The sequence below is a fragment of the Lathyrus oleraceus genome, chromosome 6 (assembly GCF_024323335.1).
Source record: "Lathyrus oleraceus cultivar Zhongwan6 chromosome 6, CAAS_Psat_ZW6_1.0, whole genome shotgun sequence".
Taxonomy (NCBI): Eukaryota; Viridiplantae; Streptophyta; class Magnoliopsida; order Fabales; family Fabaceae; genus Lathyrus; species Lathyrus oleraceus.
Window position 1 is genome coordinate 59,321,834 of NC_066584.1, and position 144,179 is coordinate 59,466,012.

The 144,179-nt window shown below is 37.1% G+C and overlaps 6 protein-coding genes, 1 non-coding gene and 1 pseudogene across 12 annotated transcripts; 4 read left to right on the forward strand and 4 right to left on the reverse strand.

The window, feature by feature from the left end:
- Window positions 1-23,910: 23,910 nt before the first annotated feature.
- Window positions 23,911-31,790, forward strand: LOC127091797 (splicing factor U2AF-associated protein 2). 2 transcript variants are annotated; one of them, XM_051030504.1, is made up of 14 exons: window positions 23,911-24,282; window positions 24,361-24,444; window positions 24,597-24,734; window positions 24,830-25,068; window positions 26,542-26,772; window positions 26,911-27,003; window positions 27,081-27,119; window positions 27,585-27,674; window positions 27,755-27,857; window positions 28,001-28,081; window positions 28,891-28,967; window positions 29,221-29,301; window positions 30,734-30,825; window positions 31,332-31,790. In XM_051030504.1, the coding sequence occupies exons 1-14, from the start codon at window positions 24,231-24,233 to the stop codon at window positions 31,453-31,455; spliced, it is 1,524 nt and encodes a 507-aa protein (XP_050886461.1). In that variant the 5' UTR covers window positions 23,911-24,230; the 3' UTR covers window positions 31,456-31,790. The 2 variants fall into 2 exon arrangements, with proteins under 2 accessions (XP_050886461.1, XP_050886462.1); XM_051030505.1 differs by having other exon boundaries at window positions 24,049-24,282; window positions 24,361-24,437.
- Window positions 31,791-36,707: 4,917 nt separating this feature from the next.
- On the reverse strand, window positions 36,708-37,103 carry LOC127094008 (uncharacterized). Its single transcript, XM_051032888.1, has one exon. The coding sequence runs from the start codon at window positions 37,101-37,103 to the stop codon at window positions 36,708-36,710; it is 396 nt and encodes a 131-aa protein (XP_050888845.1).
- Window positions 37,104-37,521: 418 nt separating this feature from the next.
- On the reverse strand, window positions 37,522-71,897 carry LOC127094009 (uncharacterized). The gene is made up of 12 exons (XM_051032889.1): window positions 70,936-71,897; window positions 70,691-70,793; window positions 70,525-70,625; window positions 69,937-70,278; window positions 69,720-69,882; window positions 69,370-69,518; window positions 68,937-69,231; window positions 68,673-68,805; window positions 68,297-68,538; window positions 68,074-68,146; window positions 67,979-67,989; window positions 37,522-37,746 (listed from the first exon to the last, which is right to left on the reverse strand). The coding sequence occupies exons 1-12, from the start codon at window positions 71,895-71,897 to the stop codon at window positions 37,522-37,524; spliced, it is 2,799 nt and encodes a 932-aa protein (XP_050888846.1).
- Window positions 71,898-74,454: 2,557 nt separating this feature from the next.
- Window positions 74,455-79,681, forward strand: LOC127093795 (ras-related protein RABA5a). 4 transcript variants are annotated; one of them, XM_051032697.1, is made up of 5 exons: window positions 74,455-74,595; window positions 76,248-76,326; window positions 78,245-78,349; window positions 78,468-78,897; window positions 79,113-79,681. In XM_051032697.1, exons 4-5 carry the CDS (start codon window positions 78,558-78,560, stop codon window positions 79,442-79,444), a joined length of 672 nt encoding a protein of 223 aa, XP_050888654.1. In that variant the 5' UTR covers window positions 74,455-74,595; window positions 76,248-76,326; window positions 78,245-78,349; window positions 78,468-78,557; the 3' UTR covers window positions 79,445-79,681. The 4 variants fall into 4 exon arrangements, with proteins under 4 accessions (XP_050888654.1, XP_050888656.1, XP_050888655.1 ...); XM_051032698.1 differs by having other exon boundaries at window positions 74,584-74,738; XM_051032699.1 differs by lacking the exon at window positions 76,248-76,326 and having other exon boundaries at window positions 74,473-74,595.
- A 284-nt stretch (window positions 79,682-79,965) lies between these two features.
- LOC127093794 (type II inositol polyphosphate 5-phosphatase 15) lies at window positions 79,966-90,118 on the reverse strand. Of its 2 annotated transcripts, none has more exons than XM_051032695.1 (12): window positions 89,190-90,118; window positions 88,084-88,336; window positions 86,273-87,065; window positions 85,849-85,973; window positions 85,503-85,587; window positions 84,293-84,458; window positions 84,151-84,191; window positions 83,803-84,055; window positions 82,749-82,872; window positions 81,598-81,958; window positions 80,437-80,810; window positions 79,966-80,292 (listed from the first exon to the last, which is right to left on the reverse strand). In XM_051032695.1, the coding sequence occupies exons 1-11, from the start codon at window positions 89,917-89,919 to the stop codon at window positions 80,451-80,453; spliced, it is 3,291 nt and encodes a 1,096-aa protein (XP_050888652.1). In that variant the 5' UTR covers window positions 89,920-90,118; the 3' UTR covers window positions 79,966-80,292; window positions 80,437-80,450. The 2 variants fall into 2 exon arrangements, with proteins under 2 accessions (XP_050888652.1, XP_050888653.1); XM_051032696.1 differs by having other exon boundaries at window positions 89,072-89,214.
- On the forward strand, window positions 82,488-82,552 carry LOC127099500 (small nucleolar RNA snoR14). Its single transcript, XR_007793995.1, has one exon. It is a non-coding gene; the product is annotated as a small nucleolar RNA snoR14 (small nucleolar RNA).
- A 30,399-nt stretch (window positions 90,119-120,517) lies between the features above and the next one.
- Window positions 120,518-122,894, forward strand: LOC127094010 (protein FAR1-RELATED SEQUENCE 11-like; annotated as a pseudogene).
- A 14,955-nt stretch (window positions 122,895-137,849) lies between these two features.
- LOC127093796 (heavy metal-associated isoprenylated plant protein 30) lies at window positions 137,850-138,988 on the reverse strand. The gene is made up of 3 exons (XM_051032701.1): window positions 138,737-138,988; window positions 138,528-138,603; window positions 137,850-138,387 (listed from the first exon to the last, which is right to left on the reverse strand). The coding sequence occupies exons 1-3, from the start codon at window positions 138,875-138,877 to the stop codon at window positions 138,065-138,067; spliced, it is 540 nt and encodes a 179-aa protein (XP_050888658.1). The 5' UTR covers window positions 138,878-138,988; the 3' UTR covers window positions 137,850-138,064.
- Window positions 138,989-144,179: the final 5,191 nt, after the last annotated feature.

The window sequence follows — 144,179 nt, forward strand, 5'->3', positions numbered from 1 at the left end:
AGTGGATGGAGAAACTCCTAACAGTGTGAAGTGGGGTATGTTGAAGTTGACGAGTGGTATCCTTAAAGAGATCAGATAAGGTCAGAGATCTGATTTGAGTTTGATGGATCGTCTCACATTAATCAACCAAGGTAACATATGTGATTTATGAGTTGATGAAAATGGTGTGATGATGTTCAGAGATAGAATTTGTGTTTCTAATGTACCCGAATTTAATAGGAGTATTCTTGAGGAGGGTCACAGAAGTGGATTAGTATTTATCCTGATGCTAATATGTATCAAGATTTGAAGAAGATGTTTTGATGGCCAAGAATGAAGAAAGAGGATACCAAATTTGTGTATGCTTGTTTGACCTGTCAGAAGTCAAAAATTGAGCATCAGAAGTCGTTGGGTATGATGCAACCATTGAATATTCCATAGTGGAAATGGGATAGTATTTTTAGGGATTTCGTAACAGATTTACCGAAGACTTCAAAGGGATGCAATTCAATTTGGGTGATTGTGGATAAATTGACCAAATTGGCTCATTTTGTACCAATGAGGACAATTATCCTTTGCAGAAGCTGAATGAATTGTATATTGATGATATTGTGAAGTTGAATGGTAATCCTTTAAGTATTGTATCAAATAGAGATCCAAGATTTACATCGAGGTTATGGGAGAGTCTGCGGGCTACTTTGGGTACTAAGCTGAAGTTGAGTTCTTTTATCTTACATAGACGAACGGTCAAATAAAAAGGATTGTCCAATATTTGGAGGACCTATTGAGGGTTTATGTGTTATAACAAGGAGGTACTTGTGATAACTACTTGTCATTAATTGAGTTTACCTACAACAACAGTTTCTATTCAAGTATCAAAATGGACCATATGAGGCGATGTATGGTAGGAGATGTATAACTTATTTATGTTAGTATGAGTCAGGAGAACATTTTGTGCTCGGACCTGAGATTGTTCACTTGACGACTGAAAAGATCAAGATGATCCAAGAAAAGATGGAAGCATCGCAGAGTCGTCAGAAAAGTTACCATGACAAGAGGAGGAAATCGCTTGAGTTCCAGGAGGGAGATCACGTGTTTTTGAGGGTTACGCCGGTAGTTGGTGTTGGTCGAGTTTTAAAGTCTCGAAAGCTCAAACCACGTTTTGTTGGTCGGTACCAGATTTTACAGAGGATAAGAGGGGTGGCCTATAGGATTGTTTTGTTGTCGCTGCTTGTTAATCTTCATGATGTGTTTCACGTGTCTCAGTTGAGGAGATATATTTCATATCCATCTCATGTGATCCAAGTGGATGATGTATAGATGGGACATAATCCGACTGTTGATGTATCACCTATGCAGATAGAGGATCGGGAAGTGAAACTGATTCATGGTAAAGAGGTTGCCTTAATGAAGGTATTTTGGGGTGGACCAGCTGGTGGGAGCATGACTTGAGAACGTGAGAAGCACATGAAAGAGTCGTATCCGACTCCATTTTCCTCAAGTAATTTTCGAGGGCGAAAATTTCTTAAGTGGTGGAGAATTGTAACACCCCGAATTTAATTAATTAATTAATTTGAATTATTTAGATTTTTATATGATTAATTGGTGTTTTAAATTAATTGTGTATGATTGTGGGGGTAGGTATCCTTGAAATAGAAGTATGGAGGGAGTAAGAGTTTGGTATAGTTATTGATAATTAATTAGAATTTTAATTAATGATTGAAATAAATAGTGTTTTATTCGAACTAATTAAATAAATAAATAAAAATCACTAGAATATGAGCATCTTAATTAAATAATGAAATTTAGTTATTTTACTTATTTAATGGGGATAATGAGAATTTTTAATAATTAGCCTATAACTATTTTATTTAAAATTGGTTGGAATAAAATAGAAGAGTAAAAATAATATGGAGAAAAAGAAGAATATTATTAGTATTATTTTATTAAAATAAAATTAGAGTCAAGAGGGGTATGGTGGTAAATAATATAATAAGTGAGGGAAATGGTGGAAGTTCCTAATTGTGGGGGATTAGGTTAATGATAAAAAGGTTAATAAGAGAGTTTGGAGGGTTTTACGTAAAATAGAATTTTGTGGTGAGAAGAGGCAAGGGATAAGGCTAAAAGAAAACTCCATTGTTAGAGCTTGAAGTGTGCATCTTGTTGGAAAATCTAAGGTAAGGGTAAGAACTTGTTCCAATAGTAATGGGTATGGTAGAATGGTAGAATGGAGGAATCTTTAACCTCCTTAGGGTTACGTGTTTTGATTCATAATTTTGAATTTGGATGTTATGGTGATTATTATATGATGATGATACGATGAATTTTATGTGTCTTACATGTGTATAGTTTTCTGTTTTGATGATTAAACTTATATTCACCATTTTTGCAATTTCAAAGGTTTTATGCATAATCTTAAAGTTGTGATTAAAATATTTAATTGTGTTAAAACTGTAAATTAACTTTATATAATTATAGTATTACATAGGTTATAATTTTCTGAGTGTTTGACTTTTTACGGAATCGAAATCGGAGGTCCGAAAGGCATCCAACGATAAAAAACGCATAAAATTCTGCATTTTGTCTATCACAATCGCGAGCTTTTTTTTTATGTTTTTTGGTCGAAATCGTTTTGGTCATAACTTTTGATTCGTAAGTCCAAATCGAGTTTCGTTTGAAGCGTTAGATATCTGAAACAGAGGGCTATAAGTTTGTTTCAGGAATAAAATTATTTTGGAGATTATTTCATGGAATTTTTGGGGGTTTGAAGAAGATGAAAACTATGTTGAAAAATTTAGAAAACAACAACTTTTTAGTAACGCCTTTGTGCACGGTTTTGATCATAACTTTCAATTCGTGAATCATTTGGGGTTGGGGTTTAAAGCATTAGAAATGTGACTCTAAGAGATATAATGTGATGATGATAAGTGAATTGATTGAGTATTATTCTTATGCCTACCATGTTGGTGAAGTTTTTGGTTCTTATGTTCGGTCAATGAATTGTTGACACATCCCAACGATTTTGGTCATAACTTTCATTTCGTAAGTCCGATTTTGATGGCGTTTGAAGCGCTAGAAAGCTAACGTTCATACCTAAAACATGGTAGTGATTGCTGATATGTTTTAATAATATTCACATGCCTACTGTATTGATAAATATATTGGTTTATACGTTTGGTTGATGAATCGTTGCATTGTTGTAATATCATTGTGTGATAATTATGTTGTTATGTCGATGATGTTAAGATGTTGATGAGTTGTTGTTATTTGTTGATATTATTCATGTGGTAATATGAATTGGTTGTTGCATGATGAATGGTGTGATGCATAAATGATGAGATGTGTGTGGGGTTCCTTTAAGTGAACCTTATTGTGTTAATGCATGTTATTTGAGAGTCATGCATCTTGGTGTACGGGCTTCAGTCCAATTTTGGTGAGCCTAGATTCTATGGTGATGGGGTGCGAGTAGCTAATTCTTATTATGAGGGATTAGTGAAGCGTTACATATGTTGATGGTAACGATTTTTGGTGAGCCTCGATCCCATGGTGATGGATCGGGTGCGAGTAGCTAATTCCTATTATGGGGGATTAGTGAAGCGTTACCTATGGTGATGGTAGCGATTTCGGTGTGCTCCGGTTCCAATAGGGAATCGATCCTATGGTGGGGATCATTTAGTGAGATGAACCTGAGTGTTCATTTTGTTACCATGTGCATGTTGAGTCGGTGTTGAGTACATTGCATAAGTGTTGCATTTGTATTGGTTGTTATTGATGTGTTGTTGAATGAGATGTTGTTGCACATGATGTTAATGATAAATGAGATGTGGTTTTGTATGATGTTGATGTTAATTGAGAAGTTGTCGTATATGATGTTGATTATGATTTGGATGTAAAAATATGATATATTGTTGTGCATGATTGTGTAGATGTTATACTCTATTCTTCATTCTATATCATTATTATTGAAATGAATTCTCACCCCTTCTGTTTGAATGTTGCCTTTACATGGGCATCGTGCAGATACTCAAGAGTAGTATTGTTGAAGTAAGTGGAAGGTAGCCCTTGGATTACTTCTTCATTTTGTCGCTTTTACTAGTGGTACCTTGCTCTAATCATGTAACATCGGGTTGGGTTAAACGCTTAATTTATTCCTTATGTTTGATCATGTTGAAGTCATAGACTAATTTTGTTGTTGAGAATTCTTAAGATGTTGAGTTGATTGATTAGAACTCTCTTATTTTGTTATTGCAATTGAAGTTGAGATTAGATGTGATTACTTGCTTTATCTTCCATAATTGTGATGATAATTCCGATGCGATGATACTTTAAAATGGAAGTGAGCATGAAGTGACAAGTTATAAATGTCTTATTTTGTGAATATATAATACCGATCATATGAGAAGGATGTCGTGTAAACATCCCAGGTATGATTCAGATAAGTAGGATGTCGTGTAAACATCCTTATTACAAATGTGTGTATTGAAATTTACTATTGAAACCTGTGTTACGAAGCAGGTCATGTGTGTTATGAATGTGTGACACCCTACGTGGTTTTATTTTATATTTAATTTATGTGATAAATTATGTGTGGGGTTTATGGTTTTACACTAAACGAAGCATGCTGAGGGACATGAGTGACCTAGATGGAATTTGCACATCCTGCATAATAGGATGAATGTCTAAGGATACAATATTGAACTGGACAAGGATGACACGATCTATGTCTTGTGTTCAATATAGACATAAGGGCAAAAGGTTAATTATACACATAAGTATTATCACAAAAGGATTTGTCATATCACATGATTTTTTTGTGTCTTGGGTAGCAGTGATGTGTTGCTAGATACTGCTTACTGTTTATTATGTTAAATACGTGATTTAATATAATTGTCAATGCCGCGAAAACCTACAGGGTTACACATAAAAGGACGGATTGATGAGAGATAGAATAAATAAGGAACACCGTAAGGTACGGTGCACTTAAGTGAATTATAGAACATCGTAAGGTACGATGCACTTAAGTAGAATATGAAATATGGTAAGGTACCACGCGCTTAAGTGATTTTGGTATATCATAAGATATGAGTCACATACACTTAAGTGGGTTTTTTAGCTTACAGTCCACACAAGTGGTTCTATAAATATAACCCTTGTGCAGAAGCATTTGATTAGATGAAAATTTTATTTCTCTCTCTCACTCAGAGCCTTCATTCGTAGCAGCTAGCACTGAGACTGGAGGAATCTGTTTGAGTGGACTGAGTAGAGGCATTGTCACCATTCAACATTCGTGATCACTCATTCGATCTGCATCAAGGGTTTAAATTGCCACAAGAGATAACGATTATATCACTGATCATGCCCATTCGTAAGGATCACTAAAGGAGAAATTTTTAATTTCCGCTGCATTTTGGATCGCTATTCTACTTCAGTGGTATCAAAGCCACTTACTAAACCATGTATCTCATAGCTGTTTATTTTCTGTATTTTATGTATTAATACGATTGAAAGACAGAATGAATCAAGGAATAAACAAGTAATTAAATTTTGCATCATGTGTGTATGATTTGGATGATTGATGTTGACTATGCTTCGGAATCCGACGTTAGTATGGTGAAGCAGCGATACATCGATCGTCCATATATATATAATATAAGTAATCCTGATGCAAAATACGGTATATATGATATATTATTTCTGTTTCATTCATTCAAACACTTAATGGTTGTGTTCCTTTGAGCGATCAATGGTCATTTGCTTCTTGATCCGACATTAGTATGGTAAAGTAGTGACATGTTAATCAATCATACTGAATTAACAATCGAGGCGTGTTTGACGGTATGAAATTAGTGCATTAGGGTTCATGACAGTACAAGGGTTGTGTTGTCAAAGATTTATGCGATTAGGATTGTGATTGCGCAAGAGTTGTGCTTTAAAGTATCAATTGTTGATGCGAAAATCGATGTTGATTTCAAATGAATTGTTCCTTAAAATTTTGCGTCACGGTGTTGCCTGCTTGAACCCCGCAGCGGAACCCCCGACTAACTTTGCGTAGTGTGATCAGTCGCCGAAATTTAATTTGGTTTATTTAATTAACAGAATTTAAATTAATAATAATAATAATAATAATAATATCTTTATTATTATTGTCTTGTGGTGATCGGTTATGGCCTTAGTTTTCCTTTATTTTGTTTTGAGATTTTAAAATACGACCTGTGTGTCGTACCTCTCTTTTAATCTCTTGATGTAACTTCTTTTCTCATCTCACTCCCTCGTATGTAAAACTAGTTTCTTTTACGTAATGTAATGTTATGAAGAAAAATAAGAATACAATATCAAAGGAGGACAACCTTGAAGATCTTGCTTGGAGAAGCTTAGATCATTATTAGGTTAGTTTAGGTTCTCTCATTGGCTTGGGAGAACAATTGCGCTAGGGGTCATAACTGTTTCATTTTGTATGTATGTTGATACATGTGAATGTATGTTGATGCATGTGAGAGACGATTTATATGATAAATAACCCGGTGACATCAGAATAATTGCAAATTCTCTCAAATTAAATATTAAGTTTATGCTTTCCAAGTTTTAGCACTCATCAAGACTAGTATCGAATAATGTAAGTTTCGTCTACGCGAGATGCATGTTCTAAATTAGTAAGGTGCGATGGGATAATTATAATATCCAATTGCTAAAACAATGGGTCAAACTTAACTAAACAAATTATAATAAGATTACATATGTTTAGAACCAAGAGTCGGAAATGATCCATATGATGGATTGGAATAAGGAGTTATTCACCCAACTAAAATATTCGAGAGTTGTATTAGATACAATTGGAAGGAGTTCCTACCTAAATAACCTAGTTTTGTGTAATCCGCCTATGCAGACTTAAAACAAAGTGAAATGTGGATCTCGACCCACTAGAAAATCTTCCAACGAAATTTTCCGAATCAAATGGTGAGGGTCATTTATTTTGAGTAAAATAGTGGGAGCATATTTAATTAAAGGCCTAATTAAATATGTTATTTTAGTGATACTTATATTTTTATTATTTTTCATATATATTACCATGACAACAAACACCTCTAGCAATATTTTGCAATCAATCCTTGATAAAGAAAAATTATCTGGGACAAACTTTATGGATTGACACCGAAATCTGAGGATTATCCTCAAACATGATAGAAAGTTGTATGTCTTGGAGAAACCTGTTCTTGAAGAGGAACCTCCTAGTTCTGCACCTAAGGCAAAAAGAGGTTCTTATAAGAAGCATGTCGATGATGCCAATGAAATTGTTTGCCTCATGCTAGCTACCATGAACTTAGAGTTGCAAAAATAACACGAAAACATGGCAACATTCGATATGATCGAACACCTGAAGATGCTCTATCAAGAGCAGGCAAGGCATGAAAGGTTTGAAGTTTCAAAAGCCATTTTTCAAGGAAAGTTTGTGTCGCATCCGCGAAAAACAACCGGCGGGCAAAATAAACACTGCTCACAAACTGCACACACACACTGGAAGGAAACACAGATGGAAGAAGAGGGGAATGGGCTCGCTAGGATATCACATCTTATGCCTACGTATCTCATCTGGAATGAGAATCAGAGCTACCGTAGTTCGGCTAACGCACGCCAAACAAAACACAAACAGGAAACCGACTGCCAATCACTGGACTTACGTCAGACTCCACACAAACAGGCAAACATGGGAACCGAATGCCAATCGCTGGACTTACATCAGACTCCAAACCAACAAACACACACACAGGAAACCAACTGCAAATCGTTGGACTTACGTCAGACTCCAACAAGCAAACAAGACACAGGAAACCAACTGCCAATCGCTGGACTTACGTCAGACTCCAAGCAAACAAGAGGTTAATCGGACGCTGAGTCGTCAGAAGCAACAATAAAGTTGAACAAACAAGCTAACAGGGAGTCTGGAACTCGAGCCTGCTAGTTGTCAAGCAAACACACAAAAAGAAAAAGGGTGCCCGGAGAGATCTCGCACGATCTCCTGCCTACGTACCTCATCTGGTATGAGGATCAGGGCGACGTAGTTCCCCTTAACAGGGGAGAAATTTCTATCCTAACCAGAGACTGGGAAATGACAAACTAGAAGGGAGCCTGACTCGAGCCTAATAGTTATCATACAATCCACAATGGTCCTAGGTTGAGATTTCTATCTAACTTGCACAGGGAGCAAGCTATCCTAAACATCACAGTCACACATACAAGCACAATAAAGCAAGCACACACACTATATGCACACAATTTGGGCTCATACAAGGCTAGGCTGCAAAAGCAAACCAACTGGAATGAGGTGTGATTAGCTCTTAACCCTAACATTGAGAGTTAGGGTGAAGCAGATGAAATGGGAAGTGAGGGTAAGACCTCACAGCTCTTATCCCTGGCCTGGGAGAGCTTGACTCAAAATAAAAGGTGTGGGAGTTCAGAATGTAGGAACTCTTCTCCACAAGTGATTGACACAACATGATCTTGGGATATTATCCACAATGCATCAACACAAGGTGTGGGAGCAAAGTGAATGACACACTGAGTATCAGGAGATGGATTACACATCTCTTTTATCTGCCAATTGCCTCTTAAGAGGTCTTTACCTGCTTGGCACAAATTTAAACATTCACAAGCATTGCCTCTTAAGGAGGGCTTTAGACAGGTGCCTGCCCACATAACAGGACAAGTCTTCCAGACTACATGAAGTCAGAGAGTTATACCTAGGTGGTAAGCAAACCACAAGCCAAGCAAAAGCAAGTTCAAAAGAACTCAAAGCAACTTAGGTACCTGTGAAAAATCTAAACCAATCAGTTCACAGTTCAGACAATCAAACAGACAACAGTCATCAGGCAATAGTACACAGACAGACAAAGCATTAGGCCACAATGAGCAAGGCACAAGCCATTAGGCAACTTGTTCTCAAAGCTTACAAAACAACTCAATATTATCCAACATCAATCAAGTAATCAACTCAAATGAATGAGCTACTCCACTCATGGCAATGTGCATCTTAACCTAAAACCCACAATCCAAACAGTGAGTCCAAACCACTAGGTCAAAGCCTAGGGTCAAAAGTAGGTCAAACATTCAAAACAGGACTTGAAATTTAACATGAATCAACTTCAATCACATCTTGAAACATTCCAAAAGGTCTCATATCAATATCATTAACCAAAAGCATTTCATGATCAATTGAAGTTCAAGGCAATTTTAAAGCTCAAATGTGATCAACCAGAATGAAAAATCTCAATTAAATCAGAAATGATTCAAATAATTCCAACAAAATTCATGAGTAATCACAACATCTATAACATGCATCACACAAAAAATCAGGGCAATTGGATACCATTTGGCATGGCAAACACATCATTCAAGTTGAACATCACAAGGTGTGACACAAATTGTCACACCAACTTAGCACATTCATAAAACAGAATTGACATTTGATAAAAATACCAAATCAACACCAAAATGTCAGGCAATGTGTCTAGTTTCACATGCAAAATTTCACATTCATTGGATTAAAGACCAGCATTTCACAACATGATAACCAAGGCAAGGTCAAATATGGACATGTACTCAAACATTCTAGCACCAAAAAATATCCAGCCAAACACAATTTGCATTTTTCATAATAAAAAAAAAATAGGCAACATGAGGATCACAATGCAAAAAAATTGGAGGTCATTTGGATGATTTTTCAATTTAAAATGAATTTTGGAAGTTGAGAAATATTTTGAAAAAATGAAGTGAATGAGCATGAACATATGAAGGAATGGAGAAAACACAAGGCAATTTGGAAAATGTTTTCAGCCAGTATCGAACCCTGGCCAGTTTTGAACCTACATGCGCGCCAAACAAAAACGCCAGCGTTTTGATCATCAAACCCTAAAACGTGCGTGCTGCATGGATTTAAAAATCCGCAGGTAAACCTTATGAACTCGCAGCAAAATCCGTAGGAACACACATGCATTTCCTAACTAAATTCGCAGGAAATCTGGAAACGATATGAACATGATAAAGATCATGAAGATCTTCATCCAGAATTTTCCAGAAAAATTCAAAACGTCCAGAAATGAAAATCAAGCATATCAATCAACTCATTAGGTCATGTGCATCAAGAATCCATGAATATTTCATGCAAAAACAACATCACACGCATGGATCGAAGAAATTAAAAATCATCATCCAAACTTGAATCACATGGATCTTTGTGAATATGGCACCAAATCACTCCATTCAAAGCTCAGATTTATCACCATTCAAAGATCTTCACAACTAGCATAATGGATTGGAAAATTAAAGAGGTCGAAAAACCAACCTCTTGATGAGCAGAAATGAAATCACGTGCTTCCAAGGTTCTTGATGCTCCAATTCTTCTCCAATATGCTTCTTGAAGTAAATGATGATGAACTGGAAGCTTGAATGCACACGAATCTAGCTCAATCTTCAATTGCCATGGATGCTCCAAGCTATGAACATGAACAATACAACCACGATTTCTCTTGCTCACACGTCCAAAAGTGCTCAATTATGCTTCATGATGATGAATGGATCAATGAAAAGTGTTTAGGTTTGAAGAATTTTGAAAAAATGTGAGAGAAAAATTTGGAGAATTTGGTGATTCTAGATCTAGAATTGATGATTCTGAGCAAAACAGTTATGATTAAACATATATACTCCATGCTAATCATGTTTAAGAAGTGTTTAGGGAAAATGCAAATGTGATTAGTGAGCTTTGTGGTGTTTGTGCAAAAATGCATTTTCTACTCCATGCACCTCCATGCACGTGAAGAGTGCATGCTCTGGCCCAAAATGCCTTAAAAATGATTCCATGCACACATTGAAATTGGTTTGGTATGCACATGTTCAATCAAAATGAGTTTATGAAATTTTTCCCAAAAATCTTCATGAATGCACCAATGATCATGAAATGAGATTTCATGCCAAGTGATAGTATGCTTGAAAAATACATGTTACAAGGATCAAAGTGCAAAAAGAACCACCCAAATTGGAGTTTTGGTTTGAAAGTTATGCTCATTTGAAGTTTACACCACACTTTGCCATGATTGAACCATATCTCCTCAACCACACATGAGAAATCCATGATCTTGGACTTTTTGGAAATGGGAGAGAAAGATCTTCAACTTTCATGTTGGACAAAATTTCATTCGAAGCTTTCTTGATGATGTAATCTTGAGTTGAAGTTGGCCTAAAACCTTTCCATTTTTGGAAAGTTCAAATTATAGGTCACTTGCTATTTTTGGAAAGTCTTGATCTGGCTTCAAATCCTTCAATGTTGATGTTTGAAATGTCAAATGAGACTTGTTTGAACATGAATGAGGCATCTCTAACCACTTCTCACCTCCAAATCCATAGTTGACTTTGCAGTTGACTTGATCATGCACAGATGATTTTGAGCCTCAACCACTTGATGAAATGGCTCCAAAAATGAAACCCTAGCTTATACAAGCTCAATAAAATCATATGAAGATCTCCATCTCAATAAATACCTTATCTCCTTGCAAAACCCTGACTGTTAGGATGCAACTGATTAGGGTTGACCAGAGGTCAAAACCCTAATCCTAAGGAACATGATCAGGCACAATGAACCTCTTGGTGATGATAAAACCATGATGATGGTGATATACTCTGGAAAATAAGATAACACTCATCCTCCTTGAGGAACCAAGAAACCCTAATTGAAGCACAAATCTCAGATGATTAGTGATCAATTTATGAGACCCTCAGGCTTGAATCTTTTAACCTCTCTATCTTCTTAGAAAGACCTAGGAGGATGACTTGCTTATTTCACATGATATGCAAAGATGTAATGCCTAATGTCCTAAAACATGAAATGCAATGTGCTAAGCTAGTCCCAAGAGAGGAGGGCAAATTTTGAGGTGTTACAGTTTGCTGAGGGAGCCCTTGTAGGTCCCCATGTGCTCAAGATGATTGGGTATGTGGAGAACCTTGAGAGGTTGGGTTTTCCCCTTGGAAATGAACTTGTGACTGATTTGATCTTGTAATGTTAAGAATGATATGGACAAATCTCTTCCTGAACTGCTAGCCATGTTAAGAACTGCTGAGCAGAATCTGAAGTCAAAAGGGAAGTCCATTCTAATGATCGGAAATGGGAAGAGACAGAACAAAAGACCCATCAAGCAGGGTGGTAAAGGGAAAGTCAAGGAAGTTGCCAAACCCAAACCCACAACTCCTGCTTTGAAGCCTAGTGGAGGAATAGCAAAGAAAGGCACCTGCTTCCATTGCGGTAAGATCAGACACTGGAAGAGAAACTGCCTAAAGTACCTAGAAGATAAGAAGAATGAAGTAGAGACTTCAACTTCAGGTATTTTTGTTATTGAAATTAATTTATCTACTTCTACATCATGGGTATTAGATACTGGATGCGGTTCTCACATTTGTACCAATGTGCAGAGGCTAAAAAGGAGTAGAGATATGGCAAAAGGTGAAGTTGACATACGAGTTGGCAATGGAGCAAAGGTTGCTGCTTTAGCCGTAGGAACTTATGTATTGACTTTACCTAGTGGTTTAATAATTCAGTTAGAGAACTGTTATTATGTACCTATAATTAGCAGGAATATTATTTCCATTTCTTATTTGGACAAGTTTGGTTTTTCATTTATAATAAAGAACAACTGTTGCTCCATTTATTTGAATGATATATTCTATGCTACTGCGCAAATGAACAATGGACTATATGTCCTTGATCTTGAAATGCCTATTTATAACATTAATACTAAAAGGATGAAACCTAATGTGTTAAATCCAACTTACCTTTGGCGTTGTCGATTAGGTCACATAAATGAGAAACGCATTTCCAAACTCTATAAAGATGGACTCTTGAACTCTTTTGATTATGAATCATATGAGACATGCAGATCTTGTTTAATTGGAAAGATGACAAAATATCCATTCACAGGAAAAGGTGAAAGATCTAATGATCTTTTGGCCCTCATACATACTGATGTATGTGAACCATTGAACATACCAGCCATAGGAGGTTTTCAGTACTTCATCACATTTACTGATGATTACAGTAGATATGGTTATGTGTATTTAATGAAACACAAATCAGAGTCCTTTGAAAAGTTCAAGGAATTCAAGAATGAAGTACAAAACCAAATAGGTAAGAATATTAACACTCTTCGATCAGATCGAGGTGGTGAACGTTTAAGCCTAGAGTTTGATGACCATCTGAAAGAGTGTGGGATTCTATTCCAACTTACTCCTCCTGGAACACCCCAATGGAACGGTGTATCTGAGAGAAGAAATCGGACCTTGTTAGACATGATCTGATCCATGATGAGACACTCTGATCTTCCAAACTCCTTTTGGGAACATGCATTATTGACAACAACTTACACACTTAGCCGTGTTCCATCCAAAAAGGTTGAGAAGACACCATATGAGATATGGAGTGGTAATAAACCACTATATGTCTTACATGAAGATATGGGGTTGAAAAGTTTATGTGAAACGACAAATTTCAACTAAGCTTGAGCCCAAATCTGACAAATGCTTATTTATGGGGTATCCTAAAGAAACAAGAGGGTATTACTTCTACAATCCTTCTGAGGGAAAAGTGTTTGTCGCTCGAACTGGATTTTTCCTAAAAAAGGATTTTATTTCCAAAGGAATCAGTGGGAGGAAAGTAGAGCTTGAAGAAATTCAAGAATCACAAAGCATTAACACACTTATGGAGGAATTAGAGTAGGAAACACAAGTAGTTATGGAAGAGCAACTTGCTCAAGTAAAACAAGACCAATGTAGGTCAAGCAGGATACGTCACCTACTTGAGAGATATGGATATCTCATAACTGATCAAGGTGATGTATTACTCATGGATCAAGATGAGACTGTGACCTACCAAAAGGCCATAACTGGTCCCGAGTCTGAGAAGTGGCTAAAAGCCATGAAATCTGAAATGGATTCCATGTACACAAACCAGGTTTGGACCTTGGTAGAGCCTCCTATGGGAGTTAACCCTATAGGATGCAAGTGGGTCTTCAAAAAAAAAGACTGACATGGATGGTAAGGTACACACCTATAAGGCAAGACTAGTTGCAAAAGAATATAAACAAATTCATGGGGTTGACTATGATGAAACCTTTTCACCAGTTGCAATGCTTAAATCTGTTCGGATTTTACTTGATATGGCTGCATATCATGATTATGAAATATGGCAGATGGATTTCAAAACTGCTTTCCTTAATGGGAATCTTCTTGAGGATGTGTACATGACATAACCTGAAGGATTTGACATACCAGAAGAATCCCAAAACATATGTAAGTTACAAAGATCAATCTATGGATTGAATTAAGCTTCCAGAAGCTGGAATCTTCGTTTTGATGAAACAATAAAACAATTTGGATTCATCAAGAATGAAGATGAGCCTTATGTCTACAGTAAGGTTAGTGGGAGCATGATCGTCTTCCTGGTATTATATGTAGATGACATATTACTCATTGGAAACGATGTCCCTATCCTGCAACAAGTAAAGTCTTGGTTGGGGAAATGCTTTTCTATGAAGGACCTAGGTGAAGCAACCTATATATTAGGAATCAGGATCTATAGAGATAGATCATAAAAAATGCTTGGCCTAAGTCAGGGTACATACATAGACAAAGTGCTGAGACGCTTTAATATGCATGATTTCAAGAAAGGATTCATACCTATGCAACATGGCTCGTGTCTATCAAAAACACAATCCCCTTCAACTAAGGAAGAAAGGGATCGTATGAATAAGATTCCATATGCATCTTGTCATACCCCAAAATCCACCTTACCCGTCACAAGTTCATATAGGTCAACTAAACTTAAGCATTTGCAACTCCTGATAAGCATTCATCTCCTCCACATATCCATTGTATCATAACGCAATCTACTTGCATTTGAAAAACATAAAATCATGGGTTCAAGGACATTCACCAGGGAGCATAGTGGAAACCCTAATTCAGGGGGGGTTGCATCTGATTCGTTGGGTTCATTATAAATGATTAAGTTGTTTGCTTAAGATTCATGGTTCTGGTTCATTGGTTAGAATTCATTCAAGGTGTTACGATTTGTTGCTCGATTAAGAATCATTTAGTTGGTTAAGACCTTGGTTTGTTTTTGGTTCCTTGGATAATCGGTTCACTGTAGTCCCAGTTCATCTGAGCGTTACATTGTCATCATGGTTCGTTTTCGTTTTCCACCCAAAAATACACATTTTCGCCTAGGCTGACTTTTGGTCAAATGTTGACTTTTTGGTCAACCAATTGACCAAAGTCAACCATCTAACCAAAATCCATTTTTAACTATCTTCGTATTTTTTAACCCACTTCGTGTACATATCTAATTCAATCGAATCTCAATACACATTCATATCCAATTCCATCTCTATTTTGTTATTGGGCCAAACCCGTTTTAAGCTCATTTCAACAATTATCCTTTTTTTTAACCCATGACCCATATCCACATTATAAAACCAAATATCCATAAACCCTTTTTTTCATTAACCATTTAAGCCCAAAACCAAATCCATTCTTTAAAACCATGTTCATTAAGCCATTTAGTTCTATTCCAATTTCTATGTTATATGTTTTTAACCAATTAACCAAATCACAATTTTGGACCAAAATCATTTTTATTCATTCACCATTCTAACCTTGGTCATTAAATCATTAATCCCACATTTCATACACTATTGTATATAGATCCATAAATTACAACTCATGCTCATAAATTATTTCATATTAAAATTCAAATTCATGACATAAACCATATATCTCCAATTCCAATCATCATGTTCCATTCAAACTTCCAATCTACATCAATTCCAATTTACATCAATTACATACAACATAAACCAATTCAATCGCAACATTAAAGCATGAACCATTCGATTTCCAAAATTCCAAAATATTCCAAATCATTTTCCAATACATTCATATTTCAATCCATTACAACTAAGTTTCTAATACATTACCACAATTAACACTAACAACAATTAACTATTTTACTAACTACACCAAAAATCCTAAACAGAATTTCTAATGTCCAATTTCCAACTGGGTTTCTAACAGCTCCTCAACCAAATCTTCTCCATAACAGAAACAGAACCGACAACATGCTAGCAATGACATCACCACCACCCATGGAACCTGCTTCAAAGACCTCTCAACCGCCCAACCTGCAAGTGCATAACAGAAGGTTTAAACTAATTCAACAAGAGACAATACCTATAACCAATTTGAAATAGAAATTCATAAGAGAAATAGAATAGAAATGGAAAGAGGGTGATAACAGGATAGAATAACCAACAAAATAAAAATAGTCATTTCAATTAAACAAAAAAATTAAACCTCCCAGAGCAGCATTTCCAAGCAAACCTTCCAAGCTGAACCTCAAAACTGAACTAGAATACCATACATACTGAACCAAAACAGACCTCGACGAAACTCGCCACCAACCTCTAAATCTCCAAATAACCATAAAAGAGTTGCCTTTAACACGCAACTGAACCCTTTATAACATAAGGATAACGCACCCTGCAACCTCTTTCGAAAACCCTTTAACTGAATCGAAATCTCTGTAACAAATTGTATTTGTCTTCATCGGAAAACCGTAGAAAGAGAACCATTCAAAACCTGCATGACAAAAACCAACACATAGCCGAGTCAATTACATTTTTCTAACAAACTTCCCAACAGAAATTCACAACCGAATACAACCTTTCCAAACCGCCACAAAAAACTTTAACAGATTTTTCTCTTCCCCTAACAAATTTCTAACCCGCCAACTGCCGTAACCGCCAAACTATATAACACTTCTAACTGTCAACTAACTAGAAAAAAAATAGTTAACATTTTCATTGCCACTTCCAACTTCAATCTTCTTCTCCCTCCATTCTTCTGATTCTCTCAACCAAAACCGCTTCTAACAACCTAACTGCATTGGGATACTCCAACCTTATAACAAAATAACTCCCTCACATAATGGAGGAGACTCTCGAACCAACGACTTTAACCTACACTCAAAAGGAACCAGCTTCTTCAATCCCTCTTCTCCACCCTCATTTCAACTTCACTTTCCCACTTCTTCTTCAACCTCCACTCATAACATAACCTCCTAACAATTCTTCAAGCCACACCATATAACCTGCAAAAAATCTTCCAATATAACAGATGGAACAGAGGCCATTCAAAGAGGATGGCACCTCAACCAACCCTCTTCTACTCTCTTTCTCACCCCTCATCACCATACAATAACAACTTATAACCCTCAACCGAATTCAATAGAACAGAAAACCAACAGAAAAAATAACAAACTTCTCGCAACGGCAAAACCAGAACTTCACCCTTCATCAAGCATCTTCAATCGACCTTCTTCTTCACCCTCAAACCTCCATGATAGAAATGAATCTACACCGTAACGAAACCGCAACTGCAACCTTCCATTCATAACAGCCACCTCTCATTGCCCTCCAACCGGTCGGCTCAAAACCTCTCCAACCTCCTATAATCTCCCTTCCTCACCCTCACAACAACAGAATCCGAACAGCATATTGGAAGAAAACAGAAGACAGAAGAAGGAGATTGAGAAGAAGAAAATAAAGCTCATGGAAACGTACCGGAAGGGACCATTGTCATCCTCGACGTGACGGAATGAATACACTTCCTGGTTGCCTTCAGCGAGTCATCCTTGATATGTTTACCCTAACCGGTAACAGATTTCCTCCCCGTCAGATTTTTGTTATCCCTTTACCCAGTAACCGGTAATGGATAATAGATTTCTGCTCCTCCTGCGTTGAAGATCTTTTCTTTCCCAATTGAGCTTGAGTGCGCATTCCCTTTGTGGAATCCTTGTTTCCTTATTGGTTCAAGTATTTCAGCTTTGTTCTAATTTACTCATTTCCCCTGCAGGTGTTCCTTTTGTTCCCTGGCTAAGTCTTTCCATCGATTTATTTTTATGGAATCCCTCGAGTCCCCCAGTTGTTCTTAAGTCGTAACATGTCCTACGCATAACCCTTTTTCCCCAGAGTCTCTATTTCCCTAGGGAGTTTTCCTTACGGAATGCATTATACTCCTGTGGACTTTCAGTCTCTTCGGATTCTTTTCCTTTGTGGCAACATTTCCCCATAAAGATTATTTTAACATTTATTTCATATGCATCCTGAGGTCTTTTAAGGACCAAAATTTGTTTCTATATGTTGTTATTTAAGCCCGTTCTACTGAGTCGATACGAAGATTTTAACCTTCATCTCCTCAGTTAGAACGTCCTTAAATAAGGGCAGTTGTAAGACCCCAATTTTGACCCTAAGATCTCTCATGCTATATCATCATATGCATTGACATTGTTATCACATATTGACATCCTCCTTACCCCTCATTCATTGGGTTTGCATTGGGAGAGATCACCAAGCATATTTGATTGTATCATACTTTGTATTTTATCATCTTTACTAACCAAAATACCAAAAATATGTCTTTGTATAAACTAACTCTTTTGTAGGTAGGGCGTATGCTTACCTTTGATCTATCAAGCTCACATCTAGGGTTTAAGACCCTAAATGCAAGGAGTTCAATCAATAAATGGTTTACTATGGCTCTAAGCATCATATATGAATCCCCATGGTCTTCACATGTTATTTTGATCAAGAAATCATCAAGAGTTTGGAGTTGGTTTGCCATGGAAACCCTAATTCATCTGGGTATCTTATGTAACTTCTTTAATAAGATTCTTCACCAATTGATCAAATATTTCAAGGTATACTTTAAATTCCATCATCTTATGCATATATGATCCTCCATGAGTCCCCAAAGTCAAGAGAATGGCAAGCTAGCAAGTTGGTTCATGGTGGTTGACCAGAGGAATTCATCTAATCAAAACTGGGGTTCCCTAGACCCTATCTCCTACAATTTTTGTCATATGAAAATGATTCCAAGAGAAAAGTTACTCCAAGTGACATTCCAAGCAACTTTCATGTCGAGGTCTAGAGCTAGTTTTTCTTGGAAAGTCATTTTTTATGGTGAAAGATTATAGGTCATTTTGTCTAAACCCTAATTTTGAGGTCAACTTCCCAAGGCTATAACTTGCTCAATTTTTATGAGATGAAAGATTTACCAGCTGAACAATCAAATTCAAGATGTCTACTTCAACTTTTATGTATAGAGGAAGAGAAAATTCAACTTTTATGTGCATGTGATATGAGGATATGTTATAGGTCATTTTGGACCAATGCCATTGAAGAAGTGATTTTCCTCAATTTCAAAAATGAATAACTCCTTCATATTAAATCCAAATGAGGTCAAATTTGTAACCGTTTTGAAGGAATTTGAGAGAGATATAACTTTGATGAAGCAACCTTTTTCATTTGAATCTCACATGAAAAATTAGCTAAGGTGAAATAAGTGAACATATGGCTTGACACTTAGAATTTTTTTTGACATGTTTGATTTTCCCAAATTCCACCTCAAAATTCATCATTATACAAGCTTCAAATGAAAAAGTGTTTAACATGAAAGTTGTTCCTCTTGATCTAACCTTTCCAAAAAAATCCAATTTCATCCCATTTGGACAAGACATGAGTGACCTGCGCATGACTTGAACATTGGATCATCATTTGGCATAAGTGAGCTTGAAACTTTCATACACAATTGCATAACTTTCCAACATGACTTCAACAATGTTTGTACTCAATTATGGACCAGAAGGAGTGATTACATGGGCCTATCACACGCCCATACTCCCATGCAATGTACATTGCTATTTTTGGATCTTCATTTCAAGTGTGCAAATATCAATCGATATGGCTATAAATAGAACCCCTTGCCATCAGAATTAAGGACCCTGGGCGTCAACTTTGAATCCCAACCTCCAAAACCCTCTTATTCAAAGGATAACCTTGAGAATTTCCATTAGAAATTGAGTTTGAATCTCACTGTTTTGAGATTCGAATCTCCAAGAGTCCTGTGCCTTTTGTTCATCCAATCCCACTCCATCAAGTGTCCTAAGCAAGATCAATAGCAAGCAAGAGCAAGATCGATTGAATACAGACCTGCATTGAAGGTATTTTCCAGAAATTTTCATCTCTTCGATTCTCACTCAATTCTCCATATTTCTTCTTGATCTTTGGTTGTCCGAAATCCTATCAATGTAGGCAATAAGATTGAGTTGCTTTGAGGTCAAATCGAAGCAACTCAGATCATACACCTCAAAATTCAACTCCCTATATCTTTCAATATACTTGGAGTTAGAAGAAATTGAGGCCATATTCGAGCTCCTGAGCATTTTTACTTTAAACTCATGTCCTTCTTTTTAATTTTGGTGATGGTTGTGAGTGAACCAATCCGGTGAAGCTCACCGGAGAAGGAGACCGGAGCTTTGACTCCGATGGTGTGCTGGCATTCATCTGAGCCACATGATCCATTTCAAATGTTTTAATCTCGTGCCTTGATTTTGTATACCATCACTGCAACGCTTTGACTTGTGTCCACCATGGAACGCGCGCTAGCAGCCACTTGATCTGCCACCTCAATTAATGAGGAGATCAAGTGATCCACGCTTTTTCTATTTTCTGATTTTTCACTTTATTTGGTTTATTTTCATTAATTCATATTAATTTTAATATTGATCCAAAAAATATGAGAGTTTCACAATTTTTTTAAAAATAAATTCCTCTTTCATTTTCTGAATTAAAATTATTTTTTGGATCATTATTAATATTTTTTATGATTTAATTGTTTTTGTGAATATTTTTAATTATTTAAAAATAGTTTTAAGTTTCCAAAATTACTGAAATTTTTTCTCCAAGGTCCTTTGACCTTGTTTGACTTATGATAAATCTCATGACCATTTATTTGGTGTTTTGATGAGATTTTAGGATTTTGACCAACCATAATTTAATTTAATGTATTATTTAATTGTTTAAATGTAAAATAAATTGTATTGAGCTTTTGATATTGACTTGTTGAGTCTGACTTGTGTTGTTGGGCCTTGGTCAATGTTGATTTGACTTTGTTGAGTTAAAATAATTGGATTTAGGGGATTGATGAAATATGCATTTCATCTCCCAAAATGAATGAATGATCTTAACTTGATAAAAGTCCTCCTTTGACCAATTTGTGTTGATTCCATTTCCCCTCCCTCTTCATCTCAATCCCATTCTCTTCTCATTTATTTCATGGACCTATAATGTCTCTATATCCTAAGGCTAGTTGATTGCAAAATCAACATAAGTATGTATGAGATTAGGTCCACCCCTTTTGCATATTCTTTTCAAGTGTGGTATGTTTTATGAGTATGGTTCATAATACCATATCTCTAACATGAATTAACACTAAAATTTCTATTGGCCGACCGCAAATAGTTGTGACTTCTACATAAGTCCAATTACGATTGCTTAACATAACGCTAAATTGTTGATACACAAGGCATATCATTCTAGTAAGTACGATTGTAAGTCTCCCCTCTTTCATGGTATTGTGTGGAAACTTGGCATTTTTTCCTTCCTTTGAAATATGTCTTGGTTCAAGGATCCATGCTTGTGAATAGTGGGTTGAGTGTTCTCCAAAGAATGACTTAAACAAAACAAAAGCAAAAACAATACTAACTTCTAATCAACTAACAACTAACATTTAATTTCAAGTCATTTACTTTTATGCACTTTAATTTTAAGTCTTTATTCATTTGCCATTATTCATACCATTCAACTTGTTTACTTTAATCCCATTTTCACTTTGCTCATTTGAGCCTCATTTTGTGATTATATTGTGATTGTATATACTTGTTTGTTTTTGTGATCTTTTGACCTTAATGTACATAACAACAACAAAAACCCTAAAAGACATTTGTGTGGACTGTTGGATTTGATCCGAGACATTGGACTTAGAATTAGACAACACTCCCTATGCAAAAGGACTTGGCCAATGCCAACTTTCGTGAAACCAAGTGCTTGTGATTTGAAACTTCATCTAAAGCAAATATTGTGATCCCATCTGAGTTCATTTGCTACATGGTCTTATTGAAGCTGTTACTTTGAACCTGTGCTTAATGCCTATCTTTAAATTCATCTGATACATGGGAGATTATGAAGGAGATCATGAAGTTGCTAAGCTTGGATGTGACTATCTTTATTTGATGCCTTGCTCTTCATCTTGCTATTTGTGTATTGATATTGCTTGATTCTAAAGTCCAAGAGAAATTTGAGTTTCTATATGACATTCTTGTGTATTGGATTGCAGCCCATTAGTCAGATCTTTTCAACTCTTAACTTTTAAATTTTTGCTTAGGATTAGTCTCTTAATCTCTTCCCCACTTCTTTAATTTGAAATCTCTCCCCTCTTTCAAAATCTTCTTTGTTTGTGATTTCTAAACTTAGACCATATTGCAAATTAGAAACTTTGGCCTTATGCCATTGAATTTTTAAACTCTTTTCTTAATCAAATTTGTAAATGAACTTAACTATACTTGACTTAAAATTTCAAAAGACAAAAAGAACTAACACTCATTCAATTTTTTTTAGGTCTTTTATGCCTTTGTTAAACTTAAACTTTTGTTAAAAGCAATGCATCCACTTTGAAATTGTTACCACAAACTACGAGGTTTTGATCCCTCATTTTATGTTGGTACGTATGCAAAAGTCCGAAGGTCTTGTGAAACACAAAAATACAATTAATGAATTCGTTTCTCATCCCTCCATTCTATTTATTGCAAACATCATTTATACAAAAACACATATGCGCATAAGAAAGGGCTCCCTAGGAGTACCTAGGATACTTTGGATGCTAATACCTTCCTTCTGTGTAACCAACCCCCTTACCTGTAATCTTTGGCATTTTATTAGTTTTGATTTAAAAACTTCTTATTTTTTTAGGTTTTGTTCGTACTTTCCCCTTTTCCCTTGGAAACAATAAAAGCGCGGTGGCGACTCTGCTTTAATTGACGTCTAACTTATCCATAGTTTGATGGTGATGAATTTACCGCTACAACACCCAACATCGATATGCACCCAACACATCACCCTTTCATAGCCGCCTTAGCCAAAACACTCAGCGATCATTTAACACCAACTGTCCTTCCTCCTACTATAACCAAGAAGCCCAAACATCTAAAAACCAAAACCTTCAACAACCATATGTCTACCAAACACCACAATAATCATTTCAACCTTTTCTCGACGCATCATTCACTCCAATGTCTCCCTTCATTCGTCTTGGTCGCCCTCCAACAACTCAAACACAACCCAACTACTCTGACACGAGTCATGAATTCAGCTATGATGGTACCCCTTTGATGCATACACAAGACTACGCTGATTTGTCTGACTATCTCAAACAATCTCCTGCAGTTGATGGTGGTGTTCCTGGCCCCTCAGATACTTAAACACCTGGGGTGAATCATCAACGTGAGTTAGGGCCACGAGTTCGGGTAGCTAGGGGATGTGGGACCGGAGGCCGGTTAGGTGATCTCGGTCATCGACATTAGTCTTTTTTGTGTAAATGCATATTAATATTAATATGAATTGATCCGATTTCGACTTTATCTAAAATGTACAATGGTTTCAAATTTTTTTACGAAACACACAGGTGCCAAACCAATTGGCATCTCCTTTAAAACTTAACACACATGCGCCAATTGGATTGATAGCACTAGGTGCACTGACCAATCCAATTGTCGTCTCCTCTCTAAGTTTAAGAGCAGACGCCAATTCATTTGACACCTCCTCTTCAAAATAGGATATTTTAAAAAATAATCTGAAAAATAAATTATTTTGAGATTTTTTCTGAAAAATAGTATTATTTGGATAAAAGATCGTCGAAATCGTCCATCAACATCCATTTTAAACGGCATGTATTCTATTTATTAACCCAATAGCCCTAGACACCCGCCCTAGAGTTGAAAATATTTAATAGACCTATCGATTTCAGATCAAAATGAATTATTTGTCCAACCTTAAGAAGTGACTAATACACTTTATGTGACACCTATTTTAAAAATGAGGAGCAACATTCGCAATAAGAGAGTAAATGTTAAAAAAAGAGCTTTCTTAACACTCTTCTTACAATTATTAACATTAATATTTTAAGTTAACGTTTTAATTATTCTAATTGCTTTTCCCTTCTGTTTCCCAACCCAAATTTTCTGGTCTCTCTAGAAACTACGGACTACTGTATCGTAACCTTGTTGCCGTTGCAGAGAGCAAAAACCCAGAAATCGTGCCAAGCGAACGATGAATTCTCAAAATGGCTACGACACTCATCAACACCAACCGCAACCTACCGGTAAACGCTACTTCTCTCTTTATCCCTTTTCATTTGTAATCAATCCGCAGCAAAAAATTAACTGAGCTCATTTCGCAGATGAAAATGTCACAGAAGTTGGATGGTACGTTCTCGGAGAAAATCAACAACAACTCGGTCCTTACGTCTTCTCAGAGGTGCGCGGTGAGTTCAGTTCTCCCATGCTTACCACCAAAGCCTCGTGTTCTTTTCTGTATTTTGATTTTGGGAATTTCGAAACGGTACTTTTTGAACAAAATTGAAATTGATTTTAGGTTGAAATGAAAGTTTTATTGACTTGGTAATTTACATTGCAGAGCATTTCTTAAATGGATATTTGTCCGAAAACACACTTTTATGGTCTGAAGGAAAAACTGAGTGGCAACCTTTGTCTTCAATTTCTGAGGTGTGGGATGAAATTAATCGACTTCGACCTGATTCTTCTTTAACTGCGGGTATAACTTGTTTTGTTTTCTTATTAATTGTTTTGATTTTGTGTGTTTCATTATTGTTAATTGTGTATTTAGAGACTATGTGACCTGTTGTGTAGTGTCTGCTGATGCTGATGATGTTGACGAGTTTGAGAAATGGCAAAAGGAGATTAAGGAGGCAGAGGCACAAGTGGAAGGTTCAGAATTAGGGTCCTTTTCCGGTGATGTTGTTGTTGGTGATGTGGCAGAGGAAGATTCTGAGAGACCTTCTACACCGCCTGATGGTGAAGAGGAATTTACCGATGATGATGGGACTATATATAAGTGGGACAGGAATATTAGGGCTTGGGTTCCACAGGTTGGTGCATGATCTTTACATCATCATTATTATGTTCATCTATGCAATAAGTGATGTTCTTTGTTAGATTATGATTATAAGGAGATAGGATTAAAGGTTAACTAAAATTTGATGCCTAGGATTTGGAGTTTGGTTTAGTCAAGTCGCTAACGTTAAAGTTTTAACTGTTATTCTTGAAGATTATGGGCTTCATAGAGCTAGTCCTCTATTTTTCAAACTGCTTTTTGTACTTGTTTCCTTTTTTGAGCACACTGTTATGATATGTTGACAACGTTGATATCTTAAAGAGGTGTCTAGACAACACACCAACATTGGTTTTGAAATGATAGGGTCTTGTTAGTTTAGATATTGCAGATGTCAAATAGGTATTTGTTATAAGAATCAAACAGAGCTGCAATATTTCATGTTTGGCATCTTGTAGAATGGTTCTTCACACTCTGTATAGCACCTACTGTTCACCTGGCAGAATCAAAAGAAAAAAATCGAAGCTTCTGCCATGTTAATGCGATTCTATGTTATCTCGTGTTATTCATTTTCGTTGTTGCTGTTTTTGGTAATCTGTCTCTTGACAATTGGTTTTGCTGAAGAATATGTAAACAAGTGTACACTTCCTAAATAATTCTCAAAAAATCTAAACAAAACAGACACTGCTATAAGGTGTTATCGGAAGCCTGAAACAAGGAACTGTGTCCATATGAAAGGATATCTTGTTCTATCAAATTTATAACTAAAGCTTTGATGGATAAAATAAGAAGCACTTATTCAGAAAGTAGATCTATTGTTACTTAGTATATGTTTTTATATCGACCACAAGTATTAAATAATTATAGATGCAGTTGTCATACTTCCTGTGAATCTATTTAATGTTTGATTGCCATAGATTTTGTCTTCTGTTCATAATGCAAGAGGCGTTTAGATATGAAATTTCCACGGCTCCTGTGGGCTACTAGATCCCGAAAATGAGTCAGGGAATTCTTTTCATTCATAAGAAATTAATACTTCTTTTCACTCTAAATTTCCATTTAGTAATAGTACACACAACACCAAATATTTTCTTTTGAACCTCGTGGCCCGTTATGCTTAATTTGTCTGTGTTGGACTTTCCGCCTTAATTGCGGTCCGCCCCTAGTCGCCGTAATTGCGGCACTTTGGGTTGCCTCATTGCAGCCCTCAACACCTTCATTGTGTTGGCTTTGAAGGGGTGGATTTAGTCCCACATTGCTTAGAGATATGGTCTGTGTTGTGTTTATAAGTTGTGACACCCCTCACCTAACAAGCCGGTTTTGTAGGGATGAGTTAGGCTCAACCCAAATTTTGAGAGTATGCATGTGTAGCCATAGAGTCGTGACCTGCATTAATCTCGATTGCTTTTGGTTTTTATTGTTTTGGCCATTGAAATCCAGTTTGTTGATTCTTAAATTTAACTTTAGTTAATCTAATTTTTTTGGGGTGGGATTAATTGTTATGTGATAGGAGGAGTGTGCGCCTGGTAGTGCCTTGCCTTATGGGGTTGAAGAGATGACCTTCTTGAAAGAAGAGGAAGTTTTTCCGACAGTACCTGATTCTGACGCCTCTAAAGTTGTTGAAGAAAGTTCAGAATTGAATGTCTCTGCAACTTCCTTAAAGGAAGAAACCAAAGAAGAAAGTACCGATATGGTAGCTAATGGAAAGAGGAAGCTTTCAGATAAACCAGAAGAAAAGAAGGTGTCCATTATCTGTTCATCTTATTTAATATAAATGGCTTCACCCTGCTTAATTTTCTTATCTTTGTTGCTTTGACTTAAAAGTGTGTACCTCTTTTGGGAGACAAATGACATCTCTATTAACCTCTTTCTGTTTCAGGAAGCTAATAAACCACCTGACAGTTGGTTTGAATTAAAGATTAATACACATGTTTATGTCACTGGGTTGCCTGAGGATGTCACTATTGATGAAGTAAGCATTAACTTTTGTCTCGCTTTACCTGAAAGTACTTATCTTCCTTGCAAAAACTAACATGGCCAATATTGTAGGTTGTGGAAACATTTTCCAAGTATGGAATTATAAAAGAGGTACCTTTTTATTCCTATATTCCCTATTGATTTGTAAAATTAAGATCTATGGTACATATTTGTTTTCCATGTTTAGGATTACCTTAAAAGTATTTGTTATATTTAATCAAGGAAAAAACAGTCGGCACTGTAAAATATATTGCATTTTATCATGTTTATTTTTTCAAATGCTTTCATGTGATTTTTTTTATGATAAACCATATAGTTTTTTGGGAATTTGGAGACCCTCTTCCCTTTTCTGGGCACATGTGCTCACCAATACCCTGACCAAAAAATAATAACACAAGGCCAAGCAACTCTTTAGAATTAGTTCTCACCAAGTGTCTTGCAAAAGATAATTATTTCAAAAAGTTCACTACAAGGTGAAAATATGTGGATGCTCATGAAAATATCAGACTAGCTATTTTTGAAGTTTTGGTAGCTCATCCCAGCTTTATACGAATTACATGACTGTGTTTGAAACAGGACCCAGAAACCAAAAGACCTCGTGTTAAGCTTTATGTTGATAAAGGGACAGGAAGGAAAAAGGGTGACGCACTGGTTACATATCTTAAGGTAACTCTTTCTCTAGTTCTGCCGGTGACATATAGCTTTGAATTTGTCAGGGTTTCCAACTATATGTTTGTGTACATCAGGAACCATCGGTGGCTCTAGCTATCCAAATTTTGGATGGTGCGCCTTTTCGGCCCGGCGATAATACTCCAATGTCTGTCTCCCTGGCTAAATTTGAGCAGAAAGGTAGGCTTTACTCAAACTTTTTATGCTTCATAAGCAGTGCTTTTATAATTGCACTTGGCTATAGTAAACCCACATGTCAAGTTGATAGTTTAGTTATTGATCACTCCTGCTAGTGCTTGATGGAGCTTTCTTTAAATATGCAGGAGAGAAGTTTGTATCCAAGCAAGTAGACAATAAAAAGAAGAAGAGAACGAAAAAGTTGGAAGACAAAATGCTTGGATGGGGTACGTGTGGTTGCCAACTTTATTCAAGTTGATGTTTCAAAAAATTAATTGATTCCCAGTTCAATCTAAATTTTAGCCCGATTTCCCTTTTACATTTAACAGAGATTTACTTTCTAGTAAATATTTTTCCAATTAACTAGATGGTGTAAATGGATTATACTTTCACCCATGTCCATTGATCCTGGAGTTCAGTGAGTGCATTTTGGAGCTAATTAGTTAATGTCTCTTTGAAGTTTATATATTAGAGCCAGTTTGGATAAACTTTTCAATAAACACTGATAGGAAAAGAAAAATTGACATGTTCTTGTAATGACTACAAGTCTCCTAACTAACAAGTTCTCCCATACCTTTACATCAACTTTTGCATCTCAGCGTTTTAAGAAGCTACCTCATCTAACTTCTTCGCAAGTACCTATAAATTTATAAATATTTCTTAGGTTAGGAAACAAATATTTATCTCAATTAAGAAACTTCCATTAGCTAAAGCAAATTTATACTGGGCCTTGGTCTTTGAATAGTGGAGTTACTGCAAAGATATAGATTTGAGAATTGTTTTAAAAGATTTGTGCAAGAATGTATCTACACTTTCCAATTTCCTTCTGATTATTGTGAATCAAGAAAAGCATGTTGTGGTCACATGTTCAACATCTATTTGTTAAGTTTAGAGGTTTTAACTGATTTGGGGTTTCTGAATTCATTTTCAAAGTTCATTTTCTTATTTACCATGCATCCTATGTACTTATGTGATCTTCATTTTCTTGTTTACCATGCATCCTATGTACTAATGTGATCTTCACTGTATGACACAGGTGGTCGTGATGATGCAAAAATTTCTATTCCAACTACTGTTGTCCTTCGCTATATGTTCACTCCTGCTGAAATGAGGGTTGATGTTATTGAATTTTTGTTGTGTCCTTGATACAATTATCATACTAGTACATCGCTGCACATGTGATGTGACCATATTTACCCTCATGTTGGACATGATTATATTACATATAGATTATAGAAACAAACTTCTGTTAAATTTGTTTTGAAAGTTCTGACTGCTATTAATAATTATAGTAGGATTTTCTACTTCTCATATTATAGTCAACTTCTCATATCAGACACTTACTGATATTACCTAATCTGTTCAGGCTGATGAAAATTTACGCATAGAACTCGAAGAAGATGTTAAAGAGGAATGCACAAAGCTTGGACCTTTAGACGCAGTCAAGGTAATCAATCCTTTATGCCTTAAAAGATAATGTAATTGATACTCTTCATATTCCATCTTCTCTCTTTTGTAACAAATACTCTCACCAATTAATGCAAAATACATGTATATAGTTTTTAAATTCTTTAAATTGTTTGTTTTAGTGCGCATTTCCATATGGGCTGAAGACTTCTGGTTCCTTGTTAATATAAGTGATATAAAAGCTACCCTTTGATGGTTCTTATATATGTGTTCTTTGAATGGAAAATGTTAGTATGTTAGTAATATGTTGGGGTTGAACTTTGGACTTCATTATCACTCCATTCTTCAACTCCCCAACCCCAACCATCAAGCTATCATATAACCCCTATATGCATGTGTGTTCAAAAATAGATCATCTACATCTAAATCTTTCCTTGTGGGTTTGGGCCCTTAGTTTTCCTTGGTCTCTCCTTGGCAAACTATTGGACAATCATGTCTGGTCTACTCTCTTTATGGGTGATTTTACCGATTTTCTGTTTGCATGCCTAAATCATCTAACATGCAACTGACCCCACCTAGTTGGAAAAGGCTTGGTTATCCATCCATGTAGAGGGGTAATCCATCCATGTATGTAGCTGATCCCATCTAGTGGGAAAGTGCTTGGTTATTATTGTTGTTGAGCTAACCAACATTCACATCTTTTCAACATCAAATTTCCTTTCTTATCGGCTTTCTACCACCCAACGTTCAATTTTATACAACATCGCCGGTCTTATAATTGTACAGTAAATTTCCTTTAAGCTTAAGAGGTATTTTACTTTCCATATCATGCCCAAAGTATTCCTCCATTTTATATGACCTACTAGAGTGAGAGCAATCACATCATTATTCTGAAAAATAGTTTCTTCCACTTCTCCATTGGTATGAGTATGAGCTTTCATTTCTATCGGTGTTACCCACATTAACCTTCTGCCATGCTAGAGGAAACTAGAAGGTCTAGGTAAATATGATGCACATTCCTAAATAGTTTCACTACCATCATTGGGTCTACGTTTAGCATGGTTTCATTTCAGTTAAGCATGACAATGAGCTATTATGGCTCAAGTATAAGCTGGTTCTGTACAAAATGCAAGCCTTTGCTATTAAATATAACTAATCCTATTCAACCCTTCAAATTATGCACTCTCAGAGGATATTTTACTTTCTGAATTTTCTTCACGAGTTTATTTAGTTTTGTTGATGATTTGACTTAAAATGTTTTGGAAATTGTATTTTTCATCTGGATATGTTGCTTGGTTATTTGTACTTTCATATTTTTATACAGCATAACCTCCTGTAACCATACCCTATTATCAGGAATTTTGTTGTACCCCATACCTGTACCAATAACAGTGCAACTATTTTCTATACTATCCATGTAACCTATTGTATTTGACTTTTAATTTTTCCTCTGCTTTCCATGTTATCTGCAGGTATGCGAGAATCATCCTCAGGGTGTTGTTTTAGTTAAATTCAAGGATAGGAAGGGGGCTCAGGCATGCATAGAATTGATGAATGGAAGATGGTAATTAAATCCTTGAAAGTTTATCCGTTTTCTTCCTCTTCACTTTCAATGTGATTTTCATGCTTTAACAAGTTACCTTGCCTTACCATATAATCACCATACCTAGGCATGATGACTTCTGTTGATCATATGTAGATCTTGTTTTTGTTATTAATCAACCAATTAGGGTTACTATTTTAATAGAACCCTAACTTGTTTTCTTGACCAGCTCTGGATATGCAAGACCCTTGATCTTTTTCGAGGGTCCGACATTGATATCAATAAGGTGGAATATAGGGAAACATTTTTCGTTGTGGGTGAGCATAGGGATAGAGCCGTCTGAACTGTTTCCTGTTGTTAGTGTTAAAATGACTATTGGAATTTAAAATTCGCTGAATATGTAGAAGAATAGGTTCATTTTTTAAATGCTTTCATTTTTCATTTTCCCTTAATATTGAATTTGTATTTCTTTTTACCTTTCATGTGGATATTAACTTTTGTCGTACTTATCCTGATTTGCCTATCAGGTTTGGTGGCAGACAGGTACATGCCAGTGAAGATGATGGTTTAATAAACCATGCCACAGTCCGAGATCTCGATGAAGATGCCAAGCGATTGGAGCAATTTGGTGAGGAACTTGAAGGTGAATAAGTTGATGAGAATAGTATTGGACCAGATTCACAGTTCCTAGTTAGTCCAGGCCTTAAAATATTGCAAGAACAGCTCATGGATTACTATGTCAATGTCACCACATTTTGCTATTCTGCAATGATATATTAGTTCTCTTGTATCATTGGAAAAGAAAAAGGAAATTAGAGAAGGAAAGAACTTTACTAATTTGGCCATCACATCTTACTTAGAAATTTTGGGACCGTTGATTTGATCCTAGATTTTTCAATTTTCTTTTTGTACTAATTCACTGGATAAATGTTTAACTTACCCATTAAAAATATAGCTTGTTAAATAAAAAAAAAAGCTTTTACCAAGAGTGTTTAAGAGTTTTTAATTTATCAACCCACACTTATACCTAACATCTCTACATTTTGAAATTTATATGTATCGGAAATTTTTGAATTTTTTTTTTATTGCAACAAAGACACATCTATTATGAATTTAGAATTTTTGATATAAACATATTGGAAATTGTAAAAATTTTTGATAAAAACATATCGGAAAATTGTCGATAGAGATCTGAAATGTTTTATCAGAAGAAATTATGAAATTAAATTTGTTGGTCTTTTTAATTGAAATTTGTTAATTTTTTCATGTATAATTGATTATATAAAAAGAATTATCCGATATAATATATACATATGATAATAATTGTGTTACATGCAAGATTATAAAATAAATTAGAGTGATTCATATTCTTAGTGTCTAATGTGTCCTGCATTCATTTTTCTAGTGTCCTAATGTGTCTTACATATGCTGATTCCTATGCTTTTGCATCTTTAGTATAGTTCTCTCTCCAACGGTTAGTGACGAGAGACAATGGACTATCAAGTTTCAATTTTTTCTGAACCTAATGATTGTTGTTGAGAAAACCAACAACAATGATTCTATGTCTGCTCGTGTACATATGTGGAGTTAAGGTAAGAGGGAAAAAAGTAATGTTAAGTCTCTATGACCGGGAGACAAATACGGCACTGTATATACAAATAATAGGGTAATCCATATCAGGAATCGTCATCCATTTATCAATAACATGCACACCCAAATGTTTTACTCGCAACACATTTATAACTTCAGAGACCTTGTCATAAAATAAATTGGAAAACAATTGAAGGTGTTGATGAACTTGAGCATCTAACTGCGTCCGAGTCAAAGACCACGACTCTTCGCCCTATCCAAGTAAAGTTGCAATAGTCCGAAAACCACAATTTACATCGTCACCCACATCAACAATGTCATCAATGTATAAATGTAAGAAATTAGAAAACTGAGACAAGTAAAGATGCCTCGAAGATGCAGTGGACAATTGACTTTGACCCGACATACTTGACGATTGAGTTCTAGTTGATTTCGTGCATGATCTCTTTGTAGTCTGTCTTCCTTGTGACCTTTCACCATGCTCCCAATGTGAAAGATCATGATGCACATCACTTTCTTCACCCTTTTTACTCCTTTTACTCCTCCTCTTTGGCTTGTACTTCACCGGCAGTGAACACATAGAAGTTGTGGATGAATGTGTTAGTTTTCGAACTTTATTTTTCAACACCCTTTGGAAACACAATTTCCATGACATTAATCAACGCAAGTTCTCGGTCCGTCACCAAAACCTTCAGTAGCAAATTCTCGAAAGATAACAACTCTTTGAGCTTCTCTAGTGCCAATTTAAAGCTCTCATCCCTTTCATGTTTCAAATAGACAAAGTCTATCGAAAACGTCAATTTTATTGATGTAACATCAACATTCTCAAGCAATGGTACCCAACACATGTATGATCACGATGCACATAATAACAAATGTGATAAATCAAAGTATTTCGAAAAGATATCAAAAAACAATATCTGCTCATTACCTATTTGTCTTGTATGTACAATAAAAAATCTAACATCAAATGATGATTAGGATAAAGAACCAAGTTTTGAGGTTACAATGTCAAAAAAATGGTTCACCCAGATAAATGAATGTGGATTAGAAAGTGAAATAATAATCTGAAGAAAGTTATGAGCAAAGTAATGTTTAGAATTCCTCCATGCTCTAACCATGTAGGTTCTCCTAGCCCTAGCCTTTTCCTTCTCCAATATTTTGTTTTGTGTAGAATAATCCCAAAATCTCTCTAGTTACCTTTTTATTAGTAACCTAATTCTCCTTAAAATTATGCTTCCCACCATACCCTCATTTATCCTCTTATTTACGAATATACTATTTTTAATTCTAATTTTATTTTAATAATAATTATTATTCTCATTATTCTCTACTTTCAATTTTTCCAAAAAAAAATCCCCTTCTCTATTTTGTTTTAATTATTAAATCAAAATAATTACAATTCTAATTATTTTATTATTTAAGTCTTTTTAGTCCTTCAATCACCCTACTAACACTCTCATTATGTCCCACCAAGGCCCCACATACATATACGAATCACCATATATATTTAATTAAAATACATCAAATATTAATTAATTAATTAAAATACAAAATAATCTGGTTAAATAATTTAATCAAATTCCCGGGTGTTTCAACTCTCCCCCTCCTAGAGAATTTTCTCCCTCGAAAATTACCTAAAGAAAACAGAGTCGGATACGACTCTCTCATCTGACTCTCCAGCTCCCACGTCATGCTTCCACCAGTGGGTCCTCCCCATACTACTTTCACCAAGACAAACTCCTTACCACACAACAACTTCACTTCCCGATCCTCTACCCGTATGGGTGATGCCTCCACAGTCAGGTTATCTCTCACCTGTACATCATCCACTGGGATTTCATGAGATAGATCTGGAATGTATCTCCTCAATTGAGACACATAAAACACATCATGAAGATTAGCAAGCGGTGGTGGAAAGACAATCTAATAGGCCACCTATCTTATCCTCTGCAAGATATGATATGGATTAGCAAAATATGGCGTGAGCTTTCGAGACTTTAAAGCTCGTCCGACCTCAGTTACCAGCGTAACTTGCAAAAATACATGATTTCCCTCTTGTAACTCAAGTGATTTCCTCCTCTTATCATGGTAACTCTTCTGGATACTCTACGAAGCTTTCATCTTCTCTTTGATCATATTGATCTTCTCAATAGTTAGCTGGACGATCTCAAGTCCAAGCACAACACTCTCACTTGATTCATACCAACACAAAGGTGTCCTACACCTTCCACCATACAATGCCTCAAATTGTTCCATTCCAATACTGGAAGGAAAACTGTTGTTGTAGGGAACTCGATCAACAGTAAGTAAAGATTGGATAATCCTCTTTGTTTAACCATCTATTTGCGGATGGGAAGAAGAATTCAACTTCAACTTAGTACCCATCACTTCTTGCAAACTCTGCCAAAACCTCGACATAAATATCAGATCTCTATCCGACACATTGATCGATGGAATACCATGCAGGCTAACCACATTCTCAATATATAAATCAACTAACTTCTGCATAGGATAACTGGTCTTAATCATAATGAAATAAGCCGATTTAGTCAGTCTATCAACAATAACCCAAATGGAATCACATCCCTTCGTCTTCTTCAGAAAACTTGTCACAAAATCCATTGAAATCTTGTCCCACTTCCACTCAGGAATACTCAACGGCTGCATCAAACCTAATGACTTTTGATGTTAAATCTTCAACTTTTTACAAGTCAAACAAGCATAAGTAAACTCAGCTACTTTCTTCTTCATTCCTGGCCACCAAAAAAATTTCTTCAAGTCTTGATGCATCTTAGTGGCATTGGGATGAACACTCAACCCACATCCATGACCTTCCTCAAGAATACTCTTCTTAAGCTCTGACACATCAGGTACACAAACACTGTCTCTGAACCTCATCACACCATTCTCGTCGATTACGGAATCACCTACTTTTCCTTGATCGATTAACACTAACCATTCAACCAATCACAAGTCGATCTTCTGACCCTCCATGATATCTTCAAGAATACCACTGGTCAACTTCGGCATGCCTAATTTCACACTTTTATGAGTCTCTTCACACGCCAAACTCATGTCTCTGAATTTCTCGATCAATTCCAACTCTCGGACCATCTACATCGACATATGCAATGACTTTCCACTTAATGCATAAACTACAACATTAACTTTACCCGGATGGTAACTCAAGCCAAAGTCATAATCCTTCATAAATTTGATCCATCTTCTCTGTATCATATCCAACTTATTTTGATCGAACAAGTACTTCAAACTCTTGTGATAGCTTAACACTTCAAATCGGGAACCAAATAGAAAATGCCTCCAAATCATTAACATGAACACCACAACTGCCAACTCTAGATCACGTGTAGGATAATTCCTCTTATGAACCTTCAACTGTCTAGAAGCATAAGCCACAACCTGACAATTTTATATCAACATAGCGCCTAAACTCATCTTTAAAGCATTACAATACACAACAAATGACTCACTCGGACTCGAAAAAATCAAAACTGGAACAAACGTCAACTTCCTCTAGAGTTCTTGAAAAATCTATTCACAATGCACATCCCAAATATAGTATTGACCCTTTCGTGTCAGCCGAGTTAAAGGCAATGCTAATTTAAAAATCCTTCAATAAACCTTCTGTAGTAACAAGCTAAACCAATAAAACTTCTAATCTCTGTAACAGACTTCAAAGTCTCCCAGTGCAACACTGCATCTATCTTTGACGGATCAACAACAATACCCCACTAGAAATTACATGACCCAAAAAATCACCTCCTTCAACCAGAATTCACACTTAGACAACCTCACGTACAACTTCATATCAAGGTTTGTAATACAACTCTCAAATGCTCCACATGTTCTTTCTCAGACTTGGAATATATCAAGATGTCGTCAATGAACACCACCACAAACTGGTCTAAGTACGAATGGAATATTCTATTCATGTACTCCATGAAAACTCTAGGCGCATTAGGCACACCAAACGACATCACTAAATACACTTAATGACCATACCTCTTCTTGAATGCGGTCTTCGGAATATCTTCTGGTTTCACACGAATTTGATAATAACCCAAACGCAAATCAATCTTATTGAATACACACACGCCAACCAACAGATCCATCAAATTGTCAATCCTCGGAAGAGGATACTTATTCTTGATAGTAACTTTATTCAGATGTCGATAGTCAACACACAACTCCATGTTAGCATCTTTCTTATTGACTAAAAACATTTACGCTCCCCACCGTAAAACACTTGGTCGAACAAACTTCTTCTCAAGCAAATCTTCTAATTGCTTCTACAACTCACTCAACTCTAGAGTAGACACTCTATAAGAAGCCATCCACACCAGACTAGTACCAGGTGCTAAGTCTATAGAAAACTCCACCTTGCACTTTGACGGTGAATCACTGATATCATCAGGAAACATTTTCGGAAAATCACACCATACTGGTAATTCATCAATCACAACTCTCCTTTCAGCCTTCATAGAAGCTAGTATCATAAACACTTCAACGTCATCCTTCATGAGCTTGTCCACTTGCTTAGCTGACACAAATAACTCATCACTTGCATCAAACTCTAGAAATGACACCAACTTGTCAAAATAGTTAATATCAACATGGTTGAACTCCAACCAGTTCATTCCAAGGATAACATCAATCTGATTCAATGGTAGACAAACTAAGTCCATCCCAAAACTCTTACACTAAATATTCAGCGAACAATTGAAACACACCCATGGAGTCATCAACAAACCATTAACTGAGGTATTAATAATCATACTCCCCACCATAGCAAACAATTCAAACCCAATATCTCAACATATTTAAGCGAAATAAAAGAATGCGTAACACACGTGTCAATAATAGCAATAAGCATAATACTATTAATAAAACACATACCTTGAATCAATTTGTCTGAGCTAGTAGTCTCTGATTCAGTCAAAGAAAAAAATTTCCCTCCAGACTAAACTTTCTTTGGCTTCTGACAATTAGTACTAATGTGACCCTTTTCGCCGTAGTTATAACAATTCGGCCCAACACTCTTACAATCTGCAAGATGGTGATATGTCTTTCAAATTTGAAGCTCCTCAAAATGTTATTCTTGCATTAATTTTCACGGTGGCCTAACTCGTCACACTTGAAACTCTTGATAGAAGCATGAGTCTCTCCCCCATTTGGCCTTTTCTTATCTGAAGCCCTCTGCTTCCCTTTGTCAGCTTGAGCACTATACGGCTTCCCATGATACCAGTCCTTCAGTCTCTTCTCACTAAGACTCTTATAGTAAGAAGAACGGGCTCTATTGTCCTCATCATATATCCTACACTTATTCACCTGCATAGGAAATCGACGAATTTCCTAATAACTAATACCTTACTTGATCTCAGGATGTAGTCTGCTTTCAAACTTGGTGCCCTTTGACCCCTCAGCAGCCGCACCATTATAGCATGGACAAAATTACACCAGCTATTCGAACTTGGTAGCATACTTAACAACTATCATATTTCCCCGCTTTAGTTCGAGGAATTGTATCTCCTTCTTGCTGCGTGCATCATAAGGAAAGTACTTCTCTAGGAAATGAACTATAAACATAGACCAAGTAATCTCAGTATCAACAACCTCCAGTCTTTGGCGTGCATTATCCCACCAGTCTTCGACCTTCAGACAACATGTGAGTACCAAATTGCACCTTCTAAACTTCAGTTCAAGCCATTACTTGAGAAATCTTCTCAATTTCTTCGAGCCATGCTTGCACACCCTCCCGATCATATCACCCCTTCAAAGTCGGTGACTTGTTTCTCTGAAATTTATCCAGCCCACGGAACTCATCATCAGTAACTTGATGATTTTGCTGACCATGCAGTGCCTAAGCCACTAATTCCAAGGCAACAACAATTGCGTGATCGTTTCTTCCAGCAATTGCTCCGCACACCAACAAATAGATATTAGAAGAAACAATTGACAATGTATACATACATGTCACATACAACATAACAATTAGCATGTCAAAAACCTGGCCGGATGGATCAACAAGGCTCTGATACCATTATGTAACACCCTAAACCCTAAAACACAAAATAATGCAAATATAAAACAAGTACACACATATGGCATCACTCAAACATAACATAAACCTGCAGCGTAACACAAGTTATATAAAACATGCAATGATTTAAACACCTGACATCACTTTCTCACCTTTACATAGACTCTTTGCAACGGAAATAATTCAATTAAAGTAACTCAACAACCAAATAAGTCTCATAACATAAAAGATGGTTATGGCAAAGCGCCTTCAACATTAATAACTTCAAAATAAATAACAAATAATAAGACCAAAATGTTCGCCCGCCCAGTGTTATAGATCAGAGCAACGAAATCAAAATATCGCATCAAACAGGAAAAAGAAGAACAACCTCAACGCCACCTTCAGTTTCTAAGCAACTACTTATTTACCTTATCGTCTGTGTCATACCCCAATTTTGTCTGGGAATTTTAAACTTCCATGCATCCAACTTCATACAGTTTTGCTTAGAATGAAATTTCTGTTTTACATACAAATCAGTTGAATCGATTATCAAATATGCGTAAACTTAGTGGGTGAAAAATTTAAAGATCGGGCTTGTAGACGTCAATTTTATTGACCTATGGTTCATGTAGTTAACCCGGGGTGCTCGTTTAATTTTTTCAATTTCGTTTGCGGTTGCATTTTATTTCGTCTAAGCCTTTTCAACTGAGCATTTTTTATTGCAAAATTTGATCAAAATCTATTTGTTTTCCAGAATTATATTTCATGTAGATCACTTTAATAGATTCACTTTAATTTTTCACGCATTTTTGCGCCTTATTTTTATTCATTTTAACTTCTTTTATTTTTGTTGTGTCAAAATATCCAGAAAAGATAAATAGGAGCAAATAAATAATTGATTAATTTTTATTTGATCTATTTAAAAAGATTTGATTTTTATTCCTTTTATTTCATTTTAATTCATTTTAAATCATAGACATATCTAGAGGGAGTCTAGAGTAGTCAGTACGTGAAAACAGTTTTTTGAGAGAAAAAGGCAAGACTAGGGCTTGAAGGAGGAAGGAGATACTTGATCCAAATAGGAGTTTTTGAAAGAAATTTAAGGTAAGTGGGGATAAAGGGCTTTCACTATTGGTGTATTGCATGATAGGGTAGAGAAAAGAGCTTCTTGCTTTCATTAGGATTGTGTAATTTTGTTTTTGATATGTTATTGTTGTGTTCAAATATGAAATTGGTGATTGATTATGTTGATTATTTGATTGGTTGTGACTGGACTCATTTGTATATCACCATGTTTGTACATATGCAATTTTGTGTCTTTGATGAATATATGAAGCTTTGATCATGAGTGTGAATGTTGGTGAAATTGATGATTTAATTGAATGACAATTTTTCATGAACCATGATTGATATATGAATTATAAGATGTTTGATTATTGTAATAATATTGTGTATTATACAATTCATATTTTGGGTTAACTGAATTTGAAAAATATAAGTTGCAATGATGGATGAGGGTTAGTGAAGGAGAGGGATGAAGATCATGTGAAAAAACTGGACTTTTTGAAGAAAAAAAAGACAGTGTCAATCGGTTGACACTATATGTCAATCTATTGCACGCATTACATTTTTGAAAAAAATAACTATGAAAATCGATTGTGCAACCTCTAAATGTGAGTTTTGAGAAAGTCAGAATGTAAATGTTTTTTTATGTCAATCGATTGACTTAGGCCAAAATTTGAATTTTTTTGTTTTGAACTATGTTGCATTGCCCTGCGATTTTGGCCATAACTTTGGTTCCGTATGTCCAAATGAGGTGTTGTTTGAAGCGTCGAAGAGCTAACATGCAGAGCTACCTCATGGTAGTTCTTGGTGATGTAATTGATGTGTAGACATATATTCACTGTAGGAATGTATGTTATGAAATATATGAAAGTTTTCGTGAATCGTTGTGTTTACTTAATGAAGAATTAATGCTAAATGATTTAACATGATTGAATGCCACACACATTTGATGTGGTGCTGTTGTTTTGTGTTTTTTATTATTTATCGAGGTGTTAAGAAATTGGTGTGTATGGAGTATAATTCTATGAATAATCGTGGTGATTATATAGTGATAGTTTTTGTGTTTATTTTGGTGATAATGAATGTTGTTGAAAGTCACGCATCAAGGTGTATGGGCTTCAGTCCAATTTTGGTGTGCTCTGATCTGATGGTGTGGATTCAGAAGCGAGTAACTGGTTCCATATGGGAATTGATGAAGCTTTACTTATGGTGATAATAACGAACTGGCGTGCTTTGGTCCTAAGGTGAGGATTCAAGACTGAGATGGACTTGTGTTGTCCATAATTGTACCACATGAATAAGTGTCACGTTGTGTCGTTAGTCGTATTTCATATATATATATATATATATATATATATATATATATATATATATATATATATATATTGTTATAAATGGGTGTGCGATTTATAGTGATGTTGATTGTGTATTGAATGTGTGTTATGTTGTATGTTTCTCTACCTTCACATTCTCTACACTGTCCATATCGAAGGTTGTTTCTCACCCATTTGCTTCATGTTGTCCACCATGGCTATTTCACAAATAACTAGGAGTAAACTTTGTTGTTGTGTGTGGAAAGTGGTTTGTTAGAGCTACTATTTGTTTCCTTTATTATCATGTTATTATACATTAGTGGTACTCAGTGCTCTGATTGTGTAACATCGGGGACATGATATTGTTATGCTTTATGTTGATGTTAGTTTTTGTGTTTTGGAATTTACTACTTTATTTATGAAGTTGCTATGAAATGTTTTTACGTTGCGTAGTTTTAAATGATTTGATGTGTTTTTAAAGATCTGTCGTTGGTGACACATCAAATTGTTGTGTAAATAGTTTTAAATAAGTTTCAGGGTTTAGGGTGTTACAATTGCCTTCACTATTTTTAGCATTGATGGGTTCGAGTCTCACTAAAACTCTAGATTATGTTGCAACATTGAAACATTTGTAAGCGTAAAGATTCACTGATCAATTATATGAAATTAGAGCATTAACACTTACTTGTTGTAGACATAATTTGAGAAGAAGGGTTGTCGTTCTCGTCATCTTGGTTCAGAATCCTAAAAAGATGAGTGACCAGATATTCCTCTGTATCTCGCACTCCCGTTCACAACTCTCAATGGGGAAAGTTATGGAGGTGTCAGTTTTGTTTTTGATTTTTTTGTGATTACAGAGGGGACCTAGCTATATATTATATATAACCCTAGTCCATACCCATTATGGGCCAAAGGTTAAAGCTCACACTTTTACCCCCACCAATTAGTTTTCAAATACTCTACCTTTAAATAAAAAGATCACTTAACCAACAAATGGGCTTATTTATGCACCCCCATCAGAATCATGATTAACCCGTTTTTCACAAACTAAAATAATAATTGATTGTAGCCCATAAAATGTCAGATAAATCTAATACTCTACAACTTGGGCAAAAATAATTATGTGATTGTAATTAATTTATTTTAAAAAAACACACTTTGAAAACGACTTTCGGGTTAATAACTAATTTCTTAAAATTCGGCCGTATTTTAAGAAAATGCATGATTCCAGGTGCAATATCTGAATATGACTCCATCCAACAAAAGTCAAGCAATATCAATCATGGCAATTATTATATCTTTCATTGACATAAAATCTTCCATGGTTACAAACACTACGGACTTCGTCAACTAGTCATTAGTGTGGAGTGTGGAAAGAAAATAACATGCCAATGTGATCCAACAATCAAACTTATATTTTTCTTTATTAGTCCTTAACAATTTCTCCCAAATTCCTTAAAGCCAAATAAATTGTTTGGTTTTATAAACCATAACGCCTCAGCTCCATTTTGGCGTCGACCGCCGATATTGTGGTCATAACAACGTCGAGCTTAAAATCATATCTCAACTCTAATATGGCATCAACCACCGATATAATGGTCCCGAAGATGCCGAGCTCAAAATTATAATCATGCCTCGAAATCCAAACTTGTGTTAAGCATACGTGTAATACCCTTCTAAACCCCATATACAATTATCAGATAATTTAATTAAAATCACAACCACAAGGGTGTCACACACATCACAAACACATCATGCTCTATAACACGGGTTACATCAATTCACACTAAACCTGTCATCACATGCTTACTTCCATTTAAAGTATCATCGCAACAAAAATATCATCAACAATTATGGAAGATAAGGTAAGTAAAGACATTTGGTCTCAAACTTCAACTTTAATAACAAATAAGAGAGTTATAATCAATCCTCTCAACATGCTTAAGAATGCACCACAACATAATTAGTCTTACGACTTCAACATCAACATGTCATAAAATTAAAACAAGCGTTCCCAACTCGATGTTACACGATTAGAGCAAGACGGTACTAAACAAATCTCTAAAATAAGAAGCAACTCCATGAGCTGGCTTCCACTTGCTTCAGCAATGCTACTCCTGAGTATCTGCATGAAGCCCATGTAAAGGCAACATTCAAATAAAAGGGGTGAAAATTCATTTCAATAATAAACAATATAGAATGTAAAGTAGAGCACAACATCTACACAATCATGCACCATAACATATCACATTCTCACACCCAAATCATCATCAACATCATACACAACAACATCTCAATTATCATCAACATCATACGCAATAACATTATCATCACACAAAGTCATATTCCATGCATACATTTCATTAATTCTATATAACTCATGACACCAATAACGACTCATATGCATATGGTACCTTTCATGAACACTCAGGTTCATCTCGCCCCTGATACCCACCATAAGACTAGAGCACACCAAATAGTTACCACTACCATAGGTAACACTTTACTGATTCTCACCTGAAATCGACTACTCGCTCCTGATCCCCACCATAGGACCAGGGCACACTAAGGTTCGTCACCATCACCATAGGTAACACTTCACTAATTCCACACTAGAATTAGTTACTCATCATTTAGATATACACCAAATAGTTACCACCACCATAGGTAACACTTTATCGATTCCCACCTGAAACCGACTACTCGCTCCCGATCCCCACCATAGGACCAGGGCACACCAAGGTTCTTCACCACCATCATAGGTAACACTTCACTAATTCTGAGTGTTAGCTTTCCAACACTTCAAACACGTCATTTAGATATACGGATCAAAGGTTATGGCCAAAATCGTCAAACAATGCAAAACAAACATTCTGGAAGTTATGTGTCGATGCATGACTCGTATGAGTCGATGCATAACATGTACAAGTTGGCGCACATACCTCATTTTAAAGCCTGTAGAATTTTGTTTGATGTGCTAACTGCATGTGTCGACTCATGACCTTTACAAGTCGACGCATGACCTATACAGGTCAGCGCATGCATCGAACAGGTCGACACATGACCTTCATATGTTGATACATACTACTATTTTTATCTAAAAATCAGTTTTCCAAACACTACCTTATGTAAAACAACTTATTTTTAAAAAAATCTATCATATTAATCCCAATTTCTGTTGTTATCACACCCTAAACTCATCTATTGTTTCATAGATTCATAGATCAACAACACATTACAACAATAACATCATATTCATCATCTCTAAATCATCAATTTCAATCAAATTCAACATGATTCATTTGATTCAAGTATATCATAACAACAACATATCAATACACATGGTTAAAATTCACATCATTGCATATAAAAATAGTATTATCATCATCAATAAAAGAATAACAAACCCTAAGGAAGATTATGAGTCCCTACACTCTACCCTTCCATCATATCCCTTATTATTGAAACAATTTCTCATCCTTACTGTAACACCTCAAAATTTGCCCTCCTCTCTTGGGACTAGCTTAACATATTGCATATCATTTTTTAGGTCATTAGTCATTGCATCTTGGCATATCATGTGGCAACATTAATCAAGTCATCCTCCAAGTCTTGGTCAGAAGATAAGAGGTTGGGATTCAAGCTGAGGGTTTTCATTGGACTGCTCATTAACCATCTGAGGGTGGTGGTACAAATTAGGGTTTCATGGTTCTCAAGGAGATTGATCTTCATCTTGGTTGCAATGGTACATCATCATCATCATGGTCTTGATATCATCCAAGAGATTGATCAGATGCCTTGAGATTAGGGTTTTGACCACTGGTCAACCCTAATCATCTGCATTGGGCCAGTCAGGGTTTGTCAAGGAGATGGGGTCTACAATGGATATGGGGATCATTACATGATTATATTGAGCTTATGGGAGCTAGGGTTTCATCATTGAGCCATTTCATCAGGAGTTAGAGGCTCAATTTGATCAGTGCATAGCCAGATTCATCTATCAGTCAGAAAAGTCAACTGTGGTCAACTGTGCCTGAAATGGTGGATTTGGAGGTGGGAGAGAGTTAGAGACACTTCATTCATGTCTAAACAAGTTTCATTTGACATTTCAAACATCAAGAATGAAGAAAATAAAGTCAGATGGAAACTTTCCAAAAATGGCAAGTGACCTGTAATTGGAAACTGCCAAAAATGGAAAGTTTTTCACCTCAAAATTACATGTCCAAAAATGATTCAAATGAAATTTTGTCCAACATGAAAGTTGTAGATCTTGCTCTCACCTTTCCAAAAAGTCCAAGAACATGAATTTCTCATGTGTGGTTGGCAAGTTATGATCAAATCATTTTCAGAAAATGCCTAAATTCAAAGTGGCATAACTTTCACATGGAATGGCCAAATTGGGTGATCTTTCTTTGAGCAAACCACATTTCACATTTACTTTCATGATGCATCATCATATTTCATCAAAAATAATCATGGCAAAAAGTCATTTTTCAAGTGGATTATTTGAAAATTGGTGGGAAAATAGGTGATTTTGTGAAATACATGGATTTTGCATACAAGGCCAATTGCTACACATCACAAATGTCATTTAGAACTTGTTTGCATTGGTTTTGGACTGTTACATTGACTGGTTTTGCAAAAGGACATTTTGGACATTACACTTGGAAATGCATTTCACTAATTCATTTTGATTTTGCTAATTGTGATTAGTAAATGGATTAAGGCATGGTATAAAAGGATAATTATAACAGAAAATCATAATCACATTTTCATTCTCCAAGATCTAACAAACTTTCCCTCCAAAACCTCTCAATTCTCCAAACTTTTTCCACACATTTTTCATCATTTCTCATCAAATTATTCATCAATTTGGCTCGTTCTTGTTGGATCCACCTTCTACATGCATCATTGAGGAACTGTTTCATCAAATCAAGGCCAAAAGGTTGCTGAATCGTGACTGTTGAAAGCTTGATCTACCATGGCAAATTGAAGAATCTTTGAGCTGGAGCTGTTTTGAGCTGAGGCATTCATTCCATTCAACTTCCACAACGTTGATCTTCATCTGTTTCACCTTCTTGGACTTGGAAACGCGTGATTCAACATCTGCTTCATCCATAAGGTAAATTTTCGATCTCAACCATTGCTTGAATTAAGATGTGGCTTAGATAGATCTTTCAACATAGGATAGCATGCTACTCGTGGTTTTGAATTTGGTTTAGTATCGAGAGAGAAATCTTGATTGGAAGTTTGATGTGCAAACCTATTTTCGCTCGATCCGGTTAACATGAGTAGAATTAGGAGAAAATAATTTCATATTCATGATGTACGTGATTAGACGGTGATTTTGATGTATGGCATGTGTATTTTGGTTGAGATGTGTTCTTGATGATTTTTGGAAATTTTGTTGATGTTCTTGATGAAGAACACTCTCCAGGCCGTGTTCAATCCGTTTTTGCCTTGGCTTGTTTCAAATTGTTGTTTACCGCCATCGCCAGCCAATCATAGCGCGCCACTCCATTAAATGAAACGACCGTGTTTTGGATTTCGCTGTGAATATTACAAAACTGCCATTATTTCAATATTATTTCATTTTCTTTTTCATTTTTCATATCATTTTGATTCATGATCTTTAAAAATTCATAAGTGATTCATTTTTTGTCCAAATTTGATGAGACTTTTTGCATTATTCTCCTTGTGATGTGTAGTTTTTTATGATGATTTTTATTATTTTTGTGCACGTGTGGAAAAATAAATTGCCTAGGGTTTGCTTGAATGTATCATTTGTGTACCATGCTTGCCATTTCACTCATAAAATGATGACTTTTCTATAGAAATTCATGAAATTTTGCATGCCTATTCTTGACTCTTTTCTGGTGATTTTGATGTATGGTTTGCAATTTTTGGATCCCTGGTTGATGAGATATGATTTTTTGATTAGAGGTGTGACAATTTGTGTCACACCATGCTTGGTGAATTTCATGATTTTATTTGATGTGCTTAGGGACATTGGATTGAGTTAAACTTTTGCATGATTGAGCATATGGATGTTGAGATCACATGAGAATTTTTCTGGAATGATTGCTTCATTTCCTATTTGATTGGAATTTTCTCCCCTGTTTGGTCATTTGTTGATTTTTTGTGACACATGTTGGCATTTGATTTGTGAAATTCTGGTTATTGATTGGATGAATGTGAAATTTGACATGTGAATTCTAGACACATTATAGGTCATTTTGGCTTTGATCCTATTCATTTATCATATGTTGTCACTGTTTTATGATTGATGGAAGTTGATGATTGTTTTGATGACTTGTGTTGGCTTGCTTGAACTTGTCTGAACTTTATGAATTTAATTTCCATACTTCCTCTGGTCCAAATGACATGAAATTTGATATGCTACTCATTGAATGTGTTCTGTTTAAGCTTGAATTTTTGTGGGATTTATTGAGCTGTTTTGATATTGATTTGATTGTGATCATTCTGTTTGCTCTAATATGTTTCCAAAATGCATAGTTTGGCATGTTTTGTGTATGAAATGGATTTGGTGCATAGTTTTGGTGTGAGACCAATTGGATTCTCTTTTTGCTTGATAAATTTTGGTTTTGGTTAATTTTCACTTGCTGTTTTGAATTTTTCATCTCCTTTGGACCCTAGGCTTGTCCTAGTGGTCTTGTTTCTCACTTTTGAATTGTGTTACAGGTTGAGATGCAAATGCCTTAAAGGAGAATGATGCAAGTTAATTGAGTTTGATTTGGCTAATTATTGTGAACTAACTTGGTATTTTGTAGGATGCTTGGCTCACTTGAGTTGATTGTGCTTTGCACATTGCATTGGTTGATTGTATTGACTGTTGATTCTTAACTTGTCTGTTTTGACTGTGTGATTGGTATACTAACTGTACTTGATTGATTTCAGGTACCATAGTCGCTTTAGTTCTTTAAGAACTTGCTGTGCTGCTGCTTGGTTGTATAAACCAGTTGAGGTAGACTCTCTTGTCTCCATGTAGTCTGGAAGACCTGGCTTGTTATTTAGCCAGGCAACTGTCTGAAGTCCTCCTTAAGAGGCGATGTTTGTGATTGTTTAACTTTGTTCCCAAGCAGGTAAAGACCTCTATGAGGCAATTGGCGGATCAAAGAGATATGCAATCTATCTCCCGCTATTCTGTTGAGTCGTCCCTCTGCTCACACCACTGTGTTGATGCATTGGGACATTAACCCAAGATCTTGTACTATTGTACAGTTGAGTCAGAGTCTTGAGTGTAGAAGGGTTCCCGCTTTCTGGACCCATGCTCCTTTGTCTGAAGCTCTCCCTGGCCAGGGATAAGAGCCGTGAAGTCTCATCTTCACTCACCTTTCATCTGCTTCACCCTGACTCTCAATGTCAGGGTTAAGAGCTAACACCACCCTTGTACAGATGACTTGCCTTGGCAGTCTGATCCTTTGTTTGAGCCCACTTTTGACTGGATATAGTGTGTGCTATTTGAAATGTTTGCTTTGCTTTGTTTATGCTTGCATGCTTTGCTTTTTCCTGGTTAGGATTAGCTTGCTGTTGTGCAAGTAGGTAGTGAACCTTAACATAGGGCAATGATGCATGATAACACCTAGGCTCGAGTCCAGCTCCCTAGTAGTGTGTCTCCCTTTGTATCTGGTTAGAATTTCTCTCCCGTTCAGGGGAACTACGTCGCCCTGATCCTCATACCAGATGAGGTACGTAGGCAGGAGACCGTGCGAGGTCTCTCCGGGCACCTTCTTTTCGTTTTGTATGTGTTTGCTTGTTAGCCCTCTTGTGTGCCAGGATATGGATGTAAGCCCAGCGATTGGCTGTCCGTATCCTGAGTGTGTTTGTTTGGTTCGAAAGCCGATGTAAGTCCAGCGATTGGCGTTCGGGTTCCATGTTTGCCTGTGTTTGTGTGTGTCTTGTTTGGCGTGCGTGAGCCGAACTACGGCAGCTCTGATTCTCGTTCCAGACGAGATACGTAGGCATGGGACGCGATGTCCTAGCGAGCCCTCTCCTCCTTTCCCCCACCTGTGTTATCTTCGGTGTGTGTGTGTGTGATGTTTGTTTAGTAACCTTTTCTTTCTTTTAGAGCGTGGATCCCGTCGAGTACGACGGACGTGAGGGGTGCTAATACCTTCCCCTTGCGTAACCGACTCCCGATCCCTTTCTCTTTGGTCGCGAGACCATGCTTTTTCCTAGGTTTACTCTGAGCGTTTCCTTTCCCTCTTTTGGGATAAATAACGCATGGTGGAGGCTCTGTGTTGTGTTTTGTTTAGCCCGCCGGTTGTTTTTCGCGGATGCGACAGCTGGCGACTCTGCTGGGGAAACAAGATGTTGACCTGTGCTGGTCCATCTTCCCTAAGCGAGTCTCTCCTAGCGTTCTAGGATAGTTTAGGTTGTTTGTGCCGCTTTATTTATTGCATTTATTATTCTGTTGTGTATATATTTGCATAAATATTTGCATGCATCATACTATCATGTTGTCGTCCTCTGTGCAGGTGGTTCCTCTGTTTGGGGTGGGTGTTCTGAGTGGGGCTAAAACCCAGGCCCGAGTGTACACCTAGGATTAGTGTGGTCTCACGTTCCTCATTTGCTTTATCAGCATATTGTTGCAATGTGACATACCACAAGCCGGACGAGGTTCATTTGATAGTGCCCTTCCTCTGTGGAGTATCCACTTTGGTTGTGTCACTTCATCTGAACTATTGACTTCGGTGACCGATCATTTCCCGGATCTTTGGTTTAGACGATCTCAGGAGAGCTACAATGGCACACCCGAAAGGGCAAACCCATTGAGTATCTCTGCCCGATTGTCGAGACTATTATCCGCCTTAGGATGACCTGATTAGAATTTACCTGTGAGGGGAGGGTGATTCTTACAGATGCATGTTCAGATGGTGACTTTGATGGTGACTATTGGTTACGTTGATCAGAGTCATATTTATAAGTCGGATTTATGGTCATTTATTGCCGAGACGCCGGAGTGCTGTCCGTGTTATTTATCAGTGGGGATCCGTTTATTTCAGGATTCCCCGGGCCGATTCAGAGGATTGAGGTTATCTGCTCAGAGATTGTCTGGTGATGATGATGATATATCTTTCAGTTCCGTTTATTTCGGAACCCTTGAGTGGGATTTGTGGTTACATATTCCTTCAGATGGTTATGATCGGTTCAGAGATCAGGGTTGTGACTCAGAGCAACAGTTGATCAGATGACTTGGAGGATGGCAATGCATTGCATTCATTCATCAGCATCATTAACATTTGCATTTACCTGCATCTAACACATGTTTATCCATATGCAGGGACATTTTGATCGAGATCCTGGTTGAGAGACTTTCTGCTCAGATATGAGGCCCGGTTTGAAAGATGATGTTGCCTACAGTTTCTTCAACCCAGAGATCGACGAGTTGAGAGATATGATAGCATTGATTACACCCGACCATGTGGGGATGTTCAGAGAGGCATACGGTGGTATTCTGAAGATGGTTTTCAGACTCACTGACAGTGACAGAAGCGCCATTCATACTCTTCTCCAGTTCTATGACCCGGGTTTGAGATGTTTTATGTTCCCGGACTACTTGTTGGGGCCTCTGATGGAGGATTATGCTAGTATCTTGGGTATTCCGATCCGAGATCAGATTCCTTTCTGTGCTATTAGGGGAGAGCCTGATGTCCTTGGGATTTCTCGCGCTCTTTATTTGAGTCCGGAGATGACCAAGGAGGGTTTGAAGGAGAAAGGAAAATTACCTGGATTTCATTTGAGTTTCTTGGAGGCTAAGGCCAAGGAACATGCTGCTATGGGTAATTGGAAGACGGTCTGTGCTTTGATTGCTGTGAGCGTTTATGGGATCATTCTGTTTCCTAATCAGAAGAGCTTTGTCGACCATAATGCTATCAGATTGTTCATACAGAGGAACCCTATTCCTACTCTGATCGGAGACGTCTATTATTCGGTTCATAACAGGAATGAGAAGCGGCGTGGTGGTCTGATCCGATGTTGTGCTCAGATGCTATTCAGGTGGTTTATGGGGTATTTGCCTTCCCGAGGTGCTTTTGCTCATCTCGATCCTACGGTCAAGTGGTCGGTCAGATTGATGGGTTTGCGGGTTGCTGATATAGCATGGACTCATAATGGTTTGGCTGGACAGAATTTTATATATAGCTGCGGGGATTTTCCCAATGTGCCTCTTATAGGAGTTCAGGGCTGCATTAATTACAACCCAACGCTTCTTAGGAGACAGATGGGGTTCGCTATGGAAGTTCCTCCCCTTGAGTGTGAGACTCAGGAGTCCTTTTACTTCCCGGTTGAGGGTAATCAGGCCAAGCTGATGCAGGTGTCTGGGTCATGGCGTAACATTCAAAGAAAGGGCAAGGTTCCGTTTGGCAAGGTCAACAGCCGGTATTTTCCTCTATTCGATGATTGGCTTCGGAAGAGGATTGAGATCACACATCTACCATTTCCGGGAGGTGATCCTTGGTGTCCTATGATTGAGGGTCCGCGTTCTTCTGTCAGTATGGAAGAATTCCTCGAGATGAAGAGAGCCAGAGATCAGTTGCTGGCGGAGAAAGCTGAATTGGAGATGAGTGTTGCTCGGATTCAGACGGCCAACCAGGAGATCAGAGTGAGGATGGAAGATCAAGATAAGCGACATGCATTGGAGGCAAAGCGCTTTGAGATGGATACTGCCTACTATGGGAAGGTCAGTCAGGCTTTGGCATCTTCAACAAAGGAGCACGACATCACCAAAGAGAGATTGGCTAGGGCTTCAAAGGTCATTGAAGATGAGAAGAGGAGGCAAATCCTCGTGAGGGATCAGAGGGATGACAGAGTCAGAGTTCTCATTGCTGAGTGGGAGGCAAAGCTGAAGATCAAGGAAGCGGAGAATGTGAAGACCATCGCTGAGAGAGATCATTACATCGCCGAGAGGGATCATTACATGGCTGAGAGAGATTATTACTTCAGGCAGATGAAGATTCACCAGAAGGAGGTGGGGAGATTACAGCAGGAGAACACCGAGCTCAGGTTCGCCGCAGAGTTCGCGAAGATGGTTGATGAGATAGGGCCGTCTGGGGGACCCTCATCAGGATAGATCTTTATCATTTGTGTGGATTACCGTCAGGCTTGTTGACGGAATTCATTTTGCTTGTATTTCTTTCCCAATTCTGGAAGATTGTATTGGATTTATATCTGATTTGTATCAGTTGTGATGTATGACTATGGCACTTATTGTGCATTTTGCTATTTGATGATTGTTTTCATTCGGTGGTTGATCTCCAAGCTTTATTTGCTTTACTGTATGCACTCACACAGCACACACACATGGTTGGGGGTATTTTGCTAAATCATATATCTCTGATCTGTATGATGAAATCGAATGATGAATATCAGAATATTGCTGCCAGATTATGTCTCGATGAAGCCAGGATCGAGAGACAAAGTGTTCCTCATGTGGATAAACACTGCATTCATGCATGATCATAATAACTTGTATTTTATTTTGCAGGTATCCGTTCTAACGTGCTTGATTGTTTCAGGAATCATTGCTCGTGCTCGCAGAGTTGTACCTTTGCACTCAACACGTCCTCACAGATACTTCACGCGATGCAATACTCCCAGACTAATGGATCTCCCGAACACAGATATCCTCGAGTTGAAGGACAAGATGACCGAGCTGATCAACATCATGCAAGGTTTTGCAGTTGGTCAGAAAGCTCTAGCTGACAAAGTCGAGAAGCTCGAGCGGGCTTCAGCGGCAAATAGTGGTGTCAACCTGGATGATGTCTCCAACCAGGGGCTGGGTGGTTCCAGAGACGGTGGCAAGAGAACGACAGTGGGTATAGTGAATAATGCCGCTGGTTTTGGTGATGCGGGTGGTCAACCGGGTCAGAATATGAAGGACAGTCTGTTCCCGCCTTTCTTCGGGGTTGAGGACGACAGAGAGGAAGACCGAGAGGCTGATCAGTTCTCTATGCACAACGAATCGTTCGAACAGTATGGTGCCCAACCACAGAACAAGGAGATCCAACTGCTGGCAGAAAAGATCAGAGCTCTTGAAAGCTATGCCACTCCTGGGGTTGTCAACATGTCAAATATGGGGCTAGTCGAGAGGATTGTGATCCCGCAGAAATTCAAAGCGCCCACATTTGATAGATATAATGGGAGCTCCTGCCCCGAGACTCATCTGCAAGCATTTTTCCGTAAGATCTCTGCATACACTATGGACCAAAAGCTGTGGATGTACTTCTTCCAGGACAGTCTGTCCGGAGGCTCACTGGAGTGGTACACCAAGCTCAAGTCCTCAGATGTCAAGAACTGGCAGGATCTTGGGGACGCATTCTTTAAACAGTATCAGTTCAATGCTGATATGGCTCCGAGTCGTACCCAGCTGCAGGGTATGTCTCAGAAGAATAATGAGGGGTTTAAAGAATACGCTCAGAGATGGAGGGAATTGGCTGCCAGAGTGCAACCTCCACTTGTTGACAGAGAGATGTCTGATCTCTTCATGGGTACCCTGCAGGGGGCGTTCGCCGAGAGGATGGTTGGTTGTCCGGTGACGAACTTTTCAGATATTGTTGTAGCAGGGGAGAGAATAGAGAGCTGGCTGAAGCTCGGAAAGATTCAGGGGGGTAATGCTTCTTCGTCAGGGTCAAAGAAGCCCTTCAGTAATGGCCAGAGGAAGAAGGAGGGCGATACCAGTGCGGTTTATGCTCAGAGAGGACCCAGTAGGGATCGTTACTTTCAGCACACTGCTGCGGTAACCATTCCTGCTGATAATCAGCCTGCACAGCAGCAACAGCAACAACCTCAACAACAAAGACAACCGTTTCAGCAGAGGCCTCAGAGGGCTGGTTATCAGGTGCGGGGAAGAATGAATGATAGGCAGTTTGACAGGCCGCCTGTGACTTATTCTTTTCTGTTTAAAAAGTTGATGGATCTGGGGTTAGTACAGCTAAGGACTCTGGCACCTTTGAGACCTGATCAGAGGCCAGCCAATTATGATGAGAATGCAAAATGCGAATTTCACTCAGGTGCGCCCGGACACAATATAGAGAACTGCAAAGCTTTTAAGCACACAGTTCAAGACCTGGTGGATTCGAAGGCAATCAACTTCGCACCATCTCCCAATGTCAATGCTAATCCCATGCCCGCGCATGGTCAAAGGGGGGTGAATGCTATTTTTGAGGAGAGTAGGGTTGGGCTGTCTACTGTTGATCAGTTGAAGACTCCGTTGGCTGAGGTTAAACGGCAGTTGTTGCTGAATGGGGTTCACCCGGGCTGTGGTATTGATTGTGCTGAGTGCACTGTTGTTCAGAATGGGTGTGAATTATTGAGGAGGACTGTTCAGGGTCTGATGGACCACGGATGTATTCTGATTGAGAGGGCTGATATGGGAAAAGAAGAGGTCTCCACCATAACAATTTATTTTGATCCGGTGGATTTGTCAAATCTAGCTGAGGTGGCTCCAGTTACCATCACGGTACCTGGAACAATTCCATATGACAAAGATGATGTCGTGCCATGGCATTATGGTGGGGAGGTATATTGCAATGGGGAGAAAGTGGAAGAGCAGACTACGGATGAAACCACCGTTTCAAAGGTGGATAATGCCGGTCCCAGCGGTTTCACTCGCAGTGGCAGATTGTTTGCTCCTGATGCCTTGAGGGGAGGAGAAGGAGAGAAAGAGAAAAAAGAAAAGGCCGAGGCTTTAGCCAGGGCAAAGGGGAAAGCAGTAGTGAATAATGGTACTCCTGATGTGACACCGGCGCCTGTGGGGTCGGGAGAGAAACTTGATGATGATGCAGAAGAATTCTTAAGGATCATCAAGAAGTCTGAGTACAAGTTAGTGGACCATCTGCAGCAGACTCCCTCCAAAATCTCGATCCTATCTTTGCTGTTAAGCTCTGAGGGGCTTAGAGAGGCTCTATTGAAAATTTTGAAGAAGGCCTATGTTCCTCAAGAGATAACGATAAACCAGTTGGAGACGGTCGTGTCTAATGTGCATGCCAGCCATGGGTTGGGATTTACTGACATGGACCTGACTGTGGATGGGAGGAATCACAACCGGGCGTTACACATAGCAATGGAATGTAAAGGGGCCGTGCTTTCGCATGTGCTGGTTGATACCGGCTCCTCATTGAATGTGCTGCCAAAGAAGGCTCTGGCTAAGCTAAATTATGACGGATTGATCTTGACTCCCACTGATCTGATAGTGCGGGCATTTGATGGATCAAAGTGGGCCGTATTTGGAGAAGTTAAGCTTCCTGTGAAGATAGGCCTAGAGGTGTTCAAGTCGACTTTCTATGTCATGGATATCCAGCCGGCATACAGTTGCCTGTTGGGTAGGCCATGGATCCATGCTGCTGGGGCAGTGACTTCGACTTTACACCAAAAGCTGAAATATATCTGGGAAGGACAGGTTGTCACTGTGTGCGGAGAAGAGGACATCTTTGTCAGCCACTTGTCCTCATTCAAATACGTTGAGATGGACGGCGAAATCTGGGAGACACCGAGTCAAGCGTTCGAAACCGTTAAGGTGGAGAATGCTCTGTTTGCGAAGGAAGAAGAGAAACCGTCCATTGCTTCATACAAACAGGCCGCTGAGGTGGTGAAGAACGGAGAGGCTCCTGGTTGGGGTAGGATGATGGACATCTCCGCTAAGAAGGACCGCTTCGGAGTGGGGTATCAGCCTGGCAGAGGCTCATCAGGACAAGGAAGAGGACGCCGTACGTCGGTCACCTTCACTAGTGCCGGAATGCTGGATCCGGATCACATCTGCATGATGAGTAAGGAAGCTGATAGCGACTGTGAAATGGACCGGTGGATAAAGCCGTGCGCACCAGGGATGGGAATCCAGAACTGGAAGGCTGAAAAGATCATCCGGGTCAGTCTGCTGGAAGAGTAATATTTCTCCTATTTTTGATTTTATATGCATGAAAGCCATACGTGTTACCCGACACGTAATGGTCCATTGTAAGGGCCACCTCATGTTTAAAATTTGCAATTTTGCATCATCAATAAAAGGATGTTTTTCAATTAAAAGCGGTGTTCCCTGTTTTTCATTTATTTTTGCAGTTTAAAAATAAAAACAAAATAAAAATGGCAATGTTTTCATTTTTCTTTTCAATTTGTCTCGTTCCGGTTCTAAAGCAATGCATGAATCCACATTCATGCAGATGCGATTATTCTCCGGATCTCATTGATAACAATCCTGTTACACCCTCATATGACTTCGACAATCCGATCTATCATGCCGAAGAAGAAGACGAAGAAGATTGTGAACTGCCAGGGGAATTAGCCAGGTTGTTGAAACAAGAGGAGAAGGTGATTCAGCCGCATGAAGAGCAGATTGAGGTTGTGAATCTGGGTACCGACGAGGTCAAGAAAGAAGTGAAAATCGGGGCTGCTTTGGAGGAAAGTGTCAAGAGCAGAATGGTGGTGCTATTGAGAGAGTATGTCGACATCTTTGCCTGGTCTTATCAAGATATGCCAGGGTTGGATACCGATATCGTTGTGCACAAGCTACCGTTACGAGCAGATTGTCCTCCAGTGAAGCAGAAATTGCGCAGAACTCGACCTGATATGGCAATGAAAATTAAAGAGGAAGTACAGAAGCAGTGGGATGCTGGTTTCCTTGTTGTCACTAATTATCCGCCGTGGGTCGCGAACATCGTGCCAGTCCCGAAGAAAGATGGGAAGGTGAGAATGTGTGTGGACTACCGAGATCTTAATAGAGCTAGCCCGAAGGATGATTTTCCGCTACCTCACATTGATGTGTTGGTAGACAATACAACTCAATTCTCGGTGTTTTCCTTCATGGATGGCTTTTCTGGCTATAATCAAATTAAAATGTCGCCAGAGGATATGGAGAAAACAACGTTCATCACACCGTGGGGCACTTTTTGTTACAAGGTGATGCCATTCGGTCTCAAGAACGTCGGTGCTACTTATCAGAGGGCCATGGTGACTTTGTTTCATGATATGATTCATCATGAAATTGAATGCTATGTTGATGACATGATAGCAAAGTCTCAAACGGAAGAGGGGCATTTGGTAGATCTGGCCAAGTTGTTCGACCGGCTGAGACAGTTCAGACTGAGGTTGAATCCGAACAAGTGCACGTTCGGAGTGCGGTCCGGTAAATTGCTGGGGTTCATTGTAAGCGAGAAAGGAATCGAGGTTGATCCTGCAAAAGTAAAAGCAATAAGAGAAATGCCTGAACCGAAAACAGAGAAGGAGGTTCGTGGTCTCTTAGGTAGATTGAACTACATTTCACGGTTCATATCTCATCTAACAGCCACGTGTGAACCTATATTCAAGTTGTTGAAAAAAGATCAAATGGTCAGGTGGAATAATGATTGCCAAGCGGCATTCGAAAAAATAAAAGAATATTTGCAAGAGCCTCCGATTCTGATGCCTCCTGTGGAGGGAAGACCGTTAATTCTGTATCTGACAGTCCTCGAGGGGTCTATGGGGTGTGTATTGGGGCAACATGACGAGTCTGGTCGAAAAGAGCATGCCATATACTACCTTAGCAAAAAGTTTACCGACTGTGAAACAAGATATTCACTGCTCGAGAAAACTTGCTGTGCTTTGGTCTGGGCTGCTCGCCGACTGAGGCAGTACATGCTGGTCCATACCACTTTATTGATTTCCAAGATGGATCCAATCAAGTACATTTTTGAGAAGTCAGCATTGACCGAACGGGTTGCGAGGTGGCAAATGATTTTGACAGAATATGATATACAGTATACCTCTCAGAAGGCAATCAAGGGGAGTGTATTGTCTGATTACCTTGCTCAGCAACCCATTGATGATTATCAACCGATGAAGTTTGAATTCCCTGATGAGGACATCATGTTTCTCAAATCGAAAGATTGCGAGGAACCAATCCCGGAGGAGGGGCCTGACCCTGAATCCGAATGGATTCTGATGTTTGATGGGGCCGTTAACGTGAATGGTAGCGGTGTTGGTGCTGTTTTGGTTACGCCGAAAGGATCCCACATTCCTTTTGCTGTCCGGCTAACATTTGAGTGCACCAACAACGTAGCTGAATATGAAGCTTGTATCCTGGGGATTGAAGAGGCGATTGATTTGCGGATCAAGAACCTTGTTATATATGGAGATTCAGCTTTGGTTGTAAATCAGGTTAACGGAAAATGGTATACGCATCAGTCTCATTTAGTTCCATATCGGGATTACACGAGGAGATTGTTGACGTTTTTCACCAAGGTGAAGATGCATCATGTGCCCAGAGAGGAGAATCCTCTGGCAGATGCTCTGGCTACTCTGGCCGCCTTGATTAAGGTGCAGTGGTGGAATCAGTTCCCCAGCGTTGAGGTAGGTCGTCTGGATAGACCGGCTTATGTGTTTGCTGTTGACACAGCGCCTGATGATGAGAAGCCGTGGTATTACGATATCAAGCGCTATCTAGAGACTCAAGAGTATCCTGAGGGAGCATCGAAGAAGGACCGAAAGACTCTGCGGAGGTTGGCCATGGTGTTCTATTTGAATAAGGATGGGGTTCTGTACAAGAGGAATTTTGATTGGGTCTTGCTCAGGTGTGTTGATGACAGAGAAGCAAGCCAATTGATGAAAGAGGTTCACGAGGGGTCGTTCAGTACCCATGCCAGTGGGAATGCAATGGTAAAGAAGCTTCTGAGGGCAGGTTATTATTGGATGACAATGGAGGCCCAATGTTTTAATTTCGTGCGGAAGTGTCATAAATGCCAGATTTATGCTGACAAGGTGCACGTGCCTCCAAATCCGTTGAGCTTAATATCGTCTCCGTGGCCGTTTGCTATGTGGGACATCGATATGATTGGGAAGATTGAGCCTACGGCTTCGAATGGGCATCGGTTCATATTAGTGGCTATTGATTACTTCACCAAGTGGGTGGAAGCAGCCTCATATACGAACGTGACAAAGCAGGTCGTTGCCAGATTTCTGAAGAGAGACATCATTTGCAGGTATGGGGTTCCCGAGAGGATCATTACTGATCATGGTTCTAATCTGAACAATAAGATGATGGCAGAACTGTGCCGGGAATTCAAGATTGAACACCACAATTCTTCTCCCTATCGTCCGAAGATGAATGGGGCGGTTGAGGCAGCCAATAAGAATATAAAGAAGATTGTGCAGAAGATGGTTGTGACCTATAAAGACTGGCATGAGATGTTGCCGTTTGCATTGCATGGGTATCGAACGTCGGTGCGCACATCTACTGGGGCAACGCCTTTCTCATTGGTATATGGAATGGAAGTTGTGCTACCGGTTGAGGTTCAGATTCCCTCTTTGAGAGTCCTGATGGACGTGAAATTGCAAGAGGCTGAATGGGTAAGGACCCGGTATGAGGAGCTGAGCCTGATTGAAGAAAAGAGGCTGGCGGCTATCTGTCATGGGCAGTTGTACCAGCAAAGGATGAAGCGTGCTTTTGACAGAAAGGTACGACCTCGGGTATATCACGTAGGTGATATGGTGCTGAAAAGGATCCTTCCTCCTCAAAACGATCGAAGGGGCAAATGGACACCCAATTATGAAGGTCCATTCGTGGTCAAGAAGGTTTTCTCTGGTGGAGCCTTGTTGTTAACGACCATGGATGGCGAAGATTTTCCATCCCCTGTGAATGCGGACGCAGTTAAAAAATACTTCGTATAAAGAGACCCGTTGGACGAAAAGAATAAAATAGTCCAGGCAAAAATGGGCATTCCGGCGAACCAAAAAACAGAAAGAAATGGTTCGGGCAAAAATTAGGGATAAAATGAAAAAACTGTACACCCGGCAAGTCGAAAACCTGGAAAGGCGACTTGGGCAAGAAAGGGTATCCCGGTGGACTGAAAACCCGAAAGGGCGGTCCATGCAAAAGAGGGATTGAAACGAACAACTGCGTCTGGCATGATCGTTTGTGCTTTGGTTAAGGCATCATGGATAATACCCGGTAGGGATCAATCAGAATCGTCTTGTTCAGAAGGCAGAAAGCACGGAGAGTCTGAGGACATATGGGGTGTAACCGAGTTGGAACTCGATGAGATCACGAGTTTCACATTGCCATTAGGATAGATTTTTCCTTTTGTGCGCAATTACCTCTTTTCAGGAATTGCTTCCTTTGTATTGCTCAATATGAGCCACACTTTTCCAATCAATAAAATGCATATTCAGTCAAATAATTTTGTTTTTGTTTTTCATTACCGCTTTGATTGCAAAAACATCCGATTATTTTGATAACGAATCTTTGCATTTTAAGACATACAGGTCCCTTCCAATGCAGGCATATGAGATTGAAAACTTGAAATCTTATTTGGAAGGCTGAGTGACCCAAGTATTGAAATCTTGACACGCCTGGGGCACGGTTTTATCTAACGATCTCTTTTGCAGGTGCTGGTAGATATTTTTCACTTACTTGCAGGTTGTGATGTGGACGCTTTTGATGAACAATCCCCGTGGAGTCCGATCAGGGACGAGTGAATGGAGTATGGTGAAAAGACGATGAGGCGTACGACGATCCTTGGAATTAATCAAGAAGACTCTTCAAAGTCTGAAAATTGAAAAGTCTGTATAAGTCCCAGGAGTTCGCTTTCCGTCGAGCGCGAAGCGGTTTGGAATACAAGATGATGGAGCAGAAAAGTCCAGACGAGTCTGGGAGTTCTCAAAAGTGGAAAGCTGATAGTGGAGTTAGATGGTGAATGTCAGGGTTCGACGAGTCGGAGGGTGTTCAGTACCAGAATTGCCTCATCTCCCCAAGCAGAGTCGTGAGGACTAACTCCCCAGCAGATTCGAGGTCTCCCTAGCAGGGTCAGGATGGTTATCCCCAGCAGGTCTTGGATCAATATTCCCCAGTCGCCAGGCCTGAAGGTGACAATTTCCCCAGCGGAAGTATCTGTGTGTGGTGGTTTCCCAAGCAGAGTCGGGATTGATATCCCCAGCTAGTCAAGACTGGTGTATCCCCACAGAGTTCATTGGTGGTGCTACCCCAGTAATTCCTCGAGCGGATCGGGTGCGATGGAGGTTATCCCCAGCAAGGGTTGCCTTTTCCCAGCAGCAGCGCTATTCCCCATCAGGGTGGAGATCGGAGTATTGACGAGTTCCTCGGCAGAGTATCTCGAGCTCCCCAGAAGAGTCCCTTGAGGGGGATATCTTTTATACATTCATCATGAAAAAATAGCATAGCATGTTGCATAGAAAAATAAATCGCGTAGCATTTCCATAATTATGGAGCATTACGCTGAAAAAAATCAATCATGCATCATTATTGCAAGCATGAGCTAGTCTCAGACCGTGGTTACCGTTTGAGAAGTGGTTGCCTGAGGGTGAAGGTGTTGCTCTGAGGAGTTTGGCACCGTTTTTTTATCAACAGTACTTCCCCAGTAGTGCGATACTGGAGGAAACTTTTTCGTCGGGCAGAGATGGGAATGTTATGCGATCAGCGCGACTCAAGCCGTGGTTACCGTTTGAGATTTAGTTTCGCCGGATGGTGAAGGTGTTACTCTGAGGAGTTTAGCATCATGATGTCAGATCAGCAAGGTTCTTCAGTAGTGCGATACTGGAGGAAACTTTTCCGTCGGGCGGAGATGGAAATAAGATGGGAACGTTACGCGATCAGCGCGACTATCGGGGTTCAAATGGAGAAAAGGAAATGTTGAGGCATTTTCTGGAGATCGGGGTTCAAATGGAGAAAGGGAAATGTTGAGACATTTACTGGAGAGCGGGGTTCAAACGGAGATTGGAGTTGAAGATTAAATCCGGGATGAGGTCCTCAGGGTTATCTTCTGTTCATGTGTCACCTTAGACTTTGGCTGAGGCCAATAGAGGTCGTTATGGGTGTCTTCTGAAGAAGAGATGCACATATTACCTTCCTTTTATGAAGGTGTACCCTCTGATATGTCGCCCTCAGAGTGGTGTTTGGTGTTATTTCCGACATTGCCAGCGGAATTATCACAAGAAAGCGGAGAACGGGGTTCAATTGGAGAAAAGGAAATGTTGAGGCATTTTCTGGAGATTGGGGTTCAAATGGAGAAAAGGAAATGTTGAGGCATTTTCTGGAGATCGGGGTTCAAATGGAGAAAGGGAAATGTTGAGACATTTTCTGGAGAGCGGGGTTCAAACGGAGATTGGAGTTGAAGATTAAATCCGGGATGAGGTCCTCAGGGTTATCTTCTGTTCATGTGTCACCTTAGACTTTGGCTGAGGCCAATATAGGTCGTTATGGGTGTCTTCTGAAGAAGAGATGCACATGTTACCTTCCTTTTATGAAGGTGTACCCTCTGATATGTCGCCCTCAGAGTGGTGTTTGGTGTTATTTCCGACATTGCCAGCGGAATTATCACAAGAAAGCGGAGAACGGGGTTCAATTGGAGAAAAGGAAATGTTGAGGCATTTTCTGGAGAGCGGGGTTCAAATGGAGAAAAGGAGACACGAGGCATTTTCTGGAGAATGGGGTTCACAATGGCGATCGCGAGTTATCGTCAGGCGACTGAGGTTCAAAACGGAGAATGGGGTTCATTATTTTGGCAAGAAAGATGTCAGGGTTCAAATGCAGTGATCCGGGATCATTTGCGCGAAAGAAAATTTCGGGGTTCAAGAACATAAAAAAGAAGAGCAATCAGAAAATTTCGGGGTTCAAGAAAAAGCAAAAAAAATAATAATCCCCAGCGGATGTGGTGTTCAGGCCATGGTTATCCCTGCGTTACCATTTATTTTGGTATCCAGGTCGATGTGGCTGTTTCGGTGATCAGACCGACTTTCTCCGTACCAGACGGATTTTTCTTCAAGATTGTTTCTTTGCCGATTCTGACAGGCATTGATAATTATTTCCCATCAGAGTGCAAATTGTTCGTCTGTTCTTGGTATTCAATCACTCTTCATCCTGATCATCTGAAAGTCGAGGCTATTCATATCGACAGGTTCACAGTGGATTGAATAGGGGCAGCTGTAACACCTCAAAATTTGCCCTCCTCTCTTGGGACTAGATTAACATATTGCATATCATTTTTTAGGTCATTAGTCATTGCATCTTGGCATATCATGTGGCAACATCAATCAAGTCATCCTCCAAGTCTTGGTCAGAAGATAAGAGGTTGGGATTCAAGCTGAGGGTTTTCATTGGACTGCTCATTAACCATCTGAGGGTGGTGGTACAAATTAGGGTTTCATGGTTCTCAAGGAGATTGATCTTCATCTTGGTTGCAATGGTACATCATCATCATCATGGTCTTGATATCATCCAAGAGATTGATCAGATGCCTTGAGATTAGGGTTTTGACCACTAGTCAACCCTAATCATCTGCATTGGGCCAGTCAGGGTTTGTCAAGGAGATGGGGTCTACAATGGATATGGGGATCATTACATGATTATATTGAGCTTATGGAAGCTAGGGTTTCATCATTGAGCCATTTCATCAGGAGTTAGAGGCTCAATTTGATCAGTGCATAACCAGATTCATCTATGAGTCAGAAAAGTCAACTGTGGTCAATTGTGCCTGAAATGGTGGATTTGGAGGTGGGAGAGAGTTAGAGACACTTCATTCATGTCTAAACAAGTTTCATTTGACATTTCAAACATCAAGAATGAAGAAAATAAAGTCAGATGGAAACTTTCCAAAAATGGCAAGTGACCTGTAATTGGAAACTGCCAAAAATGGAAAGTTTTTCACCTCAAAATTACATGTCCAAAAATGATTCAAATGAAATTTTGTCCAACATGAAAGTTGTAGATCTTGCTCTCACCTTTCCAAAAAGTCCAAGAACATGAATTTCTCATGTGTGGTTGGCAAGTTATGATCAAATCATTTTCAGAAAATGCCTAAATTCAAAGTGGCATAACTTTCACATGGAATGGCCAAATTGGGTGATCTTTCTTTGAGCAAACCACATTTCACATTTACTTTCATGATGCATCATCATATTTCATCAAAAATAATCATGGCAAAAAGTCATTTTTCAAGTGGATTATTTGAAAATTGGTGGGAAAATAGGTGATTTTGTGAAATACATGGATTTTGCATACAAGGCCAATTGCTACACACCACAAATGTCATTTAGAACTTGTTTGCATTGGTTTTGGACTGTTACATTGACTGGTTTTGCAAAAGGACATTTTGGACATTACACTTGGAAATGCATTTCACTAATTCATTTTGATTTTGCTAATTGTGATTAGTAAATGGATTAAGGCATGGTATAAAAGGATAATTATAACAGAAAATCATAATCACATTTTCATTCTCCAAGATCTAACAAACTTTCCCTCCAAAACCTCTCAATTCTCCAAACTTTTTCCACACATTTTTCATCATTTCTCATCAAATTCTTCATCAATTTGGCTCGTTCTTGTTGGATCCACCTTCTACATGCATCATTGAGGAACTGTTTCATCAAATCAAGGCCAAAAGGTTGCTGAATCGTGACTGTTGAAAGCTTGATCTACCATGGCAAATTGAAGAATCTTTGAGCTGAGGCATTCATTCCATTCAACTTCCACAACGTTGATCTTCATCTGTTTCACCTTCTTGGACTTGGAAACGCGTGATTCAACATCTGCTTCATCCATAAGGTAAATTTTCGATCTCAACCATTGCTTGAATTAAGATGTGGCTTAGATAGATCTTTCAACGTAGGATAGCATGCTGCTCGTGGTTTTGAATTTGGTTGAGTATCGAGAGAGAAATCTTGATTGGAAGTTTGATGTGCAAACCTATTTTCACTCGATCCGGTTAACATGAGTAGAATTAGGAGAAACTAATTTCATATTCATGATGTACGTGATTAGACGGTGATTTTGATGTATGGCATGTGTATTTTGGTTGAGATGTGTTCTTGATGATTTCTGGAAATTTTGTTGATGTTCTTGATGAAGAACACTCTCCAGGCCGTGTTCAATCCGTTTTTGCCTTGGCTTGTTTCAAATTGTTGTTTACCGCCATCGCCAGCCAATCATAGCGCGCCACTCCATTAAATGAAACGACCGCGTTTTGGATTTCGCTGTGAATATTACAAAACTGCCATTATTTCAATATTATTTCATTATTTCATTTTCTTTTTCATTTTTCATATCATTTTGATTCATGATCTTTAAAAATTCATAAGTGATTCATTTTTTGTCCAAATTTGATGAGACTTTTTTCATTATTCTCCTTGTGATGTGTAGTTTTTTATGATGATTTTTATTATTTTTGTGCACGTGTGGAAAAATAAATTTCCTAGGGTTTGCTTGAATGTATCATTTGTGTACCATGTTTGCCATTTCACTCATAAAATGATGATGCTTCCATAGAAATTCATGAAATTTTGCATGCTTATTCTTGACTCTTTGCTGGTGATTTTGATGTATGGTTTGCAATTTTTGGATCCCTGGTTGATGAGATATGATTTTTTGATTAGAGGTGTGACAATTTGTGTCACACCATGCTTGGTGAATTTCATGATTTTATTTAATGTGCTTAGGGACATTGGATTGAGTTAAACTTTTGCATGATTGAGCATATGGATGTTGAGATCACATGAGAATTTTTCTGGAATTATTTCTTGCATTTCCTATTTGATTGGAATTTTCTCCCCTGTTTGGTCATTTGTTGATTTTTTGTGACACATGTTGGCATTTGATTTGTGAAATTCTGGTTATTGATTGGATGAATGTGAAATTTGACATGTGAATTCTAGACACATTATAGGTCATTTTGGCTTTGATCCTATTCATTTATCATATGTTGTCACTGTTTTATGATTGATGGAAGTTGATGATTGTTTTGATGACTTGTGTTGGCTTGCTTGAACTTGTCTGAACTTTATGAATTTAATTTCCATACTTCCTCTGGTCCAAATGACATGAAATTTGATATGCTACTCATTGAATGTGTTCTGTTTAAGCTTGAATTTTTGTGGGATTTATTGAGCTGTTTTGATATTGATTTGATTGTGATCATTCTGTTTGCTCTAATATGTTTCCAAAATGCATAGTTTGGCATGTTTTGTGTATGAAATGGATTTGGTGCATAGTTTTGGTGTGAGACCAATTGGATTCTCTTTTTGCTTGATAAATTTTGGTTTTGGTTAATTTTCACTTGCTGTTTTGAATTTTTCATCTCCTTTGGACCCTAGGCTTGTCCTAGTGGTCTTGTTTCTCACTTTTGAATTGTGTTACAGGTTGAGATGCAAATGCCTTAAAGGAGAATGATGCAAGTTAATTGAGTTTGATTTGGCTAATTATTGTGAACTAACTTGGTATTTTGTAGGATGCTTGGCTCACTTGAGTTGATTGTGCTTTGCACATTGCATTGGTTGATTGTATTGACTGTTGATTCTTAACTTGTCTGTTTTGACTGTGTGATTGGTATACTGACTGTACTTGATTGATTTCAGGTACCATAGTCGCTTTAGTTCTTTAAGAACTTGATGTGCTGCTGCTTGGTTGTATAAACCAGTTGAGGTAGACTCTCTTGTCTCCATGTAGTCTGGAAGACCTGGCTTGTTATTTAGCCAGGCAACTGTCTGAAGTCCTCCTTAAGAGGCGATGTTTGTGATTGTTTAACTTTGTTCCCAAGCAGGTAAAGACCTCTATGAGGCAATTGGCGGATCAAAGAGATATGCAATCTATCTCCCGCTATTCTGTTGAGTCGTCCCTCTGCTCACACCACTGTGTTGATGCATTGGGACATTAACCCAAGATCTTGTACTGTTGTACAGTTGAGTCAGAGTCTTGAGTGTAGAAGGGTTCCCGCTTTCTGGACCCACGCTCCTTTGTCTGAAGCTCTCCCTGGCCAGGGATAAGAGCTGTGAAGTCTCATCTTCACTCACCTTTCATCTGCTTCACCCTGACTCTCAATGTCAGGGTTAAGAGCTAACACCACCCTTGTACAGATGACTTGCCTTGGCAGTCTGATCCTTTGTTTGAGCCCACTTTTGACTGGATATAGTGTGTGCTATTTGAAATGTTTGCTTTGCTTTGTTTATGCTTGCATGCTTTGCTTTTTCCTGGTTAGGATTAGCTTGCTGTTGTGCAAGTAGGTAGTGAACCTTAACATAGGGCAATGATGCATGATAACACCTAGGCTCGAGTCCAGCTCCCTAGTAGTGTGTCTCCCTTTGTATCTGGTTAGAATTTCTCTCCCGTTCAGGGGAACTACGTCGCCCTGATCCTCATACCAGATGAGGTACGTAGGCAGGAGACCGTGCGAGGTCTCTCCGGGCACCTTCTTTTCTTTTTGTGTGTGTTTGCTTGTTAGCCCTCTTGTGTGCCAGGATATGGATGTAAGCCCAGCGATTGGCTGTCCGTATCCTGAGTGTGTTTGTTTGGTTCGAAAGCCGATGTAAATCCAGCGATTGGCGTTCGGGTTCCATGTTTGCCTGTGTTTGTGTGTGTCTTGTTTGGCGTGCGTGAGTCGAACTACGGCAGCTCTGATTCTCGTTCTAGACGAGATACGTAGGCATGGGACGCGATGTCCTAGCGAGCCCTCTCCTCCTTTCCCCCACCTGTGTTATCTTCGGTGTGTGTGTGTGTGATGTTTGTTTAGCAACCTTTTCTTTCTTTTAGAGCGTGGATCCCGTCGAGTACGACGGACGTGAGGGGTGCTAATACCTTCCCCTTGCGTAACCGACTCCCGATCCCTTTCTCTTTGGTCGCGAGACCATGCTTTTTCCTAGGTTTACTCTGAGCGTTTCCTTTCCCTCTTTTGGGATAAATAACGCACGGTGGCGGCTCTGTGTTGTGTTTTGTTTAACCCGCCGGTTGTTTTTCGCGGATGCGACACTTACCTGAATTCCTTAAAAAAATATTTAGTGAAACCTTCACTCTCTTCCTCTAAATCATCTTTAGCCTCTTGCCCTAGTCTTCCTCATCTTTTCTCCAAGTTTCTACGTAAGATGAATTTTGACTCTTTTTCCCAATTCTCTCTTTTTCCAGTAAACCAATTTCTCCCATTAGGCTTTTCCTATATTACCCTCAACTTAACCTTGTAATTACCACATTTTCCTCAAAATCTCTACACACTCCCTTTTTCTTATTATTTTATTATTCCAAAAATTTATTTATCCAAATAATCAAATAAACTCATATTTTCACTATTTAATATAATAAAATAGTTAAACATCATTTTCAATTACTAAAACAACTCCAAATTATTCTACTCACTTCTATCACCATTTATACCTCTAATTCAATGTTACATACCCCACAAACACCTGACAATAAAATAATCATTCAAATACATGATTCTAACAAATAAAATTATACTAAAATATCTAATTAGAAAAACGAGCTATTACAATAGGCACGATGGCTCCAATGACACTGAGTCTCAATTTTAACAATTGACATATAAATAAACAATGACAAATACTAATAACAACATTCATTACAATATCAGTTGCTCAAAATAGAAAGTACTTGACAATCCAACACTTAAAGTGTCCAAAATAAAATACAACATGATAAGAAAATGACATAAAATATAAACTTCCACTAACCAATTATATCAAAAGAACTCACAATGCCCATGTTTTCAACATGGTTTTTGAACACAATGGGCATAAGTCCGTTAGTTAGGGGATCAACTAGCATGAAATAAGTACCAACGTAACCAACAACAATGTCATTTTTCTTCACAAGATCTCTAATTGTCAAATACTTCAATTTCAAATGCTTAGAACCGCTATAAGTTTTATTATTCTTAGAGTAGAGCACAACTGCTTTGTTATCACAGTAAAGCTTTAATGGCTTAGTAATGGAATCTACAATATGAAGTCCAGTCTCTAAATTTCTCAATCAAATAACATGAGTGATAGCTGCATAACAAGCAATAAACTCTGCATGCATAGTAGAAGAGATGACAGAGTTTGTTTTTTACTCTTCCATAATATCGCACCTCTAACCAACATAAAAATGTAACCATAAGCAAATTTTCTATCATCAACACACCCAGCAAGATCAGAGTCAGTATACCCAACTATTTCCAAGTTGTTAACTCTCCTAAAAACAAGCATATACTCTTTAGTTCCCTGCAAATATCTCATCACTTTCTTAGTAGCAATCCAATGATCATTCCCAGGATTGGACTGGTATCATCCCAAGACGCTAACTATGAAAGTAATGTCAGACCTAGTTCATACTTGAGCATACATCAAGCTACCCATTGTAATATCAAAAGGATTTTCCATTTATTTTTGCCAGCTCGATAATTTTTAGGACATTGATCTTTACTGAATTTGTCGCCTTTAGTAACTAGAATATCCCATGGATTATAGTTATGCATATTGAACGTCTCTAGGACTCTATCAATATAAGCCCCCTGGGACAAGCCAAGTACACCACGTGATCTATCTATGTGTATTTTAATTTCCAACATAAAAGATGCTTCACCAAGATCTTTCATATCAAAGAACTTTGTTAGCATAAGTTTGGTCTCATGAAGTAGACCAAGACAACTATTGGTAAGCAAAATATCATCAACATATAACACAAGAGAGATGGATTTTCTCTCACTGACCTTAAGATAAATGGATTGATCGACTTTATTTTATTTAAAGCACAAGGAAGCCACAACCTCATCAAAATTTAAGTACCATTGTCTGGAAGCCTGTTTCAAACCATAGATAGATTTTCTCAACTTACTAACCAAATGCTCATTACCACTTGTCATAAAACCCTTAGACTGCTGCATGTACACCTCCTCATTAAGATCACCATTCAGAAAATCAGTATTAATGTCCATCTAATGCAATTTCAAGTCAAAATTTGCTTCAAAAGCCATAATTATTCTAAAAAAGTCTTTAGTGGAAACAAAATAAATTTTTTCATTAAAATCAATCCCCTCCTTTTGTGTGAATCCTTTAGCTGCAAGTCTTGCATTAAACCTATTAATTTTACCTTTTGAGTCCTTATTTGTTCTGAATATCCGCTTGTATCCAATTGCCTTACAATTTCCTGGTAACTTCACCAGTTCCCAGACATCATTATTGATCATGGATTTCATTTCATCATGCATTGCATCTGCCCACATGCTAGATTGAGAATAAGTAATAGCTTCCATATAATTTTTAGGATCAATGACAATACTAATATCATAAGCATCCTCACTAAGATAAACTACAAAACCATCAATGATAGCAGGTCATTTTTGTCTTACTGACCTTCTAACATGAATTTGCTCGACTGGCTCAGCAGGTTGTACAACCTCAGCCACAATAGAAGGATCAACTACATTCTTAACAAGTGGTCCAACCACATTTTTAACTGGATGTTCATCCACATTCTCATTTGGAGCAAAACCTCCATGAGGAGTGGATGATCTAACATTATCAATATTAGGAAGTGACGGAGTAACACCACCAGGTATAACAGAATCAACATTATCAGATGCAATGACAGGCTCAACAACCTCAAGCTTACGAAATTTTCTATGCATGGACTCCACAATTTTATTACCTATATTAGGAAAAAAGAACTTGTATCCTTTAGCTCGACCTGGATATCTAATGAAAAAACAATGACTGGTTTTAGGGTCAAGCTTTGTCTCAAAGAGAGTATATATTTTAACCTCAGTGGGGCAATCTTAGACACGTAGATGGTTAAAACTGAGTTTTCTACCTGTCCAAAGCTTAAAAGGTGTTTTGGAACTAATTTACTAGGAACTCTGTTCAGTATATAGAGGGATGTTTTCAAAGCGTCACCCCACAAAAGTTATGGTAAATTGCACCTACTCATATCTACCATAATACTCTCCACCACGGTCAGAATGCACCACCTTTATCACATTTCCTAGTTTCTTTTCAACCTCAGTTTTAAAGATTTTAAACTTTTCAAGTGCTTCTGATTTTTCCTTAATCAAGTAGAGATAGTCATATCGGGAATAATCATCAATGAAAGTGATAAAAAAATTATTACCATAAATAGTAGGAGAAAGGGGCCACTAATGTTTGTATGAATTATTTCCAAAAGGTCTGAACTTCTAGATGAACCCTTCTTATTGGTCTTATTAAATTTTTCTCTAATGCAATCCACATAACCATAAATCATTGAAATCTAAGGAAGGTAAAATATCATCTCTAATTAACCTTTCAACTCTTTCTTTTGAGATATGGCTTAAACGCCTGTGCTACAATAAAGAGGTTTTTTCTCTAATTTTAGACCTTTTAGCAATGGAGCTCTCAACATTCAAGGATGAGGAAATATTATCACAATCTAAAGATAGTTTATATAAACCATCCAACAATATACCGTTACCAACAATTTGAGAATTCAATATCAAATTTATTTTTCCATCATAAAAGGTAAATTGAAATCTAAACTTGTCCAAACAAAATACTAAAATCAAATTCCTACTAAAAGAAGGTACATAAAATGTATATTTCAAAGCAAGTTCAAAATCAGATCCTAAAATTAAGCTAATATCTCCCACTAGATCCACAATGACTTTAAGACCATTTCCTACCCTGAGCTTTCTTTCCCTCAGATTTGGTCTCCGCTGGTTTCTGAACCTCAGTAAAGACACATCAATATGGGTCGTAGAACAACTATAAAGCCACCAAGAATTAATGGGAACATCAACTAAGTTAGACTCAAAACAGACAAAAGCTAAATGATTACCTCCAAATTTGTTCTTGCTGTCTAACCAAGCTTTAAAAGCATGACAATCAATTTTCTTATGCCCATTTTCCTTACACCAAAAACACCAAAAGGATTTCTTAAAGGAAACATGCTTAGGACCTCCTATATTATGGTGTGGACCATTACCTGGTTTCCTAAATTCAAGATATCTATGAGAAGCACTATGAGTTTTTTTCTTATTTTTCCAAGAATTCTTACTAGAATGGGGTTTAGCATGAAAAGTCAGGAGGGCTAGATCACTTATTTCCTTCTTGAGGTTCTCTTCTTCAGCTACACACTTGGTAATAAGATCATTAGTGGTCCACTTCTCACCAAAGGTATTATAGGCAATTTTGATTTGAGTGAACTCAACAGGTAGGCAGTTTAAGGCATGAGACACAATGAAATTCTCATTAAGGTCAATGTTATGGAATATCAGTTTGGTTTGGACATGAACCATCTTAAGTATGAACTCCCTAAAACCCTCATTGTTATCATATTTCATGTTCGTGAGCTATTTCATCAAATATCCAAATTCGACATTATTAGATACCTGAAACCTCTCTCTAATAGCAGTAATATATTCTTTAACATCCTCTATCGTAGGAAATCTGCTAATCAAATGTTCATAAATGGTTATCTTAATAACATACAGTATAGGTCGGTTACTCCTTTCCAACTTAGCTAACTTTTCTTTCTCTTCAGGTGTACTTTAAGCATTGATCACAAGTTTGGTTTCACGCAATGCCATGTCAAGATCAATAATCCTAGTGAAAACTCTAAGTCTTTCTTTCATTTCTTAAAATTAGACCCATTCAGAATCTCAATAGAAGCAAAACAGTTGTTCATAGAGAAGGTCACTGTTGTAGACAAAACATAAATATATTAGAACAAATAATAAAGGCAAAGCATAACTTCAATGAACACAATCTATCATGAAGAGGCCAACATTATCACATAATCCCCTTTGGGTGGAATGCACAAAACCTAGGTTATAACCAATGTCAAAATCTCATATGAGTTACTCAATGAGCATACATTGGGCTCGAAAATCTATCTCCCTTGGTTAGATAAATTATCTAAATCAAAACACCTCCAACAACTTCATCTACGAATTTCAAAAATAAGCTACTCAGTGAGCATACATTGAGTTTAAAACTTTATCTCCTTTGGGTAAATAAATCTCTTAGAACCAAACATCTCCAATAGTTAATCCTTAATCAACCACAATCTCTACATACAATTGTCCACCTTTGGGAAGACAATCATAATAATAACTGAAAATCATTCCTCAAACTACAAAGACACTTTTATAAATTAAAACGAGTGATCTCACTTTGGTGGTATTCACACACAATTATTTATAGAAGTTCTTGCATAGTAATCAAATTTCTCTTGCAAAAAAAAAATCATGAACCAATCATGAATTTAAACAATATAACATTCCCAATAAATTTTGTCTTCAACAATGTCAATCTCAATATTTATATAAAAACAAAAAAAGAGGCAAGAAACATAATGTCTCAAAATAAAAGAAACATAATCTCAATCATGACACAATATTTAAAAAAAAAACTCAAAATATATATATAAAATAAGAGTATTTATAAAATAAAAATATCACAATTTAAAAGGATTGAAACACATTTTGGAGCATGATATCAATTCTAATTCAATTGGGTTTATATAGAAACCATTATATGTATTGTATCTTAAAAATATTGATTCAATTAGTTTTATACAAAAAGTCATAACGTGAAAACAAAGAACATGCACGGTTATTTAATTTCAATTGCATTAATTAGATTTCAGACAAGAAACAATTCTTTCGGTTTTAATCGATTTCATAGAAAAAAATTAGAATGTCAATCGATTACCAAAGAAATAGAATCGCAACTCATAATTATGTTAAATCATAATCATATTTTAACAATAAACAATTGAATTCTAACTCATATAATTAAGCTCTGATACCAAATATAAACGGAAAAATTCACTAATCAATTATATGAAATTAGAGCATCAACACTTATTTGTTGTAGACATGATTTGAGAATAAGAGTTGTCGTTCTTGTCACCTTGATTCGGAATCCTGAAAAGATGAGTGATCGGATCCTCCTCTTTATCTCATACTATCCTTTACAACTCTCAATGAGGCAAGTTGTGGATCCGTCAATTATGTTTCTGATTTTTGTGTAATTACATAAAGTAACCGTATAATAAATATATCCTTAATCTCTACTTATTATTGGTTAATTATTAAAGCCCACACTTTTGTCCACAATTCAAATACTCAATCTTTAATTAAAAATACCACTTAACTAATAAATAGACTTATCTATGCATCTCCAATTATGATTAACCCATTTTTTACAAACTAAAATAATAATTGATCGTAGCTTACAAAATATCCAATAAACATGAAGTCTTCTCGCATGCAAAATGAGTTGAAAGCCAAGTCATAGATTTGAAAAAAAAAATGGAAAGATCTAAAATATACATATTTAAAAGAGAAAATAGAATTAAAGAGATTGCAAAGAGCGAAAATAAATGAATTGCGGTGTAAATAAAGTTTTTGGTGGAGAGGAAGTGAAATTTGATTTGCAAGAGGAAATGATAGGGAGTTTGAGGAATGGAAAATGATTTTTTTCAGTATCATTTGATTTGATTTAGATCATGATATGGAAATAAATGTTAATTACTTTTAATTAATGATGAATAATGAATCAAGAACCCAAGTTTTATCAATTATTTGTTTGACTTTGTGGTGAAGAATGAATGCGGATTTTAAATTGTTTTGATGATAATATGAACATGATTTTTAATAAAATTAAAGTTTTGGATTGAAGATGATTAGATAGAAATAAATTCAGAGTATAATTTTGAGATTGGATTGAATTGAAACATCTACATTATTTTTTGAGAATAAATAAATAGTTTTCTTTTACTTTGTAATTTATTTTTAATTTTAGAATTTTTTATTTTTAATAAGCAATTTCTATAAAATAATAATATTCAACTTTTTTATAAATAATTTCTATAAAAACCATAAAAAGAAACCGCTTGATTTTTGTAAAAACCAGAAGTGAATAAATGAGTGGAAAAAGAAGTGGAAGAGAAAATGAAAACAGAAAAGAGGATACGAATTGCACGAAAATATTAATAACAACGCGGAGGCGCAAACGTTGAAATCACATAGAACGGTAGATCCCTTCTCTCTCTTCTCTCTCTCTCTCTCTCTCTCTCTCTCATTTTATTTCCTTCCCCAATTCTTCAACCCAATCCCTCTCCCCCTTTCTCCTTCTCCTTCTCCTTCAATCATATATCATCATTTCATATATCACAGGTATATATAACATCATTTTCCTATTTTTCGCTCTTCGCTTTTATCCTTATTCTTTTCTTCCTTATTATTATTGAAATTCGCATTTTCATTGATTAATGTATCTCGTCGAATTTCACTTTACATTGCGAACTTGTGTCAACTCGATTTTGCTTTTTATTATTTCCTCCCTTTTGCATTATTGTCGGTGTTATTATTATATTATTATTATTATTATTATTATTCTGACTAAATACATATCATAATAATGTAAAAATGTTGTTATTCTGCCAAAAAAAATCAATTTTTTTTGTTTCAGTGTTCTGGATGAGGAAGATAGTTGGTGTTGCTGATAATGAGATGAATGAATGCTTCTAGTCTAACTTGTGATATAAAACTATCAATCAAGTTCAAATGTAGTAGATTTTATTAAATAGTTAGTTTTAAAACATGCAATGTTGTATGGGAATGGATGTTTGTAATCAAATGTCAACAATAGAATATTATGATGAATGAGTAGTCACATCACACAAGAAATTGTAGGATTGGGATTTGAAGTATTAAGGACTAAGATGGGTTAGCATTCATTGTGGAAGACATGTTAGTGTCACGTCTTAGATTGCTTGAACATGTATGGAGAAAGCATCGGTTATGAGGGTAGACCAGATAGAGGATAGTTTGATAGTTTGTGGTACAAGGAGATAAAGAAGATCAAAAGTCAAACTGTTAAAAAAGGTTTGGATTTTATCGATATGATTCGCAATAGGATTACTACACTATGTCATCTCATCTACGTAGTTGACCTCACTTAACCAGAAAAAGACTTCTGATTGGTATAGTTGTATCGTACCTTTGTTTCGATTGATGTGTAATTCGAGGTAGAATGTAGGAGGTAAAGAAAAACATAAATCAAACCATTAAAAGAGATTACGATTTTAATGGACTATTTTTCTATATGATTCATAATAGGATTACTACAGTGTGTCATTTGATCTACTTAGCTGACACCACTTGTTGAGAAAAAGACTTGTGATTTATATAGTTGTATTGTGCCTTTGTTTTAATGGACGTGTAATTTTCCTGTTTTTTAATCTTTCATTCTCTGTTCCGATAATAGCTTCTTTTATCACTGCACTGCCGCCCAAAGTTTATTTGGCTATTTGTTGTAAAAGGTTGCTACATCCTTTTAGTTTGTGAAGCTAAATTTTATTTGAATTTTAGAGGTCTAAAAACCTCTGCCTTGTCAGATTTCAAGCCCAGAGGGATCTCATATCCAGGGATGCGCTAGATATAAAGTTATTCGGGTGCTTTCACAGAGAGTATCATAAACTTTTGTGCTATTTGGCTCATGACACTTTATTAGTGTTAGATACCTGGATTACTGAAACCATAGAAGTCATCTTCATTGAATATTGATATTGACTTGCCTTTAGTTATAGTAGTATATATGGGTTGGCTTATTTAATGCTTAAAGTCTTACCTTTTTTGATTTCTTGGTAAGAATGATCTAATAAATGTTTTACATATTAACAGGGTTTGATATTATATAAAGAGAAAGAGTAAGTTGGAGTTCAAGGGACTGAGGGGAAAACAAGGAGATAAGTTGTTTGAGGTATTTCCATATGACAACTTTACCTCTTGCAGAATTTCATATCTTGGTATATATGAAAGTAACTGTCTAAATGATTTAGCACCCTATAGAGATCCATCTTAAGATTTACAAAACTCGCAAGTCACAGTTGTTTTTGCCAACAAATGTTTTTCACGGGTCAAATTAGTTTCCCCTCTAAAGATACTGGCGGGTTGAATTGTGCTATAATGCTTAGACAATTACTGATCTTTTTCTGTTACTTCCCTCCCTCTGCATCAAGCTTGCTGCTTCATTGATCTAACCATAACTATGTTGTGCGAAGTGGGTTTTTGCAAGCTAAAGTACTATCAACCTTAATTTGAACAATCTGTACGCACATAAATCTCATCAAATTTAGCATCCATACTTTGATTTTTTGTTATGTTTAAGAGAAGACTTAGCTGTCTATGCTATTTTAAAAAAAAATCATGCTAGGAAGAAAACATCATTTAGAAAACCAACCTTACATGGTGTTTTAACGAAGGCTAAACAAAATTTATGAAATTATTTTTTCCGGGGAAGTTCAATAGCCTTAGTTGGAAGTCTTCTGGATCTTTTGATTAATCCTTTTTCATTCCTGAAAAAGTCATTGCTGTTGATAATCCTTTTCATATTTCTCTAGTTTTTCTTCCTATATATCAACCACCGGCTAGAAAGGCAGACAAGGAACCCATGGGTGCTAACTGCTAAGTCATCCACCTGTTATGTGTTTTGGTGTTATCTGTACGTATGCCAAGGAGAAAAATAATGACATGAAAAGTAACCATATGATATCCCTCTCCTCATATATCAGTGAAAAGTTGAAAAGTTTTATGCCTCTTCGTCATAGAATTAAAAAGGGTTATATATTTTCTGGTTTTATTCACCTACAATTATGAGTATACACATAATCTATTTTGGTGGAATCAGGTAGAATCCCCCTGTTAATTCTTGAATCGAATAATCTTACTATCTTTGAAACGTTTATAAAAATATGCTTATGATTGGATTTAAATTTATATAAGTATTTGAAGATCATATCATCCCACAAGTCATGCAGTTTAAATATCTTAGGTATGTAATACAAAGCGATGGATAAATAGACGAGGATGTAAATCATCGAATTCAAACGGGGTGGTTGAAATGGAGGAGGGCTTCAAAGATTTTATGTGGTAGAAAGGTACCGCTCAAGTTGAAGGGAAAGTTTTATCGGACTGCAGTAAGACCTGCAATGTTGTATGGGACAGAATGTTGGCCGCTTAAGAATCAACAGGAGAATAAAGTAAGTGTAGCAGAGATGAAGATGGTGTATTGAATGTGTGGTAAGACTAGACATGATAAGATTAGAAATGACAATATTAGAGAGAGTGTTGGGGTAGCATCTATAGTAGAAAAAATGGTGGAGAATAGACTTCGGTGGTTTGGACATGTAGAAGAAGACCTTTAGATTTTGTAGTAAGGAGAATAGATCAGATGGAGAGGGGTCAAATAGTTAGAGGTAGAGGAAGACCTAGGAAAACTATAAGAGAAGCTATTAAGAAAGATCTTGAGCTTAACAATTTAGATAAAAGCATGGTCCTAGATAGAACATTTTGGCGGAATTTAATCCATGTAGCCGATCCCACTTAGTGGGATAAGGCTCGGTTGCTGCTGTTGTATAAGTATTTGAAGTGTGATTTAAGGTTTTAATTTGTGAGCAATGCTTATGAATTTAAAAATTTACACAAGTATTTCAAGTGATTTAAGGTTTTCTTTGTCTTACTAATGCTATTTTACATGCATATATATGAATTTATATTCAAATATGAGTTTTAAAGTTTTGTATATTCTAAGGATTAATGTTACAGTTCCATGATTTACGATTTTACCTCCCCTTTCTGATTTTGCGTAAAATCTTGATTTTAACTACCTTGATTTTCAGGTATGCTAGAAATTTTTGGTTCGATTGGATTGAGTGAGGTCTGAATGCTGATGGTGGGTGGATGCAGTTCTGTACACTAGAAACAGTCAACCGTTGCTTCATAAGGTATTTATGATTTTTTTGGAAATACAGTTTGTCACTAATATATACCCGACCCGATCTATCTTCCGGATTTCTTTCTTAGTTGGTGTTCTTGTGTTTCTGATCCTTGTTCTCATCTCAGGGTGATATTCTAGTATTGGAGAGCCAGAATCCATGGTGACTATTTGTTGTTGATTTGTTTCTTCCCACCAGCAACCCTTGGGACTCACAGATGGCTTTTTATAATGAAGAAGAGAAGACCGAAGATTACCTTTTCAAAATTGTTTTAATTGGTGATTCAGCTGTTGGAAAATCAAATTTACTTGCAAGATTTGCCAGGGATGAATTTTATCCTAATTCAAAGTCAACTATAGGAGTAGAGTTTCAAACTCAGAAAATGGAAATTAACGGAAAGGAAGTTAAAGCGCAGATATGGGACACAGCTGGGCAAGAGAGGTTCAGAGCTGTTACTTCTGCATATTATAGGGGTGCAGTTGGAGCACTTCTGGTATATGACATTAGCAGGCGCCAAACGTTTGATAGTATTGGTCGATGGCTTAACGAACTTCACAGTAAGAGTTATAATTATGTTTGACTCCATCTTTGCCTTCTTGAATTTCTTTATAGTTCTTGCTATGTTTGTCAGGTTAATGTAAAACATCTCAATAGACTTCGGTATAATATAGGAAAACAGTTATGATACAGAAATTTAATGGCCTTTTAGTACTTAAATGTTCCTATATCAAGATGAAACAATGATTAAGTGTACTGGTGTGTTATTTAACAGCTCACTCTGATATGAACGTTGTCACAATACTTGTTGGGAACAAGTCAGATCTTAAGGATGCGAGGGAAGTACCTACTACCGAAGGCAAGGCCTTAGCGGAGGCACAGGGTTTGTTCTTCATGGAGACATCAGCACTTGATTCATCAAATGTAGTTTCTGCTTTTCAAACAGTTGTGAAAGAAATCTACAACATATTAAGCCGGAAGGTTATGATGTCGCAAGAGCTCAAGAAGCAGGATACTCCCTGGATTGAAAATGGAAAGACTGTTGTTCTACAAGAAGGGGATCGAGAAGCAGAAGGGGAGTCAAAAAAGGGTTGTTGTTCGTCTTAGGTTTGATAATTTAGTGGCTCCAACAGTCTGTTCTTATTATATTTATCCAACCAAACCTGAAAATGCCACTTGGATATTCAGGATTGATCTTTAAATGTTAGTTGAAAAGGATTTGGAGTAGAAATTGTCAATAGATTGCAAGCACAATTAAAAGTAATCACAACAGCTTGCTAGAAAGTTATTATGTAGAGAAATGGAAATTTGCTCAAATTGACTGAAAAGTCTATTTTTCTTACATGTTCAATGATTATTAGAATAACTCAAGTTATAGGCTCATGTTTATCTCTACAATTACATTTGTAGAAAATTAAATTTTTAAAAAGTTACGTTGTCAACAAGTTTGTTTCACAAATGACTATCAGAATAACTTTCGTTATAGCTTATTTTTACAGTTCAGATTTGAACATAATGCTGTAATAATGATGAATTGGACACTATAAATTCAGATTTTTTTTGCAATACCCATTTTTTTAAATTATGTATATTGTATTTGATGAAGTTCACATACAATAGGAAGTAGATTTAGGAAATGAACTTCCATTATACAAAATTCCAAGCAAATAATGAGATGGTAAAAAGTCCCAAAATATTTGTTGGAAGCAACACCATCGTACAAAGACAAACTTAACAATAGTAGTTTCAGCTGGCCCAATCATGACACCATTTTCCCTTTCAATTGTAGCTTAAACTATTTAGTATGGTAGACAGACATTTACAGATTAAATTGAGCTTGTTTTAAAAGAATGGATCTTGTAAAAGCTTTCTCGATACTTTTTGCCTTGCATTTGCTTTCTCTGTACATTTCAATCAGATCGATGATGAAAGCTGAACCACAGCCACAAGCTCCCCTAATAAAAAAATTTACCAATATAATCAAGCTGCTTATCATTCAAAGCATAAACAGGAACTCATCCGTTACAAGATCGTCTATCAATTTATCTTTTCCTCCACTAAAATAATAAAATAAAACAGTTTCATGCACCTGGACTCACCTCAAAATTCTCCTTTAAGGGCTATGCAATTTATGTAGCTGGTCAACCACATCAAAGGAACTGCTCAACCGTTGGATATCAGATCGGTGAAGTACACTTCCTTGGACATGCCTGGAGTCATTTGGTTGAGGGTCCGCGAGTTGGTTTTTCTTGAATGAATAACAGTGGTGAACACGGACTCTGTGATTTCTTGTCTGGATAGTGTAATTCCCATGCACCTTAACAATTAAAATTGCTTCCTTATCTCTTGAATCTTCACACCAAGAGTTTTGTACAATACCATCGACAAACTCTTCCTGAGTCTGAAATTCCTCGTGATGCACTGATACCTCAACAATCTGATCTGGTCTTATAATACCTGTTGCAGGACTTACCTGAATCATAAAATGGGCTGGTAATTATCATATGGTTCATTGCAAAGGCGGAGTCTTCTCTAAAGCAAAACAAGTTTAGTATATACACTCAAAATTCGGCTCACAAGGATATAAATTGCAGATTGCAGCATATGATGCAGACATAACACCCCGGCTACTGTGGCCACAACTGTATTTGTGAGTACTGATCAAGTTGGACGGCATACCCCTAAAACTGACCACAGCAGTGAGCTGACCAAAACTACAATTTGAATCTTCTATATTTTCACTTTTTTTTTTTGAATAATTCTAACTTTCATATTTCACATTTTATTTTTATTTTTTATTATTTTTTTTAATAATTTTAACTTTCACATTGACTCCATGAAATGGATTTTCTAAAAATCCACACATGACAGCAAAAACATCAGACAAATTTCTGTCTTCTCAATACATTCTATTCCAACTTCATCCCAGATATTTGTTCCCAATCTTATTTTATATATGTGCACTCCATCCACCTTAGTATTCTTATCTCCACCACTTTAATGTGAAGATCTCATCTTAACCTATTCTCAACTGATTTGTAGTATATATACCATAATAACGTATAACTTTTGAGATCGTTACTCGCTAAATGTATATATGTGTGTGCGCGTGAAACATATTTTGGCATGGCAGCTACCTACTTTTCAGTCACTATATAAAAAATACACCAATAGAAAGAAAATACTTGAAACAAAAATCCTTCCTGTAACCATAAATAATTCAGTATTTATAAAATAATATTTTAAATAGTGAATATTACCTCAAGCCACCTAGGCAAGCCAAAGGAACCTCTCAACTGATGGTTTGTTGCCTTCCGATCCTCCATAATAGTAGACTGCCCTTCACAAATTATTTCAAACAAAGCATTCTCTTCTTTACATTTATTAGTGATGCGCAAAATTAATGTGTCCTGGTTTTGAAGAATTATGTTGTTTGTACTTATGATAGTTTCAGGAATCTTGTACAATTCTTTCAGAAGACATTTTATTTTCTCATTTGACTCTAGAATCTCTCCGAACTCCTGTCTCCGTATTGGTTCATCTACTCGAGCAATATCTGTAGAAATTATGCAGCGCACAGGCTTGTGGTCACTATCTGTGACGTCCATGCATGCTTCATACCTATTGAAGGTAAGATGATATTAATCAAAACAAAAGTTGCAAGAAAAAGATGGTGCTTCCCCTCATGCTTTTCTGATATACTTTAGTTGATAATGCTACACATGCAGTAAGGGTTAAAATATATTTTACCCCCATATAAGACACTCATTTTCAATTGGATCACTAAGTGTAAAAAGTTTTTAAATTTAGTCCTTATTTGTAATGTACAATCATTTTCAATGTTGACTTGAAGATCTGTTTCCGCTTTGACAGTGTTACATTCACATGGAACTTTTGTGATGTCTAGGAGCAAAGTTGAAAATATTGACGCATATAAGGACTAAATTTAATTTAATTTTGAATAGGGACCAGTTTGAAAAATGTCACCTACAGGGACCATAAATATACTTTACTCACAAGAAAAGTGCGATAAAGCTCAACCAAAATTTGTCATGATGACGCCAACTTGTTCTAGCAAAATGTTGGCTATCTAGTAGTTTCCTGTTTTAGAAATCTGTAATACAACTGTGACTCGTTTCACATGTCCCATAATAAAGTTGTCTGTCCATACTCTGATATTATTGTGATATATTCATGAATCCCAACAGGTTCTGATCGCTAACTCAATCCCCTCTTTTATGCACGTGTGTAAAATAAAATAAAGTTGCCTCATCAATAGAGGGGTCAGAGCAGCACATCGAGTCAAGCAGAACAGTCCAAGTGTAATGAGACTTAATATGTACAAAGTCCTTACGGTAGGATATTTTGACCGTATACCCAATGCAATAAAAATATAAACTAGAGCACTCACTGCAATACTGAGGAGACAACAGGGTACTCCAAACTGCATTCAGCAACCAAAGAAGAGCGACTATCACGATACAAAATTCTGTCACACCAGGCAGGGATGCGTTTCTTTTCACCAGAATCATACCCTTCAAAATAACATTTAATACAAATCCAATGTCATGCCCGTATTAGAAACTTTAAAGCAGTGCTGATGACAGAGTATTCAAATATAAACAGCAGTTATTTTGGCTTAAAATGGTCTCATTACCTTTCAATTTATTTACTATAAGTATTGGAAGCTTGCACACACCAAAAGAATACAACAACAACTACAACCAAACCTTATCTCACTAAGTGGGATCATCTACATGGATCAACTTGCGCCATAATGTTCTATCCAAGATCATGCTTCTATCCAAATCGTTAATCTCAAGATCTTTCTTAATAACTTCTCTTATGGTCTTTCTAAGCCTTCCTCTCCCTCTAATTGTTTGACTTCTCTCCATCTGATCTACTCTCCTTACCACAAAATCTCCAGGTCTTCTCTCTACCTGCCCAAACCATCTAAGTCTATTTTCCATCATCTTCTCTACTATAGGTACTATCCCAACACTCTAATATTTTCATTTCTAATCCTATTATGTCTATCTTACCACACTAAGAGAGTGAAAAAAATTAAATCCTACGATTTAGAGTCTTGGCTACTCTTTCTTCCCCTTCCCCGTCTTAACCCTCAGCATTTCACAAATGCCATGCATGAAGAGAAAAGTGAAAATCATTGTTATGAGGAGTGACTGGGATTTGTCCGTTCATAAAATTTTGATATTTTCATTCTTTTTTGTTGTATCATATATGATGCATCATGTGCATGTTATTGTGGACTACAGATAAAAAGTCTTGGTAATTGGAGCTGCTTGTTTAGCAGAAATTCTCCATTTGCCATAAATAGAGAACAAATGCAACAACTCAAACCACATTTTATACTAGACTCTCATTTCTTTTGACTTTTTTTTATTGTTTTCTTCCAAGTTCTGTTTTTAGAGATAATTTGTGTGTGTGTGTGATGGGGTGCCAACCTGCCAAACCAGCTTGGTGCCGTTCAAACTTGTATGTGGGAGGAAATGTTATTATTGCTTCACGCATTCCTTGGAATGCATTCCCAGCTTCCATTTCTGCTCGAAGCTGATCCCTTTCTCTAAGCCAATCAAAGCATCTTTGAGACACAAAGTCTCTTGCTTCATCATAGGAAATATCATCAAGACGATAATTTAAATCACCAAGTAATACAATCATGTCTGCCTCAGATAACTCGGGCACCCCTTCTGCAGACTGAAAATACCAATCTCAATAATTAGTACTTTGTTCAACTGTTTGAGTGCATAATGCATTATTTAAAAAGAGTAAAGTGGGTAGCATGTACATACATTTGTACCACGAAACATTTGAACAGAAGATGAGTTTCCAGCTGAAACATAAAGGACCAATGGCAAGCCAGATCTATAAACATGTCAAGATAAATACATGGATAAGGCAAGTGAGAAACAGTAATAGGCAAAGGCAATGTACCGTGTGTTGCATTTAAGAGGTTTGTTGGCCGGCTGAAAGACATTGTTCGGTATACATGATCAAAATCTGCATTGCGCCGACCAACTGCATCTAAATGTGCAGCAAAATGGCAATTCACAAAGCACATAATCCGATCATACACTCTTATCCTCAAACCAACAGCGCCCTGGTGAGACAAGAAGTTCCCAAATCAATGGTTAGAATAACAAAAACTAACAGAAAGATGATACCTTAAAAAGAAGATATTATTTTCTGAAAAGCAAACTAGTTTGCACACTACACAGACAGAAGTTGCTAATAGCAAAGTCATGTCAAGTTTGTCCCGTTAAGTCAGCTCAGTTGGTAGCTGTGCAGGAACACCCGTATGACACTCATACAACACTGTTTCAAAAAAAAAATTATTTTCTTTGCTTCAACACACCTTATACATTTTTTGACAAACCTCACACATGTAATCATTTTTCTGAAATCACAGAAAAAGTTGCCAACTGCCTCTGTTTCTCTTCCCATACTTTTTGGTTATTATATTCAGGTCTTCATAGTTCTATTTTTTTATTTGGATGAAATGGATTCCATGGTTCAATGTGGCACTACTGACATGCCACGTGCCTCGGTATTTTCTGTACATGCTGCCACTGCCTTTGAAAATGAAATACTATAGATCATTGCTGAACAGTGATTTCCAATATTTGGAGCAAGCAAAATAATACTGAGTACACTGAAGCATATCAAGTCATAACATAACTGAGATATCTCATGACTGAAGCAGTAATACTTCAAATATCTGTGAGAAGACTAATAGATCCTATTCGTGACTCAAAGTTTTATGTTGCATGAAATTCAAGCCTAGGCTTTCAACGGATATCATACTGATTTCCTCTAAGTACACACAGTTAGAGAAAACCCATAAAGTTTTGATTAGTATCTGATATTTTACTTGCAGACCTATGACTCAGCCTGCTTTTCCACAGTTGGAATTGCAGCGCACCATAAAATCTAGCAGAGTCTTGACAATGAACTGACATTTAAGCATACATAGACTGTTCTAAAGAACCAAAGCTAACAGTCACGATATTAATGACCTACCTTAGAATTCTCATAATCCTACAAGAAAAAGAGTCAGATCTTATATCCTAATATATCCTTTATTAACGGAAACCAAGAAGCCAAACTAGCATGAAAAGCAATGCAACAGAGCGAACATGCCTACCTTATTTCCAATAGCACGTCCAAAGCCACATGGAACTGCTGCTGCATCAACATCCCCAACGTGAAATCTAATGTTCGTTTTAACCCTGAAGAATACAAAACCAACTACTATCGATGAACAAACAAGAAAGAATTTAGAAAACAATTGATATAAGTTCAAACTAAATGAGCAAAGTAATTGATATTTCATTTCAAAATACAATTGAGAAAAGAGTCCAACTTTAATGGTGCATCCATATATTTCAAACCAAAATCGAATTTATAACAAGAAGGAAGGCAGAAAAGAAATAATCTGATATATTAATGGCTTCGCCAGCTAGCGTGTATTCGTCCTCATAGGTACTCACCACACAGCAATTACCAAGCCTGCAAGTTGCCTGGATCCAATACGTTCAAATGTTGAGCCTTCATCCAATGTTTTGTCTATCATATCCAGCCACCACTGCCCAGCAGAACTACCCTCCAGTCCCACCTATATGCTTATGAGAGATAGGGGTTAGGAGAGGGTTATGAAAAAGAAAGGTTAGGCAAAGCTATCAGTTATATTGTCGGTGCATGTGTGTAAAGTACATAACAGGTGAGGACATGATCTCATGAGAGAAATTAATCCGACCATCCATGAATTGTTGCATGGTCAAAGATTAATAATGCTTTCACTTCTCATGCTCAAACAACTATTGCTTTGCTTCAATATAATGAAGTTGTTGTCTAAAGATAATATAGATGTTATGTACTAATTTTCAAGTATTTTTACATATGGCAATAACTTACAGTTTCTTTAGCTGCAGACATGGCAAGAAATCCAGCGCCCATCTCAACCTCTTGCAACCCAACAACAACAAGACCAACATCTGAGGCCACAGAACCTAGCCATGAAGTAAGGGAATCTTGAGATGCTTTTCCTTGTCCCACATTCCAAGTGCCACTCAATATTTTTATGTTTTCTATTTTAGTATATAAAAATTCTTTGCCACCCAATTCTGAATGCAAAATGCTATCAAGAGGTCCTGGAGAGGTGATGTTCCATCCTCGTATGCCACCGTGGTTAGCCAATGAAAATACATAGCCAACTCCAACTGTCATTTTTACAATTGGACAGCTATGAGCCACCCAACCCCCGACCAGATTACCCTTGAGGTCCAATACATGGACAATACCAGATGCATAACCTACCCAAATTTGCATGCCATAAGTACAAAAACATTGAACAGCAAATGAGTGGTAAAGGAAATCCTGTATGCGGTTGCCATTTCCATCCCACTGCACCAACAAACCGCTTGAATACCCTGTCCAAATCATTCCATCAATTGTTACTACAAGTGCTTCAGTTCCCCGATTATCATCCCCAAAGCCTCCCTTTGTTGCAACTCGACGAACAACATCTGCTGCCCCCATTATAGCATTACGTGAGCGCTGAAAGAACCCAATGGAAGTTTGTGTTTTGTCTTTCTTAAAACTTGAAACAAGCTCGACTGAAAAGTCTTGTATTGAGGACAATTCTGATCGATTCTCCACCTGGCCGTCTGAATTGAAAACTTTCAGCAACTCTCTTGTACGGGCATCCCTATACATTAATAAGCACTAGCTTGTATTAAATTGACAGGTTGAAAACTACACTCATATGGCGAGCAATATCTAAGCACCAAGTAATGTAAAGCAGGGAGAGACTAAGGGAGCAATATCTAAGTAAGAATCAAATAAGAATGAAGTCTGAGTCTATTAGTGATTTCTTTTATTCATCTCACGTATGGAGGGTACCACCAAGCGAGCTTACATCAGAATAAAAAAGGATACAGGATTCAGGATGTAGAACCACATAAAAAAGTAATGTACTTGCGAATATCTAACCTAGTCATTCTTACATGTGCTTATTTGAGAAGGGTTTATATCATGAAACAAATGTACAGTTATTAGGAGGAAAGAAGCAAGCTAGGAAATAACTATACACATTGATACCAAATCTAAATATTAAATACTAACACTACCTAATAATTTTTTTTATAGATTGCAGATTTAATCAATCCAATCATTGAATCATAAGATATCATCTTTTTGTTCACATGAATCAAATTTTAGATAATCTAGAGTTACTTTATAAAAACTTTCAATTCTATAGTTGGATTGATAAAATCTCCCATTTAAAGAAAGCTACTAGAGGACATAAGTATGTCAAGATTTATATTTGGTGTAGATAGTCATATGTGTGTCTATGTCACTGGCTGATCTACGAGACTTCAATCAGCAAGCCATAAAAACATAACCTAAGGAAAATTTTATTTCAGATACTAGATTAAGGAACAACCATAAGCAGTAAGGTGGATGCCGAAGAATTACATCTCTAGCACAGGCTTCACACAAAAGACTCTTGGGCTTGAAGTTTAAGTTTATTATGAAAGATAGTGCCATCAAGGATCAAATTACAAACCATTTTGATTTATCTTAGAGGTTATTCTTTAGGATAAAACTATGATGTTATACTGTATTAACTAATATTACCACCTACTAAATACAGCAAAACAGTTTTACCCATAAAATTAGGATAGAGCAGTTTAGAGAGGTCATGCAAGGAGATTAAACCTCACCATAAAGCATATGAAAAATAACCTGCACTCCACACCTTTGCCTTTGAATTATCTGATACTAAGTACTTCACATCTGAAGTTAGCATATTATTGTAGCCATTTGTAGATAGCTGGTTCCTCAAGTCAACATAGGATCTCTCAATGAATAGAACAGCCGTGTGCCTTTCCTCCTCTGTCAGGTGAATAGATTTTTCAACAGCCTCCCAAGGCCATATTTTTATAACCCCTCCTTCAGAACTAGACCACAGATCCCCTATATCAAGTCAAGAAAGAACAATGTATCACATTCACAACAAGCATGTAAAATCAGTTCAGATAAGCTTCTCAAGAAACATTAATTAAAAATAACCAAAATAAATTTGCAATAACAATTAATTTTTCAATTAACAGTTTCCCCTATGAGTTGAAATTATCTTTTTCATCTCAATTTTGCCAAAGAATCTCTTGCCTAACTCCTCCATAAACATCTATAAGCTTATAAATAACCATAAAATTATTTTAATGAAGACAAAAACTAAAAAAAATTGCCTTTCTAAAAATTGAAAAGAAACAAATCCAAATTGGACCTAAATCAACAATTACATACACATCGTAACACACTGCCAACTTATTAGAAATTCTTTTAATACTTCTATTAGTAACCTATTCCTAGACATAAATCACAAACAATTACAGATTACTCTACAACAACAACAACAACAACAACCAAGCCATATCCCACTAAGTGGGGTCGGCTACATGGATCAACTTCCACCATAACGTTCTATCCAGGGCTATGCTTTTATCCAAATTGTTAATCTCTCTAAGAATAAAATATAAGCAAAAGTGATAGGCAAAAAATTGATGTATTTGGTTAAAAATTAAGGCTAGATACATCAACTTTTCAGTATCATTTTGCTTATATTTCATCCCAGGGGAGTACAATATTCAAAAACTAATACTAGCTTGCTTACTAAATACTACTCAAAACACATAAACAAAATCTTACTGAGAGAGCTGGTATATTTGGTAAAAACGAATATAATTTTCCAATCCAAACACGCATCTGCATAATAAGAAAGCAAAGAGAAAGTAATAATAAGAGAGAATGAAGAATGAAAGATAACCATAAGAGGTGATTGTAAGAGAAAGAACAGGTCCACGATGAGCCTGCCAAGATAAGCTTTCCTTGAAACGATTACTCCATTTGTTATCATCATCCAAACTCTGATAATCCATATGCCAACACCGAATCTTCCCGTCTTTATGACCACTCCACATCAACCTATTCCCTTCATCCGCCACCAAACAAAGCGCAGGCGAAGTCCAAACCGATTCACGGAAGGGCGCACTTTCTTCATCTCCGTTTCTCACCCCGCCTTCTCCTCCGACGCCGTACCAGGACGAGTACAGATCTTTAAAGTTCCAGAACCGAACTCCATTCTCGGAAGCCGCCCAAAGCTGAGACTCCGTCGCCACAATGTTCCTCAAGAAACGTCCAATCTGAGTCTCGCGTAACGGATGCGGCCTCAATTCGAGAGACGGAGGTCGCGAGGGATGCACCGCGGCGCGAATTGGAGGTTTGAAGATACCTGCGCCGCCTCCTTTGGCGATAAATTCAGGTAAAGAAGTTTGACCGGGAATTGAGTTGCGGCGGAGGTCGTGGTGGTCGGCGATTGTGAGTTTACGGTCGAGGAATTGAAGCATGCAATCGAGGCGTCTGTTTGTGGAATGAATTGAATTGGAAGATGAGACATCGTCGTCGGAAGAAGAGGAGCAACGGGAGTATAAGGGAGGAGTGTAAGAGAGTGGAGAAGATGAAGAAGCGTCGTTTTGGTGGAGTGATGATGGATCCATTGCGGAGGATCGAAAGACGCGGAGATAATCTAGGGAGATTGGATTTCAGAAGTGCGATTGACTTATCATTGGATCAGAGAGAATTATTGGGGAAGTGGGAATTTCAACAACTAAAATTGAGCGTTTTGGACTTTGGACAAACTGTAATGCGGCTGAAAAAACATGCCTGAACGAACCACGCTGGCATTCTTTGTTTTATTCATCTGTGTAAGATATGATCATTTAATTAATTAACTAAGCATCTTGCTAAGTTATGACTTAAAGATATTACAATTAAAAAATTTATATAAAATAAAACGATATTTTTAATTTTAAAAAATCAAATGCACATCTTTCAAAAAAATATTTTTATAAATAAATTATTAACTTGTATTTTTGAGGCACATATTAGTATCAATTAATTAATTAATTAATTAATGTCTTAAATGTGTACGTTCATAATTTTTTTTTTAAATAAATATTTTTAGTTAGAATATCAAAATAATCAAAATTTTAAAAAATATACCAAAATAATTATATTTTTTTAACTTATGTCATTCAATTAAGTTAGAGAGGAGGCGCCATAAGAGCTGACGCATGCATTCAATTGCATTGCACTTAGGCGTCATGTTTCTTGACGCATGTATGTGCGGTTTAGTGTGTGCGTCCATGCATTTCATGGTTCATCTATAAATAACATGCGCATCTTCCATATTTTTGCAGACTACTTCTTACCCTTCAACCCAATTTTCTTTCATTCTACTCCAATCTCCTTCAATTTTTTGTTCTTTAACCATGTCTGAATACGTTCACAAGAGAAATGTCTATTTAATTTTTTTAACAGTGCAGCCTCCGATAAAGACTCGACTTTGGAATATAGAATTGTTTGAACAGACGTTGAGCCGTTGGTTAGATGAAGAAATTGCAGATGGTGAAAGGATTAGAAGAATTCAATAGCTTGAGTCCACATTCGACCAAAATGGAGATGTGCGTGTATGAGTGGATATTAAGACTGACAGAGACGTTCACGGGATGATGTATAATATATTCAAAATTATTTTGATAGTTGTAATCGCTTAGTTATAGTAATGATATTTTATTTGTTGTAGTCTGTTGTGTTGCTTGTGTGTTGGATGTGTTGTATTTATTTGTGATGATATTTTCTCACAAAATTATCATATGAAATAAATATTGTTTTTTATATAAAGCAAAAGAGGTACATGTAATACTATCTTGGTGTGCTTATTCCAACACTAGGACAATTAGTACGATTGTGACCGGGCCGACGACATTAACTACATAATCGAACCATTTTGTTCGTCGTATCCATTTCGGTTCAAACACAAGTGTTGTTTGGGTGGCCCTTTTTCTTTTTTCGCATAACTTCATTGTGCCAGAGAATGTCCCCTTGATATTTAGGCAAATAATCCTCTTTTGTAACAACTGAAAAGCTAAATTTATAAAAACTGGATAGGCTTATGACTTTGTAAACGTCGGATAGTAAGTAAATGGATCCCTTTGAACCTTTGAACATGCCGCAATAATATGGGAGCAGGGCATACAAAAGGCTTGGAACTTTCCGCGGGCGAACCAACCTCTATCTAGTTTCATTCTGTATTGTCTCATCGGCATGCCTTCATTGTGATTCATGGACTCATCAACACTGTACCAACCTTTAGTACGGTCAAATACCGTGACCACGTGTATGTTAGATTTGAGAGCTTTGTGTCTAATGAATTTCATTGAAACATCACTAAACAACTGCCCAGATTGTAACACTGAACTCCATTTGGAACGTCTAGTCTCAAACAGTTCCCCTAGCCTGAAATGTGTTGCTTTCACTAAAGAGGTTATAGGTAGGTTTCGGATGCCTTTGAACACAGAGTTCATTGATTCCACAATATTTGTTGTCATGTGGCCTCAACACTGACCGTTAACGTATGCCATAGTCCACTTCTCCAATGAAATATTGTCGATCTATCGTACTACATATGCATTAGACTATCTGATGTCTTCACGATAGTGTTTGAAAGAAGGTTTTGTTAATGCATAACCTATGTTGACAACCTTCTTCTGCAATATTTTGTCTTTGATCTCTCGCATAAAATTTTGAGCGATATGTCTAATGCAGTAGACATGTGTCAACGGAGGGTCCTGCCAGCCATTATCAATGTTTTTGTAGGCACTCACAATTGAAGGGTGTCAGTCAGAGATCAAACATAAGTTAGGTTGAGCAGCAATGTGCAATCAGAGATTTTTTAGGAAAAAACTTCATCCCTCAGCAGTCTCCCCTTAAACTAGGGCAAATGCGATTGGAAAAATGTTGTTGTTGTCATCTTGTGCCACTGCCATCAGTAACATTCCTTTATATTTCTCGTATAACCATGTACCATCAATTTGTATAATAGGTTTACAAAAAGCAAAATCTTTGATGCATGGTTGATACGCCCAGAAGAGACAGTGGAATATTCCATTTCATCCCATATTAACTGAGAGCTAAGTTTGTGATGGTCTTGCATTGGGTTTGTGGACATGCATGTGTGAATTGGACCCATGGATCCAATCTCCCAAGAATCACTCATCTTCCGGTAAGAAGCTGACAACCAGAAAAGGCAGCGCTCATTTCAACAATAAATCTTGTACCTCATTGCATTAGTTCGATCAACTATGTAATCAGTTGATAGTTCCATGTGATACTTTTTAATAACTTTTACACAATCTTCTTTTATGTGAAATGTGTCGCCTTCTTTCATTGATCCTTGAATTTGCACATAAGGATTGTAAAATATATCTGATGAAGGTTCATCGACACCCAAATTCAAGCTTGTTGAGGTGGACAATATACATGATTAACTGGTAATGACTCCTCTTCTTCTTCATTGTTCACCATTGAATCAACTAATAACTCAACTTCTTCTTCTTCCTCATCAACAATATTGACTTCCGCTTGTTCATCGTCATTAGTTTCACAAAACACTTGTGACTGATCAATGAACTGAGACACTTGTTGTTGTTGTGATAATATATATACTCTATATCGTTGTACCCAGATTATTCATGACTAACAAACATATGATGAACATCGTCATCATCTCGAATCTTCAACTGATAAAACTTTATTTGGTTGTCTACAAACCACACCAGATTTTTATAGATGATTTGGTCCACCTGACTACACTACAATTTATTTTCTATTCTTTATTTCAAATGTGAAATATTTGATCGTCGATTTATTGTAAACCGAGTTACTTCTGTGTTGTGAAAACAAAAACCGAATAATTGATGCTCAAATATTTCACCTTCGGTATGTGCACTAATCATGTGATGTTGTGAGGAAGACATTTTTTGAAATGTAAGTTTAGTGTTTGTACTGATCTATATGGGCACTGATGGTGAGTGCATTGATCTGTTATTCGCATGCAGTTAAATAGGGGAGACGATGTATATATTGATCACGCAATTAATCTGCAAAGACAAGATAATGCAATGCAAAGAATCCATGCAAAGACAAGACAATGCAAGCATGCGCCTGCAAAGAATCTATGCCCTAATAATCCAACACTAGAAGCATGCGCCTGTAAAGAAAATGGTTCTTCCCTAATAATCCAAGGCAGACGCCCTTTTCAATGACATAAAGCAAAGTATGCTCCCTAGCCTTAGACACATCTTCCTTGCATGCATAAAAAGGCATGCATGCGTCACTAGCCTTGGCGCATATGACCATGCATATCTTGAAAAAAACATGCGCCCTAGGCTTAGGCGCCTACACCTATCCTCACATGCATGCGCCATATCCCATGTTTCACATGCTACATAGTTATTCACAGGATGCAACACTATATCATCTATAAGTAGGATATCAACTCACAACACTCAACATCTGCAACACTAACAATCAACCTCTGCAATACTCAACCTTTACAACACTCAACCTCTGTAACACTCAACCTCTGCAGCATTATGTCTCTATTGACTATGGGTGATGAACATTGAGGAACAATTGACAATATCGCGACATTTATCTGTTATTACTTCTTCTTACTTATTTCATACTTATTTTTTACTTATGTTTTTATTGTTTATTACTTTTTCTTACTTTATTTCTTACTTATGTTTTATTAGAACCCAAAACGATTTCGATGTCGTGTACATGAATATGTACCCCATGATCCGTTGATAGAACCATATATCCGAGGTTGCAGTTTTAGTAATCTCCTTAACATAGTCTGATATTCGATTGAATACAAATTTATTCTTGCTTTATTGGAGAGATGGAGATCCGAGACCCACACATTTCACCTTCCTTTTGGTGAGTGTACTGTCACACTTGAGGACGTCTACATGTTGTTGGGTCTATGTATCGATGGTAAGGCCGTAAATGGTAGAGTTAAGTAGGATAACTCTATTTGAAATTAATTGTTGGGTGCCCCTTTGTGTAACGACCAAACTACGGGAGAGGCTTCTAGTCAAGCTAGGGGTCAAGGTATTAACTTAAAATATCTCAAACAATATTATGTGAGTATAACATTGACCGAAGAATCTACCGAGTATGAAAAAATAATTAAAACTCAGTGTTATATTATGATTCTGTTCGATAAATTTTTATTTCTCGAAAGTACTGGTAATACGGTAAATATTATGTATTTACCGTTGTTACGAAACATAAATAAGGTAAACACATATAGTTGGGGTTCAGCTTTTCTGACCCATCTATATAGTGCATTGTGTAAAAATGCCAAAAAAAAATACATGTACATTTTATTCATGCGCATATTTGCTATAAGCATGAGGTTGGTCAAGAATGTTATCACTCGTCCAGGTAAACGAGAAGCCATTCATATCCCCCTTTGCAACAAAATAAGTTTTAAACTATATCATCTAATTTATTAGACTTTATATTACAACTAACTTTAAATAATATTTTTCAAATGTTTTTGATCTAGGTGGTCAGTTAAAGGGATGAACTACAACAAATGTCTGAAATACATTGTGGTAGTTGTCGCATTACGCGAAAAACCGGCGGGAAAACGAAACAACAGAGCCGCCACTGTGCGTTATTTATCCCAAAAGAGGGAAAGGAAACGCTCGAAGTAAACCTGGAAAAGACATGGTCTCGCGACCAAAGAGAGATGGGATCGGGAGTCGGTTATGCGAAGGGAAGGTATTAGCACCCCTACGCATCCGTCGTACTCGACGGGATCCACGCACAAAAGGAAGGATAAAGGTTGCTAGAAAACTGCTCACAAACATCAAACACTGGCTGAAAGGAGACACAGGAAAGACAAAAGAAACTAACTCGGCAGGATATCGCATCCTGGGCCTACGTAGTCTGTCAGGCACAGACATCAGAGTCGACGTAGTTCGGGACAGGGGAAATGTGCTCGCTAGGATGTCGCATCTTATGCATACGTATCTTCTCGGACTAAAGAAGAATCAGAGCACTCGTAGCTCGGCTAACGCACGCCAAACAAAACCCACACAGGAAACCAACTGCCAATCGCTGGACTTACGTCAGACTCCACACAAAACAGGCAAACATGGAAACCGAATGCCAATCGCTGGACTTACATCAGACTCCGAACCAACAAACACACACAGGAAACCAACTGCCAATCGCTGGACTTATGTCAGACTCCAACAAAGAAACTGGAAACCGAATGCCAATCGCTGGACTTACATCGGACTCCGAACTAACAAACACACACAGGAAATTGCCAATCGCTGGATTTATGTCAGACTCCAACAAAGAAACTGGAAACCGAATGCCAATCGCTGGACTTACATCGGACTCCAACCAGAAAAGGAGAAAGAACTCACACAAACAAAACAAAAGGGTGCCCGGAGAGATCTGCTCATCTCCTGCCTACGTACCTCATCTGGTATGAGGATCAGGGCGACATAGTTCCCCTACGCAGGGAAAGAACTTCTAACCTAACTAGAGACTGGGAAATGACAAACTAGAAGGGAGACTAACTCGAGCCTAATAGTTATCATGTAAATTCACCATGGTCCTAGGTTGAAGTTTCTATCTAACTTGCACCGGGAGCAAGTTATCCTAAACAGCACAAGCAAAGTCACACAGAAGCACAAAGCAGGCACACACACTATATACAAACAGAGGGGCTCAAACAAGGCTAGGCTTTAGTCAAGGGGTCATGTCAACCTCGACAAACAAGCCACTGTAACAGGGTGATGTTAGCTCTTAACCCTAACACTGAGAGTTAGGGTGAAGCAGATGAAATGGGAAGTGAAGATAAGACTTCACAGCTCTTATCCCTGGCCTGGGAGAGCTTCATACAAATGAAAGTGTGGGAGTTCAGAAAGTTGGAACTCTTCTCCACATATGACTGACTCAACAAAGATCTTGGGTTAGTATCCACAATGCATCAACACAAGGTGTGTGAGCAAAGGGATGACACACTGAATAGCAGGAGATGGATTGCACATCTCTTTTATCTGCCAATTGCCTCATAGAGGTCTTTTCCTGCTTGGCACAAAGATAAACAAACACAAGCATTGCCTCTTAAGGAGGGCTTCAGACAGGTGCCTGCCCAAGTAACAGGACAAGTCTTCCAGACTACATGAAGTCAGAAAGTTATACCTCAAATGGTTAAGCAACCAAGCAACAGCAAAAGCAAGTTCACAATGAACTTAAGCAACTAATGTACCTGAAAACAATCCAACTTAATCAGTACACAACTCTAAAAGTCAAACAGACAGTTAATAGTCCACAGTCAACAGACATAGTCAAACAAGCAGTGCTACAATGTGCAAGGCACAAGCTCAACTCAAATGAGCTAAAAGCCACCTACAAAACAAGTCAAGATTAGTCAACATCAACCAAATAATCCAACTCAAGCAAATGAATCAATCCCCTCATGGCCATATGCTTCTTATCCTGAAAACAAAGCTCAAACATAAGCACAAACCACTAGGACAAGGCCTAGGGTCAAAGATGGAGAAATAATCCAAAATAGAACATGAAAATACACACGAAGTAACCTTAATCAATTGAGAACATCATCCAAAAGGTCTCATGTCAATAGCATCAACCAAATTCATTTCACAAATCAATCATGGCAAGGCATGCAAGTTGAAAGCACATTGAGGCAACATAATGAACAAATGCACATCAATTCAAAAGTGATTCAATAAATCTCAAGAAAAATCATGGCTAAACAGAACACATAACATGATCAACACACCAAAAATCAAGGCATTTGGACAAGTTTAAGCATGGTAATCAAATTCAATAAGGCAAGGTAAGCACAAACAAGCTCAAATGAGACACCAAATGATACATCAACTTAGCACAAGCCTAAAACAGAATTGGCAAATGATAAAGACCTCAACCCAAAGCCACAACAAACTTCAACATGTCTAGAAACAATGTGGAAAATTTCACATCCATAGGATAAACAACCATCATTTCACAAATCATTGAAGTTCAAGACCATTCAAAAACTCATAAATGACAATCCAGAAAGAAAAATCTCAAACAAATCAGAAATGAATCCAAAAATCCCAAGAAAATTCATGATCAATCACAACATCCATAAGAAGCATCATGCAAAAAATCACATCAATTGGAATTTATTTGGCATGGCAAAGAAATCAATCAAATTGGACAAGCAAAGGTGTGACACACATTGTCACACCTACATTAACATGAGCATACCTCAGCAACCACAAATGATAAAAATGCAAACTCAACACCAAAATGTCTAGCAAGATGTGTAGCTTAAGCATGTCAAATTTCATAATCATTGGATTAAAACTCATCATTTCACAAAGCATATGGCAAGCAAGGTACAAACAAACATACATGCACACAAACCCTAGGCCAAATGAATTTCCATCTGAGCACAATTTCTGGAAAAATGCTCAACAAATACTAGACACAACAAGGAGAAAGATGCAAAAATCCACACATGATTTGGATGATTATTCATTGAGTTATGATTTTTAGAAGTGGAGAGAAGAATAAAAAAACATGTATGAAGCTTAGCATGAATATGTGAAGAAAATGATAAAATGCAAAATGCCATTTGGATTTATGCATCAGCTGGGAATCGAAGTGAGTATATATTTGAAATAGGCGCGCTTCATGCGAAACTCAGCGTTTCACTTAAGCGTATGTGGCAGTGGGAACCAATGGTAACCAATCAACACGCCAAGCCAGCGCCACATGGACCAATGCATGATCACAAACAACTAAATGCATGCAGAAACGCGCTGGGATAGATCAAATAGAATTCTGGAAATAAAACCCTAACAGCTTCATCAACATTCATCGTGTTCATACCAGCCAAGAACACGTGTGCACAGAAATTCAAAATAATCACATCATTAGGTTCATCTTTCATCACACATCAAGGATCAATGCCTAATTTAACCTAATTCCTCATATTATGAATGAATCGAAACCATGAAGTTTCACATATCAATCTTAAATCTAACATATCTAACTCATTTCTTCATGAAAATTAATGAAACAAAGCTCAGATTTCTCAGTGATGCATGATCTACAATAAGCACATAACCATTTCATGAATTGATGGAATCGAATTCTAACCTTCAAGAAGATGCAGAAGTGAAATCAATGGATTTAGGTCTTGAAAAGCAGAAACAGATCTTCCTAAGCTCTTGGATGAATGAATGGAGGAAGGTTTGTGACTTAATCTTGCACGATCTTGCTTGAATTACCAACTGCCATGGATGGATGCAAGCTTCAACAACTTCAAATCTGCATGAAATCCTTCGAATCCTGCTTCAACAATGCTCACTTATACTCATAGGTGATGAATCAATTGAGAAAAAGACAATGTGTTTGCAAAATTTTGATGAAAAGTTTGAGAGAACAAAGTGAAGAAAGTTTCAGATCTGGAAATTGTGATGTGTTAATCCAATTTTCCGTTATGCTTTGCCTTTTATATGAGCTCTTAATCACATCCTTAATCATGCTTAACCATGTGATAAGTGGATTAGTGAAAATGAAGTGTTTTTGCCAATTTGCAAATTCACCCTTATGTATGGAAAAGCAATGTAACAGTGCACGAGTTCTGTTTGAATTCACTTGAAAATGTCATTTTGAAGCTAATGCAAGTGTTGCCATGTGAAAACAATGAGCCAAATTCAAATTATAACTTTCCCTCCAAAATTCAAATGAAAAACCAAATATTTTTGTGATGGGAATGCATGGCATATGATGCATATTTTGGATAGTGCATGTCAAGAGAGAAATGTTGCAAAAAGAACCACTCCATTTGGACATTTGGTGTGAAAGTTATGCCTTCTTGAAGTTCAAATTCATTTGGCCATGATTGATCCATATCTTTTCAACCATACATGAGAAATTCATGTTCTTGGACTTTTTGGAAATGGGAGAAAAAGATCTTCAACTTTCATGTTGGACAAAATTTCATTTGAAGCCTTCTTGATGATATAATCTTGAGGAGAAAACCTTTCCATTTTTGGCAATTTCAAATTACAGGTCACTTACTATTTTTGGAAAGTTTTAATCTGACCTCAAATCCTTCAATTTTTGATGTTTGAAATGTCAAATGAGACTTGTATGGACATGAATGACGCCTCTCTAACCATCTCCCACCTTCAAATCCATGATTGAACTGACAATTGACTTTGGTTGACTTTCTAGGGTTTCAGATGAATTGCATCTTGACTGATGAGCTTTGAACATCCAACCTTTGGCCAAACCACTTCAAAATGATCCCTAGGTCACATGAACTCATTGAACCAACCCTAGGGCTTTGATTCCATAGAAAATGCACTTGCTTGCTTGCACAACTGGATCTCCTGACCAATCTTGACTGATGTCACGATGGACTATGCAATGGAATGTTTATGCAATGTTAATGTGATGTTAGTGACCTAAAATGAAAATGTATGTACAAATGGGAGGTGCAAATTTGAGGTGCTACAGTAGTCTATCGCAATCTATTGGACCACATTGGACCAAACGATGTAATACTCCTACACAACTCTACTTTTGATTTAAAATTAATTATCAAATTACATATCATCTAATCATGTCATATTCTTGTACAATTTATCTGGAGGCCATATATGGGTCTTGATCATTAGGTTAACCATGATGATAATGCATTTTGGACATCAAAAACACCAATTATTCGGTTCACTACTGTGGAGATGCATCAGAGTGACCAGGTAAAACTGCAGCTCGACATGCAACAACAAATTCCAGAACCTCCGATGTGTTTAGGAGATTGGCATCAACAAAGAGTCAATGCCCAATGGGATTATTTCGATTGGACAGACTTCGCAAAATAAATGTGTCATCATTAGAGGAATCGACGATAACACATCTTAAATGAACCAGTCATACAAGGTGCTAGACCAACTCAACAGTATATAGTATAGTTTAGATCGGTTACAATGCCATAATTTGTGTCTGAGCCAAGGTATTTGATTGATCCACACCAACTAGCTTCATCATCATACGCCCAACAACAAATCCTCGTCCAAGCACAATGTCAACCCACCCAAACCCATCGACCAACCTCACACCATCACCATACCATATACACCCAACAACCAAACACCCAACCTCACAACTCATTCATGTCACACACTCAACCTCAAAACCAAGAATCAAACCTTACCCACCAACAACGATACACAACCACCACAACAGTCTATAGCCCTGATGATTCATACAATTCATGTCATCGTAGTCCCCCACCAATGACCATCCAAACATCCCATCATCACAACACTCAATCATTGTTTGACTATAGTACACCCCAAGAACCATTGATTCGTTTCTAAACCGATTAAATGTCCCAATTTGGGAAATCATACCGTCCACAATTCACCCAACCATAACGACCCAACTACGACAACATGGACACCAAACTCAATTGCGGAAGCACCGTTGGCGACGACCCCCTCAACTATTGGGGACAAATGTTGACACATCTATCAAATATCGTTGGACCTTCCACCGAACCTTTACACCAGCCACCATTGGATCATGTCAGCACTCAAAGACCCCAAACACCTCAGGAAAATCGTGGGAGACCTCGAAGACAGTCTAACGCACCTGGATGTGGAACAGGGAGGCGTTTCAATCGGGCGGGTCATTGAATTTATTGTAAATTCCATGTAATTTTTCATTATAATAAAAATATAATTTTTATTTTCAGTTTTTTTAATTAATTATAAATTTAACATCAAAAATTAAAAAAAAAATTAAAGGTGCATGCGCCACATGCATTGGCGCATACACTATATAGTGTATGCATGCACCAATGCATGTGGCACCACACATGCATGCGTCAAGAAGCATGACACCTAAGTGCAATGCAATTGGGAGCATGCAACAAATCCAATGACGCCTCCTCTCTAGCTTAATTGGATACGCCAGTTCAACTGGCGCATCAGTTAAAAAATATGGTTATTTTGATATATTTTTTGAAATTTTGATTATTTTGGTATTTTAATTGAAAATGTTGGTTATTTTAAAAAAAAAATCCGTTGATGAAGTACTTTGGAGATTAACTTTTTTTTGACTTAATTTGTATTATAAACAGATATTTTTTTGGAAAGATATTTTCTACCATTTATTTGATGGTATAAAAAAGAGTTTCCACCGTTTATGAATAGTAATTTGGTGTTTCATCAGTCTTATAAAAAGTGATTTATTTGAGTAATGCATAATTTTTAAGAAAATAATTAAATGTATTAGTTTTGATGATAAAACTAAGGGCAATGTTGTCGCATTACGCGAAAAACCGGCGGGAAAACAAGAACAACAGAGCCGCCACCGTGCGTTATTTATCCCAAAAGAGGGAAAGGAAACGCTCAGATTAAACCTGGAAAAAGCATGGTCTCGCGACCAAAGAGAATGGGATCGGGAGTCGGTTATGCGAAGGGAAGGTATTAGCACCCCTACGCATCCGTCGTACTCGACGGGATCCACGCACAAAAGGAAGGAAAATGGTTGCTAAAACACTGCTCACACACACACACTGGCTGAAAGAGACACAAGAAAACAAACAAAACTGACTCGGCAGGATATCGCGTCCTGGGCCTACTTAGTCTATCAAGCATAGACATCAGAGTCAAAGTAGTTCGGACTGGGGAAACGACACATGCTCGCTAGGATGTCGCATCCTATGCATACGTATCTCCTTTGGACGAAGGAGAATCAGAGCATTCGTAGCTCGGCTAACACGCACGCAAGCAAACACAGGCGAAGGCAAACGTGGAGCCTGAATGCCAATCACTGGACTTACATCAGCATCCGAACCGAAACACACACAAAAAGGCAAACGTGGAGCCTGAATGCCAATTACTGGACTTACATCAGCATCCGAACCAACAAACACACACTAGAACCCGAATGCCACTCGATGGACTTACATCAGCTTCCAAGCACACAACAAGACACAGGATGTGGAATGCCAATCGCTGGGCTTACATCCGTCTCCTACACACGCAAGACAAAACAAAGACACAGGCGCCCGGAGAGATCTGCTCATCTTCTGCCTACGTACCTCATCTGGTATGAGGATCAGGGCGACGTAGTTCCCCTACGAAGGGATACAGGACTAGCCTAACCAGATAACAGAGGGAGACACAACTAGGGAGACTACGACTCGAGCCTAGATGTTATCATGCAAAATCATCCCTAAGTCAAGGTTTCTAGCTAACTTGCACAGGAAGCAAGCCTATCCTAAAGCACAAGCAAACAGCAAATCAAGCATTCACAAGTAGCACACACTATATGCACACCAAAGGGGCTCAATCAAAGGGTAAGACTGCAAGAGCAAGTCATCTGTACAGGGGTAGTGTTAGCTCTTAACCTTGCCATTGAAGGGCTAAGGTGAAGTTGATGAAAGGAGAGTGAAGATAAGACTTCACAGCTCTTATCCCTGGTCAGGGAGAGCTTCAGACAAAGGAGTGTGGGTTCAGAAAGGAGGAACCCTTCTACACTCGAGACTCTGACACAACTGTACATTGTACAAGATCTTGGGTTTGTGTCCCAATGCATCAACACAGTGGTGTGAGCAGAGGGACGACTCAACAGAATAGCGGGGGATAGATTGCATATCCCTTGGGTTCCGCCAATTGCCTCATTGAGGTCTTTACCTGCTTGGGGACAAAAGTAAACAATCACAAACATTGCCTCTTAAGGAGGACTTCAGACAGGTGCCTGGCCAAGTAACAGGCCAGGTCTTCCAGACTACATGGAGACAAGAATGTTATACCTCAGTGCAAATTGCTTATCAAGCAAAGCAAAGCAATATTAGCAACTTAATGTACCTGAAATCAATCAAATATCATCAGTATACCAATCACAGAATTAAACAGCAACATAAGAATCAACAAACAGTGTACAAGCAAAACAATGCAATATGTGCATAGCACAAAGCTCAAGTGAACCAAGCACCCTACAACACAAACAAGTTAGTTTACAATAGTCAAGTGAAACAATTCAACTTGCATTAATTCCTTTTAAGCCCTTTACTTCTTATCCTGCAAAGTCAAAGTCAAACGCAAACATGAGTAACAAGACCACTAGGACAAGCCTAGGGTCAAAAGGATGGAAAAATGTTAAAACAGCAAGTGAAACATGATCAAAATCAAGGTAATTCAATTAAAAAGAGAACCTAATTGGCCTCACATCAAAACTATGCACTAATTTCATTTTATGCACAATCTAAGTCAAAGTAGTCAAGTATGAACCACATATGAGTCAACAGCATGATCACAACCAAACAAATATCAAAACATCTCAATAAATTCCACAAAAATTCTACTCTAAACAGGACATATTCAATGAGCTACCTATCAATTTTCATGCAATTTGGACTAGTGGAGCTATGGGAATTAAATCCAACATATCATGGCATGCAAAAATCAACCTAAACTAGGTCACAAACCAAGTGTCAATTTCAATCAATTGTAAAACAGTAAGATCAAATGGGAAATGAATGGGACCAAAGCAAAAATGAAGTTTAACATGTTAGGAAGCACTCCACCAAATTTCACATTCATATAGTAAGGGATGAGTATTTAACAAGTCATGTAAGTTTGTCACTCAAGAAACAATCCAAAAATGCTAAACAGCAATCAAAAATCCAAATCAATTAGAAAATGGATCAATTAAATCCACAAAAAATCAGGGTGAAACCTAACATATAAAAGTCATCTCATGCAAAAAATCAGAGCCATAGGCAAAGCATAAGCATGGAAAAATAAATCATGAACTCAGCATAGCATAGTGTGACACATATTGTCACACTCAAAAAGAATTAATCATATCTATCAAACCAGAGATCCAAAAATCACGAATCATACATCAAAATCTCCAGGAGTGAGTCAAGAATCATCATGTGAAATTTCATTCAATTTGGAGCTAGCATGATTATTTGGTGATTAAAATGGTAAAACATATGAAAATAGCACACATGACAAGAATCAATATACCATTCCAAAATTCTACCAGGCACAACATGAACTATTATGCCTAAAAAATTCTAGAGAAAAATTGGAATCTAACAAAAAAAGTCCCAACTAATTTGGACTAAAATTGAATTTTATATGATTTTTTGAAGATTTGTTAATTATTGAAATATTTATTCAAGGTTTTAATGGATTAAATAACTAGCAGTGGCAAATTCGTAATATTGAAGTCCCAGGCCAAAAACGACGCCGCTTCATTTATTCGGTGGCTGCATCTGATTGGACGGCCAGGGCGGGAAACAGAAATTTGAAATGAAGCCGAGCCAGCATGGATCAAACGCGGAAATTTCCAGAAAATGTGATGTTCTTCGCGCGTTCATCTTCTTCATCAACTCCAGCTTCGGTCATGAGCTTTTTTGCACCAAATGACACGAACCGCATACCAATCTCTCCGTCTCTCAGCGTAGGTTACAATTATGGCAACGAAAATGTCTAAAGATTAACGTACATAAAGATCCGATCGAAAGAAGTTTTGACATGCAATCTTTGATTCAAGATATCTCGATGATTAGTGGACGAAATCAAACGATTCAAAGTTTAACGTGACCTAAGTGCCAAGATCTACAAAATCCATATAGCAATTGCATCAATTAGAAGGTTCGAAAATCTCACCTTCTTGAAGTACAGTGTGGAATCTTGGCGTGTTTGGATCCAATTCTTGAAAACAGACGAAGGATGACGATTATGAAGGTGATCGGTGAAGAACTCTTAGCTCAAAGATGCACGAATCAATGAAATCCACCAGCTGCCATTGATGTTCAAGGTTTTGCAACAGTTGGACTTTGCACGTGTTTGGCTTCAATCTCCACAAACAGAACTTGCAAATTACCTGCAAGAGATGAATCAACCGAAAACTAGCAAAAACAATGGTGAATTCTTGGAGAATTGATGAAAAAGTGTATGTGAAAAATTTGAGAAAAGTGAGAGAATTTGAGAGTTTTTTGTGATGAATCTGAAAAAGTGATTATGGATCCTGAGTTTCTGTTAGAATTAAGCTTTTATATGTGCTCTTAATCCCAGCTTTAATCATGATTAGCAAAAAATGGTAATTAGCAAAATGTAGCTTGTAGTGCATTTTGGCCTTTTTGCCCTTGGATGACTAGAACCAATGTAACAGTGATTTTTCAATTTGAACAAGTCACAAATCTCATTTGGAAGCTATTGGAATTGGTCCCATGCCAAAATTCTATGTACTTTGCAAGTTGGACCATTTTGCCCTTGGTTTTTAATTAGTGCACTTGAAAATTGACCTTTTTATGTGAAGGCTTTTGGCAAAATGTGATGATGGATTATGAAAGTACATATCAAATATGGTTTGCTCAAAGAAAAACCATCCAATTTGGCCATTCCATGTGAAAGTTATGCCACTTTGAATTTGGACATTTTTGGAAAATGACTGGACCATATCTTGCCAACCACACATGGGAATTTCAAGTTCTTAGACTTTTTAGAATGGTGAGATCAAGATCTTCAACTTTCATGTTGGACAAAATTCCATTTGAAGCTTGTATGATGAAGTAATTTTGAGGAGAAAAACTTTCCATTTTGGGCAGTTGAAATTACAGGTCACCTGCCATTTTAGGAAACTTCTTGTCTGACCCCCAAATCTTCAACCTTGGTCTTTGGTATGTCAAATGAGACTTATATGGACATGAATGAGGCCTTTCAAACCATCTCCCACCTTCCAATCCATAAAATCAGGCACAGTTGACCACAGTTGACTATAGTTGACTTTCTAGGATTTCTGAAGAGATTCAGCTTGACTATTGAGCTTTGATCATCCAAACTCTGGCCAAACCACTTCAAAATGATCCTTAGACCATATGAACTTGATAAATCAACCATAGGGCTTTGTTCCAATGAAAATAGCACATGCTTGCTTGTTTGACTGATTCTCCTGACCAGTTTGACCTAATTTGTCAGTTGAGCTTGCACTTGGGCAAATGGACAATGCAATGTTATGCAGTGGCCTATGTTATGCTATGACCTAATATGAAAATGAATGTACATAAGGTAGGGTGCAAATTTGAGGTGCTACAGCTGCCCCTATTCAATCAACTGGGAACCCGAACGGATGAGAGCAACGGCTGTCAGACTTTCAGGGTAAACAGGGATTGAATACCAAGAACCGTAGAAATTTGCACACTGCTGGGAATCTTCTCTTGTTGTTTTTCTTCTTTCAAAAGCACAACCACATCCAGACATCGACACACGATGAATGGGAACAGAAATCTCAACTAGATGCCAGCGGACAACTAGGAAAAACTCAACGTTTACCAAGACCAACGGAGAGGTAAATCAACTCTACTAGGGATAACCAGGAAAGGACACAACCATACGTCAGCGGACGTAATGGGAAAAACTCGACGTTTACCGAAACCAACGGAGAGGTGAATCAGCTGGGACGACCAGGAAAAACTCGACGTTTACCAAGACCAACGGAGAGGTAGCCAGACATCATCGGATGAATGGGAAGACTCGACCAGACGTCATCGGACGAAAGGGAGACGCTCGACGTTTATCGACACCAACGGAGAAGGAGAAAACTCAACCAGACGCCAACGGACGAAAGGGAGACTCAACGTTTATCGACACCAACGGAGAAGGAGAAAACTCAACCAGACGCCAACGGACGAAAGGGAGACTCAACGTTTATCGACACCAACAGAGAAGGAGAAAATTCGACCAGACGCCAACGGACGAAAGGGAGACTCAACGTTTATCGACACCAACGGAGAAGGAGAAAATTCGACCAGACGCCAACGGACGCAAGGGAGACCACAACCGGACACCAAATAGGACGTCTACTGGGGATTCTGGCTGGGAAATCAACCAGACATTAATGAATGACTGGGAATAGGGTATACAATCAGACGTCATCGGACGAATGAGAAAAACTCGACGTTTATCGAAACCAATGGAGAGGTAAATCAGCATGGGGAAAGGTACAACTAGACATCATAGGACGACTAGGAAAAACTCGACGTTTATCGACACCAACGGAGAGGAGGAAACTCTGAGGGGAATCATCTGGTACTACCAAATGATCTACGGGGAACAAGCAACTAGACATCATCGGACGACTAGGAAAAACTCGACGTTTATCGACACCAACGGAGAGGAGGTTCAATTGGGGACGACCCTGTGGGGAAAGATATCAACTATACGCCAACGGACGCATAGGAAAAACTCGACGTTTATCGACACCAACGGAGAGGAGGATTCTTCTGGGGACGACCCTGTGGGGAAAGACATCACCTATACGCCAACGGACGCATAGGAAAAACTCGACGTTTATCGACACCAACGGAGAGGAGTATTCTTCTGGGGATGACCCTGTGGGGAAAGACATCACCTATACGCCAACGGACGCATAGGAAAAACTCGACGTTTATCGACACCAACGGAGAGGAGTACCCTTCTGGGGAGAGAGAACACAACCAAATCATCAATGGATGATCGGGAAAAACTCGACGTTTATCGACACCAACGGAGAGGAGGAAACTCACTGGGGATCAAGGTCACGACAGAGAGTAGACAGGAAGGAACACCAATGGATACCGGGTTGTAGGTAGAAAACAGGTGACCGACCAAAGCGTGAACTGGTTTGTGTTCCAAAACACTCAACATCCTGAAGAGGGCTAGAAAAGCAGTCTTGTTAAAGGATGGACATTCGATTCCACAAGGAATACGAATCTTACTCGACTGGGGAGGACGACTTCGACCCAAGAGCGCATGAGACATATTATCTATAGCCGTCAAAACGTAGACAATACACTCGCATGGAAGGTTATCCATAACCGGGTTGTAGGTTATTAGATGGATAAACGACCGACATCATCCTGAAGAGAGCGAAAGCAAACTTGTTAAAGGATGGACATTCGATTCCACAAGGAATACGAATCTTACTCAGCTGGAGAACACAATCAAAAGACTGACCAACGAGTGCATGAGATATATCATCTATAGCCGTCAAAACGTAGATAATATACTCACACGGAAGATTATCCATAACCGGGTTACAGGTTGTTAAATGGATAAGCGACCGACATCATCCTGAAGAGAGCGAAAGCAAACTTGTTAAAGGATGGACATTCGATTCCACAAGGAATACAAATCTTACTCTGCTGGAGAAAACAATCAAAAGACTGACCAACGAGTGCATGAGATATATTATCTATAGCCGTCAAAACGTAGATAATATACTCGCAAGGAAGATTATCCATAACCGGATTGCAGGTTGTTAAATGGATAAATCCGAAAAGAAAGGCATCAGGGTACCAGCCTAGGTATGCAAAAGATGACCAATCAAAAAAGGATAAAGTTGCTAACTCGGAGCAAATACCCAAAGGGAAGGGGAAGACCCACCGGGGACAATACTGCTTGATCAAGGCCAGGATCCAGGGGGGAAAAGAATATCAATACCGCAAACGGGATACTGATAACTGCAAAGAGGGGATTACATCTACCGGTCAGTGGGAAGAAAACCACGGAAACAGTAACCGTCATCGACTAGGATAAGCACAAAGGGTTAACTCCACCAAGGGGAGAACGTGGGATTTTACAACTACCAGCTAGCAGGTAGAAAACCACAAAGATAGGACCTACAACTACCGGTTTGCAGGTAGAAGCCAACAAACAGAATGAACCACAAAGGCTACCTCTGCTAGGGGATGAAAGTGGGATTTTACAACTACCGGCTTGTAGGTAGAAAACCACGACGATAGGACTTACAGCTACCGGTTTGTAGGTAGAAGTCAACAAACAGGCAACGGGGAGCCAATTTAGGATCAATCCCAAAAGGCAGACTGAAACAAGACTCATCCTAATGAGGAAAGAACTCAATAGGGAAACCCGTCCCGTGAGGGAGGGAACGGAAACAACCGTCATCCACGAGGATCTAACTCAGTGGGGGAACACAGAAGGAACTGGTAGACACTTCCTGCTTAAGGGGTAGACTCTACATGGAGAGATCAGACACACCCACATCTGCTAGGGGAATTGTACTGCTGGGGATACCCGCTCGACTAAGGAGTCGCTTGCTGAGAAAACACCAACCTCTTACCCATGCTGGGGAACCCAACTCTGAAGCCGATCCAATGGCGCGATGCTAAACTCTTTCCAACAACCCAATCTCGGCTGGTCACCACTGTCTAGGGCTAATGGACATGTTTGCAATGTTGATGCATGAGTTTTTTTTTGTTTTACACAATGCCCCATGATCATGGAAATGCTATGCACTAATGATGCAATATGCTATGTTTATCTACATGATGAATGCATACACACGTCTCCTCCAGAGACAACACCGGAGAACTCCAGGAACTGTGCTGAAGATCTCCTTGCCACGTCAATTTCCACCCTGCTGGGGAAAGACAATCCTCGCTGGGGATGAACTCCATCGAACCCGAACTGCTTGGCGATTACCCTGTTAGGGGAGGCAACCAATGCCTATCTCTACTGGGGATGATCCTCCGAACCCGACCTGCTTGGGGGACCTCGCTGAGGGAAGACCATCATCACAAACTCTGCTGGGAAGGCAGTAACCTTCAGACTTGCTGAGGAGCGACTGATCTCAAATCTGTTAGGGAGATAACCCTCTCACACCCATTGGGGAGACGCATCCTATCGGGCACGGAACACCTGTCGAGTTGTCGAACAGCGGCATCCATCGTCCGCCCACAATGTCAGCTTCCCACTTTTGAGAACTCCCAGACCCACCTGGACTTTCTGATCCATCCCACGAAGATCAAATTCCTGGGATTCATACAAACTTTCCAGTCCTCAGACTTCGAAGAGTCTTCTTGATTAACCCTCCAGGATCGTCGTCGTAATCCTTCACCGTCCTTTCACTGTTCGTCTATCCCTTGCCCCTGGTTGGACTCTGTGGGGATCTCTCTTTTTTTCTCATGGGGCTTCATATCACCACCTGTCAGCGAATGAAGATATCTATCAGCACCTGCACAAGAGATTGTTAGATAAAAGCGTGCCCCAGGCGTGCCAACACTTCAACATCTTGGTCGCTCAAACCTCCGAATAAGATTTCCAGATTTTAATCTCATAAGCACGCATCGGAAGGGACCTCTATGTTTCAAAATGCAAATATTCTTATCAAAACGAACGGATGTTTTCGTAATCAAAGCGGTAATGAAAACAAAAACAAAACTGAAACAAAAAGGATGGCTCAGAACTGAGCAATACACAGGAGGCAAACCCTGGAAAGAGGTGATTGCGCACAAAAGGAAAAATCTATCCTAATGGCAATGTGAAACCGTGATCTCATCGGGTTCCAACTCGGTTACACCTCACGTGTCCTCAAGACTTTCCGCACTTTCGGCCTTCTGAACAAGACGCTTCCAATCGACCTCTGTCGGAGACTAGCTGTGATGTCTTAACCAAAGCACAAACGATCATGCTAGACGCAATTGTTCGTTTCAATCCCTCTTTTTCCTGGACCGCCCTTTCGGGTTTCAGTCCACCGGGATACCCTTTTTTGCCCAAGTCGCCCTTGTGGGGTTTTCGACTTGCCGGGTGTACAGCTTTTTATTATCCCTAACTTTTGCCCGAACCTTTTCTCTTTTTTTTCTTGGTTCGCCGGGATGCCCCTTTTTTGCCTGGACTCTTTTATTCTTTTTGTCCAGCGGGTCAATTTTTCACGAAGTATCTTTTAACTGCGTCCGCATTCACAGGGAATGGAAAATCTTCATCATTCGTGGTCATCGATCACAAGGCTCTGTCAGAGGAGACCTTTTCGACCCCGAATGGACATTCATAACTGCTTATCCATTTGCCCCACGATCGTCTTGAGGAGGAAGGATCCTTTTCAACACCACATCTCTTCCATGCCACCCACGAGGTCCCACTTCTCGGTCAACAACACGCTTCATTTACTGGGTACAACTGCCCCACGGCAAATAACTACCTGCCTCTTCTTCTTGGTCAGGCTCAACGTATTATACCGAGTCCTCATCACCTCAACCTTTTCTAATTAGGACCTCAAATGGTAGCACTGGTTCCTTCTCGTACACCTCCGAGAAAGGCTTTGCCCCAGTAGACGTACGCACCACGGATCGATACCCAGGATATAAGCTTCATACTCAGCCACCATCGTTGGTGCATTCAAATGTTATCGGGGAAACACTAGCTCACTCACTTTAAACTCTCCCCATCAGACATCAGAATCCGTTCGGATTCAGGGTCAGGCCCCTCCTCCGGGATCGGTCACTCTCAATCTTTCGATTTGAGCACCTCGAGATGTCCTCATCAGGGACCTTAGACCTCCTGGGTTGATAATCATCAATGGATTGTTGGGCGAGATAACCATACACTACCCTCTTCTTGATTGCTTTCTGGGAGGTATACCGAATATCGTATTCAGTCGACACCATTTGCCCTCTCGCAACCCGTCCGTTCAACGCTATATCCTCAAGCACATACTTGATCAGATCCATTTTGGACATCCACAAGGTGGTATGAACCAGCACACTGTCTCAGTCGGCGAGCAGCCTATGCCAAAGTACATCAAGTTTTCTCGAACAGTGAGTGTATTGTTTCACAGTCGATAAACTTTTTGCTTAGGTAAATTGCATGCTCTTTTCGACAAGACTAGTCATGCTGACCCAATACGCCTCATAGACCCCTTAAAGGCTGTCAAGTACCAGATTAACAGTTGTTTCTTCCAAGGAAGGTATCAGAATCAGAGGTTCATGCTACTTATTTTCCTTTCCATGCCCCTTGGCAGTCATCATTCCACCTGACCATTTGATTTCTTTCCCTTTTTTGTTTGTTTTTGGTTCAGGCGTTTCTTGCACTGTTTTTTTTTTTTGCAGGAAAAACCTCGATTCCTCTTATCCGCTCACAATAAGCCTCGACATCTTACCGGACAGCACTCCATAAGTGCACTGATTCGAACTCAACGGTATGAGTTATCTCAAACCGGTCAAACAACTTGATCAAGTCCAACGGGTGCCCCTCTCTGCTTGGGACTTTGCCATCATGTCATCAACATGGCATTTGCTTTCACGATGAGTCATATCATGAAACAAAGTCACCGTAGCCCTTTGATCCGTGGCACCGACCTTCTTCTTCACTAGAGGATAGTCTCCTCTCGATGGTAGCTCGTGCCCCACAACATGGGTATTCCACCCTGGTGTATCTTGACGCAACCAGGTGAAGATATCAACCTGCTCTTTCAACAGGGCTACCATTCTGTTCTTGACTTGCCTCTGAAGCGGCCTCAACTTTCATTTCCCTTCTGGCCTCGGCGGTACTTGGGATTACCATCTTGACTCGCTCCTCGTGTGGTTGAATCGCTTTCTCCTCTTGTTCCAACAACCTGGCTATTTCCCGTAGATCACAATCTTCTTCGCCTTCTTCCTCGGCATGATAGCTTGGATTGTCGAAGTCATATAGAGGTGTAACCAAATTGTTATCGATGAGATCAGGAGGGTGGTCACTTTTGTGGTTGGAACGAGACAAGTTCAAAAGAAAAACGAAAAACATTGCCATCTTTATTTTTTTAAAACTGCAAAAAATGAAAAACAGGGAACACCACTTTTTAATCACAAAAACATCCATTTATTACTGATGCAAAATGTTGCAAAAATGAAACACATGAGGTGGCCCTTACAATGGACCAGTACGTTTCGGGCAAAACGTATGGCTTTCATGCAAACAAAATAAAACCCAGAAATACTACACTTCCGGATGAGTGACAGTGACGCTTTTGGAGGCTTTCCAGTTGCCTGGTACGCACGACTTTATCCACAGCTCTAGCTCGCGGTCGCGGTCGATCTCTTCACTCACTGAACAAGCATGATCAGAATTCAGCATTCCTGCACTGACGAAGATGTACGGTGGACGACGTCCTCTGTTTGGTCTAGACGACTCTTGATCTGGATAACCGATCCCAAACATGTCTGCCTTCACCACTATGTCAATGATCCTTCCCCAACCTCGGGCCTCTTTGTTCTTCACCACCTCTAGAGCTTGCTTATAAGAAGAAATGGACAGCGTCTTCTCTTTCCCAATAACAACAGCATTCTCTACCTTGATGGTTTCAATTGCTTGACTGGGTGTTTCAAATTTTTCACTGTCCATTTCCCCTTCCTTCATCCCCTGGGTCGTATCTTTCATTCCTTCACACCCCTCTGTGGCGATGGCAGCACAACAATCATCAACAACAGGGAAAGCTCCATCCTGTACCAGCGAATTTGGGCCCACGGCCATTGGAACCTTTAACTGATCTTCCTCAGTCACCCCCATTCCTCTCTTGACCTTTTCACCATCTTCATCTTTACAGGACCCTTCCTGGGTACAGGGTTGACATCCCCATCCATGATCTGTGCCAAGCTGATGGTCTTGGAGTCTACCATGTCCTGGACGACATGCTTGAAAGCCCTACAACCCTCAACACTGTGTCCGGGAGCCTCAGAGTGGAACTCGCACCTGGCATTCTCATCATAGTGTGCAGGCCTCTTCTGTTGTGCTATGGGAATCAAAATCCTTGGCCGGACTAACCCTAAATCCCTCAATCTCCTGAACAGAAGGGTGTGGGTCACAGGTGGTTCCTCAAACTGACGCTCCTCTTTTTTCTTCTTCACCTGGCTCATAGCTCTCGGTGCCTTCTGTTGAGGTGGTGGTTGTTGCGGTGGTACAAGTGGATTGCCAACAGGGGCGGTTACAGCAGCAGCATAAGGGTGATAACGGTCCTTACCGCGTTCCTTCTTTACTGGCACACCACTTGAGTCAACCTCTTTCTTGAATGGACCACTGTCAGAGAGTTTCTTGGCTACAGTGCCGGAGGGATTTGTCACTTCGGATGATGAAGCTTTTCCTTGCACTTTCTCCACCATCAGCCACTTCTCAATCTTTTCCAATCTCTCAGCCATGGCTTTCTGCCCCAAGGCAAGCCCTTGCACAACACCGAACAAATCCCTCACCATCTCTTTCAGTTCAAGGATGTCGGCGTTGGGAGGATCCATCAGTTTGGACTTGTTGCCTCTAGCAGGATATCTGAGCAGACGATCTACGCGTACCGGTTGACACCTACAAAACATCAAAAGGGTTAGTATGACTCACACATGCAATGTCTATCCGTACCAGGAATATTCCGTCCTTTGATTCTAGCATCACTGAGACAGATAATTTTTCATCAACAACACTCTGACATCTGGATGTCTCTCAACCAGAATCTCAATCAACAATGGACCCTGAGCACGGATCGACATGGGTTGAATGCAAATGAATGCAAAATGGGATGATGCAAATGCATGAATGCAGGTCACTGTGCCACCAAGTCATCTGAAGACCCATTCTCTGAACCAGTCACAGTCTGAGCATCCTCAAATTCAGCCCAGGGCTCCGAAATAAACGGAACCCTCCGATCAAAACCAGGATCAAACCTCCGGCGTCTCAAAATAAAGATCCATAAATCCGACTTATAAATAGGACTCTGATCAACCAGTAGTCACCAACAAAGTCACCATCAGAACATGCATCTGTAAGAATCAACCCTCCCCTCACAGGTAAATTCTAATCAGGTTATCCTAAGGCGGACAATGATCTCGACAATCGGGCAAAGATACTCAACGGGTTTGCCCTTTCGGGTGTGCCGTTGTAGCTCTCTTAAGATCGTCTCAATCAAAGATCCGGGAAAGAACGGTCACCGAAGTCAACAGTTCAGATGAAGTGACACAACCAAAGTGGATACTCCACAAAGGAAGGGCACTATCAAATGAACCTCGTCCGGCTTGTGGTATGTCACGTTGCAACAATATGCTGATAAAGCAAATGAGGAACGTAAGACCACACTAATCCTAGGTGTATACTCGGGCCTGGGTTTTAGCCCCACTCAGAACACCCACCCCAAACAGAGGAACCACCTGCACAGGAGACAGCTCAATGACAGTATGATGCATGCAAACAGATATGCACATATATACAACATAATAATCATGAATGCAATAAATAACAGCAAATAGCAACCAAAACCCTAACCTAGAGAGCGCTAGGAGAGACTCGCTTAGGGAAGATGGACCAGCACAGGTCAACTTCTCTTAATCCCCAGCAGAGTCGCCAGCTGTCGCATTACGCGAAAAACCGGCGGGAAAACAAGAACAACAGAGCCGCCACCGTGCGTTATTTATCCCAAAAGAGGGAAAGGAAACGCTCAGAGTAAACCTGGAAAAAGCATGGTCTCGCGACCAAAGAGAATGGGATCGGGAGTCGGTTATGCGAAGGGAAGGTATTAGCACCCCTACGCATCCGTCGTACTCGACGGGATCCACGCACAAAAGGAAGGAAAATGGTTGCTAAAACACTGCTCACACACACACTGGCTGAAAGAGACACAAGAAAACAAACAAAACTGACTCGGCAGGATATCGCGTCCTGGGCCTACTTAGTCTATCAAGCATAGACATCAGAGTCAAAGTAGTTCGGACTGGGGAAACGACACATGCTCGCTAGGATGTCGCATCCTATGCATACGTATCTCCTTTGGACGAAGGAGAATCAGAGCATTCGTAGCTCGGCTAACACGCACGCAAGCAAACACAGGCGAAGGCAAACGTGGAGCCTGAATGCCAATCACTGGACTTACATCAGCATCCGAACCGAAACACACACAAAAAGGCAAACGTGGAGCCTGAATGCCAATTACTGGACTTACATCAGCATCCGAACCAACAAACACACACTAGAACCCGAATGCCACTCGATGGACTTACATCAGCTTCCAAGCACACAACAAGACACAGGATGTGGAATGCCAATCGCTGGGCTTACATCCGTCTCCTACACACGCAAGACAAAACAAAGACACAGGCGCCCGGAGAGATCTGCTCATCTTCTGCCTACGTACCTCATCTGGTATGAGGATCAGGGCGACGTAGTTCCCCTACGAAGGGATACAGGACTAGCCTAACCAGATAACAGAGGGAGACACAACTAGGGAGACTACGACTCGAGCCTAGATGTTATCATGCAAAATCATCCCTAAGTCAAGGTTTCTAGCTAACTTGCACAGGAAGCAAGCCTATCCTAAAGCACAAGCAAACAGCAAATCAAGCATTCACAAGTAGCACACACTATATGCACACCAAAGGGGCTCAATCAAAGGGTAAGACTGCAAGAGCAAGTCATCTGTACAGGGGTAGTGTTAGCTCTTAACCTTGCCATTGAAGGGCTAAGGTGAAGTTGATGAAAGGAGAGTGAAGATAAGACTTCACAGCTCTTATCCCTGGTCAGGGAGAGCTTCAGACAAAGGAGTGTGGGTTCAGAAAGGAGGAACCCTTCTACACTCGAGACTCTGACACAACTGTACATTGTACAAGATCTTGGGTTTGTGTCCCAATGCATCAACACAGTGGTGTGAGCAGAAGGACGACTCAACAGAATAGTGGGGGATAGATTGCATATCCCTTGGGTTCCGCCAATTGCCTCATTGAGGTCTTTACCTGCTTGGGGACAAAAGTAAACAATCACAAACATTGCCTCTTAAGGAGGACTTCAGACAGGTGCCTGGCCAAGTAACAGGCCAGGTCTTCCAGACTACATGGAGACAAGAATGTTATACCTCAGTGCAAATTGCTTATCAAGCAAAGCAAAGCAATATTAGCAACTTAATGTACCTGAAATCAATCAAATATCATCAGTATACCAATCACAGAATTAAACAGCAACATAAGAATCAACAAACAGTGTACAAGCAAAACAATGCAATATGTGCATAGCACAAAGCTCAAGTGAACCAAGCACCCTACAACACAAACAAGTTAGTTTACAATAGTCAAGTGAAACAATTCAACTTGCATTAATTCCTTTTAAGCCCTTTACTTCTTATCCTGCAAAGTCAAAGTCAAACTCAAACATGAGTAACAAGACCACTAGGACAAGCCTAGGGTCAAAAGGATGGAAAAATGTTAAAACAGCAAGTGAAACATGATCAAAATCAAGGTAATTCAATTAAAAAGAGAACCTAATTGGCCTCACATCAAAACTATGCACTAATTTCATTTTATGCACAATCTAAGTCAAAGTAGTCAAGTATGAACCACATATGAGTCAACAGCATGATCACAACCAAACAAATATCAAAACATCTCAATAAATTCCACAAAAATTCTACTCTAAACAGGACATATTCAATGAGCTACCTATCAATTTTCATGCAATTTGGACTAGTGGAGCTATGGGAATTAAATCCAACATATCATGGCATGCAAAAATCAACCTAAACTAGGTCACAAACCAAGTGTCAATTTCAATCAATTGTAAAACAGTAAGATCAAATGGGAAATGAATGGGACCAAAGCAAAAATGAAGTTTAACATGTTAGGAAGCACTCCACCAAATTTCACATTCATATAGTAAGGGATGAGTATTTAACAAGTCATGTAAGTTTGTCACTCAAGAAACAATCCAAAAATGCTAAACAGCAATCAAAAATCCAAATCAATTAGAAAATGGATCAATTAAATCCACAAAAAATCAGGGTGAAACCTAACATATAAAAGTCATCTCATGCAAAAAATCAGAGCCATAGGCAAAGCATAAGCATGGAAAAATAAATCATGAACTCAGCATAGCATAGTGTGACACATATTGTCACACTCAAAAAGAATTAATCATATCTATCAAACCAGAGATCCAAAAATCACGAATCATACATCAAAATCTCCAGGAGTGAGTCAAGAATCATCATGTGAAATTTCATTCAATTTGGAGCTAGCATGATTATTTGGTGATTAAAATGGTAAAACATATGAAAATAGCACACATGACAAGAATCAATATACCATTCCAAAATTCTACCAGGCACAACATGAACTATTATGCCTAAAAAATTCTAGAGAAAAATTGGAATCTAACAAAAAAAGTCCCAACTAATTTGGACTAAAATTGAATTTTATATGATTTTTTGAAGATTTGTTAATTATTGAAATATTTATTCAAGGTTTTAATGGATTAAATAACTAGCAGTGGCAAATTCGTAATATTGAAGTCCCAGGCCAAAAACGGCGCCGCTTCATTTATTCGGTGGCTGCATCTGATTGGACGGCCAGGGCGGGAAACAGAAATTTGAAATGAAGCCGAGCCAGCATGGATCAAACGCGGAAATTTCCAGAAAATGTGATGTTCTTCGCGCGTTCATCTTCTTCATCAACTCCAGCTTCGGTCATGAGCTTTTTTGCACCAAATGACACGAACCGCATACCAATCTCTCCGTCTCTCAGCGTAGGTTACAATTATGGCAACGAAAATGTCTAAAGATTAACGTACATAAAGATCCGATCGAAAGAAGTTTTGACATGCAATCTTTGATTCAAGATATCTCGATGATTAGTGGACGAAATCAAACGATTCAAAGTTTAACGTGACCTAAGTGCCAAGATCTACAAAATCCATATAGCAATTGCATCAATTAGAAGGCTCGAAAATCTCACCTTCTTGAAGTACAGTGTGGAATCTTGGCGTGTTTGGATCCAATTCTTGAAAACAGACGAAGGATGACGATTATGAAGGTGATCGGTGAAGAACTCTTAGCTCAAAGATGCACGAATCAATGAAATCCACCAGCTGCCATTGATGTTCAAGGTTTTGCAACAGTTGGACTTTGCACGTGTTTGGCTTCAATCTCCACAAACAGAACTTGCAAATTACCTGCAAGAGATGAATCAACCGAAAACTAGCAAAAACAATGGTGAATTCTTGGAGAATTGATGAAAAAGTGTATGTGAAAAATTTGAGAAAAGTGAGAGAATTTGAGAGTTTTTTGTGATGAATCTGAAAAAGTGATTATGGATCCTGAGTTTCTGTTAGAATTAAGCTTTTATATGTGCTCTTAATCCCAGCTTTAATCATGATTAGCAAAAAATGGTAATTAGCAAAATGTAGCTTGTAGTGCATTTTGGCCTTTTTGCCCTTGGATGACTAGAACCAATGTAACAGTGATTTTTCAATTTGAACAAGTCACAAATCTCATTTGGAAGCTATTGGAATTGGTCCCATGCCAAAATTCTATGTACTTTGCAAGTTGGACCATTTTGCCCTTGGTTTTTAATTAGTGCACTTGAAAATTGACCTTTTTATGTGAAGGCTTTTGGCAAAATGTGATGATGGATTATGAAAGTACATATCAAATATGGTTTGCTCAAAGAAAAACCATCCAATTTGGCCATTCCATGTGAAAGTTATGCCACTTTGAATTTGGACATTTTTGGAAAATGACTGGACCATATCTTGCCAACCACACATGGGAATTTCAAGTTCTTAGACTTTTTAGAATGGTGAGATCAAGATCTTCAACTTTCATGTTGGACAAAATTCCATTTGAAGCTTGTATGATGAAGTAATTTTGAGGAGAAAAACTTTCCATTTTGGGCAGTTGAAATTACAGGTCACCTGCCATTTTAGGAAACTTCTTGTCTGACCCCCAAATCTTCAACCTTGGTCTTTGGTATGTCAAATGAGACTTATATGGACATGAATGAGGCCTTTCAAACCATCTCCCACCTTCCAATCCATAAAATCAGGCACAGTTGACCACAGTTGACTACAGTTGACTTTCTAGGATTTCTGAAGAGATTCAGCTTGACTATTGAGCTTTGATCATCCAAACTCTGGCCAAACCACTTCAAAATGATCCTTAGACCATATGAACTTGATAAATCAACCATAGGGCTTTGTTCCAATGAAAATAGCACATGCTTGCTTGTTTGACTGATTCTCCTGACCAGTTTGACCTAATTTGTCAGTTGAGCTTGCACTTGGGCAAATGGACAATGCAATGTTATGCAGTGGCCTATGTTATGCTATGACCTAATATGAAAATGAATGTACACAAGGTAGGGTGCAAATTTGAGGTGCTACAAATGTTACCTTGTATCTTTGGGGCAAGTTAAGGAAGAATAAATGTTTCAATGTTCCACCTACTTTATTTTAGAATATGTAATAATTAAATACAATAATTATTACAGATACTAAAAAAAGTATGACAAAACTACCCTCACATTTGATATCTCATCTAGACTTTTTATCTTCTCAAATATTTCACGCTTCCAGCATTATTTTTCTTTTCACATAAAAAATTGAAATCTTCTCAAGTATGGCAATTTCAGAACTGAATTCTTCTCAAGTATGGCAATTTAAGAACCTTCCTTACTCAGGTATGTCATATATATTTTTATCTTTTTTTATGAAATTTTATGATTCCAATTTTTTTTAAATAACTTTCCATAGTCAGATGAATAACCTTTTTTGTTCTTTTTATTTTTGGAAGATAAATACAAAATGGAAAGTGTGAACAACAATAGAATAAATTTGAATTTAAGTTTGAATATTGAATATTTAGTAGAAGAAGTTTCTTCAAAAAATGATTCTTATGAAATTATTGTTGGTCGTAATATTATAGACGAAGTTGAAGAAATTGGAATTTCTGAGAGAAAATATTGTGATTTTTAGTCAAAATATTGAGATAAATAATTTTTTACAAGAAAGTGGTGAGGGCGACACTGTTAAGGAGTCAAACATTATTCCTTTTGTTGGTCAAAATTTTCTTAGTGAGGAAGAAACATTTGTTTTTTATAAGAGATATGCATATCAACACGAGTTCTCAGTTCGAAAAGGTAGATTCATCAAACAAAATGGAATTGTGAATAGGCGTGATTTCTTTTGCCATCATGAAGGTAGAACTTTCTTGAAAAGCATAGAACCATCAAAAGAACAAAGAAATAGAGAATCAACTAGGTGTGAATGTAAAACTCATTTGCAAATTTCTTTGCAATAAACTCATGATATGTTTCCAAGTGAGTGGCGAGTTACAACCTTTGATGTTGAACATAATCATACTTTGCTAACTCAATTAGAAGTGCGGTTCTTACCGGCTAACCGAATTATCTCAGATGATTATTCTGAACGAATCTTCTTGTTAAAGGAATGTGGGCTTTTAGTTAGACAATTAATGCATGACATAGAGCTAGAAAAAAATGTGGAGCATGGTTATCTTCCATTTATTGAAAAGGATCGTAATCTATTTTGAAAGTCAAGAAAAAAGTTGAAAGAACGGATGTTATTGATCTTCTTAAGTATTGTGAGGATGCAAAAAAGAGTTGCCCTAAATTTCAGTATGCATATACACTTGATGAAGAAAGAAGGTTAGGGCATATATTTTAATCTCATGCTTATTGTTTTGATTGGTACCAAGAATATGACGATGTTGTTGTGTTTGATACTACATACAAGGTAAATTCTTATGAAATGTCATTTGGAATTTTTGTGGGTATGAATAGTCATGGAAAGACTATACTTTTTGGATGTGCACTATTACGAAATGAAAAAAACTTTTTCATTTTGTTGTTTGATGAAAGTAACTTCTAAGCTTAATTTCATAATTTTTCTTATATCATTTGTTACTGTATCATTTTTTTAATTACATAATTTTTTTTGTAGACTTTTATATCTTTGATGAAGAAGCCACCAAAGACTATATTAACAGATCAAGATCCATGGATGAAAGAAGCAATTTCAGAAGAGTTGCCATCAAATAAATACGTTAAAGGGTTGTATGAAATTAAAAGTTATTGGACACTCACTTATCTTTGTGACTATTTATTTGGTGGAATGACAACCACAGGTAGATCAGAGAGTATTAATGCATTTATGTTTTGATTTTACATAACAAGTATGTTATGATTTCTAAAATATCATCATTGTTATAATCTTATACAATTATGTTTTGATTAATTTAAATTAATTTCAGGTTGATTTAGCAATAAATGATTTTAAGCAAAAAGAAGAGCATGATATAATGTTAGAGAAATGCAAAAAAATTAACATGAAGCTGATACCACCTTGCAAGAGCGAGCTCATAGTTTTCTCACAGGTTTTGCTTTTCAAAAGTTTCAAGAGGAGTTTGAAAGGTCCGTCCAATATCCAATTCATCATGAAAATGGTAATTTGTTTGTGTTGCGGTATTATAAAGATGCTAATAATAGAAAACACGTGATCTTTTGGGATGGTAAAATAGCTACATGTAGCTGTAAGCACTTTGAGTTTTGGGGATATTATGTCGACACGTTCTCAGTATTTTTCTTCATAAAGATTGTCATGAAATTCCTTCTAATTACTTACCATCATGATGGGGACTTCAAATATCATATGAGGATGAGGAAGTAAACCCTCAACCAATCAATGTTGTGTTTGAGGACCAAATAGTATGTTACAATAATGAAGCTCGTGCGAATGATATTGTTCAATGTCCTCCGATTTTCAAAACAAAAGGTCGTCCTAAACGAAGACGTCTTAAAGGTGGAAAAGAGCTTTCACATACCATGAATACTTGTGGATTATGCAAAGACGTAGGACATAATATTGCAACATGTCCTCTAAAAGAAAATATTCAATTTTCTGCCCACACTAAAAACAAGAAGCAGAAAATTTATCAAGATGCAAATTTAAATCCAGTTCTTCTACCAAAAATTTAGGTACATATTTTTTATTTTTATAATTTTTTATTTTTTATTTTTTTTTATATTTTAAATTTGTTAACTAAAAGTATATATTTTTTGTTTTTATTTTTATAACAGGAAGAAATTGATGATATATATACGAAGACCATCAAGTCTCATTATTCAAATCTTATTATTTTTTATTTGGGTAATTTCTAAAAAAAATTGTATTTGAATGATATATTTAAAAATGTAATTTATTTTGCTACATTATTGTACTTTTAAAGTATTTTAATTTTATATTAAAAAACTTTCAGTATAACTGTTGTAGCAATATATTGTTGTAATTTAAAACAAATCAATTTTAAGTTAATTCAAAAATAGAAAAAAAATAAAATAAAAGTGTGTCTTCATTAATCTTTAATGATTCTGAATATTCTCATTAAGTTTAAATTGAAAATATAAAAGATTGAATATGTATGAAAGGGTAATTTTATCCTAGTCATTTTTAATAAATATAAATTTTAATATTTTAATTACTATAATTAATTATCACATGTTTCAAAATAAAGTAGATGAAATTAACTATCATTAATTACACCTTAACATGTGCTCTTGGGGCAGAAGATAGCAAGACCCTAAAACTAATACTCCCTCTTATTCTTTTTAAGTGTCGTTTCTTTTTACTTTTTACACATACCAAGAAAACTAATCATTATTGTTATTTTTTCAACAACAATTCTTCTTTTATCTATAATATTCTTAATTATTTATTACATTCATTTTTTTCTCTCTCTGTAATAATTATCTATGGATAATTTTGACAAAAGTGCAACTAATACTACCTTGAAATTTACAAGTGACAATTAAAAAGAAACATTTTTTTAAAGAAAATGACACTTAAAAAGGAATGGAGGGAGTATCATTTACTAGAATATCCATATAAATTGTAATTAGAATATCTCAATTAATTGTAGTTAAAAGAATGATTGAATAAAGTGAAAGTTAATAAATAGGGGTATGATGGTGGAAATATAGTAATAAATGATGCATTGATATTGTAAAAGGACAATTATTTTGAGACTGAGAAAAAATGCAAATGAGACACTTTTTATGAGACGAAGGGAGTACATGTTTGGTTTCTTGATCGAGTCAAGTCAATCCTGACTCAATGAAGCTCACCTCAATTAAGGATCTATCTAGAAGGACATAGTCGGGTTGAAATAGCTAATGAGTTATATTGGCTATGTCAATTCAACTCTAGTGTAAGTCAATATCTAATTAAGATATGATTGAGGCACATTTATGTTTGATTAAGTGATATCATAATCCAGGATTTATAACAATCAAGTTTGATTTCTAATCACCATTAAGAGGTCATATCAATTGAGAGCAATCACATTAAGTTGTCTATTATGAAATTTTGTGTAAGGCGTTCAGAACTATTATATAACGAGAATAACATAAATATATAGATAAATCATAAGAGAATTCGACTATGGTTTTACTAGTGAAGACTAGTCTTCACTAGTAGAGCTATCGTTGGTGTACTTTTACGGGTATATTTGGCGCCGATTGTGGGGTATGATAAAACTAAGATGGCCCCACACACACCACTTCCAACGATAATCCAATCTTATCTCATGATGACAAGGGTCGCCACCAATAACAACAACAACAACCGAGTTACCATTGTTGAGATGTTTGTCATTATGGATGAGTTACATCGCCATAATGAAGTCTACAGGAGAGCGTTCATGATTTGTAACAGCAGCAACATGTCGAGTCGGATGTGGTCGAGGAGGGGAGCCTACAGATCCTCAACCATTCGCGCTAAAGATTTGGGAGGCTCAGGTTCTTGGAAATTTCAAACCATCATCCTTAGTGTCATTCGATGGCAAGAACGATCCCCAGGAGCACGTAAATACCATCAACATTAAGATGTTTATAATTTTAGTAGATGACTCCCTGAAGAACAAGCTAATGGTTGGAACATTCAAAGTGGTAACCCTCATATGGTACATGAGACTTCTGCGGTTCTTAGTGTGGAGCTACCAAGATCTAACGAGAAAGATGGTTCACCACTTTTCGGCTAGCAAGCACATAAAGGTTTTCTACTATAAGCTTATTCAATGTTTGATAAGGCCATTCCAAGTTATTTTTGAGTGAATATTTAGCCAAATTTAATAAGGATATCATCAAGGTCGCCAACCCAAATCAAGAGATGTTCTTTGGATCTTTCTAGAATGACCTCAAGGTTGGGCACTTCAACGAATCCTTGGTAAAAAATCGGAACTTTGATGGAGGAGATTGTGGTGAAAGCTGAATATTATATCAAAAGGAAAGAAAGCAATAATGAGAAAAGAACCTGATATACAAGAGAGAGGGATGGTGGAAATCCTAAAGTGGAGAGCCAATGGTGGAATCAAAATTCAATACCAAATCAAGAAAAAGTTGCATTCAAGCCCTCTAGAAAACCCTTCGAGCATTTCACCATGTTGAATACCAAGAGAGAATGAATCCTCCAAGAAGTGTACCACAATAAGGTCATTCTCTAACCTCTTGTCCCCATAGGAGAAATAACGAGCAATGAGCTTTAGGGATAGTGAAAATATCATAGGATATGTGGAAACCACATATATGATTACCTCCACCTGAAGCGATGAATTAAGAAGTTAATCTAAAAGGGCCTCCTATAGAGATACATTCAGGGAAACTCCCAAAATTCGGGAAAAAATGTTGCATACAAGGAAAGATCACAAAGGACATCCTCGCATAGAAGAAGTCAAAGTCAGGAAGAAAGGCATGAGCCCGACCATGCGGCCCACTCTTTAAATATGATTGTGTGAGGCTTCATAGGAGGCAGAGTGACTAGCTCGTCAAGAAAGATAAATGCACATTAGGTAATGTACATCGTGGGTATCCCTCCACTAGTATAATTAGTTCCTCCAAAAACCACATTCATGACCAATCAGAATAGCTACTATTACAAAGTCACGCCCTTCAGTTTGAAGAACACGATAAATTATGGCCCATCAATTACAACTTTATTTTCAAGGGTATCATATCCTAGTAAAAACTAAAATTCTCATCCGCCGGCTGCTAAAGAAGCACGACTTAGTGGGCATGATGGTATCATGGACCGTCGACCTTTCAAAATACATAATATCTTTTGTACCTGAGAGCAACATCAAGTCTCATGCCTTAGTATACTTTGTGGTGGATATCAACTCGTTGTAACACCCCAATTTTCGAGTTATTATTTTAATTTATCTATTTGCATTTTAATTTAATTATTATGTGGGATAATTGAATTAATTTGGGTGATATGGGTGTGTGACCTCGAGATAAGGGTGTATGAGTAATTAGAGATTAGTAGAAGTGGACTAAAATTAATAGAAATTATTTTAGTAATTAAAATAATATTATTTTATTTTAATTTAATTAATTGAATGGAAAATAGAGAGTTTGAGACTAAATTGAGAATTATGAGAAATAGAAGAGAGAAAATAGTGAGGATGTTAGTAAGTGACAAATGATTTTATAACTTTAATTAGATTACCCTTATTATATAAACTAAAAGATAATCTAGGTTTACAGTAGTTTTATTAGTACCTAAAAAAGAGATTAAAGGCACAATGGAGATATAAGGTTAGAGCTTTGGAGAGAAGGGAATAGCAACTAAAACTTGGTTTTTCATTGCTGTTAGGAAAACCAGGTAAGAGGGAGAATCGATTCAAAAATAGATATATGCTTGAGGGATAAAGTTGAGGAGTCATTAACCTCCATTAGGGCAATTGAGATTTTAATTTAATTATGTACTTACTGATAAACTGTTGTTTTATGATGAGATTTATTGTTTTATGCTTGAGGGGTAGATTTGATGGGTTTTAGCAATCCTCCATTATGGATTAGATGATTTTTACCAGTCTTCCATTCCTTGATGTTTTATATTTGTTTCTTTATTTTGAATGTCTTCATTTTGACTTTGATATTTTCTTGATTTATTTCTTGATCTCCATCTCGATCTTTATCTTCAAGAAATATTTTTTTCTAGGATACCCACATAATCAACAACTTTTACCTCTAGAGACTTGGGTTAGATTCATAAAAGGTAACATGAACTGATTCTTCTGTTGTTAGGGCTATTTTATTGAAAATTCTCAAAGATTAGTGGAATATCCTAGAAATTCACCTTCATAAGCCTTTTCGTCAAATTTCCAAGATTATCCTTCTCGTTGTTAAGTACAGAGAATTTGTATCCAAAGATATGTAAGTGGGAAATATTGTGCTTTCTTCCTTTGTATAACTCATAAGACGTCTGCTTTAGAATTGGTCTTATCAAGAAACAATTCATTACATAGCAAGCAATTCTTATCACATTAGTCCAAACATATTTTGGAAGATTTATCTCATTGAGCATCGACCTCACTAACTCCTTAAGAGATTTGTTTTTCCTCTCCAATACCTCATTTTGTTGGGGGGAGTTCGTGGAGTGGAAAATGTATGTTTAATACCTTACTCTTTACAAAAATGTTTGAATTCCTCATTTTGGAATTCTTCACCGTGATCAATTAGGATTGATGTAGTGCTTAACCCTTTCTCGTTTTTGATAATCTTAGCTAACTTCAAATGACATCAAATATGCCTCTTTTCTAAGATAAGAACAATGTTCAAATATAGTGAAAATAGTCATCCAAAACTACAAGGATATATAAATTTCCACCACAACTTTTACTTCTATATGGGCCAAAAAGATCCATATGCAAAAGTTGTAAGGGTCGGTTTGTAGAAATGAAAATTTTTCCTTTAAAAGAGGTCATTACTTGTTTACCTTTTTGACACAAATTACATAAAAAATTCTTTTCAAAATATAAGATTGGCAGAATAATTACTAAGTCCTAGCGGACCAACTTGTTTAAGTGGGTTATGTGGATATGATATATTCTTCTATGCCATAGCCATCATTCATCCTTATTACTTAGAAGAGAAACATCATTTGGATGAATTTTGTTTAAATCCATGATGTAGGTATTTCCATTTATTAAACTAATAAATATAGTTTGATTTGATTTTGATTTTATAACTATGCACCCATAAGAATCAAAGGTTACATTGTTACATTTGTTACATGATTGACTAATATTTGGTAAATTATGCTTTAAACCATAAACTAAAGGAACTTCCCAAATCTTTAGATTGGGGAACTTATCAACAATACAAATACCAATGATCTTTCCCTTGTTGTTGTCCCTATAGAATACAAATCCTCCCTTTCTAGAAGTAAAGGAAGAGAAAAGAGATTCTTCTTTAGTCGTATGATTTTAACAACCGCTATCAAGGTACCACTTAGAGTTCGATATTGTAAAACATTCTGAAAAAAATAAAAATAGGTTTTAACTTCATGTAACCAAATCATTTTGGATCCTCTAATATTAGTTTTGTCAATATTTCCACTAGATTTATTTTGAGAATCATAATTGCAATAATATAATGAAGTAGACATGTTTCTCATTTTTCGGTCATGATGCTCTTTATAAAAATGTGAAGAGGATAACCATATTTATTTTCATGGATTTTTTTAATGAAAAAAACGAAATATGACAACTTTTATTACAATAATTGCATTTAAGGGTTTTATATTTGGGAGTTTGATGAGCATCACATATGTTATTGAAGTTGTCATATATTTGGGAGTTTGGGATTTTGGGAGTTTGATGAGCATCACATATATTTGGGTTTAACATTATTCTTAGGTTCATAACCTAATTCAACCTTATTATATCTTGTTGGAATTAAATCAATAACAATTAATCACATATACATATTCTACATATTATGTCATATACTTTAGTGAGGAATATAATAGATAATAGAAATATGTATATAATTACAAGATCTATGACATGTTAGTATATGAGAGAAGAGATATGTATATAATAGAAAGTTTTTTTTGTTTGACGGTAATCCTGAAAGCTAGATGACAAACAACGAACACCAGGTGACTTGTATGGTTCTTCCTTAATCGGTACTCTTAATGCCTTGAATACTCTTCAAACGAGGAGAAGAGATAAATTGCTTGTGTACAGTATATTGGTATATTGGGGACCATATCCTATATATAAGGTGATGACCAATTAGGGTTCCCATTATTTCGAAATGGGTCATCCTGACATCCACTCATATTTAAGCCCATATCCAATTAATTAATTAATTCCTAAACAGAAATCTAATTAGCCTTTTAAATTTATTTGACCGTTTAATCAATTAAGGCTCTTAATTTGGTAAATAGCTAATATAATTAAAATGTATATGCCAAAATAATAATGATTGGAATATACTAATTAAAATAATATTTAAATTATAAAATATTCTAACAATTATATGATGCTCTTTGATTACCTAGAAGAAGACTCAAGTTATCTATTCATTTAGTGAATTTATCATGTTTTTTTGTAATTAATAATGTTTTCTTTTAAAAACATCACATTGATCACACTTGATATATTCAGCTAATACTTCGTGAGAAAAGGAAGAGTTTTGGGTTAAAACATTTTGTCTCTCTTTAAGACTTTCTATTTCTTCCAGAGGTTTTTATTTTCAACTTCAAAAGAAGACACAATGATTTTAGAGATGGAGACAAGATGTTTTAACTTGTTTCTTTATTTAAGTTCTTTCAGATGCAAAATAGATCATGATAAGAGAAATGTGAAGTTACCCTGCCTTCTTTATGATCTGCCATGAGATAGATGTTAACTTCTTCATCATCTGAGGAATCCATGTCATTATTGTGCGGGTCGATGTAAGCATTCTTAGCTTCTTTTTTATTAGGGCGGGTTTTTGAATCGCCTAATCAATTTGAGCAAGTTCCTAATTGATTATATAAGGGCTAAATGAGTCTATAATCAATTATGACAGTGTCTTAATGAATGGTAACAACTCTCTATCTAAGCTTTCCAAATTAGGAATAAATAATCAATTATTTGTGGTACCAAATCAATTAGCCTTAGGACCTAATCAATCATGTAATCATTTTGCCCATTGATCATTTCCTTTTCTGAACCATCATTTGGCATATAAATAAAGGCATTCCCTTTCACTATTCGCCATCCAAAAACGTGAGATATTTCACCTTCCTCCCTCCTTTTCTCTCTCTAAAATATTTTCTAATTTCCTCACATATTTTTATCTATAACACTTTGAGAAAATGTTCTCGTGTTTAGTGAGGGAGTTATTATGGAAAGTGTATTATTATAAATTTATCAAGAGTTGTTTTCTTGAGTGAATCATTCTTTCTCAGGAAGTGTTTGTTTGGGTTTAGAGCTAAACCCGTTAAAATCACTTTTGGGGGGATTTAGTTTTAAGTATCTGTTTGGTTCGTGAGTTATTCCACATAAGGAAAATCTATCCATTTGGATTCGTGAAGAATAATTAGAGAAAAATCTTCATAAAGGTTTGAGATTACCCTGATATAAAATCTCTCTCAATTTTTGAGTTCAACCTGTGTAAAAGCTCAATAGGTTAGAGATTAATCTGGTAAAACTTTTAGTTTAGTTCATAGTTAGTTCGTGTAAAAACTCGAGTCAGTTCAGAGACTTCAAAAATCCACATTGGTTTGAGATAAGTATGTATAAAATATCCGTTTAGTTTAGAGACTAACGACTCGAAGCTTTGGGGTTGCTGTTTGGCGTGAAGATTATCCGCTTCACTTTATTGTTTGCTGCTTGATTTGAAGTAAACATGAAACCTTACTTTTCCTTATATAAGGGGGTTTGTGGTCTTAACCTTCTAAAATTTATAATGTATTATTGGATAATCTCAAGATCAATTATAGGGTAAAGGAGTATGTCACTTCATTTAGACCAAACCTCTATAAATTGCTAGTGTTATCTCTCTTCCCTATTTTTTTTACTTTCCGCATATTTTATTTATCTTTAATTTTCGTTGCATATCCAAACAAAATTTAGAAAATATTTTTAAACTCTGAATTAGAAAATAAATTTTCTTTAAACCAATTTTTCTCAAACCCCCAATATTCACCCCCTCTTGTGCGTGGAGTTACATGTTTAACACTTTGTTCAATGCCATCATCAGAGGTTACTATATAATTATCACCACAAACTTCAGTGTTCTCATCATCAAAATCAACATGATTATCTAATGGTTGAAGACAACTATACGGGTAAGCATATAGATTCACAACTACCTCTTGAGGTGATTAGTCTTATAGCAGGAGTTCAACTATAATTCAACTTATTGATTAAGTGACTTCAAATACGGGGGAGAGGGGGGGGGGGTGAATTGTATTGTTTGAAAGTCGAAAATAATTTATTAAAATTTTGGTATTTTAAACAATTTTATTTAATTTGATTAGAAACCAAATATATTGCAACAAAATTAAAGAAAGAAGCTTGAGATGAAGAGAGATAAGCAACAAAAATAACAAAAACTCAATGAAAGTCAAAGAGATAAGAGATAAAGAGAGTGCACAAGAAACTTATACAAATTAGGCCTAACCACTTAGCCTACTCTTGTCCCTAACAGTTTCCGATAGAGAGTTCCACTAAAAACACACTTAAGCTTTTCATAGGATTAGTCCACGAACCTTCAACAAATAGAGCTTTTACACATGGTTTGCTCAGGAACCAACAAACACACATTTTACACAGGTCAAACTCAAGAACCTGCAATCTAGATAATTTACACAGGTAAATCTCAATAACCTACACACAAAGCTTTTACATAGGTTAAGCTCAAGAGCCTAAAAATAGAACTTTTACACACGTCAAGCTAAAAAAACTACAACCAAACTTTTACACAAATTTAGTTTACAACATTTTAAATCCTTTGCAAATTAATTAAGAAGAGAATTTCACTCTTGAATATTACAAATTAAGCACACCACTAATTACAATACAAGTCTTACAAGGGCTTTTTTCAGTCTTTTAGTACTACAAAAATTCTTCTGAAAAAGAAAATTAAAAAACAGAGAGCATAGAGGAAGGATAAAGTGGTTTCTATTTAAAAATTTATGTAAAATGAAATGAGAAGAAGCCTCATTTGTATATGAATTTATTTTACTCAAAATAGGAATTAATCGACATGCCACTTAGTTGATTTAATCGACTAACACTAGCTGGTAAACGATTAAAAGCTATCAAAATATGGCATCCCAAATACAAAAGAGGAAACCCTTAATTAACTATATGACTTAATCAATTTAACATATTTTCTAATCAATTAAGAGGTCATTCACATTGCTTTAATTCAATGGACCAAGTACTTAATCAATTAGGCAATGTGTAAATTTTATTAGGGTTAAATACACAATACCCCTGTAATGTTAGCGAAATTCGTTTTATCCCCCTGTAATTTTTTTCTGATCCCCTCCTTGAAATTTTAAAGATCAGTGTCTTTTTTCCCCTAAACGCAAAAGTTATCCCTGTAATATTTTTTTTTTGTTTATCCCACATATTCAGTGTTTAAATTGTACGCTTAGGGGGGGGGGGGGACAAAAAAAACGAAACTCGTCTACATTGCAAGGGGGTGTCGTATATTTAACCAAATTTATTAATTGATTAGAAATACTTCTTAATAATTACATACAAGCTTGAATATGTTTTCAAGAAGTTTTATGAAATTAAAGAGGGTTTGAAAAACTTTTTTTTTGTGTGTGTAATTTTCTTATTACTTCAAGACTTACTCTCGACATTTTATAATTTTAAACTTATCATACTAAGACGCTAAGTGAATGACCATGCGAGCTTTCACACTTTCTCTCTTTCAAACTTCAAGATCCTTTGCTTAATTCATCAACTTGATTAACAATTCAATTGAATTCTTGAATTGTCTGACTGATGAGGCTTGAAACATCTTCTTAATCAGGTGCCATCATCAGGAGACTTGTTTGTCAGTTAAAATAAACTCCCCCTGTTACAAAGAACTCTCAACATCCCAAATCCGTTTGACTTATGGAGTTGTCATCTTTAAAGTTGTTTCATTAATTTTCATCATCAAAACTAACTGACAGTTATACCTGCAAATACATAGATCCACATACATCTCATATTTTCCACTTAAGTGTTTCTCAATCTTTCGTCTAGTCAATGTATGAATTACATAAACTCAAGATATTTATAAGTGTTTACTAATCTCCTTATGTATCTCCAAAAACATTTCAATTATTAGAACAATGAATTTTGAAAATTACTCTCTTTGTCTCTCTCGAAAAACTTATTTTTTTTTCACTCTTACCAAAAAAAAATGATGAAAAAAGAATCTTGTTATAGGTTTCTGGAAAAATACACTATGTTTAACGCATGACACATTGCATTTCCTACAAGCAGATTGTGTTATGACGAATATTTTCCTAATATTTCTTGAGTCAATTCCACACCCCGCAACTAAATGAAGATTGGGTGAATGCCAAAACAACCAAATGCAAAATAGTCAAATACAAGATAATTAAATTGTTTCAAGTCTACAAAATTCCATTAAGGTTGTGATAGTGTTAGAATCAATCAAAACATACTAGAACTTGACCGTTTGATATTTTACTCGTGTTTCATGTTTATAACACCAGAAATTCTATTGCAATAGCCTAAATCCTCAAACACGTTTATAGATAAAAAGTTTCTCTTAAGTTCAAAAACATACCTCACATTGCGTTGAAGGAACTCACAATTATTAAACATCTCGAGTTTAACTATTCCAGTACCATAAACTTTGCAAGTCTTATGCTTACCAAGTCAAACCGTCACAACCTTCTTTTATCTCTAAAGTATCAAAGTATTCTTTCCTTAAACACATGTGATAAGAGCATCCTGCGTCCATGATCCAACTCTTATCTATCTCAAAACTTGTCACCTCTAATTCACTAACACTTTTATAATCATCACGATTAGTCATCATTTAACTATTTTATGTGGTTATTTTTACTTAAGTACTTTTAATAATTGTCGTATTTTTGTTTATTATTTAAATTGTTTTTAATTATAAATTGATATTTATGTTTATATTGAAGCATAGGAACATTTATACTTTAATCTTGCTATTTTGGAGTGGTTTGAATTATTTAGTAGAAGATAGGAATCCAAGACATTGATGACATTAAAAAGGAATTAAGCCAACCAACATATGTATGCCCAAGGTAACATGCATATGTTAATGAAAATATTAGGCCTACATACATATGCCTAAGGCAACATCTCAAACAATAGTTCAAATATGGGACCAACATACATAAGCTTTGACCAACGTCCACACGCTAGTGAAAATCTGAGGCCCACATATGTATGTCTTATGAAACACACATACTCTAGTTTAAACTCCATACTACCATAAATATACACATGTCAACCACACATACATCCACTTCCCGTTGCATCAAAATATGTACACTCAATGACATTATACACATGCCCAAACCCAACTTTTAAAATAAAATAATAATTTGTTACGAGAGTTTGGAACTTTTATGTTTAAAGACACTCTTGGGAGAAAAACCGCACATTAAAGGCATTGAGAAGTCGTGTTCAAAGATTTTTGATGTTGAAACTTATCAATTTCTTCTATTCACAAGTAGCTAAACTCTACCGTGTTAAGGATGAGTTCTTGACTAAAAAATTTCCTTTTTTTACTTTGAATTAAATTTGTTATTCAAAAACCTATTATCCATATATGACTTTTTTCATATATGCTGAATTCTTTTTCTAAACTGATCATCGCTAAATATTGTATGATTTTTTGTTAGAACAAATGTTCAAAGTTAAAACGCCTTGATATAAACATTTTAGTTCTTTATCACATAGGACTAAGGATAAACTCTTGCAACCAAATTATTCTTGTTAATTGAATAGTTTAGTTTTATTTATAGTTCACTATGAATCTTAAAGGTCTATTATAATATATTAAATCAGAAATGCAATTTATTTTATTCACAAATCATCATCTAACTTGCCACGTCAATTAAAATCTGATGTGAAACACTTCAAAATATAACCATTTAAATTTTCTAATATTCATTTCAGGATAATGTATAACGTTTCATTCATAAAATCTAAAAAAAACATCTATATTCCACATAAATAATTATTTTTAAGGAATGAATAATAATTCATATTTAACCGTTTTAAAACTATAATACAAAAAATCTTATGACAATGTTTAAAATAAAATGATGATGCAATATTTTTAAATTTAATTATAACTTTCAAATATACACACAAATGCTTCAAATTCTTTCTAAAACATAATTTTTAATTATATCTATAATTACATGTTACAAAATTAAATTCCAAATAAAAAATTAGACAATCACTTTTCAACTACAATATATAATCCTTTATATATATATATATATATATATATATATATATATATATATATATATATATATATATATATATATATATATATATTAATAAATTATATTTAATTAATGTTATAAAAAATTCAATTGAATTAAATGATTTGTATATATTGTTGAAAATAAATGACATAGTCAAATACATACAAAAACATATCACTATATTTGGTTTAGAAGTCATACTCAATTTCTTCTATAAATACTAAAACATATTAGAATATCGAAAATTTCATTTTAAATTTTAATGTCTACCATTGATTATTTATATGATGTTTAAATTGCTAAAATTTAAAATGTCTTCAATCCATAAAACGATAAAGAAACATTCTTAGTGAGTTTAAAAAATGACAAAATTTCAAGCATTTATTTTACATTTTCAATTTCAATTTTAAGGTTTGATCTTATATTTACGTGATTCTAATATATTTATTTTTCAGTTAAAATTGTATTATTTTTTTTATTTTCTTTATCCTATTGTCTTAATAACAAAAAAATATATACTAATTTTTTATTTATCAAAACTAATACTATCTAAATAACGCATCTAAGTCCGCACATCGTGCGAGTCTCAATCTAGTTAAATTTAAATTTAAAGATTTATTCACTAAATAATTATAAATAAATAATCTAAGAAATCGATAATTATACATATAAAAAATTATATTAGCAAAGTTGGCTTAGAGTATTTAGGAAAAATAAAGTCAATCACATCCTTTGAATTTCTTTTAATCATCACATTTTTTCTTAAATTTTTTAGAATTACTCTATATTTTAGAAAACTATCAATCTGACATTGAAATTTTTGTTCAATTGAGCCATGAAATAAAATTCGATAAAAATAAGTAGTTTTTGAGATTGACATTCGATACTTCAAAATATTTATAATTTTCAATGATTTAGTACACTTGCTAAATTTCATTCACATCCTTATCTAAGACAACAACGGACATAATTACCCTTGCTCCCCTCTTGGGAAAATCATTCTCAAAATGATAATTTTTTACAAGGATAACTTTTTAATTTTGAATTATAAAAACCCTTGAATTTAGACTTTGACATGAATTTTTTTCTCTTTTGATTTTTACTACTCTCATTCATTCCTCTTGAAACACTTAAACCTTCACCACTATCTTCAATCTTCAATTATTTTATCTTGGTTAATTCTTTGATTCTTATAATCGATTGGACCTCCTCCAAGGTGATACTGCATTTCTTATCATAAAGAATCACATCCTTGAAATGTTCAAAATATACGAGTAATGATCTCATTAAGGATAGAACCTTGTCTTCGTCATTAAGTTTCACCTTAATATTTTACAAGTCTCGAATGATCATGTTAAATTATATCAATTGCTCCATATATATATATATATATATATATATATATATATATATATATATATATTTGACTAAAAAAAATAATTGTGAACTTTATCATATAGATTTGTTCTCCATCATTTACAATAAGTAGAGTTCTTGTTTTAGACATAACCTATAAGGCAAAGACTTTATCATATACCGTTCAAACGTGACCCACGTATTCGTCACAATCTTCTCTCTTGCGACTTTCCTTAAGCTCGATTTGTTTACGAGTTAGGAGGGTAAGAGAAGGGAGGGCCACGAGGGAAGGAGATTTGAAGAAAATATATTGAAATCTTTATTATTATTGAAAGAAGGATTTTGTTTAGAGTATTATAATAAAATAGATTATAATTGAAGAATTTATATAAGTCTTATAAAACCATCTAAACTCTCCTACAATAAATTTTTTGATTTCCTCCAAACAAGGAGTTTTTGTATTATGAATAAAATAAACCCTTCAAAATCCTCTCCACCTAAATCTCTCAATTCTTTTCATTCCATTCTTTCCTTTTTTTTTAAATGATCATTTCCTTTTTCCTCCAAATGCTCAAACAAAACATTATGACTTTATCTATGAGGCACATGATAATGATACTCCTTACTTTATCCACTATCTCAATCTTCTATGTTTGTGTTAGACTTTTTGACATCAGCGTCTCATATTTCAATGCTTCAACACACTTTTATTGAATTAAGATTTTTTTGCATCTTCACTTTTCACAATCCAAAATTATTCTCTCTGAAAAACTTTTTGACATCCCCTTTAGAGTTTATGGTGCCAAATTGTAAACCTAACCCCTTTTATTCCACCTTGGATGTCATTTGCGTAATAAAGTACACCAAAAACTTTGTGTATGAGACAAAGAACAACAAAAATCAATTAAACGATCTTAAACAAAATTAATCTGGCAAATAATGTAAGCAGAACATGTACACACATAACTTATTTATCTAGTTCGATCAAACCGATCTACTCTAAAAAAAAATACCCGTTCCTAAAGGCAAAATAGTCGAATACTAGATAATCAAAAAATTTTAAGTCCACATAATTCTACTAATGTTATGTTAGTGTTAGAATTAATCAAATCATAGTATAATTTGAACATTTTAACATTTTCCTTGTATTTCATGTTTATAATGCCACTAACTAAAGTGACAAATGACAAAATCTAAGAAAAAAAGAGATGTGTGAATAGAAAAAAATGCTCCCAACAATATAAAGAATCACACACTACCTTAACAAATAGTCTAACAAAGCTAAGTTCTACCTCCATAATATTTTACTATAAAATTTTATATTCAAGTAATTATACAAACCAAGCTTCATAAAACATCTATATGACACCATATAAATATTTTCATGACTACCTTTAATTTACAACAAATTTACATATTATGATATAAAAGTTTTCACAACAAACTAGTAATATATACATACATACATAACAACATAGACAATTTATTAATTTATTTACATTTACATGAGAGAACAAGCATGGACATTATCATCATTAAACATGTTGCTAACTTGGTCATCACCACGTTGAGTGACATGAATGGTCCCATGTCTATCTGGAAGATTGTAACCATGTCTGTAGTAATTGTAACTTTCTTTAAACTCATTGGTTGTATCTTTGAAGTAATTACTAGCTGATGTGAAGTAAAGTGGTGGATTTGGGTAAGGCCAAAATTCAGCTCTTTTTCCGGCTCTTCTAATTGCCTTAAGAACTTTGTTCCTCTCAACATATCCAATAACGGTTACCCTTTCCATCTCTAAGTCGACTTTCACGGAATCTATGCCTGTTAGTTAAACATTATATATTAACGTTAATTATCAAGATGTTTTTATATAATCGAGATTAAATAAAAGTAATAACAATAGCTAGTAGCTCAGTTGGTTAGAGCGTAGGTCTCGTAGCTTTCTCGAGTTCAAAAATTACCTTTGAGCTTATAGACGGCGTTTTTAACAACTCTTTCGCAACCTGTACAACACATCCTTACTTTCAGCTCAACTGTCTGAAACAAATAAGATCAACAACTTTCAGTTACATTCAACATTTGAATATTTTCAAGTAATATTGGAAGAAAATATTGTTCTTCTAAAACCTCTCTCAGTAACTTGCTAAACAATCTTTGGAGAAAAACAAACCTGTAACGAAATGGGTCGACCCTTTGGCATGTTGAACTTCTTATTATGTTTGTGATTATTATGATGAGTTGGATGTGCAAACAAACCGCTTATAAAGGATGCAACTTCATAGCCAAAAGTTCTATATAATAAGGAAGCCATAGTTTAGTTGAAGTAAAGAACGAAGAAAGGAAGAACAAACTAAGGAAGAAACCAAACATAGAATATATTCTCTTTTTCCATTTGCATCTCTTGAATGATAATAATAATTTTCAAATCAATCTCTAGGGTTATATATACTATTAATTGTCGCATATGGCTATTTAAATTATATAGTATAGAAATTAAATTATTAAAGAGAATCATATTCTTTGAATACATAAATGGATAGATATTTATTTATATGAAACATTTCTGTCAACTAAACCAAGTGATGTTACAACCTATCAGACAGGAATGGTATCTTGAAACGATTGAGGAAATGGGAATAACAAGTCTTGTGGGATATGGATGAGCTTCAGAAAAGGAAAGCTTGGTTTGGATGCTAAATATATTCTGATAATCTTCTTTTTATATACTATTGATGAAAGTTATTAGACAAATGAGCCCAAATTGTCTCAGCAAATTAAATTCTATTCCCATGCAGATATTGTATTTTGCAGTTGTTTGTCTTTCAACGCCATCCACCCACTGTTTTTCTCCCATATGTAAAAGGAACTAGAAATGAAAGATTCTTTTTGTCCCCAAAAGAGAATCTTTTTGGAAGTATGCACCTATAAACTGTTCACCAAAGTTAAGATAATTAAATTTTAGATTGATATATGAAAATTAGGTCTTACTCATTGTTGTAAAATCAGACAGATGAAGTCCACATTGGGCCGTGTGAGAGAGTTTTGTTGTTAAAATCTTTATAGAACGGAAAAATTCATGTTGACTAGATCAAGAAGAGCAAATTGCAAGAGCAATAAAAAAGGTTAAGAGAAAAATATGAAGAAAAAAAAGCATGGAAAATATGCCATTAAACATCAATGAGTGGGGTGATTGCACAAAACAAAGTTGATTGTCTGAATTCATTAAAATAAGTATGTTGATGTCTACTTCAACATTTGATAGAACAACTATATTTTGTTTCTCACTCCTCCTAACAATTAGGTTCTCATACAAGAAGAAGGAAATAGATTTTCTACCACTCGCCTAACTAGCATAATTAGATTTAAGGTAAGTTTTTATAGTTAGACGATGTACTCGCTAAAAGTACAAATGTTTGACAACACCTAGTGCGTAAGGATTGTCAGAGACTGTAAAGTTGTTGGGGGTATTGAGAGCTAGCTCATGCGGGGTGAGAAGCTGTTGGATTGGTGTGTTTCTATGTTTTAGTTAAGTTAGCCCCCTTAGTATTGTGGCAGTATTGCATATATAGTCCCAAGGGTCTGATTCGAGTGAACCAAGTCTCCCTGGGATATAACAATTTCTCCAGAAATGGGTGGTTGATTTCATGAAATTCATGAAGTAAAGTTAAGTCTCACGATTTCCCATACAACGATTGTTGGCATGATATTCACTCAACGCACAATTGTGCATTATGAGCAGAGGAATAGGTGACACATCTAGACAATAGGCAGTTGGAACAAACAAAGGGCGTTCGAACTAAATAAAGGGTGACTCGAGAAGGAATAAGTGAATGCCTCTCGCCCCACCCAAGATCTCTCTCAATTATACCACTACGCAGTCCCTCAAGCACGAGGGCTCGTAGAGGCAAAAGTGTTTTTCGCTCTGAATTCTCAGGCGAGACTTTAGTTGAGTTCCCTCAGAAAATACTTTAGCTGAGTCCCTCAGGCGAGACTTTAGTTGAGTCCCTCATGAGAGACCTTAACTGAGTATCTCAAGCGAGACACCATTTGAGACCCTCAAACGAGACTTTAGTTGAGTTCATCATATGAGACCTTAGTTGAGTCCCACATGTGAGACTTCAATTGAGTCCCTCAGACAAGACTTTACTTGAGTTCCTCAGTCGTGACTTTAGTTGATTCCCTCTAACGAGACTTCAGTTAAGTCCTTTAGGAGAGATTTTAGTTGAGTTCCTCGGACAAGACTTTAGTCGAGTCCCTTAGGTGAGATATCAATTGAGTCCCTCAGACAAGAATTTAGTTGAGTTCCTCACGCAAGACTTTAGTTGAGTCCCTCAGATGAGAGCACAGTTGAGTCCCTCAGACAAGAATTTAGTTGAGTCCCACGGGTGAGAATTTAGTTTAGTCCCCCCGGGCGAGACTTTAGTTGAGTCCCTTAGACGCGACTTTAGTTGAGTATCTTAGACGAGACTTTAGTTGAGTCCCTCGAGTGAGAACTTAGTTGAGTCCCACAAGTCATACTTTAGTTGATTCCCTCAAAAGGTGATTGCCTCGAGCATGGCTAAAGGCGCATTTGATTCTTTGTATTCTGTATGTTATTATTTTTCTCGCCATTTGCATGACAGTTTGTAACCATGCTTTATATGAGATGATGTTCACACCTTTAGAGGTTTGTTTATGATATCTTTATTTTCACGGCCTTTCCATTATTCAGGGATTAGGCGAGGTCGCCTGCCAAGGTAGAAAACATCTCCTTGTTTGGTGCTAATTTAATAGTCTATCGAGGAAACAAAGGTTTCTAAGAGGAGATCCAATAATGCAATTACCTCGTAGGGCAGAAGTGATCTTCTTATGGAAGTCCATCAATATGATTACTTCGTAGGGTGGCAAGGATCTTTCTGCGGGAGTCCAGTTGTATAATTACCCCGTAGGACGACAAAGATCTTACTACGGAAGTCCAACATTATAATTACCCAGTGGGGTGGCCATGAGATTCTTGTGGAAGTCCAACAATATAATTACCTTGTAGGGCATACACAATCTTTATGTGGAAGTCCTACAGTATAATTATCTCGTAGGGTGGCAAGGATCTTCCTATGGAAGTCCAACCGTATAATTACCTTATAGGGCAACAAGGATCTTCCTATGAAAGTCCAATAGTATAATTACCCCGTAGGATTGTAAGGATCTTCCTATGGAAGTACAACAATATAATTACCTCATAGAATGTCAATGATCTTTCTATGGAAGTCCAATAGTATGATTAACCCATGGGGAGCCAACAATATTCTTGTTGAAGTCCAACAATATAATCATAACAGCCAAAACCATAACAACTTGTTGCAAGTAACATTATCTTTTACAAGGTTATATAAAAGGCGATTCACCCTCTTAATACTCAACTAAAATAATATCTTAGATTGAATGAGTTGTATGCTATAGGGATAAGTCGTCCATCTAACTCTTCTAGCTTGTTGGTTCCATTGAGAAAATTTTGAAATATGTGATACGGCTCATCCCTATTAGGTTGTAATTTTATCTGCTGGGAGGGCACTACGACCCTTTGTAGTGCTAGATCTCCTTCCAACATATCTCTTCTAATTACCTTGGAGTTGTATCTCTTGGATGCTCTCTATTTAGAGGAAAACTCTCGAATGTGGGTGATATCCATCGCTTCGTCCACTAAGTTAGTGTTGCATCTTAGCCATGTATCATTTTCCTCTTCATTAAAGTGAGAGCATCGCGATGGCAACATGTCGAATTTGAATGGTAGCATGTCTTCCTCCCCATATACTAGTGTAAAATATGGTTTCTCCAGTGGTGGAGTTAGGGTAGCATGATACGACCACAGTACTTCGTGCAACGGCTTAACCCACAAACCTTTAGCCTTATCCAACTTCTTATTTATTCCTTTCGGCATTACCTTATTAGCATACTCTACCTGTCAATTATCTTATTGGTTAATGATGGATATGAATTTAGTTTGTACCCTTATGTCTTTTTAGAAATCGATTACAACCGAACTGTTGAACTGAGTTCCATTCTGAGACGATGATTCTTGGTAAGCCTAACCTACACATGATATTTTACCTATAAAAGCAACACCCTTTTTGCGATGTCATCTTAAACACAATTTTTTATCTTCAATCCACTTTGTGAAGTAGTTAACTCCTACAATCAAGACCATCAGTTAACCTAGAGCTATAGGAAATGACCCCAAAATGTTAACACCCCGACTAATAAAATGGCCAATGTATTGATACAAATTGGAGGATGTCAGCTTGCACATGGTGTAAATTGACATGTTGTTGGAATTTGTCACATTTCTTGAGGAAATTTATGTTGTCTCTCATTAATGAGAGTCAATAGTAACATGCTCTTAATAGCTTGTGGGCCAAAGCTCATCCATCAATATGAATTTCATAAGCTCCTCAATGAACTTTGGCCAGGGACAAGGCGATCTTGTGTTACCCAAAGCACCTTAACATAAAAGTGAATCTTCCCATTTTATATATATGTCTTAAAAAAATATGTAGCTGCATGTTTACCGGTTTTCTTTGCTTCTAACTCTTATTGCAATAACTCGCCAGACTACAGATAAAAGACTATGGGTGCCATCAAGTCATTAGTAAGGGAGACATTGATAGTATTCACCTACCATACTTGATTTTAGGGATAATGAGTGTTTATTGTATTATAGTGTTTTGAACCTTGCTTTCTTTAAACTAGCCATTTTGGACAACATGTATGCCTTGAAATTCTGCTCCATGTGCATGTAATCTATCTCAAAAGTTTTGAAGCACTTAGATAAGTCATGTACCTTTATCAAGTATTTGATGAGATGTGGATCTTTCTCCTAGTACTCTCTGGAGACTTACTTCGCCACCAGATCATAGTCACTCTTGGCTTATAGAGTCGTCATACCTACTTCTAAGGTAATGGTCATGCCGACGATGATGGATTCATATTCAACCTAGTTATTACTAGCCTTAAACTCAAACTTTAATGATTGCTCAATCAATAAGTCAACAGGTCCTTCTAGCACTATCCCCACACCACACCCTTTTATGTGAAAGGCTCCATCCATTTAAAGAATCGAGGCTAGGGAGACCTCCTCGCTAATGGTCGTGCTAAATTCAACCAAGAAATTTGCGAGGACCCGCGACTTGATGTTGCATATGGGAATATAATGGATTTCATATTTATATATTTTGACAACCCAAACTAACATCCTTCTGGTGGTCTAGCTTCTTGAGGACCTTAAAAATAAGGTGTAAGATTTCTTGTTGTTACCACTACTGCCAATGTGAGCCTTTCTATCTCCTAATAATGAGCTTCAGTGCCACTCAAAAATGTTCCCACGAAACAAACAGGTTGCTCCACTTTTCCTATTTTTTGGACTAGTATTAAGCTTAATGTCTGACTAGTAATAAAAAGGTAGAGATATAACGGCGAGCAAACTATCGTGAGTGTCTGAATGGGTGGTGATGCTAAGAACTCTTGTTCACATTCGTCTGTCCATTCAAACCTCTCACTTTTTTCAGTGTGACAAAGAAGTGGACAACCTTGTCACTTGCACAGGAAAGAAAAATGTGATATGGTGGCTAAATGTCCAC

Excerpts from the sequence above, each read along its gene's own strand:
- LOC127091797 (XM_051030504.1), top strand. The coding sequence starts at position 24,231 with ATGAATTCTCAAAATGGCTACGACACTCATCAACACCAACCGCAACCT. Across the intron at positions 27,858-28,000 it reads GGCTAAATTTGAGCAGAAAG|GAGAGAAGTTTGTATCCAAG; the intron begins GTAGGCTTTACT and ends TTAAATATGCAG. Across the intron at positions 28,082-28,890 it reads AGACAAAATGCTTGGATGGG|GTGGTCGTGATGATGCAAAA; the intron begins GTACGTGTGGTT and ends TGTATGACACAG.
- LOC127094008 (XM_051032888.1), bottom strand. The coding sequence starts at position 37,103 with ATGGACTTAGTTTGTCTACCATTGAATCAGATTGATGTTATCCTTGGA.
- LOC127094009 (XM_051032889.1), bottom strand. The coding sequence starts at position 71,897 with ATGAAATATGATAACAATGAGGGTTTTAGGGAGTTCATACTTAAGATG. Across the intron at positions 70,794-70,935 it reads GAGAGCTCCATTGCTAAAAG|AGAAAAATTTAATAAGACCA; the intron begins GTCTAAAATTAG and ends GGATTGCATTAG. Across the intron at positions 68,539-68,672 it reads CATTTTTATGTTGGTTAGAG|ATTCCATTACTAAGCCATTA; the intron begins GTGCGATATTAT and ends TTCATATTGTAG.
- LOC127093795 (XM_051032697.1), top strand. The coding sequence starts at position 78,558 with ATGGCTTTTTATAATGAAGAAGAGAAGACCGAAGATTACCTTTTCAAA. Across the intron at positions 78,898-79,112 it reads ATGGCTTAACGAACTTCACA|CTCACTCTGATATGAACGTT; the intron begins GTAAGAGTTATA and ends GTTATTTAACAG.
- LOC127093794 (XM_051032695.1), bottom strand. The coding sequence starts at position 89,919 with ATGGATCCATCATCACTCCACCAAAACGACGCTTCTTCATCTTCTCCA. Across the intron at positions 85,588-85,848 it reads GGCTTGGTAATTGCTGTGTG|GGTTAAAACGAACATTAGAT; the intron begins GTGAGTACCTAT and ends TGTATTCTTCAG. Across the intron at positions 80,811-81,597 it reads GCTTGCCTAGGTGGCTTGAG|GTAAGTCCTGCAACAGGTAT; the intron begins GTAATATTCACT and ends TTTATGATTCAG.
- LOC127093796 (XM_051032701.1), bottom strand. The coding sequence starts at position 138,877 with ATGGCTTCCTTATTATATAGAACTTTTGGCTATGAAGTTGCATCCTTT. Across the intron at positions 138,604-138,736 it reads GTCGACCCATTTCGTTACAG|ACAGTTGAGCTGAAAGTAAG; the intron begins GTTTGTTTTTCT and ends TATTTGTTTCAG. Across the intron at positions 138,388-138,527 it reads CGCCGTCTATAAGCTCAAAG|GCATAGATTCCGTGAAAGTC; the intron begins GTAATTTTTGAA and ends TTTAACTAACAG.